Below are 140414 nucleotides of genomic sequence, written 5' to 3' on the forward strand. Positions count from 1 at the left end.
GTTTTAGGGCTAGGGCTGGGTGGCTTCCTGCACTGCCGTTGACGAGGACAGTGGCACAAGGGGCTTAGGGTGGAGAATTGGGGAGGGGGAAGGGTGCATGGGAGGTCACAAGGATAAGAATCACATTTAGCCCTTGCACGGCAATGGTGGTGCACTCACGCACTGCCACACCTTTTAGTATCACGACTACTTATCTGTACAACAGCAGCACCTACAGAGACCGGGGCAGAATCAAGGCCCCCGTTGTGCCGGGGGCTGCACAGACACAGAGACAGTCCCTGCCCCAGCTGAGATCAGGCCCCGCTGGGCCAGGCGCTGCCCAGACACAGTGAGAGACAGGCCACGCCCCAGAGAGTTTACAGGCTCCACACCCAAAAAGTGGGAGGAGAAACAGACCCAGTGTCACACTGCAGCACTGAGAATAAAACCTAGGAGTCCTGGCTCCTCCTGCTCTAACTACTAGACCCCACTCTGCTCCCAGAGTTGGGGACAGAACCCAGGAGCCCTGGCTCCCCAAAAGGGTGGGAGTGGGGTCTAGTGGTTAGAGGAAAGGAAGATGGGTGTCAGGACTCCTAGGTTCCAGTCCCAACGCTGGGGTTAGAGTGGAGTCTCGTACCTTAGCACAGGTGGGGCTGGGAGCCAAGACTCCTGGGTTCTTCCCATCCCCCCCTGAACCATCTTGCACAGCAGGAGGGGGCTGGGCAGGAAGCGGTGATGGGGTGAAAACTACCAAGAAATGCAAATCCTGGAAGGAGCCTGTGCCAGGAACTGGGTGGTGCAGAAACCACGGCCCCCATCCCATCTCTAACCCCCCCTTGGCTGGCACTGGATCGTGCCCCCTGTGCCCCCAATCTGCCCCCTGTGAGCCCTGGGGGGCAGGGAATTGACATGGTGCTGGGCCCCCCATTCAACTGAAGTATTCAGTGTCGCAGTGACCCAAGGTGTGTGCCCAGAAGGGTGATGGGGTGTGTGGGTGGATTCATGCATGTGTTTGTGTATGTTTGCAACTGTGTGCGTGCGTGCGCGCGTATGCTCTGCTGTCCTCTGCTGGTGCAACAACTGTTTCTCTGTATGTCACAGCCCCCATACCGTCGACCCCAGTGGTGATTTCCCCATGTTACAAGGGCTGGCTGGCGTGACCCTTCTCCCCTCTGCGGAGTGTGGCGGGGGCTGCAGCTCACCCCCTGTGGGGCAGGAGAGCCCAGATGCAGGGGCCTGGGCTCCGATGCACCTGGAGAGCAGCTCAGGTGAGGCGGGCAGGGCATGTGGTGTCCGTTCTGCATTGCCTGGTGCTGGGCCATTGCACAATCCCCAGCCACGCTACACAGCGCACCCCGAGAGGGGGCAGGGGGCCAAGCAGATGATCCAGCACGAGGGGGAGAGGATGTGTGGTTCGGGGGAGGAAAAGCCTTGGGCTGCACTGGGGGAGTGCAGAGCAGGGGTGACACCCCAGAAACCTGCAGCAAAGGGATGGACAGGTGGGGTGGGTGGATAGAAGAGGCAGCGGGACTAAAATCTAAAAGGGGAGTGTGGGGTCTAGTGGTCAGAGTGGGGGAGGGGGGTTGGTGGTCAGAATTCCTGGGTTCTATCTCCAGCCCTGGGAGGGGAGTGGGGTCCAGTGGTTAGAGTGTGTGTCACAGGGGAGCCAGGACTCCTGGGTTCTCTCTCTGGCTCTGACTCTGTCTTGTGCAATCCCTCGGCAGTTACCCAACTCGTCAGGCAGGGTGGGGGATGGCCTGGGAGACTCGCTAAGAAAGGCGCTTCTGGTGGGTTTATGTGTGGGTCACGCTGCCCCCGGCTGGATAGACCCCACTAGGTCAGAACCAGTCTCAGCCTGGGTCAGACCCTGGAAGCCCAACCCCCTCTGTCGCTACGGCCATGTCTATTGGTCTTCTGGAAAGGTCCAGTCTCATTGGTAGCTGTCCTGTGGCAGTGAGTTCCACAGGCCTCGGCACACGCTGTGTGGGGCAGAAGGTCCTTGTGTTGGAAGCAATGGGAGTGAACTGTGTGCAGTTGTGTCTCGGAGCATGATTGTGAATATTCTGGTGTGTGTGTGTGTGATTGTGAGTGTGGCTGGGGGTGTGATTGTTTCTCTCTTTGGGGGTTGGGCTAGCATGTCCCTCTGGGTGTGTTGTGTGTGAGTGTTCTTGGGATGTGTGAGTGCCTTTGTGCCTCAATATGTGTGTGTGTGTGTGTGTGTCACTTGCTGCAGGATACAAAATTCTGCAAAGCCAACACACACACACACACACTCACACAGAGCAGGGCTCAGCCCCGCCAGCAGGGGTCAGCAGGGACACACACGTCTCTCCTGGGCCAGCTTGGACATTTTCCCATCATGACCCGGCACAGTGCTGGTGCCTCCACACGGGGGTGGGCAGTGACCGGGCGGGGGGGCAGATGTGCTGGATTCAGACGGAAGCACTTTGGGAAAATCAGTCACGGCCCTTAGCAGAGCTGGGACACAGACCCAATGAGCCCTGCACCACCCTGGGAGGGGAGTGGGGTCTAGTGGTCAGAGTAGGGAGGCGGCTGGGCACCAGGACCCCCGGGCTCTATCCCTGGCTCTGGGAGTGGAGGTGATCTAGAGCAGGGGGACTGGGAGCCAGGACTCCTGGGGTCCATAGGGGAGACTGTTTTTTCCTGGGCTCCCCTCCCTAAAGCTCCACGGCTTTGCAGCAAACCAACATATCTCCAGGAGGTCACACTGAGATTTGAATGCAAATTCCAGGATTCAGAGTCCTGAGTGCTGCCCATTACACCCTGGGACCTGCTGCTATTCCATTTTCTAGACCCCTGTGACTCTCAGCTGGCTGGTTTGCACTCTGCACTTATTGCTTCCCACCAGCGGCTTCCTCTCGCGGGATTCTCTCTCCTCCTCCAGTGACTGTGGTCCTGCACTACCGGATCCGTGGGCCTGCCCTGAGTCCCCGCATCCCCCTGCTTGGTCTACACTCCATGCAGGCTGCAAAAATGTCAGGGGAGGCTGCTCCTCCCTTCACTCGGTGCTCCCGCTCATATTGGCTAGCTGCAGCCTCATCTCCTGGAACTCGGCCAGCTGTCACTTGATCCAGTCGTACAGTCACACGCTGACTGGCTCCCCTGCCTGGATGCTCTTGTGGAAATCCCAAAGATGACGCTGCAGGACTTGGCACTGTTGGTTTCTTTAATGTTGTGGTGTTTCCCCAGCCACCGGAACAAAGCCGCCAACTCCTCCCTCACCGACTCCCATCAATCCCCCTGGTTGCCATAGAACCCTCTGATGCTTTCCCGTTCTGCCAACACCACCAGGCCTCGTCCCCTGCCCCTTTATCTTGCAAGCTCTGGATGTTCAGCTTCCAATATCCTCTGCCCTGGATCAGGGAATTGCCCACATTGAGCACACAGTGAGAGCTGTGTGATCCAAACAGTTCATTGGCACCACCCTGCACTGGGCTGTCGACGTGCTCTCCTTCACGGAAATCCGGTCAATGCGACTCCTGGCCTGTCCCCGCTGAAAGGTGTACCCCCTCTGCGGCTGGTGTGAGCTCGGGTCAGAGGAATAGGAGGTTACTGCCCGCCCTCCACTGGTTCCACTGTGGAGAAACACGTCCTCTAAGCCGACCTCGCCATAGGCGGCAGGTTTGTGTAATTTTTGGTGGGGCCCAAAATAGTGGTGCGCCCCCCCCCCCGCTCCCGCCCTGTAAGCTGATATAAAATGAAGCTACAACACGTCAGTGCCACAAGATTACAAGGGTCAATTACAAGTGGAAAGTCAGAAGCAGCACTTGCCTTCTTCAATATACAGTATTATATTTTGTTGCACCTGTTGTGATGAAGTGGGAATGTTCTTAATATTTTCTCTGAATACTGTGTGGGTGCCTCAGTTTCCCCTGCAAGGTGCCAACTGAAGGTGTTGGGGACAAAGAGATCAGTTGGCCTCCTTGTCCGGAATCGAGACACAAAGGCCAGAGGAGGGAGTGTCAGTTTGGAGCTGGCTGGAGAAATGGGGAGAGGCCCAGAACTTGGGTCTGGGCTCCACACCCCCCAAGATGGACCTGACTGAGGGGTCCTGTTTTCTGTATCCACACGGTCTGTTCTAGACTGTGATCCTGTCATCTAATAAACCTTCTGTTTTACAGTCTGGCTGATAGTCACGTCTGACTGCAGAGTTGGGGTGCAGGGACCTCTGGCTGCCCCAGGACCCCACCTGGGCGGACTCACTGCGGAAAGTGCATGGTGTGGAAGGGCATGCTGAATGCTCTGAGGTCAGACCCAGGAAGGTGTAAACTTCTTGCCTTCTTGTTCAGAGAGGAGGCTCCCCCAGAGTCCTGACTGGCTTTGAAGGAGTGGTTCCAGAGCATCCCAGCATCCCCTTCCACACCATGCGCTTCCTGGAAGTCTGCACAGGCACTAACACTCCCTCCTCTGGCCTTTGTCAAGAAGGCTAACAGCATTTTGGGCTGTATAAGTAGGGGCACTGCCAGCAGATCGAGAGACATGATCATTCTCCTCTATTCAACATTGGTGAGGCCTCATCTAGAGTACTATGTCCAGTTTTGCAAAGAAGGATGTGGAAAAATTGGAAAGTCCAGTGGAGGGCAACAAAAATGATTAGGGGGCTGGAGCACATGACTTCTGAGGAGAGGCTGAGGGAACTGGGATTGTTTAGTCTGCAGAAGAGAAGAATGAGGGGGGATTTGATAGCTGCTTTCAACTACCTGAAAGGGGGTTACAAAGAGGATGGATCTAGACTGTTCTCAGTGGTAGCAGAGGACAGAACAAGGAGTAATGGTCTCAAGTTGCAGTGGGGGAGGTTTAGGTTGGATATTAAGAAAAAAAATTTCACTAGCAGGGTGGTGAAGAACTGGAATGGGTTACCTAGGGAGGTGGTGGAATCTCCTTCCTTAGAGGTTTTTAAGGCCCGGCTTGACAAAGCCCTGGCGGGGATGATTTAGTTGGGGATTGGTCCTGCTTTCAGCAGGGGGTTGGACTAGCTGACCTCCTGAGGTCCCTTCAAACCCTGATATTCTATGATACTCTAAACTGACCACCCAATTTAAGTTGCGTGTTTTTCCCGTCAGGTGAGGACTCTGGGGCAGGGCTGGGGATAAGGAACTTGGGGTGCAGACAGGCTGCCCCAGGGCTAGGGTCAAAGAGGACTCCCCTCCACCCTCCCTGGCAGCAGCAAGCTCCAGGGGAGGGACCCCTCCTCTCCCCCGCAGTTCACTGCACATGCTCCTAGGGTCCCTCTCAGGTCCAGAAAGCCCACTCGCCTCCCCTATGGTGGGTACCGAGGGGGGAGGTTGCCATCACGTGTGGCCTCCCCTGCTGCCACCCCTCACCATAGCCTCACTGGGGATGGGGCTGCCCCTTGCCCAGCACGGTGCAGGAGTGGGGACTGCAGGGTGGTAGCTGGGGAGGGGCAGAGTATCACAAAATTCACCCAAGCCCCAGCTGCACAGGTCTAGGAAGCTCCCCTCCCCAGTGGTGTAGCCAGGTTCTAACATCAGGGTGAACACGTAAAAAAAGGTGCCAGCCAACATATCCAATTACTAATCAGGCAGTGCTATAACAAGAGATTATGCTATTACCATTATCCAGTCAGCTTGCACACTACTATTTTGAATTAGTGATAATTCAGAGAGAGAGAAAGAAGAAAGCTGAATTTAGAGAACAATTATTAACCAGATTCCTGGTTATCCACCAGCCACTTTGCTCCAGCCCATGGCACAAAGCACCATAAACGCAGTAGAATCTGGCCAAGAGACTATTCACCTCAAATTGGCATCAGCTACACTCCCCTCTCCCCCGCCCCCAGTCCCCACTAGTCAGGCTGTAGCTGAGTGAAAAGGTGGCATTGTGGAAGCATTTAGCAGGCAATTGAAAACTCCTACAGAGCCCTGTGCAGCCCCTGAGATCACTGCTGAGTTCTGAGCACTGGGGCTGCAGCTAGTGAGCAGTGAGATGAGGAGATACAACTGGCACCTTAAAGCACCTTTACCCCCCCCCCCTTCCTTCACAAGCTGCACTAAGCACCTTTCACAGCCCTGGGCGCAGCACTGGGGGGGGGGAGTAGGGGGGCAATAACCCAAAGTCGCTCCTTTGCCTCCTGGCCCTGCTGATCCCTCAGCCCCTCTGCTGAAGAGAGACCAGGAGAAAAAAAACATCCCCCCCCCTTCCCTCTCCACCAGCACCAGCTGGGCTTCAGAGCCCCCCTTCCCTACCGCGTGGCTGCCTTGCTCTGCACCGGGCTGCCGGGACCAACGGGGCTGCTCCTCAGTCCCCCGCCGCACTGGGGGGGGAGGGGGGCTGCGCTGCCACCCCTCCCCCTCCCGGCAGAGCCCACCCTGGCTCCGGGAGCAAGTAGCTGCGAGCTCCTCCTCCTCTCCCCGGGGGAGCCCGGCAACCAGCCCACGCTGCCTGCAGAGCCCAGAGCCAGCTGGCAGCCACACGCAAAACCCGGTCCGGACTCCAAGTCCAGAGCCCAGTGCTGGCTGCCTGGAAAGGTGCTGATTTTGTAAAATGTGCTCAAAGGGGAGCGGCTGCTTCCCCCCTTCCACCCCACTACGCTACTGGGTGGGCGGGGATGCTCCGGGGCTGGGGATGATGGTAGTGGCAGCCAGGGGCCAGTGCCTGCTCCAGGCAGGGCCAGGGGAGAAATCCAGCTCCAGATATTGGTGGAGAACAGCCCACAGCTCTGAATATTCCTGGGGCTGGGGCTCCTCCCGCCCATATAACCCGGCGCCCATGAACCTCGCTACAGACCTGCACCAGGTAGTGCTCACCATAGAAGAGTTTCCTCTGATGGTTGGGAAAACAGGACCAGCAGTCCTCAGGCCGGTGCAACAATTGAAATCCGCCCCCACCCCCGACACCAAAAACCGTGCAGTCTAGAGGAAGGGAGCCAGTTCCTTCATAGAAATTTCCTTTTACACCTTAACTGGGGACCATACACACTAATATAGCCAGAACCAGCGCCATGGAGCACAAAGCCCTCCAATAATGCTCTCCCTGGTGGGAGCTCCAGTGCCTTCTGTACTCACACCATGAATGTGAAGAACAAGACTCCAACCCAATCCCATCATTCTTCACTTGCCTGGAGGACCAGAGAGATGGGCCCTTCCACCAATCACCCTCTGCCCATCAAGCTACCCTAGAGTTGTTAATGTGCATTTCCTGAACACCCACCATGGCCAAGCCCAGCTGCTCCAAGCCAATGAACATCAAGCATCTCCTCTCGGGCCCCCCAAATCCCTGCCACCTTCCACAGGGCCACTTTCACAGATGCCCCTTCCAGGGTACTGCCCTTGCTCAGCGGCACAGAGGAGTTTTCATCCCCTTTTCCTGCCTGTCACTGCCCAGCACCTCCTCTGGCACCATTCCTGAGGGCCACCCTGCCTCACTCTCTTCCTGCCAAATTGGGTCCACCAATAATTCATGTAAGAGAAACAGCTCCCATCCCTCATTGTTAAGGGTCAGGATAACCAACTAGGGGCAGAAGCCCACAATTCTTTTTTCCCCCTATTGCAGAGCCCAAGGACTCACCTTGGGTGCAGGCACCACTGCGCTCCCAGAAGACAAGCCATCACTGTACAAAGAGGGAATGAAAGGGCCTGCTAAAGCCTGGGATTGAAACAGGAACCTTTAGGGTACGTCTACACTTACCGCGTGGGTCGACGCGGAGAGTTCGACTTCTCGGAGTTCGAACTATCGCAACTAATCTAGACGCGATAGTTCGGACTCCCCGCACGCTCCGGTCGACTCCGGTACTCCACCACTGCAAACGGCGGTGGCGGAGTCGACCTTGGAGCCACGGACTTCGATCCCGCGGCGTCTGGACGGGTGAGTAGTTCGAACTAGGGTACTTCGAATTCAGCTACGCTATTCACGTAGCTGAATTTGCGTACCCTAGTTCGACCTCCCTTCTTAGTGTAGACCAGGCCTTAGATCTTCAGTCTAACACTCTCCCAACTGAGCTACTTTCGCAGTTGTGTGCTAGCATTTTGGCCTGTTGCTTCTCTGGCCGGGAGGTTTTTGCAGTAGTTGCACACAAAAAGGACATCATTGTGAGCAGCCCATGAAGACAAGACTCGCTTTTGCCTGCCTTGCTCAGCTTGACTTGCTTCCTCACCCTGTTCCTGCCCTAGTGCCCGGGTTGACCTGGTGGTGGAAGGGGACTGGGGGCCAGTGGCGCAGGGAGGAAGTTGAGCTGGACCCTGAGCTAGACTAGACCCTGGCGGTGAGAGTCTGGCCACCACCTGCCGCCCCACCCTGTTGTCCTGGCTTCCCCCACTGGGCGTCATTTCGGGAGGGACGTGGGGCTTCTGCCTCCCCTCCCCGATTTTCACACCGCAGAGGAGTGCGAACAGGAAAACGAACGGCTGCTCCACACCCCCACCGGAGGAACCCGGCGCCCTTAGCTGTGGGGAGTAAGAAGTGGCTGTTGGCTGACAGGGCCTGTCCCCGAGGAGCTGGAACAGCAGCTGCCGCCTCCCCCTCGGCTCCAGGCTGTGGGAAATGCTCATTGCCTGGCTGCATGGGCGGCTGGTGCTCCGTGCTCTGAAGAGCGTCTGTATTGCTCTGTCAACCCCCCGTCTTCACTGAGCCAGTCTGATAAGGGCCCAAGTGCCCCCTCCGGCCTGGCAGCTGAGAGTCTGTGCAGACATCGGCCTCCCTGCCAGCCCCACAGGCAGCAGCAGTGCCAGCCCCCCCGCACCACAGGGGCACTCAATGCACTTCCTGTGGGGAAATGGCTCCTTGGCGTCCAGCTGCTAGAGTGAGAGCCAGGAGAGAGCAGTGTCTGGCTCACCATGGGGGAGAGAAGAGACCTGGTGAGTGCGGATCTCCCTCAGCCTCCCCCGCAAGGCTGGTCAGTTGTATTGTCACTGTGATAGTCGGTGCTTCCCTTCAGGGCTGGCCCTAGAGGGGTCCGGGACAAATCCCCCCTTTCCTCCCCAGGCCCTGCCCCCACTCCACCCCTTCCCCCAAGCCCCAACCTCTGTCCCATCTCTTCCCGCCCTGCACCTTCCTGCCCCATTCCTCTCCCTCCCCCACCTCATCCTCTCCCTGCTCCTCCCCCTCCCCCACCAGCGCCTCCTGCACCCCACTGAACAGCTGGTCACTGGCAGGTGGGAGGTGCTGAAGGGGAAGAGGAGGAGCTTGTCAGCAAGGCCTGTAGTGGGGGGGCGGAGCTGGCTGCCAGTGGGTGCTGAGCACCTATTTTTCCTCTGTTGGTTCTGCAGCGCCGTAGCTACCATGAAGTCGCTGACTCGGCTCCTTTCGCACTCTAGAGAGAGGAGCAGAACCAGGGCTATGGCTGATCTATGGGGCACTAGGTGAGTGGCAGAGGCTTCAGGTGCTGAGAGTTTGCCTGACCCCTCAGGGACACAGTGTGAGGTGGTGCCCCAGGGATCTCTATGAAAGCAGCAGAACAGGATTTACTTGGGGTGGGGAGAGAATTGAGAGTGTCTCAGGGGGTTGTACAGAGGTATTACCCGGGTGAGAGACTGGCTAAAACACAGGCCTCGCTGTGAGCAGGATTTAAACCTGCGCAGGGGAACCCTATTGGATTTCAACTCCAACACCTTAACCACTCGGCCATCACAGCTGTGAGCACAAAATTGCCCCAATGCCAGAGAAACTGGTAAAGAATCCCAATGCCCAGGCGTGAAGTCATCTGAACTACAGAATTCCCACCGCAAACCTGGCTCCCAAAGCACAGGGGGGATTTGGGGTTTGTTCTGTTTGCTTAACCAGGTGCCACAGGAGTCTTTGCTGCTTTTACAAATCCAGACTAACACGGATACCCCTCTGATACTCTGATACTCTCCAATGGATCCCCATCTTCCACCCACCTTGAGCTAGGTAGGAGCGGATCATTATTATCCCTACTTGAAAGAGGGAGAAGCCAAGGCTGAGAAAGGAGAATTGACTTGTCTTAGGTCACACAGCCAGTCAGTGGCAGAGTTGGGAATAGGACCCAAGAGCCCTGATTTTCATACTAACCATAAGATCGTGAATTTCAAACACTGAATGACCTGATTAAAGTGCTCTCAGATGAGCTCCAGACCAACAACAGTGCACAGTAATTATTCAGCAAGTATTTGAGGAGAACTGCAATGTTAGAGAGAATCACTGCTCAGGGACAATTAATGCAGCAAAATTTGTCAACATATAACAGGTTGTGACTTATTTCCTTGGTCTTAAAAGAGAACAACAAGGACCTGAGTCTCCTCCCTGTCAATAACCCCCTGCTCAGCCAATCAGGGTAGAGACAGGACGGGAGGCTGAGGGTTCTCACCAGAGAGCCCAAAGGGTGGCCCAGGTCACCGATGGGGATCACTGCCTGAGCACTATTTCAGCCCCACATTTTTGGGTGGACCTCCCACAGTGGGAGCTGCCGAGCACTCCCCCGCAACACACACACACACACACACACGCTGCTCCTGGTGTTGGGAGGGGAACAGGTGAAAGGACAAAAGAAGCAAGAGACAAAGAGAAAGGAGGAAGGGATGGATGGAGGAAAAGGCGAAACAAAAAGGACAAACCCTAATGACCCCAGTGATTTTAAGGGACAAAATCCCAGGTGCGGAATAAAATTCTGCCTCCTTAAGTTCGTGTTTTCCATGCCTAGAATTCAACTGTCACCAGATGGATCAGACTGAACAGGTTTGAAATCTCGAGGAGGCTCTTATCTTCTAAACAGGGACGGCTGTTTTCTAGTAAAATCAGGAAAAGGGAAGGAGAAAACTCGAAAGAGGTTCCTCCTGGCGCTCACGTCCGTGAACTTGAACACTCTCTCAAAGAGAGAGTCCTGAAAGAGAGACCTGGAGAAGGAGACTTGCTGAAGCAAAGCCACAGGAGTCTCTGAGGTTTCCCTGGCCGCTCCCCCCTGTCCTGCCTGGCTGATGTCAGCATCTCTCTGTGAGGTCACCACCTCCCCACCACCGTTGACCAATAGTCTGAGGTCCTGCAAAAAGCCTTTGTGATGTCACTGCCACACCCCTCCCTTGCTGTGCTAATGTCCTGCCCCTGGCCAGGCACTTTGGAGGTTTGAGCTACTCCCTTGGATCACCCCACTCAAGGAGCGTTCGTTCTAGGAAGCAAGCCGGCTAGACAGGAAAATGTCAGACGCTGCTCCCAATGCTACACTCTGTTTTTCAGAAATTAGTCGACTTTATGGCCAGAAGAGACCATTAGAGCATCTAATCTGACCCCCTGCCTATCACACGCCTCCTGTATGACACAATAGCTACTTTTGGGGCAAACACATTCCAGAAAGGCATCTAGTTTTCATTAAATGACATCAGGAGATGGAGAATCCACCACTTTCCTTGGGAGATTGTTCCTGTGGTGAATCATCCTCGCTGTTGAATATTTGTGCCTTTGTTGTAATATGAATTTGTCTCTTTTCACCTTCCAGCCATTGGATCTTGTTATGCCTTTCTCTGCTGGATTAAAGAGCCCTTTACTATCCAATCTTTTCTCTGCATTAAGGCCCTTCAACACTTCAATGAAGTCACCTTTCAATCTTCTTTTGATAAGCTAAACAGGTTGAGCTCGTTCAATAGCTCACTAGAAGGCATTTTTCTCCAGCCCTCAGAACATTTGGTGGCTCTTTGCTGACAATTTCACAACATCTTTTTCAAATGGGGACACCAAAACTGGAGGCAGTATTCCAGTATCGGTCTCACTGATGCCGTGTCACCTCCTGTGACTTTATTGACATAATCTGTAACTGTATAGATCACCATTGCGACCACTGTTCTATATTTGCAGCCAATATTGTAGAAAGGTTGTCGTGTAAGGGGTCTATGGAGAGGTTCTGATTGGCTGATTAGAATGATGCTATCTCTAGATATGTATCATTTTTGTAATTGATGTTATGAATATTGGCTCTATGCTGCCCGTATTTCAAACTTGTGCTCTGCTTCCGGTGAACACCCCAGCCAGACAAGTTGGTGTCAGTTCTGCCTAGCCTGCTTGATGGCCCATTAAGGACCATCAGCTATACAATCGACCCATTGAGAGAAGGCAGATACCGCTGGAGGGACTTTGCTACAAACTGAAGCTCTAGACAAGGGAGAGAATGACCCATCCCAGCTATGGATGTACTCCAGAGACTTGATTTGGACCTGCAGAATTTGCGGCGGAATCTTTGTGGCTCTGTTCATGATGGCCGAGAAATGGTGGGGAATTGTTGCCTTCGGTAGCTTCCACGGGAGCCCAGCACAGACAATCTGGAGAAAGTGTTGGAAGCTGTGTGGCTCTGTTCACGATGACCGAGAAATGGCGCAAAATGGTTAGTTGAAAGAGTAGATAGAAAGAGGAGAGGACACTTGAAGTGGATCAACATACCAGGAGACAGGCGCTGCACCGTGCTGCACCGTATGCTGGCAGTATGGCGTCTGCCGTAGCTTTCACGGAGGGAGGAGCGAGTGACGGCACACACCCAGAAACACCCGTGAGAATATTTTTGCCCCATCATGCACTGGGAGCTTAACCCACAATTCCAATGGGTGGCAGAAACTGCGGGAACTGTGGGATAGCTGCCACAGTGCAACGCTCTGCCACTTGATGCTAGCCTCAGTACTGTGCACGCACTCCCCCGAATTCACATGCTCTAGTGGGGACACATAACATTGAATGTATGAACTCAGTTCTGGAAATTTGAATAAAATAACTTTGGGGCACTTTGGTGGCGGGTCCCGGAGTGGAAAGACCCCCCGCCACTGAATTGCTGCTGAAGACCCGGAGCAGAAGAATCTCTGGAGGCCCGGGCCCCACGAGAGTTTTCCAGGGCCCCCAGAGTTAGTGAAGTACTCTGCTCCAGGAGCCCTGAAAAATTCTCATGGGGGCCCCTGCGGGGCCGAGGGCAAATTGCTCCACTGACCCCTGCCTCTGGGTGGCTCTGATGGGACCTGGAGCTACAGTTATTGCAGGACTCCTGTGAGACCCTCAGCTGGTCGGTTTGCACTCTGCTCTCATTGCTTCCCTCTCAGGACTCTCTCTCCTCCTGCGTCTCTGCTGCTCTCCTCCCCTAGACATTGAACCCAGCCCTTGCTGCTGCCAGCACCAACTGGCAGAAGGGCCTATAAGCCCCCTGCCTGAGGGGAGGCCAATGCATGTGGGGCCCCATAAGCAATATGATATTTTCTGTCTTATTCTCTATCCCTTTCATAATGATTCTCAAGATTCTCTTTGCTTTTTTGACTGTCATTGCACACTGAGTGGATGTTCTCAGAGAACTATCTGCAGTGACTCCAAGATCTCTCTCGAGTGGCAACAGCTATTTTTGGCCTCATCATTTTGTATGTATAGTTGGGATTATGTTTTCCAATGTGCATCACTTTGCATTTATCAACAAATCTGCCATTTTGTTGCCCTTTCACCCAGTTTTGTGAGCTCTTTTTGTAACTCTTCCCAGGCTGCTTTGGACTTAACTTTCCTGAGTAGTTTTGGATCATCTGCAAATTTAGCCACCTCGCTGTTTACCTCCTTTTCCAGATCATTTATGAATATGTTGAATAGCACTTGTCCCAGACCCCGTGGGGGGCACCACTATTGACCTCTCTCCATTTTGAAAACTGACCATTTATTCCTACCTTGTAACCAGTTATTTACCCATGAGAGGACCTTCCCTCTCCTCCCATGAGAGTGTAATAGAGCAGAATAGGGCTTCCTTGGGAGGGGGGAGTGAATTGAGAATATATCAGGGGGTTGTGTACATTTATTGTCCTGGTGAAAAAGTGTGTCTGATACTCAGTCTTTGCTGCTCCTGCCAGCTGTGACTGCTGAGGACATTTTCCTTCTCTGCTCCAGGGTCTCTCTTCTGCCAGATTCTCAAAAAGTCAGGCCCCCTGCAGACTATGACAGAGCAGTTTGGTAATAGGCTGCAGGACTCACCACGTAAGAATGTAGCTGCTGTAGCACCTTGACTGTCCGTGGGCCAAATCCTGCAGCCCTGGCAGCCCAGGATAACCTCCCACTGATGGCGATGGGAATTGAGCCTTTGTAACTAGCTGCTGGTACCTGAGGTCTCAGCTATGGATTAAACTGGGGGCAAACACAGCTTCAGCCAAAGAAGTGAAGGATGTAAGTGAAAGAGCAAAGCTGGCTCTGGGGAGCTGCTGCAGTCCCGTCACCACAGCTGGAAGGGAGAAGAGGAAAAACTCCCTAAAGTGCTGGGAGCAGCCCTGAGAAAAGGAAGTTTGTCAGTGAGATCAGTAGCAATAACTGTGAAATGACGGAGTGCTTTCTCCGCTGTGCTGACATGGCCTAATTGTGTTATTTTACTGTGAGAATAAGCTTTAAAATATCCTGCTCTAATTTCAGGGTGGGCCTGTAACCATAATCAGTCTCTGTGGGAAGTGGCCTCTGGATAGTGATCTTTGGGCAGAGCTGGCTGAAGAGCCTTCCTACTCACCAGGAGATCCTGGCTTGGCCTGCCAGTTCCTCCTTGCTGAACCTGGCTTTTCTGTCAGGCTCCTTTCTTTTATTTCTTCTCATGAAATAAAAGACCTCATTGCACAATCCTTGTAAGTGCTTGTTCAAGACACAGAGAACCTTCCTTGCAGCTAAGTCTTGGAAAGTGTTAAATGGTAAGTCTGGAGCTGATTGAAAGGTTACCATGACTCAAGCTGAAGTTGCTGTGACTGAAACACAGAGCACTAATCAGTATCTGACCACAGCGGCTTGTGGGAGAAGCGCATGTTAGAAACCCTCTGTCAGCTCAGCTGTGGCTTTCTGTGCACTGAGCCAGCCTGCTCAAGGTCTGCAAGTCTTGATGGAAATGAGGAACATTTTTACGTTGGAATTTGAAGGTGTAGTCTTGGACCATCAAGTGGAGTGGTTGAAAAAGCTCTGTTGGGGAAGGCACCATGGCTTAGTAGGCTTGTGAAGGAAAAGGCTTCTTTCCAGCAGAGCGTTGGAGAGAATCAAATCCTCAGTCTGGTGTTGATGAAAAGGCTATTGGCATTGGCAAGGAGATTGCGCCGGCTGCAATTTGCTGTGACAGGAGAGCCTATGTCGTGCGCCCATGCAATTCGCTGGGGATATCTGTGCACAGAGCCCCTTCTAGAGGGTTCTCTGCAGGGCTTGCAGGAAATGGAGAATTATTCTCCTTTCACCTTTCATGTTATTGTTGATGAAAAATTGAGCAGTTAGGGGAGAATTCCCAGAGCGTGGCACCATGGCAGAGCTAGCCAAGAGAGCTGCTGGATAAAGAGCAGATTCAGGATCCAGCATCCAATGCTGCCTTGCTGAACGTGCCTCCTCTTGTCCCCTTTTGGTCAATCTTTTTTGTTAATGGAGAAGCCCGACTCTGGCTAGCCATACAAATGCTTGCAAAAGAAACGGGTCTTTTTGCTGACAAGTGTCAAAAGGAGGCTTTGGATAAACATGGAAACAAGGTCAAGGTCACTGCAACTCATCTTGCATGTGCAGCTGTTGAAGCTACAAGGCAGAGCACTAAGCACAGTATTACCACGGCTGGTCACAGCAGGATCTCTGTGTGGTGGGATCTGTGGGGTACAATCCCAAACTGTGGAACTGCTCTGTCCTCTTCTCTCTCCAGCCTGGGCTGTGTCTTACAATGCTGCACTAGTGACAAGCAGGAAAACCCCCTCCATGTGCTGTGATCACTCAGCCAACAACATGCAGCAATGCACCCAACTAAGTTGCATGAATGCTCTATAAGCCACTCCTCAATTATACATAGAGAGACACCAGCATATCTCCCCAGCCCTCAGCCTTGCACCTCAGAAATGTACCATCTTACACTGCTCAAAACCTCTTGAAAAGTGCAAGCTCATTAATTAATTCGCGACTTCCTCAAAAAGAAAGTGAACATGCACCAGCCTTTTTAATCTGAGCAGCTTTCCCAAGCACTTTGGACAATTTCACAAGTAAGTATAAAACATTAAAATAAGTTTATTAACTACAGAAAGATAGATTGTAAGTGATTATAAGTGTTAGGCAGAGAGGTCAAAGCTGGTTACGTAAATGAAAATAGAATCTTAGTGTGACATTCTAGACCTTTGGGGGAGCGGCTGTAACCCCCATATTCCTCATTTTCATATAATCGTGATCTTACATATAGAGCATGACTTGTAAGGTATCAGGGGAAAGGATATGATCTGCTGAAAGTCATTTATCTACCCATAGATGTATACCATTCATGCATATGAAGTTATAAGAATTGTGTAGTATGGTTGTCACTATGCTGTAAGCAGTGATGAGCTGCCAAAATATTAACAACCGGTTCCCTCCTTCTCACCTCACGAGGGGGGTCGTGCCCCCCCGGGAGGTCATGCCCCATCCAACCCCCCATGTTTTTGACACCCCACCCAGGACCCCTGACCCATCCCCCCCTTTCCCTGTCCCCTGACTGCCCTTTGCAGCCCCATCCAACCCCTCCTCTCATTCTTGATGGCCCCCCGGGACCCCTGCCCCATCCAACCACCCCTTCTCTCTGTCCCTGAGTGCCCCCACCACCTCATCCAACCCCTGCTCTTTCCTGATTGCCCCCCGGGATCCTTGCCCCCATTCAATCCCACTGTTCCCTGCCCTCTGACCGCCCTGACCCCTATCCACCCCCCCACAACCAACCAAATACCCCCTCCCTGCTCCCTGCCCCCTTACCACACTGCCTGGGGCCGGGACCGGGTCCACTCCGCCGGGACCTCAACCGGCCCTGCGGGGCCCGACTCCCCGGGCCGGACCGGCACCGGGGCCAGAGCCGCGAGGCCCAACTCCCCGGGCCGGGCCCGAGCTGGGGGTGCTTGGCTGGGACCGGGCTGGGGCACTTGGCCAGGGCCAGAGGGAGCCATTCCACCCCCGCACCCAGCTTACTTGCCTGCTGCTTTTTTCTGGCTTCCCGTGAACATTTGATTCGCGGGAAGCAGAGGAGGAGGAGGGCGGAGCACTCAGGGGAGAGGGGGAGGTGAGCTGGGGCCGGGCAGACAGCTGCCTGAGCCTTTGTTAAATTTAAAAGCTTTTTAGAACCGGTTGTCCTGGAACCACCGGTTCTAAAAAGGCTTCTAAATTTAACAACCGGTTCTTGTGAATGGGTGTGAACTGGCTGGAGCTCACCACTGGCTGTAAGTTGGGGGAATCAGCCATCACCCGCATGAGGCCACACAGGGGGAATTGCTCAACCTTGCTTGGAAAGACACATGGTGCTGGGGCCCCCATCCAACTGAAGTCTTCAGTGTCACAGTGACCCAAGGTGTGTGCACAGAATGGGGATGGTGTATGTGTGGGTGGGTGGATGGATGGGTGAATTGATTTCTGCATGTGTTTGTGTGGTTTTCTGCAAGGGTTTTGTGTGTGGAGGGGGGTGTTATTACAGCTCTGGGGGTTGTGTTTGTGGCTGTGCAAATGTGTGTGTGTTCATGTGGCTGGATTTGTGCATGTGTTTGTGTCTGTTAGTAGTTGTGTTGATGTTGGCTGGATTTATGTGGGTGTTTGTGTATATTAGCAATTGTGTGTGTGTGTGGCTGGATTCATGCATGTGTTCGTGTATGTTTGGAATTGTGTGTGTGTGTGTGTATGTGTGTGCGAATGCTCAGCTGCCCTCTGCCGGTGCAACAACCGTTTCTCTATATGTCACAGCCCCCATACCGTCGACCCTGGTGATTTCCCCATCTTACAAGGGCTGGCTGGCCTGACACTTAATCCCTCTGTGGAGTGTGGCAGGGGCTGCAGTTCACCCCCTGTGGGGAAGGAGGGCCCAGGTGTGGGGCACTGGGCTCCGATGCACCTGGAGAGCAGCTCAGATGAGGTGGGGCAGGGCATGTGGTGTCCGTTCTGTGTTGCCTGGTGCTGGGCCATTGCACAATCCCCAGCCACGCCGCACAGCACACCCCGAGAGGGGGCAGGGGGCCAAGCAGATGATCCAGCATGAGGGGGGTGAGGATGTGCGGTTGGGGGGAGGAAAAGCCTTGGGCTGCACTGGGGGAGTGCAGAACAGGGGTGACACCCCAAAAACCTGCAGCAAAGGGATGGACAGGTGGGGTGGGTGGATAGAAGAGGCAGCGAGACTAAAATCTAAAAGGGGAGTGTGGGGTCTGGTGGTCAGAGCGGGGGGGGGGGGTGGAGTTGGTGGTCAGAATTCCTGGGTTCTATCTCCAGCCCTGGGAGGGGAGTGGGAGCCAGTGGTTAGGGTGTGTGTCAGGGGGAGAGCCAGGACTCCTGGGTTCTCTCCCTGGCTCTGACTCTCTCTTGTGCAATCCCTCAGCAGTTACCCAACTCACCAGCTTGTGGGAGCGAGGGGCTGGGGCTGGGTTGTGACACGGCCCAGTGTCCCGTACTGCCCCTTTGCTACCCAACCCGGGACAGGGTGGGGGATGGCCTGGGAGACCCGCTAAGAAAGGCACTTCTGGTGGGTTTGTGTGTGGGTCACGCGGCCCCCTGCTGGATAGACCCCTCTAGGTCAGAACCAGTCTCAGCCCGGGTCAGACCCCGGGAGCCCACCCCCCTCTGTCGCCACGGCGATGTCTATTGGTCTCCTGGAAAGGTCCATTCTCATGGGTAGCTGTCCAGTGGCAGTGAGTTCCACAGGCCTCGGCACAGGCTGTGTGGGGCAGGAGGTCCTTGTGTTGGGAGCAGTGGCAGTGAACTGTGTGCGGTTGTGTCTCTGAGCACAATTGCGAATATTCCAGTGTGTGTGAGATTGTGAGTGTGGCTGGGGGTGTGATTGTTTCTCTCTTTGCAGGTGGAGCTAGCATGCCCCTCTGGGTGTGTTGTGTGTAAGTTTTCTTGGGACTGTGTGAGTCCCTTGTGCGTCAATGTGTGTGTGTGTGTGTCACTTGCTGCAGGATACAAAATCCTGCAAAGCCACCACACACACACACACACACACAGAGCAGGGCTCAGCCCCACCAGCAGGGGGCAGCAGGGACACACACGTCTCTCCTGGGCCAGTTTGGACAATTTTCCTTCACAATCCGGCACAGTGCTGGTGCCCCCACACGGGGGTGGGCAGTGACCGGGGGGGGGGGGCAGATGTGCTGGATTCAGAAGGAAGCACTTTGAGAAAATCAGTCAAGGCCCTTAGCAGAGCTGAGACACAGACCCAGTGACCCCTGCACCACCCTGGGAGGGGAGTGGGGTCGAGTGGTCAGAGCAGGGAGGGGGCTGGGCACCAGGACCCCTGGGTTCTATCCCTGGCCCTGGGAGTGGAGGGGATCTAGAGCAGGGGGACTGGGAGCCAGGACTCCTGGGTTCCATAGGGGAGACTGTTTTTTCCTGTGCTTCCCTCCCTAGAGATCCCAGCCCAGCCCCCTAGTGGAGAGTGAGTGGGAACAGGGGAAGTTGCTGTCCCAGTTCAGAAACATGATTCAACGCCCCCCCATCCCCCACCATGGGCTGTGACATCATGGACCTCAAGTATCAGAGGGCTACTGCAAAACATCTGTTAGTCTATAAGGTGCCACAGGATTCTTTGCTGCATCATGGACCTCCCCCTCCCCAAGGCAGACAGTAAAAGCCCCGCCCCACCAGAGAAGGGGAGTGGGTCTAGTTGCACCCACAACAATCCTACTAATGGTTGCAAAGAAACCCCCACGTCCCCACAGACCACTGCTAGGACAGGATCTGCTGCTCCCATTGCTTTCTTTCTTTTTCACCATGAGCTGCTCCCCGTCAGGCACCACACCCCAGTCACACGCCTTTGGTCACTATGCAGCTCAGTGGCAATCACTGCCCCGAAGTGACTCCGGCGCAGGCACCCACAGCACGAACTCCCCACACCGGATTCTGTCCACACGCAGAGAATTCTCTCCGCCGGGCTCGTTCGGTTCCTCTCGCTGATCTCCGTCCTGCCGCCAGACACTGCTCATCTGCATAGCCCCGCCCATGGACACGTGACACCTCCTGTCGTTTTGGTCTCGATTGAATGAGTTGCCTGCGGGGAGTGAACACGTCACCGTACGTCACAGCCCCAGCGCACGTCACAGCTGCCGGGCGGGGATTGTCTGTGAGCCCCGCGCTGGGGGCGGGGCTTCAGGGAGAGACCCAGCCCCATAGACAGACTGGGGCTGGGAGATATTGGGGGAAGGGATGAGGGGATGGGGGGAAAAGGGGGAAGGGAAAGACCCAGCCCCATAGACCTGCAGGGGCAGGGGATCTTGGGGTCAGGAGGGGAGAAGGGGGATTGGCAGAGACCCAGCCCAGGGTGCAGGAGAAATGGGGTGGGGTGGAGGGAGACATGTCGGGTGGGGGTGTGTGAAATGTTGGTCCAGGGAAACTGAGTCACTCCCAGGACATGCTGTGCAGGGGGGAGCACAGGGGCAGGGAGAGAGCCCCAGCCCCACAGAGCCCCAGAGGGATATTGGGGGCAGGGGAGGGGATGGAGGGAGGAGAGACCCAGCCCCATAAACCCCTAGAGGCAGGAAATGAGGGGAGAAGGGGGGAGGGAGGGATCCAGGCCTATAGACCTGTAGGGGCAGGGAGATATTGGGGGCAGGAGGGGAGAAGGGGGGTTGGCAGAGACCCAGCCCGGGGTGCAGGGAAATGGGCTGGTTTGGAGGGAGCTGGGGAGGAGAAGAGACACAGGGCAGGACACATGTTGGGACAGGGAAATTGACTCACTCCGAATACATGCGGAGCAGGGCAGGGCGGAGGCAGATCATGCTGGTCCCAGGGTAATTTCGGGGGGTTCTGATTCCCCACTCAGCCGGGGGGGGGCTCCCCTCTGGGCTGAGGAGCCCTGGGGTGGGGCGGGTGCTGGGGCTGGGTGTGTGTGTCAGGCTGGGGGAGCTGCCTGGGCAGAGGGGCTGGAACCAGGGGCAGCTCCAGGCACCAGCACACCCAGCGCCTGGTTGGGTGACAAGCTGTGGGGGGGGGGGGCTCTGCTGGTCACCGCGAGGGCAGCAGGCACCCCAGCCCCTCCCCCACTCTACCCCCCTCGCCCCCGTCCCAGAGCTGGGGGAGAACCCAGGAGTCCTGCCCCACCCACCCCCCTATTTCCTGGCTTCCCCGTATTTCCATATGGCTCCATCCAACAGCCCCCCCCGAATGGGGAGAGAGAGGCCAGGGGAGAAGCAGGCGGGGGGGGGGGCGCTGGGGGGGGCAGGGCCGGGCCGAAACCCCGGGACACGCGAGTTCGCCTCAGGAGCCGGAGGGGGGCGGGGCCGGATCTCCCCTGGGGGCGGGGCGGGGATGAGGAGTTGCATTGGGGGGAGGTGTCAGGTTGACCCAGGGACCCGCCCTCACCTGGGCAGGAGAGGACGGAGGCGCCCCGGGGCAGGCTGGGAGTTGTAGTTCCTGGCTCGTCTCAGACCGGAAGTGACGTCAGGTTGCTCAGCCAACGCGCCCCTCCCGGTGCACTCTGGGAAGCGTAGTTCTCTCTCTCTCTCTCTCGCTCACACGCGGCCTCTATTGGAGGAGGGGCCGTAACTCGTCACTTCGCCGCTCCCCGCTCCCTGATTGGCGGAGAGAGCACGGGACAGAGACTCGGCGCGTGGGGGGAGGCCCCGGTTCCCTCGCCCCAAGGCTTCGCTGCCCCCACCCCCGGGCGCGCGCTGCGGCCGTTGGGATTCGAATCCTGCTGGCGGCCGGGGGTGCTGCATGGATCAGTCCCCGTGGGCGGCTCTGGAGCGGGGGGGACGCGGCTCGGGGGCAGCCGGCGGGCGGGTCGGGGCCGGTCTGAGGGGCACTGGGGCGGGACGGTGAGTGGCGGCTCCGCACGGGGGGGCCGGGGGCTCAGACCCCCCAGTTCCAGGCGCCAGGCCCAGCCCCTGCCGCGCCCCTTCCTTGGTAACCCCACCTTCCTCTATCCCTAATCCCCCTAGTCCCTTCCCTTGGGTCCCCTGGACACCCCCAACCCACAGTCCGGCCCCCACATACATCCCAGTCACTCATTCACACGCTGAGCTAGTCCTTCAGGGGCCCCCACAGCCCCCCAAACTCCTCCATCCATGAGCCCCGTGGACCTGTGGCCGGGAAGGTGGGGAAGCTCCCACTCTGGCTGGGCTGGGGGTGGGTGTTAATGTTATCCTGGCTTGTGTGTGCTGAGCTCACAAAGGGTTTTTGCTCCCTCGGGGTGGGGGGTGGTTTTGGCCGAAGGTGACGTGGTTTGGTAGCCCGGTGAATGCTGCGTGGTGTCTGGAATGGGGCATGTGTGTTCCCATCATGCCCCTTCCCCTCTGCCTGCAGAGCTGAGGACAGACAGGTCTGAGGAGCAGAGCAAGAGCTCTGGGAAGGAGAAGAGCAATATGAAGATGGAGTCTAAGACGAGGCCAGGTGACTTCTGTGGAGGGAGACATGCTGGACAGCGCCAAGGATTGGGGAGACAACCAGGTGTGAGCCCAGGGCTCAGATTTCTAATTGTAGCTGTGATGGCAGAATGGGAGGAGGGTTGAAGCCGGAGCCCTGGGGTGCGGGAGTAGCGAGAAGAGGAGCCTCGCCACCATTGCTTTTTCTTTTCCTCTTGTGTTGTGTTTCATACCAAGGGAAAAGAAGTCGCGGGGACGGAGTCCAGCCCCGAGGTGAGATGGAAAGTGAGCGAGAGCAGTGACAGGGTGAATCCTGTTGGTGCCAGGCAAGACCTGCCCAGCTGGGATGAGAGTAGCTGTCTCAGTCGGTGAGAGAAGTGTCTGGTTTGGGAAGGGCTCTGGTCACAGCCCTCCTGGCTCCAGGCAGGGACTTCCCGTTACCTGGGTGTGGGTTTCTGGACTAGCTGTGGCTTCAAGGGAGATGATGTTGCCATTTGCGGGGGCTGATCATCTCTCTGGCCAGGAGTGGTGTGTGCTCCCTAGCAGAAAGTTGGATCCATGAGGGTGACTCCCTGTTCTGAGTTTCTTTCTTCCTCCGAGGTTTCTCTCTCTGTGTTGGCCAACTTACACTCAAACTCTCTCTCTCCTTTCATGGACACCTCTCATGTTCAATTGCCTGCATCCTCTTCCTCTGCCCCCCCTCCCCCAGTCTCCTATGGGCTCAGCTGGGTCTGTCTGCCCACGGGCAAGGTCTCTGCCATACTGGGAAGGATGTGTCCTGCCTGCCAGGATAAGGGGGTTGCTCCTCCCACCCCGTATCTTCGGGGAGACCTCATTGGTGTAACTGGGTCACAGCGTGAGTAGCCAGTCATGTCTTTGGGGCTGTGGGGGCTGAGACTGAGAGGGGTGGGCTTGCGGTCATGGCTTTGGGCACAGGATTAGAGATGCCCAGAACCCCCCTTATCACCCGCTAGCTCCATTACTGCATCACCCAAAAGCCTCGCTCAGGGTCCACTATGCCTCCTTGTGCTGGGCACTGCAGGAACAATCAGAGGGACAGCAGGATGCATGAGGAAATAGACGAGTGTGTGAGGCAGATGGGTGAGGGGGAGTGTGTGGCATACATTGGGGACGGATGGGGGGTTGAGAGTTGGACGGACAGCGGGACAGATGGAGAGCTGCAGGGACGGATGGTGACGTCACAGGCTGGACTTGTGATGGGTTCAGCTCATGGCCGCTGGCCCTGTCATCTCCTGCCCCCATCTGCCCGTCTGACTCTGCCCCTGTCTCTCGCAGGCAGCACTCAGCAGAGTCTGGCCCTGTCGTTACACTGGTGCCTACATCCAGTGCGCACCTGTGTGTTATGTGCTCCTGGAGAGCTCAGGCAGGGACAAGCGTGCGGCTCACGGCTGCTGAACCAGCTACTCCAAAACTGCCACAGATCTCCCCCTCCTTGGGCAGCAAGACCCTGGCCGGGGGGTTCCCTGTCCCTCCTCGCTGTCAAAGCAGCCTGCTCAGCACAGAGACCGAGGTCACCTGCCTCCGCCCAGCCTCTAGCTGGAGCTGCTGCAGCCCCGAATTGCTGGTCTCCAGCCTGGCCGGAGTTGGTGCGATGTCCTAGCGGAGTCCGTTCTTTCTCCCCGGTAGATGACGATTTTCCCCACTGCAGTTAGTGGCTCTTTCTCTGCTTCCCCATAGCCCCTCCCCAGTGATAGTGACCCCTGCTGGCCAGGCACGGGAGCGTCCTGTAGGTGCCTTCTCGTAGGAGCAGTGACTCCTGGTGGCGAGGGGCAGCAATGCCTGGCATGTATCCCCCTAGCATTGCTGCAGCGACCCCTGGTGGCCACTGAAGGCAGTTGCCTATGTGACCCCACCACTGCCATTGCGCCTGTGAGCGCTGGTGGGTAGGTGAGGCAGGGCCCTGTATGTATATCAGCCATTGGGGCAGTGCCCTCTGTGTATCCCACTCTCATCTTGGTGACTCGTGTTGCCCAGGTGGGGCAGTCCCCTGTGTGTATTTACTCCCCCCAACCCCTGCATTGGGCCAGTGACCACTGGTAGCCAGAGGAGTCAGTGCCTGAGGTGTGTTCTCCACCTCCCCCAAGGTGGCAGGGTGCCTGGGTGGCCGTGTCAGGCAGTGCCCTGGGTATCTTCCAACCCCTTTGTGGCAGTGAGCCCTGCTCCTGGTGTGTGTCACTCCCCCACTAGGGATGTGCACTGGTGGCCAAGTATGGCAGTGCCCTGTGTGTAGCCCCCTCTCTCCCTGCCCCCGCCCCCCAGGGTGACCAGATAGAAAGTGTGAAGAATCGGGACGGGGTGGAGGGTAATAGGCACCTACATAAGAAAAAGCCCCGAATATCGGGACTGTCCCTATAAAATCGGGACATCTGGTCACCCTATCCCCTCTACCCCTGTGCCAGGTATGGCAGGCACTGATCCCTGGCATCTCCGTGGGGCAATACCCTCTGTATATCCCCCTATTGGGGCAGTGACCCCTGCTGGTCAGGTGGGGCAGTGCCCTGTGTGTGTCCCCCTATTTAGGTAGTGACCCTGGTGGCTAAGTGAGGCAGTGGCCTTTGATTTCCTCTTCTCTCCCCAGTCCCATCTCTCTCTGGGGTAGGGCCCCCAGTTGGGGCACTACCCGATGTGTATCTCTACTAATTGGAGCAGTGACCTCCCCGTGGTGCCTTGGTGTGGCAGTGCCCTATTGGTATCTCCCTCCCCCTCTCCCCACACCATTCTGGTAGTGGCCATTTCAGGCAGTGGCCTGTTTATCATCCCCCCCGCCCACCCCCATTGCAGCAGTGCCCCCTGGTGGCCATGTGTGGCAGTGCCCTGCATGTATCCCCCCCAACCACTGCTGCAGTGACCCCAGGTGCCCAGTTTGAGTAGTAGCCTGTGTGTACCTCACCTCTTGGGGCAGTGACTTGTAGGGCCAGCACCGTCAGTGACGTCTGGTGGCCATGTAAGGCAGTGGCCTGTATGTACCATCTCCTCTGGAGCAGTGACCACTGGTGTCTTGGTGCTAAGATGCAGCCACCTCTGGGGTACATGGTGGGGCTGTTTACAGGACAATGGGGACAGCCCCCCCATTCCAGGAAGTAGGGGAATGTCTGGTGTTCGGGGCAGAGCGTTCCACCTTCTATTGAACTGTGATGCTCTGAGCACCTTTCCCCTGCCGGAAGAAGACCCTGTGTGGCTCCAAAGCTGGTCCAGTAACAGGTATCACCTCACCTGCCTTGTCTCCTGGTATTCTGGCAAGTGTCCAACTTCCCCTTCGCTGTTGGTCCTCTAACCTTCTCCTAGCAACCCCCCCCCGTCCTTTAAGCTGCCAAACCTCCCCTGGAGCCCAACCCTGGGGGGGGGGCACCCCACCTGAAAACCCTACAGCACCATGGGAATGGTCGTGTCTCCTGCTTCCATTTCCTGACAGCTGCTGCCAGGCCTGGCCCAGACTTCCCGTTTCTGGTGTGAGTCCGGAAGCAGATGCTGCCATGAGGCGGGGCTGGGAAGGGTGGTGCTGGTGTCAGGAGAAAGCAGGAGGAGTAGGTGGGGTCTGTGCTCCTGCGGGGAGGTGCTGCCCTTGCTGTGAAAAGGCCCCGCCCTTAGGGGAGATGTCATCTCCCTGCCCTGCCACGCTCTGCACCAGCCCCTGCTTGTCACGGGAGCAGGGCTGGCTCCAGGCACCAGTGTAGCAAGCAGGTGCTTGGAGCGGCCAATTCAAAGGGGCAGCCCGTCCGGTATCGGGGCAGCACGGCTGGGTCTTTGGCAGAAATTCGGCGGCGGGTCCCTCAGTCCCTGTCTTAGTCTTTGAGCTGCTGCCGAATTGCTGCCAAAGAGGAAGGGGGGGAGGACTCGCCGCCGAACTGCCGCGGAAGCAGCAGTGTGGTTGAGCTGCCGCCGAAGAGCCACAGCTTGTCCTTTCCCCCCTCCTGCTTGGGGCGGCAGAGAAGCTGGAGCTGGCCCTGCACAGGAGGAGCAGGCTCCAGTCTGCGGAGCTGCAGCAGGGAACCCCGCAGCCCAACGCCCGTCAGGCCCCCCCCGTTCTCCATGCCCCTAATCCCTGCTGCCCCCCCACCCATCAGTTATAGAACAGGAGGCAACTTAACTTCTGCTCACTGTTCCCGGTGGGGCTCTAACAGAGCGCGAACCGGAGCCACTTAGCTTCCACTCGCTGTTCCCTTCATAGACGCACAGTCAGAGCTCTCACAGGCTGGGCAGCAAGGGGCTGGTGCCGTTTGTCTCACCCCAGTGGATATTGCAGCCCTTAGGATAGAGGTTTGTTCTTTAAACATGGGGTCAATCTCCTGTGGGGTTGGGCCACAGGAGAGCCCCGTGCCCCTTCCTGTGCTTCTAACCCTGCACTGTTCACCCTGCGTCCTCCCCCACACCCCTAACCCTGTGCACCCCTCACCTCTGCACCCCCCTGCACTCCCTCCACCACCCCTAACCCCTACATCCCCAACTGCATAAGGGGAGGACAGAGAGCAGCTGCCCAGGTGGGGAAGGTGACCTGGATGCAGGGAGCCCTGATGTCGCTCCTTGCTCCCCCCTCACAGCCCCCTAGGGGGGCCCGGAGGAACATTGGGGGGGAGCAGTATCCGCTCATCACCGCTCTCTCCCCCTTCTCTTCCCCTCCCTCCCCCCATGTTCCTATGCCGGGAGGGAGGAGGGAGAAATCTGGGCACCACCCCAAGCAGCACTCCCCTGCCAGCCGGGAGCAGTTTCTGACTTTACACCAGCAGCACACACCTCTCTGCCACTGTACAGCACCGCCCTTGACCATGGTACCCCTGGGCAATTCCCTGGTGGCACCCACCCCTAAGGCTGCCCTGGCTATTGGCTTCAGAGGGAGTGACCAGACCAGGCGGCCATGGAGAGCTCCAGCCCCTGTTCTCTCCTCCCAGCTTCTAGCAATCAGAGGCCAGGGACATGCTTCCATGCTGATGACAGGTACTGCTCAATAACAATCCAAAGTACAGGGGTGGCTCCAGACCCCAGGACGCCAAGCGCATGCTTGGGGCGGCATGCCGCGGGGGGCGCTCTGCTGGTCCCGGGAGGGCGGCAGGCGGCTCCGGTGGACCTCCCGCAGACGTGCCTGCAGAGGGTCCGTTGGTCCCGTGGCTGGGGTGGAGCATCCGCAGGCACGTCTGCGGGAGGTCCACCGGAGCCGCTGGACAGGCGACCGGCAGAGCGCCCCCCGTGGCGTGCCACCGTGCTTGGGGCGGCGAAATGGCTAGAGCCGCCCCTGCCAAAGTACATTCATATTCCTCATCTGAGTCAGATGCCACCAACCGAAGATTGATTTTCCTGTCTAGTGGTTCAGGTTCTGTACTGTTCGCATCAGAGTGTTGCTCTTTGAGGACTTGTGCAACATGTTTCACACCTCGTCCCTCTTGGATTTTGGAAGGCTCTTCAGATTCTTAAACCTTGGGTCGAGCGCTGTAGCTATCTCTAGAAATCTCACGTTATACTTCCTTTGTGTTTTGTCAAATTTGCATTGAAAGTGTTCTTAAAGTGAACAACATGTGCTGGGGCATCACCCAAGACTGCCATAAAACGAAATATATGGCAGAATGCGGATAAAATCATGGAGCAGGAGACATACAGTTCTTCATCAAGGTCTTCAGTCACAAATTAACGCATTATTTTTTTAATGAGCGTTATCAGCATGGAAGCATGTCCTCTGGAATGGTGGTTGAAGTATGAAGGCATATGGATGATAGCATATCTGGCACGTTAATACCTTGCAACGCTGGCTACAAAAGTGCCATGAGAGAGCCTGTTCTCACTTTTAGGTGACGTATATAAGACACGGGCAGCATTATTCTAGTAAATGTAAACAAACTTGTTTGTCTTAGCGATTGGCTGAACAAGAAGTAGGACTGACTGGACTCTAAAGTTTTACATTGTTTTCTTTTTGAGTCCACTTATGCAACAAAAAAAATCTACATATGCAAGTTGCACTTTAATGATAAAGAGATTGCACTGCAGTACTTTATATTTTACAGTGTAAATATTTGTAATAAAACTATATATGTGAGCACTGTACACTTCGTATTCTGTGTTGTAATTGAAATCAATATATTGAAAATGTAGAAAAACAAAAATAAATTTAAATTGGTATTCTATTGTTTAACGATGTGATTAAAACAGATTAATCATGATTTTTTTAAAGTTAATTGTGTAAGATAACTGCGATTAATTGACAGCCCTAGATTTGAATTTTTCTGTCACATGCAGGACAAACTGGAATATCTGTGTCTATTGGGTTTCCGGGAAACCCAAAGCCCGCCCCATGCTAACGCATCCCCCCCCCCAGCCTAAGGGGAGGTTCCACAGGGCCTCAGAAACCCACTAATTGCGGGGGACAACTAATAAAAGAACAGGGACAGGAGTGCGGTCAAAGGGTCATAAGAAGGGAGCCTGACGGGGACACTGAGCAGAGAACCCCGGACAGCCCCCACTGCTCCTCGAAGGCGTCAAGGGAGCCAGCGGATGCCGCCCAGAGGAACTCTGCCCGGATACGTGAACGGACTAAGGATCGGAAACAAGCCCCACAGTCGCAGGAGCCTGGGGGGAATTGTGCTGTGAAATTATTTCCTGTTCTGACATGTCCCCAGTTGCCCTTTTTGCCCTAACAGGCTGCAGCGCAACATCCATGTTTTGCTCCAGCTCATTCCGTCCTTCCAGGGGCAGGGGAAGGGAAATGGCTGCTGTGGAGCCAGTTGAGGGAGGGATTATCAGGGAGTTGCTGGCAGGTTCCCTTGGCGGGGAGAAAGGGCAGTAAATACATAGGGGGTGGGAACTTCCAGGAAGGTTGGGCTGGGTGGGAGAGGGCAGGAAATCCCCAGGGTGGGGGACAGGGAGTGACAAACCTGCTGGGATTTGTTTACTGTGAGGCTCCAGCATTTCTCAAGTGTGGCCACCAGGGGCTTTTATTGTGGCCACAGCCTCCCGGGCTGTAATTGAGGGAGTGCGGTGGGGCTCAGGCTTCAGGCTTCTGCTCTGGGATGGTGGGTGGCAGGCTCAGTCAAGATACATGGAACGTAGGCTGGGTGGGGAGAAGTCTATGTAACTCATCCAGTTATTGATATACATGTGACTCAAATATTACCAATCTGTGTGTCCCCCCCGCACACAACCCCCCCCAACCAACCATCTCCCAAACAGACCCTCAGTCCAGAAAGCATTCATCCCTCATGTTGTTAAAAAGATTCAAAGGAAACAGAAGAATCCCAGCTTTTAAAACAATTCTCTAGCAAGACAAAGAAACTCACATCTGTAGACTCAGAAAACACTCCCAAGAAATTTTAACAATATGTTGTTATGAAGAAATAAAAATAATAAAAAGACCTGATTTTTTAACTACTTTAAAAAAATCTTCTCAAATCAGCATCTTTAAAGTGAAACTTTTTTCTGCTTTTTAACCAGACAATTCTCCCCAGAAGGAGAGGCACTGGTCTTGGAGACACTGCAATACCAGATCAATGCATGGGATGGACAGAGCAAGCTCCTAATTCCATCCCTTTGTTTCAAAAATCAATTTAATATACAGTCCTCAAATAAAGGACCTATCAGATATTAAACTGATAAGAACAGATATAATTTAGATAATTTTTTCTTCAAGGTTCTCAAGACACAGACCAGGCTTTCATCTCAAGGCCAAAAGACCAATAACATCAAGACGCTTGATCACGGCCTTGGATAGACCAAGAGACTACACTTTTGATCTTAGCTCTAAGGAGCCAAGAAGTGATGCTGAGAGTCTCAGATGCTAGGCAGCCGCTCTTCCCCCACTGCTTTCTACTTCAGCACGAGGAGCTCCCAGACACGCACCAAACACCATTCACAACACTTTGATAACTAGGTAACTCGAAGTGATGATCACTTCCCCGAAATGACTCCACTGGAAGAATTCAAAGCAAGAGCCCTTAACACACAATTCTGTTCAAAGACAGAGAAGTCTTTCAGCCTCCTTCCTCTTGCTGGTTTCCCTGTATGCTCCTAATTTGCATAAACACACCCACTGACATGTGACTAACAATCTCTCACTGTGCCTCAGTGACACTGGAGTCTGAGCAGCCCCAATTAATACAAAAAGGGAAGATTAGAGCTTAGTGCCCTTCCTAGAGTATGACTGGCTCCCCCTTACCCCCTGCACTAGCAACATTACTGTTCTCTGTTGCAATTCTAAGAGAGATTTTCTTTGAAAGCTCTAAAGAGTGAAGCTCCCATCCTAGTGGTGGTGAATACAAACCGAAACCTTCTGTGCTTCTCTTCAGCCCTCCCAGTTTGTGTACTTTGAGCTGTGCACCCAGGCAGCTGCAACATTCCAGTGCTTGAACTGTCACTGACTCTTGCAACCTAGACAAGCTAACCAGATTCACCATCTCACGCCCAGCAGTGCCAGAGTCCCAGCCACAGAGTCCCATTTCTGCATGAGAATCTGGTGTTTGGAATGTTTTCTGAATCTTGGGCCGGGATTCCCCATCCCACCCTCCGGTATCGGAGTTACGTAGGGATCGGGGATTCCCAACAGAAACTGGTTAGTGTCGTAAGCTTTTTTGTGTTTTTCGTCTGTCTGTGCAAGACCTGCAGCTGCTGAAATCAGCTTTGCCTTTAATTAAACCATGTTCTCTCCAAAAAAAAAAAAAAAACTCTTACAGCAAAACAGGCCAAAGAAAGCCTATGCAAGCGCTATACCGTAGCCCCAATGCTCTTTTCTGCTCCTTCTCAAATGTACAGTCATCAGGCACACATAAGAGTTTTGCTCCATACCAGTCCAGTTTCTTGTCTCACCACTGCACACACATGGTATAACCCTACCCTGAGCTGATTCCCAACTTTTGCGCTCAATCCAGGAAAACGAGAATTGAGAGAGAAGCTGTGCAGGGAAGTCTTCCTCAACTTGCACTCCACTCCCCAAGGGCCTTTCGGGCTCTTCTGTGGACTTCAGGTTCCATTTGATTGCCAAGGTTTATGGTCTTATTAATTAGCCATCTCCTAATGCAAGGATGCTACATGTCAGACTAAAGATCGATTTTCCAAAAGAGCTGAGAAACAGAACTAAAGCTGAGCCTAAGGTGTTACATTTACATGAGCATCCAGAATCTGACTGTGCCCTGGCAAGTTCAATGCTTCCGAAAGAAATCAGAAAATAAGGAGCCCGTCAGGTCCCCCTGCTAGCACCCAGATCTAGTCAATCTGCTGGGAAATAAGGAAAAGGCCATGAATAAAGAAGTCAGGAAATAACAAGCAAATGAAGAACGGATTTCTCTCCAATTTACCATCTTATCAGCTACCAATCAAAGTTAAAGACCTAAAGTCAACCTATCGGCATAAGTACAGGTGGTTGAATGGAAGTTAAAAGGAGCTGCTGTGGCAAGTGTTAGGAGCCTGCAAGCACCATGCAGATCGTTTAAAAATGCTGCAATTAGAGGCTGCGACAAAGTTCCTCCTCTACCTTGGTGGGTCCTGTGCTTATTGGCAGATTTTCTCACCTCAGTGATCTTCCCCTCTGGTGGAACCCACAGTCTGGGTCAACTCCTCCTGTGTCTGATCAGGAGATGGGAGGTTTGGGGGGGACCCAGGCCCATCCTCTACTCCGGGGTTCCAGCCCAGGGCCCTGTGGATCGCAGCTGTCTATAGTGCCTCCTGTAACAGCTGCGCGACAGCTACAACTCCCTGGACTACTTCCCCCCTGGCCTCCTCCAAACACCTTCTTTATCCTCACCACCGGACCTTCCTCCTGGTGTCTGATAACACTTGTACTCCTCAGTCCTCCAGCAGCTACACACTCTCACTCTCAGCTCCTTGCACCTCTTGCTCCCAGCTCCTCACACGCACACCACAAACTGATTAGCTCTGCCTTGATTGGTTGCAGGTGTTGTAATCAGCCTGTCAGGGGTGCTGAAAGCCTGTGAACTGTACCCAGGTGTGTTCACAAGCAATGTGAAAACGTGCAATTCCCGCTCACACTGCACAGGGGCAGCACAGCTCCGGGGTTCTCTGGAATCGCACAATAATGCTGGCTTTGTTCCTACAGCACCTGGAGCTTTTCACAGTGAGACATGGGGGTGCTGCAGCCCCCGCCTCAGCCCTCGGTCCCGCACCTCTGCTTCTCTGCAGGGAACTTGTTATGCCACGAGGGGGTGCAGGGAGACTGTGCAGGAGACCCAGGCCCACACCCCGAGCACTGCAGCTCCAGTGCTGTGTGCGGGATTCATTTCTGCTCTCTGACAAAACTGCCCCAGGCTCCTCTGTCCAACTAATATTCGCCCAGGCTCCCCGGCGCTGTTAGTATCTGTCCAGAGCTCTCGCCAGCCCTGCCCCAGGAGAGCTGGGCGCTCGCCCTGCTCTAGGAGAGCCAGGCAGGCCCTGAGCGGGGCGGCAAAGGGCACTAGACGGTGACCCTAGGCCAGTGGTGCCAGAACAATCTGTATAGTGGGGGGTGCTGAGCTACTGAACCAACTGTAACCCCTGGGTGTGATGGAAACCACGTCAAGCCAGGGGCTGCTGCAGCCCCCCCAGTTCCAGCCCCTCTGCCCAGGCTGCTCCCCCAGCCTGACACACACACCCAGCCCCTGCACCCGCCCCACCCCAGGGCTCCTCAGCCCAGAGGGGAGCCCCCCGGCTGAGTGGGGCATCAGAGCCCCCCGAAATTACCCTGGGACCAGCATGATCTGCCTCCGCCCTGCTCTGCTCTGCATGTATTCGGAGTGAGTCAGTTTCCCTGTCCCAGCATGTATCCCCCCATGTGTCTCTTCTCCTCCCCAGTTCCTTCCAAACCACCCCCTTTCCACTGCACCCCAGGCTGGGTCTCTGCCAACCCCCCTTCTCCCCTCCTGCCCCCAATATCTCCCTGCCCCTACAGGTCTATAGGGCTGGATCCCTCCCTCCCCCCTTCTCCCCTCATTTCCTGCCTCTGGGGGTCTATGGGGCTGGGTCTCTCCTCCCTCCATCCCCTCCCCTGCCCCCAATATCCCTCTGGGGCTCTGTGGGGCTGGGGCTCTCTCACTGCCCCTGTGCTCCCCCCTGCACAGCATGTCCTGGGAGTGACTCAGATTCCCTGGACCAACATTTCACCCCCCCACCCCCCCACCCCACATGTCTCTTCTCTCCCCCAGCTCCCTCCATCCCACCCCATTTCCCTTGCTCCCCAGGCTGGGTCTCTGCCAACCCCCTCTCCTCCTGACCCCAATATCTCCCTACCCCTATGGGTCTATGGGGCTGTGTCTCTCCCTCCCCCCTTCTCCCCCCACCACCTCATCCCCTCCCCCAATATCTCCCTGCCCCAGGCTGTCTATGGGGCTGGGTCTCTCCCTGAAGCCCCGTCCCCAGCGCAGGGCTCACAGACAATCCCCGCCCGGCTGCTGTGTGCTGGGGTTGTGACGTGCTCACTCCCCACAGCTGCATATTGACCAAAGGCGTGTGAGCCCCGCTCTGTGTGTTTGTGTGTGTGTGTGTGTGTGTGGTCTTTGCAGGATTTAGTATCCTGCAGCAAGTGACACACACACACACATTGACGCACAAAGGGACAGGGAAGTTGAGCACTGTGAGCTCCAGGGCTCTACCACGAACCAACAAAAAGTCCCACTGAGATTTGAACTCAGATTGCAGGATTCGGAGTCCTGCCCGTTACACCATGGTGACTCTCACAGGGCTGGCTCATGTAAGGGACTGTTGGCCCCTTACTAAAACTTAGTGGGGGGTTTGCTTGGCTAGTTCCCAGTCCCAATAGAAGGGGGAAGGGCCAATGGGAAATCAGGACCCTGAGACTGACAGTCCCCAGGGGCAATGGGGAGAGGCCAAAGCTCCAAGTTAGCCGGACTGACAGGCCAATTAGGACAAGTCAGCAAATAAAAACAACCTCAGGTATCAGTAACTGCTACAGGTAGCAAAGTCCTACAGGGAGCAGTTTCTGGCACTACACCTGCACAGCTCTGCTCCCCGGCTCTTCTCGGGCTCCTGCTCTCTCCTTAGCTCCGCCCCACTCTGGCCCAGGCAGTTCCAGCTCCCACGGAGGATGGGACCCCCTGGCCTGGTGACTCCCTCATTACACTGCCTGGCCTGTCAGTCCGGCTAACTTGGAGTCAACAGTCACTTACTCAAGCTGGCCCCGTGAGGGTCACCGATGCACAGAGACAGCAGCATGAGCTGGTCCCATGATGTAAAGTTACATAGTCATCCTACTAGATTGCCAGCTGCTTTTCAACTGCAGTGCGGAGACTGTTTGTGTGTGGGGAGAGACAGTGAGTGTGTTGGGGAAGAGTGAGTGTGTTTAGGTAGGTAAGAGCGGATCATTATTATCCCTCCTTGAAAGAGGGAGAAGCTAAGGCTGAGAAAGGAGAATTGACTTCTCTTAGGTCACACGGCCAGTCAGTGGCAGAGTTGGGAATAGGACCCAAGAGCCCGGATTTTCAAACTAACCATCAGATCTTGAATTTCAGACATTGAATGGCCTGAATAAAGTGCTCTCAGATGAGCTCCAGACCAACAACAGTGCACAGTAATTATTCAGCAAGTATTTGAGGAGAACTGCAATGCTAGAGAGAATCATGAACTGCTCAGAGACCATTAATGCAGAGAAGCACCAAAATTCATCAAACATATGACTGGTTATGACTTATTTACTTGGTCTTAAAAGAGAACAACAAGGACCTGAGTCTCCTCCCTGTCAATAACACCCTGATCAGCCTATCAGGGTAGAGACTGAGGACAGGAGGCTGAGGGTTCTCACCAGAGAGCCCAAAGGATGGTCCAGGTCACCGGTGGGGATCACTGCCTGAGCACTATTTTGGCCCCACATTTTTGGGTGGACCTCCCACAGTGGGAGCTGCCGAGCACTCCCCTGCAACACACACACACACACACCCCTCCTGGTGTTGGGAGGGGAACAGGAGAAAGGACAAAAGAAGCAAGAGACAAAGAGAAAGGAGGAAGGGATTGATGGAGGAAAAGGTGAAACAAAAAGGACAAACCGTAATATCCCCAGTGATTCTATGGGACAAAATCTCAGGTGTAGAATAAAATTCTGCCTCCTTAAGCTCGTGTTTTCCATGCCTAGAATTCAACTGTCACCAGATGGATCAGACTGAACAGGTTTCAGACCTCAAGGAGGCTCTTACCTTCTAAACAGGGACAGCTGTTTTCTATTAAAATCAGGAAAAGGGAAGGAGAAAACTCGAAAGAGGTTCCTCCTGGCACTCACGTACGTGAACCCGAATACTCTCTCAGTCCTCAAAGAGAGACCTGGAGAAGGAGACTTGCTGAAGCAAAGCCACAGGGGTCTCTGAGGTTTCCCTGGCCCCTCGCCCCTCTCCTGCCTGGCTGATGTCAGCATCTCTCTGTGAGGTCACCACCTCCCCACCACCTTTGACCAATAGTCTTAGGTCCTGCAAAAGGCCTTTGTGATGTCACTGCCACACCCCTCCCTTGCTGTGCTAATGTCCTGCCCCTGGCCAGGCACTTTGGAGGTTTGAGCTACTCCCTGTGGATCACCCCACTCAAGGAGTGTTCGTTCTAGGAAGCAAGCCGGTAGTTTTGGATCATCTGAACATTTTGTCACCTCACTGTTTAGCAGATCATTTATGAATATGTTGACTAGTACTGGCCCCAGTACAGACACCACTAGTTATCTGTTTCCATCCTGAAAACTGACCATTTATTTCTACCCTTTGTTTCCTATCTTTTAACCAGTTATTGATCCACGTGAAGACCTTCCGGAGGTGCAAGTAAGCCGGTATGTTCTGGTATGGGGTACCGGCAAGAGCCGGTACGCTGTGCCAACCCGGCCCGGCTTCCCAGGCTGGTGATTTAAAGGGCCCAGGGCTCCCTGCAGCGGCCGGAGCCCCGGGCCCTTTAAATCGCCTTCTGAGCCCCCCTGCCGGAGCCCTGGGGAGCAAATCACTGCCGTGGATGCTGCTCTCTCCCGCTGTGTGAACACAGAGCAGGGGCGGCAGAAGCTTCCTTACAGTGGGGGGAGGGGCACCATTGTCTGAACTGTGGCACCCCCATGACACCCGTTCCTGAAGGACCCCCACCACGTCTCCCCCCGAGGCCACACCCACAGACGCCTCTTCCCCAAGACTGCACCCTTCCCCCCCCATCATTTGTCCTAACACCCAGTAAAGAGTGGTGGGGCCATGGCCCTCTAAACCCCCTGTTCCAGCACCCCTGACACAGAGCTAAGCAGGCAGCAGTGTGTGCGTGTGTGTGACAGAGAGTGCTGTGCTGAGCTGAGCCAGGGAGAGAAGGGGGGCTGATGTCGGAGCTGCCCCCTGCCTCAGGACTGTTTGCTTCCAGCAGCTGTCTGAACTTAGAGACAGTGTGTGACACACTCACTCTTCCACAACGCACACACTGTCCCCCCCCACCACACACACACGCTCTCTACCCCACCACATTGCAGTTGAAAAGCAGCTGGCAATCTAGTAGGATGCCCATGGAACAATGGGATAGAAAAACCTGCATCGTGTGATGCTGTTCCAGCCCGTGAGGCATTGCAAACCCTTCCCAAAGCACCCTGCAGCCAGCTGCACCATGGGATAGCTACCCACAGTGCACTGCTCTCTGTGGCGATCCAAGAGATGCTAGCATGGGTGTGCTCTAGTGACACAGGGGCATAGGGCAGACATGCAACAGCTGTTCAATTAAAACACTTTAATTTAAGCCACATTATTCTTTCATGTAGATATAACTGAAGAGTGAGACAAGACCCAGCTCCATTGAAACCAAAGAACCACAACTTCCTGTATAGTTGGCAGGATTTGAACCTGTACAGGGAGACTCCCCTGGAGCATGAGGAGAGTGTGTTTGTGGCTAATGACGTTGCTGTAGCTTGTTGTCCATTTCCTGCCTTGATCATTCAGACAGTCCCTTTCCCGTCATATCCCCAGCACATTAGTGATTGCGATAGCAGGGGGCAGGTTTTCTCTGGGGCACTGAGCTTTGCCAGGGGGTTGGTGGCTCCTTTCTTTCCTCACCCTGGAGTCAACTCAGCTTTTTATTCCATCCTTGATGTTTCAAGGAATAACAACAGATGACCAAAGAAAGATGTGGGCAGGGCGGGTCTCAGGGGAGGGGTCAGAGAGGTGGGGGCGATGGGCAGGGAGTCTCAGGGGAGGGGGCAGAGAGGGGTGGGCAGCAGGCAGACCTTGGGGCAGGGGGTGGAGAGGCACGAGGAGGCCCTGGGGGAGGAGAGGAGCGAGTGACCAGCAGGTCTCAGCCAAAGAGCAGGGGTGGGAAGTGGCCAAATGGGAGTGAGGGCGGAGCACAGGTGGGGCCTCGGAGGCAGGAGAACGAGGGAAGGGGGTGGAGTGGGGGGGCAGCACCACGGTCTGGGCAGGGGCCGCCCACAGGATTCAGGGTGCCTGGGGCAAAACAATTTCAAGGGGCCCCTTCCATAAAAAAAGTTGCAATACTATAGAATCCTGTATTCTCCTGGGGGCCCTGCAGGCTACATTGGTTCCTGTCCATTCAGGAGGTTATTTCCCACCTATTCATAAATAATGAAGCTGCTCTAAGCGGAGGGGAGAGAGCTGTCCTGTCCGTGCAGTTAACCCATCTCCCCGAGAGGTGGTAGCTATGTCACTGGGGGAAGCTATGTTGGTGTGTGTACAAGCTGTGGTGTCTACATGTGTATATAAAGTTTAATCAAACCTCATTTTAAAACCCCTATGGTCTGGGAATAGAAAAGGAGCTCTCTGAGGCAGAGCCCGTCCTTCAAAATCCTTAAGATCACAGACTTGCCTATTCAACTGTCAGGGGGGTTATAGCTCAGTAGTAGAGTGTTTGACTACAGATCAAGTAGCCCTTGGTTCAAATCCAAGTGCCCCCTTTCAAGCCTCTTCCTTTAGTAAAAATAATTCCATGTCCACTATGTTCAGGAGATTCACTAAATAGGGATTTCTGAAATGAATGGACGCACTCAATGTTTTCCTGTGCAAATGCATAAAAACCTAGCAAACATGTCCCCAGCTGAAATCAGTTCCAATCCTCTAAGTGTCCAGTGACCGTGGACTCTGACTATGGGATAGTGTTGACGGCCGGTTCCTCGGCGATGTTCGCGGGCGGGGAAGATGAAGAAGGGTTTGTGGAGGACGAGGCAGGCGACAGCGATTATAACGCTGGTTTCCCCGACAGCCAGGATCTCTTCATCACCCTCACAAAGATCCCCTACCAACCCTCCCCGGCCGTTAACCCAGACCCTGAATCAGGGGAAGGATCAGTCGGTAAGTGCTTTAAACAGGTAAACTTTTATTATTAATGGAACAGGAATCTGAACTATGTGAAAAGGAGGTCTATATATATGGGGATAGAACAGAAATCCTCCTGGGAGATCTCCACAAAGCTCTCCTGGAGGTAATCGAAAAGCCTCCGCAGGAGGTTCCTGGGGAAAGCTGCCTTATTGGGTGCTCCGTGGTAGCACACTTTTCCGCGCCAAGCTTTCAGGAGGTGTTCAGGGAGCATTGCCTCCCCGAGCATGGCTGCATAGGCCCCTGGTTTGTGCTGGCTTTCATGCAGCATGTGCTCTCTATCTCCTTCAGTGACTGTCCTCAGGGTGATCTCGCTCGGAGACTCCTGCATCTAATAGGGGAATTACTGTAATGTTACGCCTGATCCAAAGTATTTTTAAAAAATCTCCAGACAGATGGCGTAGCAGAGACTCAGCACGCTGCTGCGTGACAAGCATAACGGAAAGCCAAAGAATCAAATGGACGCTCATGGAGGGAGGGGGGACTGAGGACGCAAGCTATCCCACAGTTCCTGCAGTCTCCGAAAAGCATTTGCATTCTTGGCTGATCTCCCAATACCTGTGCGGTCAAACACATTGTCCGCGGCAGTTCAGGGCATAGCTCGTCAATGTACCCCCCTCCCCCACCCCCAGAAGGAAAAGGAAAAAAAATCATCTCTTGACTCTTTTAAATGTCACCCTATGTGTACTGAATGCTGCTGGTAGACGCGATGCTGCGGCACTGTACTGTAGCATTTTCCCCCCCTGCCTCATGGGTGGCTGATGGTGCAATATGACTGATATCTGTTGTCATCATCATCAGCCTTGCTGTAGCTGGTGTAGTGCAATATGACTGGTACCCATCCTCATCATCAGCCCATAAGTAGATGGCCTGCTAACAGTCTTCATCATAGCAACAGGGGGCTGAGTTCCATCAGCCCCCGCCCTTCATGTGTAAAGAAAAGATTCTGTACTGCCTGGCCTGTCATAGCAGCAGGATGCTGTTTTCCTCTCCCCCACACTGCTTAATGTCTTGTCTAGATAATCATAGCAGCTGGAGGCTGCCTTCCCCTCATTTCATTTCAGTAACAAGTCACTGTTTCTTATTCCTGCATTCTTTATTACTTCAGCACACAAATCAGAGGACACTGCAACGGTAGCCCGGGAAGGCTGGGGGAGGAGGGAAGCAACAGGTGGGGTTGTTGCAGGAGCACCCCCTGTGAATACCATGCAGCTCATCATTCCTGCATAATCTGACATGGAGCGGCTGTGCTCTCTGGATCTGTACTACACTAGCCCCATATTCTATGCAGGAATTATTCTATTTTTAGATACCATAAAGGAGAGATTAACTGGGAGAGTCAGTCCCAGTTTTGTCTTTTGCACCCCCAGCTGATCTCAGCCAGGGGCACCTATGACAGCAGCAGAAGGTATAATGCAATATGACTGGTAACCATCATCACCTTGCCAATTTACAATAGCATGGTAGATGGTACAATACGGCTCATAACCATCTCTGCTGTCATGCAAAAGCAAATGAATGCCGCTGTGTAGCGCTGCTGAATCGCCTCTGTCCGCGGCATCTAATACACATATGGTGACAGTGACAAAAGGCAAAACAGGCTCCATGGTTGCCACGCTATGGCATCTGCCAGGGTAATCCAGGGAAAACGGGCTCGAAATGATTGTCTGCCGTTGCTTTCCCAGAGGAAGGAATGAGTGACTACATGTACCCAGAACCACCCGCGACAATGAAATTTGCACCATCAGGCACTGGGATCTCAACCCGGAATTCCAAGGGTCGGGGGACACTGCGATGGGGTGGAACAGGGGCAGAGTTTATGCTTTCCGGACAGGGCCGGCTTTAGGAAGTGCGGGGCCCAATTGGAACAGTTTTGACGGGGCTCCGGCAGGGATGACTAAAAAAAAAAAACAACACAAAAAAAAAACAACCCTTTCATTTCTTCCATGTATTATTTACTTTCCATGACTATATACATAATAACAAAATTATATATTACTTACATTACATCATATATTATAAATATCAATATTTATTGTACACCTCACCTATGTTTTTAAAACTTTATCTTCCTTGCTTTTTGTCTGACAAAATCTTTCAGTAAATTGCCTAACTCTAAGCTCTTCATTACTTCGCATTCAATTGACATGATTGCCAAATTGTTTAATTGGTCTTCCTGCATTGTTGATCGCAGATATGTTTTAATTAGATTTAGCTTCGAGAAACTCCTCTCTCCGAGGCTACAGTTACTGGAATAGTCAGGAAGATTCAAATTGCTATAAACAAATTTGGGAATCCTGTTGATCGGTTATTATATGCAAGAAATTGAAGGATTTTTAGGGGGTTTCTACAATCAGATGAAATAATTGGCTTTAATGCTTCCAGTTCTTCACAAAGCATGTAGCCATTTATGTCAACTGATTTTACAGTTGAAACTTGTTCGTTTTCCTGCACTAGTTTCACATCTGTCAATGCAAGTTCCAGATCTGCAGCAGCTTTTCGTATGGTGTCCTTGGGAAGATTTTTGAATTTGCATAAAAATCCAAATAAACTCTCATGCTTTTGTAACTGTTCAAACCTTGGTTCAAGTGACTGTAAAGCTTTGTCTAACACTTGATTGAAGCACTGCACTCTGTAAGCTTCTTTTGGATCAGAAAAAGGCTCGTCTGCAGACTCGTACTCAAACTGTTTTTTTCGTTTGCGCAAACGTTTAGTCTGGAATACTGGAGTCACAGCTAGATCTTTGGCAAGTTCATTGACACCAGTTAACACTTCTTGAAAACCCTTCTCTCTGTACATTTTTAACCAGTTACAAAGCTTTTCAAATGAAGAAATTCCTGCAGAAATATCCATTGTATCACTCTGCAGCTCTTTGCTCACAAAATTCACTTGAAAAAGTAAATCATGCCAGAAAACTAGCGAAACCAAAAATTTATAATCCTTTATTTGAAAAGCCAGCAATTCAGCTTCATTTTTTGCTTGAGAATCATCAGTTGTTTCTTCTACCTCTACAAGTGCATCATAAAACTCCCCTGCTTGGTACCGCAGAGCTTTGACACTTTGCATTCTACATTCCCATCGTGTTTCGCAAAGAGGCTTTACTGAAAGGCCAGTAACATGTTTTCTAAAAATAGTCCATCTTTTAGTAGATGCAGAAAAAAGGACGTAAATACGCTGCAAGGCTCCAAAGAAACTCATCGCATCTGGACATGTTTTGGCCATGTCTCCCAAAATGAGATTATAGTTGTGACATGCACATGGTGTAAAAAAAGCTCTTGGGTTTGTTTTCAAAAGTCGTGCTTGTACACCTGATATGTTTCCCTTCATATTTGCACCGTTGTCATAGCCTTGCCCACGGATATTTGCAACGTCCAATCCCAGGTCTTTGAGTTCACTTAAAAGGATATTGTACAAATATTCACCTGTGCTGCTTTCTACTACTATGAACTTAATGAAATGTTCATATACTCCTGCTGGAATACTTGGTGATACACCATCAGCCACATATCTAATTGTCAATGACATTTGTTCTTGGTGACTAATGTCAGAAGTGCAGTCGAGTATAATAGTAAAATATTTAGCAGCCTTAATTCGAGCTATTATTTCACATTTAACAGCATTCCCTACAATGCTAATAAGTTCATTTTGAATGTTTTTTCCTAAATAATGGTCATGTATTTCTTCGTTCTTGATTCTTCGTAAATGTTCCTGTATCACTGGGTCAAACTTTCCCAGTAATTCAATAACTCCAAGAAAATTTCCATTGTGTGATGTTCCCAGCCGTTCATCAGACCCACGAAATGATAAGTTTCGTTCTGCTAGCAACTGAACAACAGCAACTAGTCTCTCAAAAACTTGATACCAGAGTTTTGCTTCTTTGTCAATAAGTTTTTGTTGTATTGAGTCAATGGTTTTTTCAGCAGATAACCTTTGCTGAAGGTCGCAGCAACTAAGCATAGCTTGTAAATGTCCTTTTGAGTTTTCGTGCTCGGAGAATCTTGTATGAATATTAGACCAGTCATTAAAACCATTAGATGCTAATGAACTTGTCACATTATTGCACAAAATCTTACAGTAATAACAAAAGATCTTGTCAGCTGACACTGAGTATATCACCCATGGACGAGGTACAATTTCACCATTTGAAAGTTTCCTTTTGCAGTGAAACTTTGAAAAGTGTTTCCCAATCTTATTTTTAGGGAAATCTTCTACAATAATTTTAGGTGGCCCTTGTTTTACTAAATACTCCCTGATACGCTGGCTAATGTATTCTGGCCAAGTTGCAGGATCATCAGATATTTCCATCTGGTCAGCAGAGTTGAAGTTGCCTTTCTGCTCTGGATCTAAACCACTCACATCTTTATTATCAGAAAAGCATTCTTGACCCTCAGTACCTTCAGCATCAGTTACAGCCCTTTTTGTAGTCTTCTCTTCACTGTGACTGGCTTGAGTGTCTTCTTCAGACTGATTTGGCTCTTCAAATTCTTTGTCACTGCTGTCGTTCTCTGTCTGTGTTGTATGTTCTACTGGAGAATTTTCAACCATATCTGCGTCTTCACTGAGCTCTTCTGGCTCAACAGTAGAATCAGGTCTGCTAAAATACTTGCTTAAAGCATCCTTTTGCTTCTGTCTTTCAACTGCCTTTGCCTTGTATATGGCTTTTTTCTTACTTCCACTTGGGTACTTTCTACCAATATCTCTTGATCTCTTGCCCATATTGATAGAAGTCACCACATTCTAAAGGAATATTAATTATAGATTTTCACTTTCATATTAGGAAAATAATTTATGTTTTGATAGTTGTACAACTGATTTTATTCAATAATGTCTATTTTATGCCCCCTGCTTCCCCCCAGCACCGCCCGGCCCCGTGGAAACACTGCCCCCCCAGCGCCGCCCACCCCGCAGAAACAAATCCTCCTTCCTCAGCACCACCCCGCTGAAACAGCTGTGGGCCAAAGAGGAAGGTTTGAGGGGGAGGGGGAAGAAACGGCACACATAGGCAAAAAGAAGTATTCCATTCTATGCATCTGAAGAAGTGGGCTGTAGCCCATGAAAGCTTATGTTGAAATAAATGTGTTAGTCTTTAAGGTGCCACAATTACTCCTGTTCTTTTTGCAGATACAGACATAGGCGGCAGGTTTGTATAATTTTTGGTGGGGCCCAAAATGGTGGTGCCCCCCCGCTCCCGCCCTGTAAGCCGATATAAAATGAAGCTACAACGCGTCAGTGCCACAAGATTACAAGGGTCAATTAAAAGTGGAAAGTCAGAAGCAGCACTTGCCTACTTCAATATACAGTATTATATTTTGTTGCATCTGTTGTGATGAAGTGGGAATGTTCTTAATATTTTCTCTGAATACTGTGTGGGTGCCTCAGTTTCCCCTGCAAGATGCCAACTGAAGGTGTTGGGGACAAAGAGATCAGGTGGCCTCCTTGTCCAGAAGAGAGACAGAGGCCAGAGGAGGGAGTGTCAGTTTGGAGCTGGCTGGGGAAATTGGGAGAGACCCAGAACTTGGTTCTGGGCTCCCCACCCCCCAAGATGGACCTGACAGAGGGTTCTGTTTTCTGTACCAACAAGCTCTGTTTAAACTGTGTTCCCGTCATCTAATAAACCTTCTGTTTTACTGTCTGGCTGAGAGTCACATCTGACTGCAGAGTTGGGGTGCAGCGACCTCTGGTTGCCCCAGGACCAGCCTGGGCAGACTCACTTTGGAAAGTGCATGACGTGGAAGGGCATGCTGAATGCTCCGAGGTCAGACCCAGGAAGGTGTAAGCTTCTTGCCCTGGAGACAGTACGCTCCGAGAGAGGAGGCTCCCCCAGAGTCCTGACTGGCTTTGTATGGAGATGTTCCAAAGCATCACAGCATTCCCTTCCACACCGTGCACTTCCCAGAAGTCCGCACAGGCACTGACACTCCCTCCTCCGGCCTTTGTCTCTTTTCCAGGCATTAGGAGGCCACCTGATCTCTCTGTTCTCCAACACCTTCAGTTGGCACCTTGCAGGGGAAACTGATTTGGGAGAAATGAAGTAAAAGCTGCCCAAACCGAGCTTGAGCACTCCTGAATTTTGAGGTGTTCAAATCTGGAAGGCAGGTGCTGGGGGTGGGAGAGGGCTGTGGGCTCCATGGGGAAGCATGGCAGCAACTGTCTGGAGCTGCATGGAGCCAGATACGCTGGTCTGAGTGGCACAGTAAGCGGTTTGGGGGTTGGAGAAGAGGTAGGGAGTTCCGGGGGGCAGTGAAGGGACAAGGAGCAGGGGGAGTTGGATGGGGCAGAGGTTCGAAGGGGCAGTCAGGGGACAGGCAGCAATTGGATAGGCATGGGAGTCTAAGAGGTTTATCAGGGGACAGGTAGGGGGTGCGGTCCTGGGGGGGGAAGTTGGGTGGGGTCTCAGGAGGGGGCAGTTGGGGACAAGGAGAAGGGAGGCTTAGATAGGGGCTGAGGTCCCAAGGGGCAGTTAGGGGCAGGGGTCTCGGGAGGGGGTAATCGGGGAACAAGGACCAGTGGGGCTTAGATAGGGGGTGGAGGTTCTGGGGGGCAGTTGGGGCAGGGGTCTGGGGAGGGGGCAATCAGCGGACAGAGGCTGGGATTCAAAGGGCTCTGGGCTGCTGGCAGCCGCGGGGATCCCAGAGCCCTTTAACTCCCAGCCCCGGCTGGGAGTCAGAGGACTCTGGGCTGCCTGCAACCGCAGGGAGCCCAGAGCCTTTTAAATCCCAGCCGGGGCCGGGAATCAGAGGGCTCTGGGCTGCCCGCTGCGGCGGGGAGCCCAGAACCCTTTAAATCTCAGCCGCTGCTGGGATTTAAAGGGATCAGGGCTGCCTGCAACCGCGGGGAGCGCAGAGCCTTTTAAATCCCAGCCGCGGCCGGGAATCAGAGGGCTCTGGGCTGCCCGCTGCGGCGGGGAGCCCAGAGCCCTTAAAAACTCAGCCGCGGCAGGGATTTAAAGGGCTCTGGGCTGCCTGCAACCGCGGGGAGCGCAGAGCCTTTTAAATCCCAGCCGCGGCCGGGAATCAGAGGGCTCTGGCTGCCTGCTGCGGCGGGCAGCCCAGAGCCTTTTAAATCCCAGCCGCGGCCGGGAATCAGAGGGCTCTGGGCTGCCTGCAACCGCGGGGAGCCCAGAGCCCTTTAAATCCCAGCCGCGGCCGGGAATCAGAGGGCTCTGGGCTGTCTGGTGCGGCGGGCAGCCCAGAGCCTTTTAAATCCCAGCCGCGGCCGGGAATCAGAGGGCTCTGGGCTGCCTGCAACCGCGGGGAGCCCAGAGCCTTTTAAATCCCAGCCGCGGCTGGGAATCAGAGGGCTCTGGGCTCCCCGCCGCGGCGGGCAGCCCAGAGCCTTTTAAATCTCAGCCGCGGCTGGGATTTAAAGGGCTCTGGGCTGCCTGCAACCGCGGGGAGCCCAGAGCCTTTTAAATCCCAGCCGCAGCCGGGAATCAGAGGGCTCTGGGCTTCCCGCTGCGGCGGGCAGCCCAGAGCCCTTTAAATCCCAGCCGTGGCCGGGAATCAGAGGGCTCTGGGCTGCCTGCAACCGCGGGGAGCCCAGAGCCTTTTAAATCCCAGCCGCGGCCGGGAATCAGAGGGCTCTGGGCTCCCCGCCGCGGCGGGCAGCCCAGAGCCCTCTGATTCTCTGCCCCGGCTGGGATTTAAAAGGCTCTGGGCTGCCGGCAGCTCACAGCAGGGGAGAAACCTAGCTCCAAATATTGCTGGAGCAGAGCCCCTGTCTGTGAATATTCCTGGGGCTAAAGCCCCAGGAGCCCATATAAGTCGGCGCCCATGGATACAGAGTAACATGGCTGCTACTCTGAAACCTGGCACACATAGGGTGACCAGATCACAGCAGTAAAATAGGACTCGCCCCCTCCCCACTCAGCCCCACCATCACACACCTCTTCACCCCCTAGTCCCCCACTGACTTGCTGCATCCCTCCTAGTCAGTCCCCCACCCACCACTCGCCACCTTTCACTTTCTCCCTCCCCTGCCAGAAACCCCCATGCCTGCCCCTAGAACCCCTGCTGGCTCAGTGCTCGCCTCTTTGCCCACCTGCCGCTTGCCCCCCCACTTGCCCCCAACTTGCTGCTTCACGCCCTCCCCCCAAGTATATAGCCTCATTCAAAGACCCAGGGGTCACTATATTACTGCACACAGCAGTCAATCAATGCAGTTGTAGATAAATCTCTGCATTATGCATTTTTGTATAACTTTTACATGACTTTGTATTGAACCTTAGTAATATGTTATAGCGGGCCCCTAAGGTAGCATAACTAAGGTAAAAGAAAAATGTCTTTTTGCTAGAAGTAGAATAAGATGTTCTCTCCACTTTGTAATCAATTGCCCCATTGACTGAATGAGGCGTGAATGAGGAAGGTGTGGAAGGCAGCACCTCCAGACAGCTGCAAATCTTGGAGAGGGGCTGGGAGCCAGACCAAGGAGCTTTGCCCAGGCTGAGTGGGATGGAGTTTGGGTGCTGGGTGCAGGCTCCGGGCTGGGGCATGGGGTGGGGTGCAGGAAGGGTGGAGGGATGCAGGCTCTGGGAGGGAGTGCGGAGGGGTGGGTGCAGGCTTTGGGACAGAGTTTGGGGGCTGGAGGGTGGTGTTGGGGGGAAGGGACTGCCATGTGGCTTCCTTCCTCTCCTGATGCCCCTCACCATAGCCTCAGTGGGGGATGGAGCTGCCCCTTGCCCAGTGTTTGCAGGAGTGGTGGTTGGGGGGAAACCCAGGCAAACTCTGGTTTTACTCTTTCGTTGATGGGTCACTTAAACCCCTTACAAACTCCTTCCTGCCTCTCTCACTCCCCTTTTCTACTGGGCTTGTTTGATCTTTTCAGTAAAGCCAGATGAAAACCACAAACCCCAGTGAGAGCAACAGGCTGGAAGACTAGACTGAACCCACCACCCAGCCTAGTCCATCCCAGAGCCCAGGACTGAGGGCAAATGTCCCCCCACCCCCAGGCCACCTGCTTCCACTCCTGGCCTCTCCCAGCGCTGCCAATGATTCTGTGTGGCTGCATCGGGTGAGATTTCAAGCGGACCCCTCAACCCCCCGTTAAATTCACCCCTGTTTTGCGACCACTCTGCACCAAGAGCACCTACCTTCCCTGCCCTAGAGCTGCTGGATGGCTAGAAAGCTGAGCTGGGCATTTGATTGATCTAGAATATTATCATGCCCCCCCCAAACCTTAATATCCACAAAGCTTGGGGGGGGCTATTCCCCCCCCAAGCCGGTCTATTTCATTGTTGCAGGGCAAACAAAGGAGCCATAGTTTAATGGAAATATTCAGCCCCTACAGAGATCTTGCAGCAGGAAAAGCAGAGTTGATGGGAAGGGAACAGGTTTGGATAGGAGCCCCTGTCCTCCTCCTTTGCAAATAATTTGAAGAGGGGAATTTGATCACTCAGTGCCTCAGTTTCCCCTCTTGCGGGGAGGGGGGGAGATAAAAGTCTCAGCCTGCCCTGTTGCAGACCTTTCGCATTCTCCTCTCTTGATGTATTTGATTTCCCCCTCCAAACCTCCCTCTCTCTCACCTGGAGTTCACAGCACTAAGTACCGGCTCGGGGCTTTTTTCCTGGGTTACAGGATCCCAAGACTTTAGTTTTGAAACAGACACAGGCAGGCACCAACTCACCCTCAAACACCAACACCACGAAAACAACCCAATATTACAACCCTGCGGGGAATCACAGGGTCAAACACTCACGGCTGGAAGCCCCAGCAGCTGCTCAGGTGAGTGAGGTCCACGGCAGAGATTCCTGTCTCCCGCAGACCAGAAGCTCCCTCGGCGTCTCCTCCAGGTGAGTGCTGGGGGAGGGGAAGGGAGAGGGGAAGGAAGACACATCTGCCTTCTCCCCCCCACACCCTCCTCCTCATGACCTGCAAGTACAGCCAGGGCGGCCTCTGCCGGCCAGCATCTGTCGTTGCCTAGCAATAGCTGCTGCTTCCGGGAGACGCAGAGTTTGCTTCCGGGAGAGACGCTGCCGGTGCGGGGGGGCCCCTTCAGGCGCGGGGCCCAATTCGGGGGAATCGGGCAAATCGGCCTAAGGCCGGCCCTGTTTCCGGATTGCCTGCAGCAGGAGTGCGCACGAGATAGGTGCTGTGCATGCTCTTGTTCACAGACACAGACTAGACTGTGTTCATTGTTCGCAAAAATGTATCTTTGCAAGGAATTCACTCCCTTTTTCCCATCACACAGCTTCGACTGTCTCCAGACCTGCCACAGCATCCCCCTCACAGAGGCTGGCAAAGATTAGGCGGCGAAAGAAAAAGACACGGGATGAGATGTTTGCTGAACTTATGGGCTGCTCCCGAGCCGAGGCGGCCCAGCAGACCCAGTGGAGGGAGACCCTCTCTCTGTACCAGCGCTCACACAGCAAACGGGATTAGAGGTGGCGTGAGGAAGACAAGCAGGCAACTCAAACGCTGCTTGGACTAAATGAGGGAGCAAACGGACACGCTCCGGCGCCTTGTGCATGTTCTGCAGGACCGCAGGCAGGAGGACAGAGCCCCCCCGCAGTGTATCTGCAACCGCCCTCCCCCGCCACAAAGTCCTATACCCCCCCTCACCCAAAATAACCAGAAAGAGGGGCGCCAGGGGGTGTTAAAACTGTCACTGCACCCCAGCAGAGTGCTCAAGTACCCAAAAGCTCTCATACCCTAAATTTTGAGAAGTCCTTCCCTTCCAGACTCACCCAAGCCCCAATCCCAGTTTCATCCCCTAACTGTCTAGTTAATTATTAAAAATACTTTGCTGTTAATTACTGTTTCCGTCATGTTTTTTCACAGAAGACTGTGTTTGAAGGGGGGGGGAAGGGGGTTGGTAATTGCATAGGACGGTCACCTTTACCAGGGTACAGACACGGGGGCAGGATAAGCAGCAGGTCACACACACAGTGCAGTCAGTAGGCACCCTGGTCGGTATGGGAGGTGGTTTCCAGGTTCTGTGTGGGTGGGGGGGACGTGACTTTGTAGCGGGGGAGGGCGGTTACAGATCTTATGCAGCGGTCCTTGTCCTGCACCGCAGAGTCACGCAGCAGAGGAATCTGTATCCGTCCTCCTCCGCCACAAGGTCACATAGCCCCCGCACACAGAATCCCAAAAAGGAGGGATGGCAGGCTCCGTTGAAACAACCAGTCCGGCACTGCGGACCGCTCTAGGAGCAGGAGCCTGTCATTCCTCGAGTTCAGAGGCAGTCTTTACATCACCGCACACCCTACCCAGCACAGTCTGCGTCCCAGTTTCAACCCTTTAACGCAAAGTCATTAATAAAGAAACCTTTGTTAAGTAACAATGGAACATGTATTTTATTTTTACACGTGTGTTGGAAGTGGGGGAAACGGGGTGAACGGGGTATGTAACTGCAGAGGATAGTCAACAGTAACCGGGTAAAGAAACAGGGGCAGGTTCAGCTTCTCTGTAAAGAAACTGAACAGTCACAGGTCACGCTGCTCACTGGTACTTGAAGAGTTCCTTGTCGCCGTCCAAGGCGCCTGTATAGGGCTTCATGAGCCAGGGCATTAGCGGGTAGGCTGGGTCCCCGAGGATCACTATAGGCATCTGCACATCCCCAACAGTTATTTTGTGGTCCGGGAAGAAACTACCTTCCTGCAGGTGTCTAAACAGACCACAGTTCATGAAAACACGCGCGTCATGAACCTTGCCTGGCCACCCGACGTTGATGTTGGTAAAACGTCCCCTATGCTCCACCAATGCTTGCAGCACCATTGAAAAGTAGCCCGATTTCTCAGCAGCTGACTGTGGAAGAGGTGGACGATAAGGTGCGAGGAGGTGAAAACGGCCATAACTGCAGCAGGCTCCATGCTCGCAGTGCTGTGGTGTCCGCGCTGTCACTGACCAGAAATGTGCACGAACAGATTGCCCGCAGGCACTTTTGGGGAGGGAGGGAGGGCGTGATTGACGGTTCAATGATGACAGTTACCCAAAACCACCCTTGACACATTTTTCCCCCAGCAGGCAATGGGGGCTTTACCCAGCATTCCAATGGGCAGCGGGGACTGCGGGAACTGTGGGATAGCTTCCCACAGTGCACTGCTTCCAAAGTCGACGCTGGCCCCGTTAGTGTGGAATCACAAAGTCGAATTAGTGTCCTTAGTGTGGATACACAACTTCGACTTCGTAAGGTTGATTCCACAATTTCGAATTAAGTTGAATCGAACTACTCTTGTAGTGTAGACATACCCTGAGAAGCAGGATGGGGCCTGTATGATAAAGTCCAGGCAACATTCCCCTCTCATCCCAACCCTGGTATGTCACCAGTAGCTGCTGTCCCTGGGTAGCAGCCAAGGATGTTTCCCACCACTCAGGAGACCCAGTCAGCTTCAGGCGTCTCCTCTCTCCCTTCTTGGAGTCAAGTTCATGTTTTTGCCAGGAGTTAAAGCAGCCCAAACCCCCAGAGTCTGGATCAATGTCACAAGTTCCCCGTGTCTCCATGGAAGAGAATTTATTAAATCCCAGGTGAGTGGGGTTAAATCAGTTCTCAGCCTGAATCCTTTGCTCTTAATCCTGAGGATATTGTCCCACCATGGAGCCATTTCCCGCCTCTCTTTCCTAGGGAAGCACAATTTTCTTTGCACAGACACAGGAGCAGCAAGATCTTTCTTTGTCCCTTGTACAAAGCAGGGGGCCAAATTCCATGGAAACAATGGATAAGCAGGGGGCCCTGGGCACATCCAGCCCTGGCCGTGAGATGTTCCCTCCCCTCTTTCTTTATGCCCCTGTTGTTATTTCATGGATTGTCTGGGATGGGGGAAAAGCTGAGTTCACTCCAGGTGGAGGGGGAAAGAACCGTGAACGTCTCAGGCCCCAACCCCCGCTACCAGGATCACTGAGGTGCTGGGAATCTGCATGGGAAAGGGACTGTGTGAATTGTCAAGGTGGGGAATGAATAACAATCTACAACTAGATCCACCTCATTAATCACCAACACAGGCTAATCCTGCTGCAGATAGAAGGGAAACTGGGAGTGATTCTTTGCTGTTCAGCCATGGAAACAGTGACCCAATTGCACCGCAGTGAATGTGCTGGGGAAAGCTGGACTTCACAGGCAGGTGGAAAGAGCAGATCCTAGAAACACCTGGAGCTCCCCACAGCACTGTTGCTACCAGGGTCAGGTGCTGAGCGACTCACAGTCCCCCCCCCCACACATTACCTTCCAGCAGGGGGTGGCAGCACCCCCCACCCAATGCCGGGGAGAGGGCTGAGTGTATCTCTGCCCCCTGAGTCCAGGGCACCCACACATCGAATCTGGCCCTGCTGAAAAGTGACCCTAAGAACCAGCAGCCTCCAGGACAGCAGATTTGGCCCTCAGAGAAGGGAATGTGTCCCCCATGCTGCTCTTAGGCCACTGGATGCTCTGGTAATAGGACAGCTCTGAATGCAGTCTGCAGCACATTTAAGGATGTAGCTCAATAGTGCACATGCTTTGCATGTATGTGACCTTGGGTTCAATCCCCACCATCTCCAGGTTCTTTTTTTTCACCCTGCTGCTTTGCTCATGCCCGGAGGGGATGTGGCCCACCAGTCTCCCTGCACCAGTTTCAATCCTGCTCAGTGAGGGGCAAGTGCCAATTGCATGGAAGGTCGGGGGCGGTTTCTGTTCCTAAATCACCTCGGTACATGTAAGATTCCCACCCGCTGTGCTGCCTGGGACAAGGGTAGATGAGAAGGGCCAATCCTCCATCACTGGAGGGAAAGGTCCCATCTGCACAGACTGAGAGGCAAGGAAACAGAGGGGCAGTCAGTGCTCAGAGAGGAGAGAGGTCAGTGATTTACACCCACTAGGGGACACTGTCTTTCTGAGGCAAGTGCAGCTTGCTTGGGATGGTGCTGACGAGTCTGTTCTATGTTGCCTGGTGCTGGGCACAATCCCCAGCCACGCCGCACAGCGCACCCCGACAGGTGGCAGGGGGCCAAGCAGACGATCCAGCACGAGGGGGAGAGGATGTGTGGCTGGGGGGAGGAAAAGCCTTGGGTTGCACTGGGGGAGTGCAGAGCAGGGGTGACACCCCAGAAACCTGCAGCAAAGGGATGGACAGGTGGGGTGGGTGGATAGAAGAGGCAGCAGGACTAAAATCTAAAAGGGGAGTGTGGGGTCTAGTGGTCAGAGCGGGGGCGGGGCAGGGGTTGGTGGTCAGAATTCCTGGGTTCTATCTCCAGCTCTGGGAGGGGAGTGGGGTCCAGTGGTTAGAGTGTGTGTCAGGGGAGCCAGGACTCCTGGGTTCTCTCCCTGGCTCTGACTCTCTTGTGCAATCCCTGGGCAGTTACCCAACTTGCCAGCGTGTGGGAGCGAGGGGCTGGAGTGACCCGGCCTAGAGTCCTGTGCTCTCTCTTTGTTACCCAACCCAGGGCAGGATGGGGGATGGCCTGGGAAACCTGGTAAGAAAGGCGCTTCTGGTGGGTTTGTGTGTGGGTCAAGCTGCCCCCTCCTGGATAGACCCCTCTAGGTCAGAACCAGTCTCAGCCCGGGTCAGACCCTGGGAGCCCAGCCCCCTCTGTCGCCACGGCCATGTCTATTGGTCTCCTGGAAAGGTCCATTCTCATTGGTAGCTGTCCAGTGGCAGTGAGTTCCACAGGCCTCGGCACACGCTGTGTGGGGCAGGAGGTCCTTGTGTTGGGAGCAGTGGGAGTGAACTATGTGCGGTTGTGTCTCTGAGCACAATTGTGAATATTCTGGTTTGTGTGTGATTATGAGTGTGGCTGGGGGTGTGATTGTTTCTCTCTTTGGGGGTTGGGCTAGCATGCCCCTCTGGGTGTGTTGTGTGTGTGTGTTCTTGGGATTGTGCGTCAATGTGTGTGTGTCACTTGCTGCAGGATACAAAATCCTGCAAAGCCGCCGCCACCGCCGCCACACACACACACACAGACACACACGCACGCACGCACGCACGCACGCACGCACACACACACAGAACCCCCCGAAATTACCCTGGGACCAGCATGATCTGCCTCCGCCCTGCCCTGCTCCGCATGTATTCGGAGTGAGTCAGTTTCCCTGTCCCAGCATGTGTCCTGCCCTGTGTCTCTTCTCCTCCCCAGCTCCCTCCAAACCAGCCCATTTCCCTGCACCCAGTGCTGGGTTTCTGCCAACCCCCCTTCTCCCCTCCTGCCCCCAATATCTCCCTGCCCCTACAGGTCTATAGGGCTGGATCCCTCCCTCCCCCCTTCTCCCCTCATTTCCTGCCTCTGGGGATCTCTGGAGATGGGTCTCTCCTCTGCCATCCCCTCTCCTGCCCCCCCATATCCTGCTGCCTCTAGAGGTCTATGGGGCTGGGTCTCTCCTCCCTCCATCTCCTCCCCTGCCCCCCAATATCCCTCTGTGGCTCCGTGGGGCTGGGGCTCTCTCCCTGCCCCTGTGCTCCCCCCTGCACAGCATGTCCTGGGAGTGACTCAGATTCCCTGGACCAACATTTCACACACCCCCACCCCACATGTCTCTTCTCTCCCCCAGCTCCCTGCACCCCAGGCTGGGTCTCTGCCAACCCCAGGGTGCTGTGTGGGGTTTCTCTGTAACTATGACTGGGCTTGTTGGCAGTGCAACTAGATCCCCCCTTCTCTGGACGGGGAGGGTGGGCCTTCTACTGTCTGCCTGGGGGAGGGGGAGGTCACAGCCCATGGTTGGGGGGGTTTGAATCATGTTTCTGAAGTGGGAGAGCAACTTCCCCGGCTCCCACTCACTCTCCACTAGGGGGCTGGGCTGGGATCTCTAGGGAGGGGAGCACAGGAAAAAACAGTCTCCCCTATGGAACCCAGGCATCCTGGCTCCCAGTCCTCCTGCTCTAGACCCCCTCCACTCCCAGAGCCAGGGATAGAACCCAGGGGTCCTGGTGCCCAGCTGCCTCCCTGGTCTGACCACTAGACCCCACTCCCCTCCCAGGGTGGTGCAAGGGTCACTGGGTCTGTGTTTCAGCTCTGCTAAGGGCCTTGACTGATTTTCCCAAAGTGCTTCCTTCTGAATCCAGCACATCTGCCCCCCACCTCCGCCTGGTCGCTGCCACCCCCGTGTGGGGGCACCAGCACTGTGCCGGGTCGTGATGGGAAATTGTCCAAGCTGGCCCAGGAGAGACGTGTGTGTCCCTGCTGCCCCCTGCTGGTGGGACTGAGCCACACTCTGTGTGTGTGTGTGTGTGTGTGTGTGTGTGTGTGTGTGTGGTGGCTTTGCAGGATTTTGTATCCTGCAGCAAGTCACACACACACACACACACACACACACACATTGATGCACAAAGGGACTCACACAATCCCAAGAACATTCACACACAACACACCCAGCGGGGCATGCTAGCCCAACCCCCAAAGAGAGAAACAATCACACCCCCAGCCACACTCACAATCACACACACACACCAGAATATTCGCAACTGTGCTCAGATACACAACCACACACAGTTCACTCCCACTGCTCCCAACACAAGGACCTCCTGCCCCACACAGCGTGTGCCGAGGCCTGTGGAACTCACTGCCACTGGACAGCTACCAATGAGAATGGACCTTTCCAGGAGACCAATAGACTTGGCGGTGGCGACAGAGGGGGCTGGGCTCCCAGGGTCTGACCCAGGCTGAGACTGGTTCTGACCTAGAGGGGTCTATCCAGCCGGGGGCAGCGTGACCCACACATAAACCCACCAGAAGCGCCTTTCTTAGCAGGTCTCCCAGGCCATCCCCCACCCTGCCCCGCGTTGGGTAACAAAGGGGCAGCACAGGACTCTGGGCCGTGTTGCAACCCAGCCCCAGCCCCTCGCTCCCACATGTTAGCTGCACAAATCCAGCCAACCTCAACACACACACTTGCATAGTCACAAACACAACCCTCACAGCTGTAATAACACCCCTCCCAGAAAACCCTTGCAGAAAACCACACATACACAAACACATGCAGAAATCCATCCCTCCATCCATCTTACCCCCCACCCCAACACACCCACCATCCCCATTCTGTGCACACACCTTGGGTCACTGTGACACTGAATACTTCAGTTGGATGGGGGGCCCAGCACCATGGCTATTCCCTGCCCCCCAGGGCTCACAGGGGGCAGATTGGGGGGACAGGGGGCACGATCTAGTGCCAGCCAAGGGGGGATCAGAGGTGGAGATGGGGCCGTGGTTTCTGTACCACCCGGTTCCTGGCACAGGCTCCTTCTAGGATTTGCATTTCTTGGTAGTTTTCACCCCATCACCACTTCCTGCCCAGCCCCCTCCTGCTGTGCAAGATGGTTCGGGGGGGATGGGAAGAACCCAGGAGTCCTGGCTCCCAGTCCCACCTGTGCTAAGCTACGAGACTCCACTCTAACCCCAGTGCTGGGACTGGAACCTAGGAGTCCTGACACCCATCTTCCTTTCCTCTAACCACTAGACCCCACTCCTGCCCTTTTGGGGAGCCAGGACTCCTGGGTTCTGTCCCCAACTCTGGGAGCAGAGTGGGGTCTAGTGGTTAGAGCAGGAGGAGCCAGGACTCCTGGGTTCTACTCTCAGTGCTGCTATGTGACACTGGGCCTGTTTCTCCTCCCACTTTTTGGGTATGGAGCCTGTAAACTCTCTGGGGCATGGCCTGTCTCTCGCTGTGTCTGGGCAGCACCTGGCCCAACGGGGCCTGATCTCAGCTGGGGCAGGGACTGTCTCTGTCTCTGTGCAGCCCCCGGCACAAGCGGGGTTTGATTGTGCCCCGGTCTCTGTAGGTGCTGCTGTTGTTCAGATAAATAATCATGGTACTAGAAGGCGTGGCAGTGTGTGAGTGCACCAGCATTTCCGTGCAAGGGCTAAATGTGATTCTTATCTCCGTGACCTCCCGTGCACCCTTTCTCCCCCCCCAGCTCCCCGATTCTCCGCCCTGAGCCCCTTGTGCCACTGCTGAAAGCCACCCAGCCCTAGCGCCAAAAGAAGATGTGTGTGTGTGTGGGGGGGGAAGCTTTGCAAAAATCAGTCACACCAATAGGACACCCAGCAGTTTGTGACATCACTTCCCAAAATTAGATGTGTGCAGACACGCACGCACACACACACGCACACACACGCTCAAACAGCCCCCTTTGCCAATGCACCACCTCATCTCGTCCAGGGAGGTCTAGGCGGGAAGCTCCATGTGGGAGCGGTGATGGACGGCACCATCAAGGTAGGTTCTGGAGATGGTCCTCCAGGTGTGGGCGTCTCGGCTCCAACTGGCACTGGGCTCACGCTGGGCTGCGTTCACTTCCTCTCTCTGGTGTGCGCCCCGGCTCCACAAACGCCCCCGCCCCCTGCTCTTTCCTTCTGGTTCAAAAAATATCCTCTTCCTTCGCCCCAGAGAGAGACACCCACGGTGCTGCTCAGCACACGCCTTCTCCCCACTTTCCCCCCCATTCCCAGGAGCGTGCAGGAAGGGAGTCATGATTGGGGAGAGCCCGTGTCCCGAGGGGAGGGTATGGGGGGGGCTTGCCCCCTCCATGGAGCATGGGGGTGCCAGTAGGCACCTATGGATGGTCAACCCAAGCAGGGCCAGGACGGAAATGGGAGGCCTGTGCCCCCAACTTGGAGAATCTGGGGTGCAACCTTACTTAACGGGTCAGTCTCTCCTTTCTCTGACTGTCCCATTCCAGCTTCAACTAGCGCTTGTGGTTCATTCGTTCTTTTTCATTCCTTTCCTTCTCTAGCTTGTATGTTCTTGCTTTCTTTTTCCCCTCTACCTTTCACGCTCTTCCTTTCTTTCCTTCTTTTTCTAATGGTTTTTTCTCTCCCTTTATTTCTTTCTCTGCCTTTCACGTTCTTTTCGCTCTCTCTCTTGGTGATTATTTTTTTCACTCGCTCTTTTTCCTCGCTCCTTCCGAGCCAAGCGGGTTCTCCTCGCACACAGATTTTGGCAGGTTTTCCTCCTGATCAGCAAGTGGATTAAGCACGTCTTCAGTGGGGGTTTGGCATAGCAGGGAGCAGGCTGGCCGGGTGTCTTTGTGGCAGTCTGCTGGCCATACATAGGCATGGTCCTGCCCTCCTCTGGCCCTGACCTCAGTTGCTCTGTAGCTTTGAAGCCTTCCCTTGGAGCTGTCAGCACCAGCCGCCTCTGCTCTAGGTGCCCAGAGGAGGAGAGGTGTGTGGGGCTCCAGCCTGGGACTCTGCCTCCCTCCTGCCTAGCCCTGACTATGAAGCCTGGCCCTGGCACTCCTTCCTTCAAGTGCCTGGTGGACAAGAGGTAACGTGGCTGCAAGCAAAATGTCCAAACTTGTGGGTCTTATGTGAATCAGCAAGAATCCCAACCACCTGGTCAAACCACAGGCATCAGGGTAACAAGTTCTGAAGCCCCAACCAATTTTGGCCATCATAACCCAAGACGTAGCTCCTGTGGGCAAGTCACCCAGCAGGAGGGGAAAGACTGGCTGTGGCACAGCTGGAGACAGGGAAGTTGAGTACTGTGAGCTCCAGGGCTTTACCACAAGGCAGTACAAGGTCCCACTGAGATTTGAACTCAGATTGCAGGATTCAGAGTCCTGAGTGCTGCCCGTTACACCATGGGACCAGCTTGTGCTGCTGTCTCTGCACATCGGTGACCCGCATGGGGCCGGCTTGTGTAAGGGACTGTTGGCCCCTTACTAAAACTTAGTGGGGGGTTTGGTTGGCTAGTTCCCAGCACCAATAGAAGGGGGAAGGGCCAATGGGAAATCAGGCCCCTGAGACTGACAGTCCCCAGGGGCAATGGGGAGAGGCCAAAGCTCCAAGTTAGCCGCACTGACAGGCCAGGCAGTGTAATGAGGGAGTCACCAGGCCAGGGGGTCCCATCCTCCGTGGGAGCTGGAACTGCCTAGGCCAGAGTGGGGCGGAGCTAAGGAGAGAGCAGGAGCCCGAGAAGAGCCGGGGAGCAGAGCTGCACCAGCCAGGGAGAACCAGAGCAGATCTGTGCTGGGAGCCGAGCCGCAGCAGCACGAGCCGTAGAAGCTGCCCAGGGAGCAGATCTGTGCTGGGAGAAGAGCTGCAGCAAGCGGAGCCAGAGGAGCAGCCCAGGGAGCTGGAGGCAGAGCCGCAGCAGCACTGGGGCTGGAGGTGGCTGCAGTGAGCAGCGTGGGAGAGCGAGGGGGACCCTGGGCAGAAGGCCCAGTGCAAGGAGATGCCACTCGTCAAGAGATCTTGCAGGCCAGACTTTTGGGGGTGGGGGGATCATATCCCCTACATGGGGGCTGACACTGGGAACAAGGGCCTGTCAGCTAGAGCACGTGGCCACTGCCAGAGAAAGTGTCCAGCCCGTGGTGTCCCTGCAGCACAGCCAGGGCCTGGGGAGGAGGCCTGGGACATGTGAGGGAGAGACTGTGACCTGCCCTGACCCTCCGCTGGTTGTGATCTCCCTGCGCCACAGAACAGGGTGACGTGTTTTCCTTTCCCATCTTTCCTTGTGTTTTACATTGATTGCTGGGTAATAAATGGTGTTTGCTTGAAGCACATGCATTGAGGAGTGGGTCAGGGAAGTGCCCAGAGTGGGGACACTGTAGCCCTGTTCAAGTGAGCATGACAAGATTGGGGGTCATCAAATCCCCCAGGATTCCTGGGCCCAGCCTTGTTGGGGTTACGAGGTCTCTGCCACACAGGAGAGTAGAAAGAGCGTCCTTGGGGTCAGGCAGCCTCTGGGTAAGGGGGTGGGGACTCAGATCCTTTCTCCAGCCAATTGAACCAGGGTCCTGTAGAAACCAGGGAAGTTCCCCACCATAGCCAGACCTGAACCCCCTGTACACTTGTGCTCTGTCCTCATTGCTTCTCTGTCTCTCTTCCCCTCATCTCTGCTGCTTCCCCTCTGAGCTTTCTCAGCACCTGGCCCCACAGCACTTCCTGCCAGCCAGACACTGCCTGTTCTAGGCCTGCTCCTGTGGATGTGGCCTCTCTCCTGATTCCTGAGGAATGGAACCTTTCCAGGAAATGGCCACAGCTTCTGGGAATCCACATGTGGCTGGTGGGCAGCACCAGGAATCATTTGGCTCCTGGCACACAAGGCAGCTTAAAAGCTGAGCAGCCAAACAGGGGCTTGAACCCTGGACTCTCAGATTAAGAGCCTGATGCTTTACCAACTGAGCTACCTGCATTTATTGAGAGCAGCTTCACCGTTCAGCACAAGAGTGAGCAGGCAGGCAAAAGAGAGGCAAAAAAAGTCCCCAGAACCCCTCCTCTTTTTCTGCACTGCCACTGCCTGTCAGCAGGATTCCTCCTCCTCCTCCCTCCTGTGCCTCAGTGTGACTAAATCTCCGCACCTAGACAGCCGGTCCGTCCACTGCACCCCAATACCCCATGCCTGAGCCTCCCTGTCAAAACCCTGCACCTGGCCCCATAGAATTAAGTCTCACGTGTTGCTGGGAACTCGACTTCTTGTGCCCAGAGAGTCTCGGCTCCCCTCAGCAGATGACCTGAGACATACAATGTCGCTTTTTCCAAAGAAGTGCTTGGAGGGTTTTTTTCTCATTTTACCATGTGGCCTAATGGATAAGGTGTCTGACTGTGGATCAGAGGACTGAGGGTTCAAGTCCCTTGGTGGTTGTGTTTCTGCAGTTTTACTGTTGTGCTGAAAGTCCTGCTCCCTTCAGGGCTGGAACCTGTTCTTGGCTGCTCAGGCCAATGCTCTGGCTTCAGCTACAGCCCCGGGAAGGAGGTGGGGGATGGGCATAACAAAGGTGCTTCCAGTCTCACCTTTGCCATTCCTGACTTGCCAAAGAAAATGGGCGGCTGCCTGGGCTAGAGTGTGGAGCAGTTTCCCTCTTCCAAGTGTGCGCCTGTCCCTGTGCTGGAGGGTACTTGCTACACAGCGTCTTCGGAGCCTGGGTGTTTCTCTGCTTCTCACCAGCTGGGGAAAAGCCTCTTGGGGTAAAATCTCCTGCCCCCAGGGCCGGCTCCAGGCACCAGCATTCCAAGCTGGTGCTTGGGGCGGCAATCTGCAAGGGGCGGCAGTCCCTGTTTTGCCCCCAAGCAGCGCCGAATTGTTGCCACAGGCGGGGGAGGGGGCAGTCCCTGTGCCCTTAGGGCGGCAGGCGCATTTCCGCGGCGGCGGCAATTCGGCAGCAGCAGCAGCTTCTATGTTTAGCTGTCCGGGGCGGCTTCAGCTAAACACAGAAGCTGCTGCCGAATTGCCGCCGCCGCGGAAACGCGCCTGCCGCCCTAAGGGCACACAGGACTGCCCCACCCCCCCACCCGCGGCGGCAATTCGGTGCGCTGCTTGGGGCGGCGAAAACTGTAGAGCCGGCCCTGCCTGCCCCATTGCAAAAGTGAGCATGGAGAGTGGGACCAGTCAGAGGCCCCACCACAGAGGCTGGCCCTGCTTTGCTACCATCTTGTTACCTTGGCCACAGAGCATCAGCAGCTGCCCCGCATGCTGGTGACCTTCAGTGGGTGTTTGGCATGGCAGGGAGCAGCCTGGCTGGGTGTTTTTGTGCCTGTCTGAAGGCCACACATAGGCATGGTCCTGCCCTTCTCTGGCCCTGACCTCAGTTGCTCTGTGGCTTTTAAGCCTTCCCTTGGAGCTGTCAGCACCAGCTGCCTCTGCTCTAGGTGCCCAGAGGAGGAGAGGTGTTGCTGGGTCACTTTTACAGATGCCCCTTCCCTGGTACTGCCATTGCTCAGCTGCACAGAGGAGCTTCCATCCCCAATCGCTGCCTGTCACTGCCCAGCAGCCCTCTGGCACCATTTCTGAGGACTGCTCTGCCTTACTCTCTTCCTGCCATGTTGGGAAAGACAGCTCCCATCTCTCCTTGTTAAAGGTCAGGTGGGCCAACTAAGGGCAGAAGCCCATTCTATGTTTTCCTACTGCAGAGCCCAAGCTCAGGGACTCACCTTGGGTGCAGGCACTGCTGTGCTCCCAGAAAACAAGCCACCCCTGTACAAAAAGGATGACAGGGCCTGCCAAAGCCTGGGATTGAACCAGGGACCTTTAGATCTTCAGTCTAATGCTCTCCCAACTGAGCTACTTTGGCAGATGCAGGGTAGTGTTTTGGCCTGTTGCATCTCTGTCTGGGATGTTTTTGTCAGCAGTTGCACACAAAAAGGACAGGAAAACGAACGGCTGCTCCACACCCCCACCGGAGGAACCCGATGCCCTTAGCTGTGGGGAGTAAGAAGTGGCTGTTGGCTGACAGGGCCTGTCCCCAAGGAGCTGGAACAGCAGCTGCTGCCTCCCCCTGGGCTCCAGGCTGTGGGAAATGCTCATTGCCTGGCTGCATGGGCGGCTGCTGCTCCGTGCTCTGGAGAGCATCTGTATTGCTCTGTCCACCCCCCGTCTTCACTGAGCCAGTCTGGTAAGGTCCCAAGTGCCCCCTCCGGCCTGGCAGCTGAGAGTCTGTGCAGACATCAGCCCCCCTGCCAGCCCCACAGGCAGCAGCAGCGCCAGCCCCCCAGCACCACAGGGGCACTCAATGCACTTCCTGTGGGGAAATGGCTCCTTGGCGCCCAGCTGCTAGAGTGAGAGCCAGGAGAGAGCAGTGTCTGGCTCACCGTGGGGGAGAGAAGAGACCTGGTGAGGGCGGATCTCCCTCAGCCTCCCCCGCAATGCTGGTCACTTCTATTGTCACTGTGAGAGTCAGTGCTTCCCTTCAGGGCCGGCCCAGAACAACTCCCCCCGTTTCCTCCCCAGGCCCTGCCCCCACTCCCCCCCTTCCTCCAAGCCCCCTCCCCTGTCCCATCTCTTCCCACCCTGCACCTTTCTGCCCCATTCCTCTCCCTCCCCCACCTCTTCCTCTCCCTGCTCCTCCCCCTCCCCGCCCAGCGCCTCCTGCACCCCACTGAACAGCTGAGCACTGGCAGGTGGGAGGCGCTGAAGGGGAAGAGGAGGAGCTTGTCAGCAAGGCCTGTAGTGGGGGGCGGGGGAACTGGCTGCCAGTGGGCGCTGAGCACCTATTTTTCCTCTGTTGGTTCTGCAGCCCCGTAGCTCCCATGGAGTCGCTGACTTGGCTCCTTTCGCACTCTAGAGAGAGGAGCAGAACCAGGGCTATGGCTGATCTATGGGGCACCAGGTGAGTGGCAGAGGCTTCAGGCGCTGAGAGTTTGCCTGACCCCTCAGGGACACAGTGTGAGGGGGTGTCCCAGGGATCTCTATGAAAGGAGCAGAACAGGATTTCCGTGGGGTGGGGAGAGAATTGAGAGTGTCTCAGGGGGTTGTACAGAGGTGTTGCCCGGGTGAGAGACTGGCTAAAACACAGGCCTCGCTGTGAGCAGGATTCAAACCTGCACAGGGGAACCCTAATGGATTTCAACTCCAACGTCTTAACCACTCGGCCATCACAGCTGTGAGCACAAAACTGCCCCAATGCCAGAGAAACTGGTAAAGAATCCCAATGGCCAGGTGTGAAGTCATCTGAACTACAGAATTCTCTCAGTGCAGCCAGAAAAGGAGGCTTTCAAAACTCTGGTACCAATTGGCAGTGGGACTGCCCCTGTGAAGAGCTGCTGCAGCCCCACCAGGGGGAGCCGGTCTATCTTTATGCAGCCCCCCCACCATTCCTCAGGACAAGGGTTGTGCTCAAAGATCTGTGCCCCGTGTTTTTACCTCTGTGTGAAGCGTGCAGTGCAAATAACCCTCAGCGCATCAGGTCAGTTCCAGGCTCCACTTCCACCGACTCAGGCAAGATGGTGCAGAGGAGCCCCTGGGTGGCTGTGGGCCTGGGGAGGATGGCTTTTGATTTTTTGGCCTGACCGCTACGGGCAGCAAGGCCAAAAGTCAGATGGCCGGCTCTCCTTTCTCAGCCTTGGCTTCTCCCTCTTTCAAGTAGGGATAATAATGATCCGCTCCTACCTAGCTCAAGGTGGGTGGAGGATGGGGATCCATTGGAGAGCGTCACTAGGAGTATCAGAGGGGTAGCCGTGTTAGTCTGGATTTGTAAAAGCAGCAAAGACTCCTGTGGCACCTGGCTAAGCAAACACAACAAACCCCAAATCCCCCCTGTGCTTTGGGAGCCACTACCTCTCGCATGCAAAGCGAGCGCTCTGCCGCTTGAGCTAATTCCCCACAGCTGGCCTGACTCTCAGGCACCGGGCAACAAAAGGCAAGGGCTCTGTGGCCTTAAGCAGAACACAGCCTGAAATGGGGGGGAGGGAGGCGTGCTACCCAGAGCTGGGGAAGGGGGTCCGAGTCCCAGCCACGCTCCTCGGCACAAACACCAACGCTCCCTCCCTGGAGTGTGTCTGTGCTGAGAGTTAGCCCCTGAAACAAGCACCAATCTTCAGAAGACAATGCAGGGATAGATCACTTGACGATGGCCTGCTCCGGCCATTGCCTCTGAAGCGCCTGGCATCGGTTACTGTCAGAAGACGGGATAGTGGCCTAGATGGACCATCGGTCTCACCCAGGAGGGCCGTTCCTATCTTCACCACTTTCCTCTAACCCAAGGAAAGCCAGGAGCAGGCCCAGCTCAGCAACTCTAGCAGGCTCCCTGGCCCCTGGCCCAGCATACAGCAAAACGACCCTGCCTCTGCCAGGATAGACAGCCACCGACTCCCTCTTCCAGACCAACGCAGCCCTTCCCCGCTTTGGCTGTCTCCAAGCTGTCTGCGTGCTCTGCTCTGCTCCACGGCTGCCATGCTGCCTGAGATCAGGAGGCTGCGAGGTCTCACGGTCTCAGCTGAGCTGGTATCGCGTGCCACCCCGCCCATCTCCTCATTCCCTTCATGGACCCCTGGGATGTGAGTAATTCTATATTTGAGTGGCTCTCCCTCCCGGCCAATGAGCTTGGCGTAGACTAGCAGGGAGGGAGGAGGAAAGAGATTGTGCTCCAGTGAGAGCTCAGAAAGAAAGGTGCAGGTCCCCCACTAGAGCCCAGCCCAGCAGAGCACAGCAGAGCAGAGCAGGCTGGAGAATGTGTGTCTGGGTCTGACTACTTCTCCCCTGCTCTTCCATTTGAGCTAACTTCCCCCAGCTGTCTCCAGCCTCCCAGTCAGCGCAAGGGGGAGAAGGGCCGGGGTGGAAGAGCTTTGTGCTCCGCAAGGGCTGGCTTTTTGGGAGGCCAAGCGGGGAGAGGGATGGAGGCCACTGGAGGAGCTGAGCCGGCTGACTGTCCATGGCTTCTAAAAGAAGGGCAAGAGAAGGTCCTGCGGCTGCCTTGCCGCTGGAGAATGCAGGTATTGATCCCGCTGCCTTTCGCATGCGAAGCGAGCGCTCTACCACTTGAGCTAATTCCCCTACCTTGGCAAATGGCGTCTTGATCCATCCATTCGATAACGGAGGCCACATCGTTCCCCGCGCCAGCCGGTGACTCCTTCCAAAATGGTCAGGCAAAGGAGGGCTTCCTGTAGGCCGGCTAGCTCAGCTGGTTAGAGCGTGGTGCTAATAACACCAAAGTCATGGGTTCAAGCCCCATGCTGGCCACTGTAGGAGAGAGAGGGTGACTTCTGCTCTTTTGGCTGACTGCTAGGGGTGGCAGAGGCCAAAACCAGGTGGGCCTGGAGCTGGCAAGAGCCCTGCTGGGCGCAGGCGCCGGGCAGGACCAAGCTTCTGACACTTCCTTGGGCTCCCCTCCCTGGGCACCTCGCTCCACCTGCTGCCTGAAAGGAACTTGGAGACGGGTGAGCCCGGCCGGCTGCCTTCCAGGCTCATAGGAGGCCAGTCTTGAGCTGCCCGCCCACGAAGCCAAAATCGCAGGCCTGCCGGCTCGCCCCCATTGTCCACAGAGGGTTGACCCGATGGCCCGAATTCTTGCCGGCCGCCAGCTCCACCCAAATGTACCCGACGCCGGATCACGCTCCCCAGCCCAAGCCACAGAGGAAGGCTTAATCCTCGGCACCCCAACCTAGGGGAGAGGCTTCACACTCCGCCGGCGCAGGGTGACCTTTGGGACTTCCCTAGACACCATCCTCCCACCGCCCACAGCCAGACCCCCCAAGCCCACACTCGAGCCCACCTCTCCGACAGGAAGGAGCAGGAGGACCACTCCGCCCAGGGGAACCACCACTTGAAGTCAGCTTCACTTGCTTCCTCTTCTACCCCTTTCCTCCCAAGTTATGCGCGCCTCACGGGAGCCGGCCCTGGGAAGACGCAGGCACCGCACTCTGACTGGCGCAAGCCAAACGCCCACACCGAGAGTTTAGCACGGGCTCTTGAGGCACTGGAGGAACCCCATACAGACGCACTGACGGAGCTAAGCTTTACGGCCAAGGGCCCTACCTGTGCAGAAAGCCAACTTGCTTGTGAAAAAGACTCCTCTTTCGGCTCCCCTTCCAAACTTCCAAATGCCTCCCAATGGGAAAACACACACACTGAAACACCCAAACGGTCCTAACGCTGGGGCCAGGCGAAAAAGAAAAGCAAGGAAAAGATTTCTAAATGGCCACCCTGCCAGAGTCATACAGCTCCTCAAGTGAAACCCGTGGGAGGGACATTATACAGAAAAGGAAAATGGAAAGCTGCCCAAATTGAGATGCTGTGGAAAGCTACAGCCCCATCGCTACTCCTACTCTGCACACTTCTTGCAACAGCTGATGAACGGCCAGGTGCTTTTCGCATCCAAGCCCACACCAGGGGAAGACCTTGAGAAATTTCCCATGGCTTGCCTGGTTCAGCTGGTCCGAGTGCGGCACTCGTGGAGGCAAGATGGTGCAGAGGAGCCCCTGGGTGGCTGTGGGCCTGGGGAGGATGGCTTTTGATTTTTCGGCCTGACCGCTACGGGCAGCAAGGCCAAAAGTCAGATGGCCGAATTTCCCGTCCACCACGCTCATCAGGAGCCCTTAGTCGACAGGCTGGGAGAATGCGGGCATCGCCCCGTCATATGTTTATTCCCCACTTCGAACTTTAGCATCCACAAGATGGGGACCTGCATGGGCCCCTCTCAGCTTAAATTCTAGTTTAGATCTGGTAAAGCTGCCACCCTCTGGAAGTTCCAGTGTCTAGCACACGCCCTGTTCCCCCAAACCTTCCCTGGGGAACACAGATCCAAACTCCTTGACTCGTAACCCTAAGGGAAATAAACCATTCCCCGACCTTCTTCCCGCTCTCCTAGTTGTTGGGAAAGATACCTTGATTCAAACTCCTTGAATCAAACAAAGAGGGATTCACTTTTCCCCCTCCACTTCCCCTGAAAATCCAAACAAGGGAAGAAATCAATCAGGTTCTAAAAAGAAAAGGATTTTATTAAAAGAAAGAAAGAAAGTACACTATCTCTGTAACACCAGGATGGAAAAACCACGAGGCGTGCTGCAGGATAGCCCCTCCCCACCAAAAAGCAATGCCGTGACCCAGATTCGAACCGAGGTTGCTGCGGCCACGGCGCAGAGTACTAACCACTATACGATCACAGCCAGGCGCTGGGGGTACAGGAAACAGCCTAGCGGAAAATGCTCAGCTCTGTGCTCTCGGGGCGGCCACCTACCTCGCCGGCGGCCACAGGTCTTTCTCAAGTCTCCCCATTACAGTCACAGGTCAAATGCTGAGCAAAGGAAAAAAGACAGGAAGCCAATCCCATGCCTGTCCCTTTTTCTGTCTTCCTCCACCCCTGGACCAAGTCCCTCTCCGTTTGTCTGGGCCATTGTCCTCATGGCCCTGGCCAGCCTATTTCCCTTTGCCGCTCTGAAACGTGCCACACGTGCAGGCCCCAAAGCTGGGCCCGGGGACGGAAGGCCAGGGAGAGGCTTTGGCTAGGGCCAGCATGTCCTTGCGAGGTAATTGTCTCTCTGGAGTTGAAAGTCATCAGTGCGGGGTGTGAAGGGAAGTGGCCGTAGAAGGAGAATGGAAGGCATGGGGTGGGCAGGCCAGGGATTTCTTTGTTCCCCCCTTGAAAAGGGGTCACCCTCCCCGCCAGCGAATCAAACCCCGGTCTCCTGCGTGACACGCGGGGATACTCACCACTGTACTAACGAGGAAAGGGGCACGCTGAGTGGCCCCAGCTCCCACAGACCAGCTATGGTCAGCGTACACCTACACCGTCGCATGGGCCCCAGCAGGCAACAGCACCCCTGGCCCTCTTCTGCTTCCCAAAGGCTTTGGCCGCAGCAACAGCCCTGGGAAAAGCCCTGGCCCTCCTCACCTGCCCTTGCCCAGCAGGACGCCTTTTCGGGCCTACACAGCTCCTCACACAACACCCACCTGGGACCTTGCCCTCACCTACCAGCTCAGCAGCACCTTTTTTCCTCTCAAAACCTCCTCTTGCCACCCTCCCCCTTCCACACTTCACACTCATCTCATCACAAACTCACCCACGGCCCCTTTGGCTTCTCAAGCGCCTCTGGAGGGACACAGCTTCCCAGGCACGCAGATCCTTCCCTTCAACGCGCACTGGACGGACATTCCAAACACAGCCCTTTCCAGGAGGGAATGCGCCGCTTTTGGACCCTGGCGCCCAGCAAGAAGTCCTGGGACTCTTTTTCTGACCGATGGACCCCACTGACTTGCCTTTACCGAGCAGAAACTAAGGACCGGCCGATGGCTCTCTTTGCAAACGGACGCCATCAGACTGAGCCACGAGGCGTGCTGCAGGATAGCCCCTCCCCACCAAAAATTAATGCCGTGACCCGGATTCGAACCGAGGTTGCTGCGGCCACAGCACAGAGTACTAACCACTATACGATCACAGCCAGGTGCTGGGTGAGCAGGCAGCAGCCCAGCAGAAAATGCTCAGCTCTGCGCTCTCGGGGCGGCCACCTACCTCGCCGGCGGCCACAGGTATTTCTCAAGTTTCCCCATTACAGTCACAGGTCAAATGCTGAGCAAAGGAAAAAAGACAGGAAGCCAATCCCATGCCTGTCCCTTTTTCTGTCTTCCTCCACCCCTGGACCAAGTCCCTCCCGGTTTGTCTGGGCCATTGTCCTCATGGCCCTGGTCAGCCTATTTCCCTTTGCCGCTCTGAAACGTGCCCCCACGTGCAGGCCCCGGGGGAGGCTTTGGCTAGGGCGAGCGTTTCCTTGCGAGGTAATTGTCTCTCTGGAGGTGAAAGTCATCAGTTCAGGGTGCGAAGGGAAGTGGCCGTAGAAGGAGAATGCAAGGCATCTGGTGGGCAGGCCAGGGATTTCTTTGTCCCCCCTTCAAAAGGGGTCACCCTCCCCATCGGGGAATCGAACCCCAGTCTCCCACGTGACAGGCGGGGATACTCACAACTATACTAACAAGGAAAGGGACATGGGGAGGGGCCCCAGCTCCCACAGACCAGCTATGGTCAGCGTACACCTACACCGTCGCATGGGCCCCAGCAGGCAACAACACCCCTGGCCCTCTTCTGCTTCCCAAAGGCTTTGGCCGCAGCAACAGCCCTGGGAAAAGCCCTGGCCCTCCTCACCTGCCCTTGCCCAGCACGACGCCTTTTCGGGCCTACACAGCTCCTCACACAACACCCGCCTGGGACCTTGCCCTCCCCTACCAGCTCAGCAGCACCTTTCTTCCTCTCAAAACCTCCTCTTGCCACCCTCCCCCTTCCACACTTCACACTCACCTCATCACAAACTCACCCACGGCCCCTTTGGCTTCCCAAGCGCCTCTGGAGGGACGCAGCTTCCCAGGCACGCAGATCCGGCTGATGGCTCCCAAGTGTGCAAGTCCGTCCCCGCAGAGCAGCCTCATAGTGTGACCTTGAAGAAACTGTGGAAAACGGGACAGGGGTGGGGGGGCAATAGGCTCCTATATAAGAAAAAGTCCTCCCGGACCTGCCTGTCCCTTTAAACATGGGACATCTGGTCACCCTGGAGCAGCCCCACACTCCTGCTCCCCGGTTGGTGCGTTTGTAACCCGGGGGCTGAAGCCGACGCGAGAAAGGGAATTGAGCGAGCTCGGAGCTCTCCGGCGCCACCTGTTGGGAGCAGAGGGAAATGACTGAGCAGCGTCCTGGCTAATTTAAATATCACCTGGTTCTCTGCTGGGTGGCTCCACGGCAGAGCTCGGGTGTGGCCTGAGTGTGGCAGCACCTTATTTGCATATTAAAAGCGGCAGTTTGGGGCCATTGGGGTAAAATATGAGTAAGTTTTGGGGTTGGGCCCCACATGTTTAGTGCAGGCTGTGGGGAGCCGGGCTGAGCAGAGCCTGCCCCGACGGGGTGTGTGGTCACCCTGAGCTGGGAGCGTGTGGCCAGACATGGGGAAGGGGCTGCGGGAGAAGCTTGGTTGTAAGAAGCAGAAAGTGTTTCCTTTCTTTTTTGGTGTTTGGGTGGGGTTTTTGTTACCTAATGAAGAGCAGTGGGTGGGGAGGGGAATTGAGACTCTGCTTTGGGGGTTGCTGTGGGGTGTGACACAAACCACCCGGTGCTGGCTGCTGCTGTGGGGCATAGGACAGGTGGGGGGTGGGGGGGCTGTTTGGGGGCTTGAGATGAGGGGCGGTTCTTGATTGGCTGGTGCCAGCCTGCCTAGTGTTTTTTGACAGCTAATCACCCATTGGCCCTTGTGTGGGGCGGGTCTCTGAAAGCTGGTCTCCCATTGGGCCCTCCCCAACTGACGTTTCTGACAGGCTCAGCTCCCATTGGTGACGTTGTCTGACAGCGATGCAGGGCGGAGCCGCCAGGGCCATGTGCGCTCAGAGCTCAGCGCCGCCCGCGAGAAGCTGCGCGAGGCCGCGCGGGGCCGGGTCCCGCTGCCGGGCGGAGGAACCGAGACCGCAGCAGCGGCTCCGCCTCCCGCCTGGCGAGAAGCCGCAGCGCCGGGGGGGGGGGTCACAGGGCGCGAGGCGCTTCCGGGCACGGCTGTTTTCTGCCGGTCGCGGGGTGACGGGTCCTGCCCGGGGCGGCCGGGGGGTCCCGATGGCAGCTGGGGGCTCTGGCGTCCGCCCGCGGCGGCTGGGAGCTACGGGGCCACCTGCAATGGCCGGGGGCTGCGGCTTCTCCTCACCCCCCCGCCCCGGTGACTGGGAGCTCCGGGCTCTGCCTGCGGTGTCTGAGCGCTGGGGGCTCCTCTCCTGCCTGGCGCGGCCGGGAGCTCCAGGGGCTTCGGCGCTGCAGGGTCTGTGAGCAATGATGTGGGGCTGCGGGGTCCTCCCGCCATCAAGGCCTGTTGGGAAATCCTGGGTCCATCCGCAGTGGCTGGGAGCTCTGGGGTCCACTCGTAGGAGCTGCAGGGTCCATAGGCAGTGGGGTGGGGCTGTGGGGGCTCCCCCGCCACCCATGGCTGCTGGGAGCTCCAGGGTCTGCCTGTGGGAGCTGTGGGGCGATGAGGGGTTTGGGATGGAGGAGGGGGCTCCAGGCTGCAGGGTGGGGCTGAGGGATTCAGAGTGTAGGAGGGGGCTGTGGGTTGAGGCAGGGGGTCGGGGTCCAGGACGGGGTGATGGCTCTGGGGTGAGCACAGGGATGAGGGGTTCCAGGTGTGGGAGGAAGCTCTGGGCTGGGGCACGGGGGTGAGGGCTCTGGGGTGCAAGAGGGGGCTCTAGGTTTGGGGGGGTTCAGGGCTGGGGCAGGGGATTGGGGTGCAGACTTACCTCGGGCGGCTCCTGCTCAGCGGCGCAGCAGGGGGGAGCTACTGGCCAGTTCCAGGGCGCAGCGCGGTGCCCTAGGACACGTAGGGACCAGCCTGCCTGAGACCCGCAGCACCGCTGACCGGACTTATAACCCCGTCACCCCACTGGGAGCTGCAGGGTCCCCCTGTCCCATGTGGTGGCTGGGAGCTCTGGGATCCACCCACAGCAGCTGAGAGCTGTGGGGTCCATCCGTGGTGGCATGGGCCTGTGGGAGCCCCTTCCGACACTGGTGCCTGATAGCTGTGAGGCCCCCACCGGCCGACAGCTCCAGTCTTGCTGCCCCAGGGCTGAAGTGGAAAATGTCACTGAGATCTCTGAAAGTCACAAATTCTGTGACCCCCTTTATATAATCTTAGCCTTAATAGTTGTTGACTGTCTCTCTCAATCTAGTGGTCTGCTCTAGCGCGGATGGGACAGGGAAGACAGAAGCTCACCCCCCGGCACAGGTTTGGGCAAAAATGGCTCTTGAGCTATTTGCTGTGCATGCAGAGGACTTGTCCAGGCCGGTGGAGCAGCTCAGCCAGATGAGGAGCTGGAAGAAGGAGACCTGAGCAGCCTGGACATCCCACTTTTTCTCCACAGCCACTGCCTATCAGCAGGATTCCTCCTTCTCCTCAGTGAGACCAAATCTAAGCACCTAGACACCCGGTCCGTCCGCTGCACCCCAATCCCTCATGCCAGAGCCTCCCTGCCAAAGTCCTGTACCTGGCTCCAGAGAATTGTCTCACATCTCACTGGGAACTCAACTTCTTGTGCCCAGAGAGTCTCGGCCCCACTCAGCAGAGGACCTGAGAAACACAGTGTCTGCCTTTTCCAAATAAGTGCTTGGAAAGGTTTTGTTTCTATGACCATGTGGCCTAATGGATAAGGCGTCTGATTTCGGATCAGGTGATTGAGGGTTCGAGTCCCTTCGTGGTTGTGCAATTTTACCTTTGTGCTGAAAGTCCTGCTCCCTTCAGGGCTGGAACCTCTTCTTGGCCGCTCAGGCCAATGCTCTGGCTTCAGCTAGAGCCCCAGGAAGGAGTTGGGGGTTGGGTGTCACAAAGGCTGGGGCATGAGCCCCAGGTGCTTCCAGTCTCACCTTTGCCCTTCCTGACTTGCCAAAGAAAATGGGCGGCTGCCCGGGCTAGCGTGTGGAGCAGTTTCCCTCTTCCAAGTGTGCGCCTGTCCCTGTGCTTGAGGGGGGTTGCTACATAGCGCCTTGGGAGCCTGGGTGTTTCTCTGCTTCTCACAAGCTGGGGAAAAGCCTCTTGGGGTAAAATCTCCTGCCCCACTGCCAAAGTCAGCACCTGGAGTGGGAACGGTAAGAGGCCCCACCAGGGGGGCTGGCCCTGCTTTCCTACCGTCTTCTGATGTTGGCCACAAAGCATCAGCAGCTGCCCCACATGCTGGTCTGTGGGTGGCCTTCAGTGGGTGTTTGGCATGGCAGGGAGCAGGCTGGCTAGGGGTCTTTGTCGCTGTCTGCTGGCCACACATAGGCATGGTCCTCCCCTCCTCTGAACAGCCAGAGTTAATCTGTGCTTAGAAAGCAGAGACACAGGAGACTCAAGACAAGAGGGTGAGAAAGATTGAGAAAGGACCTATGAAGACAGCCCACACTACAGGGACACTGCCTGGTTAAGGGATGTGGAGGCACCAAATTGCCCCAAATTTCCTGGTGCCCTACGCAGCTGCATACTTCTCCAGCGGCGAACTCAATCCCCCGGCTGGCTGAGCCGGCCAGGAAAGCTGCCCCTGCCCCTGCTCCGCCTCTTCCCCACAGCCCCCACCCCTGGTCTGCCCCCACCCCCCTCTTCCCACCTCTGCTCCACCCCATCCCCCCCACTCCGCCCCTTCCCCTGAGCTACACCCCGGTGGACGGCAGGAGGGATCAGGCGCACCCGGCACTCACCGGGCGGTGGGAAGTGGAACGACCTGTCCCCAGCCTGCTCTGCTCCACCAGCTCCCAGCCGCGCCACTGGTGAGTGCTGGGGGGTGTTTTCCCCCCATCCTCCAACTTCCAAGGCTGGGAGCAGAGTGCAGCAGGCTGGGGCCGGATCACTCCACTTCCTGATGCCCCGTGAGTGTGGGGTCGGGCCTGCCCTGCAATTACCGGGCGGCGGGAAGTGGAGTGACCTGGCCCCAGCCTGCTCCGCTCTGCCAGCTCGGGCTGGGGGCTGGGGGTGCTGTGTAGGGCACCAAAATGTCTAGGGACAACCCTGAATAGATCATTTTCCCACAGGGGCCGATGGCTGTTAGAATACAGAGATTCAGACTGCCTGTACAGGCCTAGACTTTAAGAACTTAGGTGTATTTTTATCACTTATCTAGTGACAGGGGTATAACACAAAGACCCAAAATCCCAATCTGCCTGTGTCTGGGCCTTCTCTCCCTAGGAGAGTCTGAGCCTTGTTCGTAGGCGAAGGCCTTTGGCTAAGCAGCAGGGGCAGCCATAAGCTGGGAAGCGAACGGTCCCATCCTCACCTCCCAAACCCGTCACACTGAACTAAGGTGGGGTTGGGCTGTTAGGAAGACGATCCTGTCCCGATAGTGCCCATCACCACCAGATAAAGAAACAGATCTTAAGGGAGCATCCGGTCTGGCAAGAAATCCCTTCTCAATGGTTGTGGTTGTGAAACCCTCATTTCTGTAGGGTTTATCTTTCTGGCCCCCACTTTTCTATTGTCAATCTGTCTGGTCCTCTAATTGTTTCTGTCTGTTGCCAAATTAATTTTGCTGGGTGTAAGTTAATTAGGGGAGTGGGAAGTAATTGGTTAGAGAATTCTGTTACAATAGGTTAGAATTGGTTAGTTACAATCATTGGTTAAGGTCTAGCTGAGAATATTACTGTGTAAACTGGGGTCAGACAGGAAGTGGAAGAGGAAATTGGAATCATGCTAACGGGGGGATGGGAATAGGGAACGGGGAACAGGGACACAGGCCAGGCTCTGCGGTGTCAGAGCTGGGAAGGGGGACGTGGGGTAAACACGCTGCAGTGTCAGAGCTCATAGACTCATCGACTTTAAGGTCAGAAGGGACCATTATGATCGTCCAGTCCGACCTCCTGCACAACGCAGGCCACAGACTCTCACCCACCCACTCCTGTAACAAACCCCTGGCCTATGTCTGAGCTATCGAAGTCCTCAACTCGTTGTTTAAAGACTTCAAGGTGCAGAGAATCCTCCAGCAAGTGACCCGTGCCCCACGCTGCAGAGGAAGGTGAACCCGCCCCCGCCCCCGCCCCAGGGTCTCTGCCAATCTGCCCTGGAGGAAAATTCCTTCCCAACCCCAAATATGGGGATCAGCTAAACCCTGAGCATGTGGGCAGGACTCACCCGCCAGCACCCAGGGAAGAATTGTCTGTAGGGATGTGGGGTAAACGCTCTGCGGTGTCAGAGCTGGGAAGGGGGACACTGGGGAACAGACTCTGTGGGTGTATAGAGATAAGCCCGACTGGTGTGAAGGGCTTTGAAATCTGCTTGCTTGGAAACTAAAGCCAGTAACCATCCCTTTGTCTGCGCTTCCGACTTCTGGTCTTTTGCTGCTTGCTGTCTGCGTGACAAGAGCCAGGGAAGTGGGCGGGGGAAGGGAAAGCCCTCTAACAATGGCTCCTTGCTCCTCTCCCTCCAGGCTCAGGGGTCAAGGATGGGCAGGACTCCAGGCTCTGCTTGACAGATCCTGGCACAGGGGCTGCAGGGGGGGGGGGGGGGCAGAAAGGATTGCAGGTTCTGACTTGTGCTCTAGAGAAGAGGTAATAGGTAAAGGGGGTGTTTTTGACTCTTCCCCTGCCTCAGGGTCCCCAGAGCTAGAATTCTACCTTCCACAGGGCCAAATAACTGGGTGAAGCCATTTGGCTAATGAAAACCAGTGCTCCCGGTGAGACTTGAACTCACAACCTGAGCATAGCTCCTCTCAGCACTGCCCTAGAAGTACAGCGCGCTAACCAATTGCACCACTGGAGCACCTGTTAACTGTGATTCTCCAAAATCCCTAGGTTGATACAGGCAAGGAGTGACCCCAAAACATTCTCAGTGGAGCTGAGAGCAGGTAGCGATAAGTGTTGTACTCGGTGGGGTGGATTCTTCTTAAGGGTTCCAGGCACCATTTGACCCTTTTGTTCTTCTCTGTGTAATAACAGAGCTGATTAATACTCAATGTAGAGTCTTGCTGCAGACCAACAGATCTGAAATCACTGATAGCCAGCTCTAAGCATTAGGGGACCAGGAAGCACTGCAGCCTCATTCCAGGACAGGAGGCCCTCGCCACGCCCAGGCCTGCCTCTTGCCTTCAGCCCAGGCAGCCAGAGAGCTCCCTGGCAGGCTGCCGCTTCGCCTCAGCCACCTCTTGCCTCATGGCCTAGGCTCTCGGTGCTCTGCTGGTCACCGGCTCGCTTGAAGGCCCAGAGGGAAAAGAAACAAGCGCACGCGGAGCAGAGGATGGTTTCGATCCATCGACCTCTGGGTTATGGGCCCAGCACGCTCCTGCTGCACCACTCTGCTGCTTCTTCACACACTCCCCCTGCCACCTAGCCGCCACTATCCGGATTAGTGCCTTACACGCTCTCGCTCTGGCAGACAGATGCGCAGGCTGCTAGGCAGCTGCCCTGGTCACAGGATTTTACAGCTAGCTTCTACAGGGTAAAAAGGATTTATTTGGGGTTTGGACCCCATTGGGAGCTGGGTAGCTGAGTGCCGGAGACGGGAGCACTTCTTAAACTGTTTTCAGTTACGCTTTCAAGCTTGTGGGGGACGAGGTTCAGCCTTGGATCCGTGTCTGCAGCAGGCAAGCACCTCTGGCTCAATCGCCCCCCGCCGTATTAGCAGACTAAAACGCGGAGCGAACTCACACACCTTGCAATGGAACAGGAGCCAGGATCTCAAACAAAAGTCAACATTTTATTAAGAGGAGGTTCAAAGAAAAAAAAAGTGTACGGTACAGAGTTTCGGCGTAGAAGTTTCTGGTGCTCGGGGAACAACATACAGCTTACCCAAGGGGTGCGAAATTCGGTTTAAAATGGGGTGGCGTAAGTAATACATAATCTGCAATAGCCCGGACTGGGGGTAAAAGGTTAACGTACAGACACTGAGTTAGGAGGGTATGTTGTCCATATGAGGGCTACGTTCGGGTGTGGAGTATAACGAGCGGTTACGACGATGAGGATGGATTGGCCCGCGTTAGGTGAGTTTTAAGGTTCGGTGTTTTGGAATCTTTGCCACAATCTAGTTGAAGCAGGGTCAGTATGAAGTCTGCCCTGCCATCTGTTGGTGATCTGTCGTCAAGGCCTTTTGGGGCTGATGTCATTTGCATGGTTACACCCACCCCGGATTGTATGATGGGAGTGCTTGTCCAAACAGTCATTTCAGCTGCTGCGGGATCCCCAGTCTCTTTGTTATTGGGGCAGGAGTAATCCAGTGTATTTTCCTGTTGATTTTGGATCAACTTTGAGCTCAGATCATGTGTAGTACCTGGCATTTGAGGCCTGAGAGCGTCACCCTCGTCAGAAAAGTACTCACCATTAAGGGGTATGGGTTCCTAACGTCCGCTTGTGGAGGGAGGTAGAAATGGATGTTTGTTGGTGTCTTGCAGGTGGTGCTGATGTCCTTTCTGCTGTCCCTGGTGTGGAAAGACAGAGGCGGTTTTGAATCTCTTAAAATTGTTGTTAGTGCTGTAGTTGCTTACCCTAAGCTTATGCTGTTAGATCTCTTTCACGGTGTATATTTTTGGTCCTGAGAGGTAAAAGGTGTGTTGTTATGGAGTGAGGTAGCAAACGTCAGTTGCAGAGGTGGTGCACGTGCCCCCCCTGGCCCCAGAGTCCAGAATTTGCATAAACCCACCCACTCTCCTGTGACTAACAATTTCGCTCTGCTAACTCTTCCAGCAAAACTTTTCTACCAGGTTCTCATTCAACAGTATATTTCTATCAACTTTAACTTTTAACTACCATCAATGACAACCTGTTTAAGTATAACTAAAAGTCCTACTTCTGCATTTAAGATTTTCAGTGTTTGCTATAACACATTATTTAAAATGGAATAATAATTAATTCTATTTTTAAACTAAAGAGAGAAGAAAATCATAAAATGTGTGTTTAGAGATTGCTAAAGAATCTCATGGTGCAAAACACACATATTGATTTTCAATCTCTTTTATCTTGCTATTGTTTCGAACCCATGTGCCTTTTCTAAAGATTTTTATGTTGGTTTGGGTGAGTTCTGAAATTAAGAACTGCTAAGTACCGTTCTACTGTTCTTGATTCATGTCACCAGGATTACTACACTTAATTACTCTTGCCCTAATAAGAAAGAGTTTGGAGATCCCACAGCCACCAAAATCACCATTTGGACAATTACCCCCATCATGCAATGCGGGGTGGGTGTGACCATGCACATCAGCAACTAAATGCCCTTGCATCACATCATCAACAGATGGCAGGATAGAGTTCATTCTGACCCTGCTTACACCCTCTCCGGAGCCAAGAATTGGTGGTCCTGATAAATCACACTCCCTGTTATACCAACTCATTGGTATTGAATGCTGAAGTTATGGGATGGGATTCGAACCCATGCATGCAGAGCTCAATGGATTAGCAGTCCATCACCTTAACCACTCGGCCACCTCATCTGAGTTGTTAGAAAAGGGACTGGAGGAGAAATCTAAGGCCAGCAGAGCTAGGGACAATAAGGAGTTTTTAAATACTAAGCGGAAGCAGGGGCTGAATGAGCTCCCCCCTCACATCTAGTGAGCAGCTGGGGAAAAGACTTCAGGAACAGACCGTGTTTGCACAGACACACCTACTCTGCCTAGCTATGCAGCATGATGGGGCCACTTCCCCAAAATGACCAGTTTTGGCTGGTGGTGGGTTACAAATCACTTTAGGATTGAGTGGAATGAAATGTTATTATCCTTCCTGCATGAGTGAAGGGCAGCAGAACATACCTAGTTGGTCCTGATGGAGGGGTGGGTGGGTGAGGAATAGCTTTTATTGGACTGCATAGAAGTGATTGAGAACATCACCCTAAACCAGTGGTCCCCAAACATTTCACACTGTGCCCTCTTAGCCATGGCTGTGACCCCTCGGAAGCCGCGGTCATGTACCGGTGCTGGGAGTGGGGCTGTTGCTTGCTGGGGAGAGGGGTGCAGACAGGGGTAAGGAGGTCGAGGCCGAGCACCCCCTACAGACCGGAAGAAGGGATGACACCCTTCCCACCAGAACCCATTAACGCTTCCATCACGGGCAAGCCAGTTTGCAAGCAGTTCTAGAATCGCTTCTAAATTTAACAACTGGTTTGTGCAAACCACCTCCAGCTAACAACTGGTCACGACCCACTTTAGGGTCCTGACTCACAGTTTGAGAACCACTGCTCTGTGCTGAGGGGAGAGAGTTTTCCTGTGGGTGAAGTACATCCACTTTCCCAGGGGCCCGAGCGAAGGGGCGGAGCCGCATGAGCAGGTATGCAGATCTGTGTGCGAGCAGAGCATTGTGGGAGCGGACGCAGGCTGCCAGGCAGGGCCCGACTTTGGCACCGGGAGCTCGGCGTGGGGAAGGGACGGTCTCCGGGGGCCGCGTCGGGGCAGCTGTCGGCAGTGGGGGCCGGTGTGGGCGAGGCCGGCGGTGGGGGGGGGGGGGCGCGGCGGTCCGCCCCGTGTGTTATAAGTGCGGGGCGAGCGAGGGCGGGCGGCGGCCGGGCAGCAGGAACTCATACTTACCTGGCAGGGGAGATACCATGATCACGAAGGTGGTTTTCCCAGAGTAAGGCTCATCCATTGCACTGTGGGTGTGCTGACCCCTGTGATTTCCCCAAATGCGGGAAACTCGACTGCATAATTTGTAGTAGTGGGGGACTGCGTTCACGCTCTCCCCTGGTGATTGGTTTGAACAACAGAAAACCGACAGTGAGTTGTTTAGGCTTAGCGCACTGCAAAGCAGATTCTCAGGAAAGCAGTTGTTAGTCTGGGCCTTTGGGAGTGCTCTTTTCCACAGGCCCTGTACTTCTAGGTATCTTTGTCACATGTTCCTCCTTGTAAGCAAAGCTCAGCTCTGAAACTTTACTTGGGTCTCATAAGGCTCTCTCTGTGTTCTTGGCTTTCCCTGGTCTTTTGCAGCTGATCTGCTCTCTAGTCTGCTTTTGGGGGGCTTAGACGGGTGCCTTCCTTGGCTCTAAGGGGAGCTGCCTGCCTGCTCTGCTTCTTTCCCTGCTTGTAGCTTCTTGCCCGGCCCTTCTTCTCGGGCTCTTCCTCCTTTGAGGGGAGGACGGCCTGTCCAAAACGCCTGTCCCACCTGGTTTCCTCGTCCAACAGGCAGCCTCGCCCCCTGCCCTGGGGCCGCTTTGGCTTTCGCTGTCTGTTCCTGTCTCTGTGCTACGGAGACTAGGCTGTCACAACCCCGTGCTGGAGGAGGGCTTTCCGTCGCTTGAGGCCCACCCGCCGCCTCCCCGAATGCCCTTAGCTACGCTGGGGGTTAGGGCGGCGTGGCCGCGTCGCCCAGGAGCGGGTTTTCCCTTTTGCACACCTCTGACGGACGGAGCTGTTTTGACTTAACTGTTCAGCACGCACCGACCCTCGGGCCTGGTCTGCACGGGGAACGTAAATCGGCGCGGCTACATCAGTCCGCGCCTTGGTCGGAAGAATTCTTCCGTCGACCTAGCTCCCGCCTTTCGGGGAGGTGGATGGCCGGCATCAACGAGGAAAACCCTCTCCAGGACCCTTCTCCGGGAACAGTGCCCTTCCGTTTGGGGAGATTATGCTGCTTTAAAAAAGAGAAATTGTTTAACTGCCTTTCTCTGAGGCCAGGTTGACTTTGTATTGCTTCCCTCGTGGCTCCTTATAGCAGTTGTGTTCTGAAATCTTTAGGCTTTGACTTCATTTATGATGAAATCTTGCTGTAACTTTATTCTAATTTTCAATGAGTAACTAGACCTGAGCTGTTTGGTGTGTTAGGGGAGGATTGTTTAAAAACCTGGGATTCCACTTTCGGCTGCCTTTCCATTACATTTCCTCTGAAAGCCCACCGAAAGCCTCCACTTCCCACATAACTCTCTCAAACCAGCAGTCATTAGGCATACAGAAGATGCTTACAGTTTCACTCCATACGAGTCCAGTTCCTTGCTGTTTCCTGTCTAACCACTGCACACATATGGTATCCCCTCCCTACCCGGAGCTGCTTCCTGGCTTTTGCGCTCAGGACAGGAAAACGAGAATGGAGAGGTAAGCTGTGCAGGGAACTCTTCCTCAGCTCGCACTCCACCCCGCAAGGGCCTTTCGAGGTCTTCTACGGACTTCAGGTTTCATTTGATTTCCAAGGTTTATGGGCTCATTAATTAGCCATCTCTCCTAATGCAGGGATCCTACGCGTCAGACCAAAGATCGATGGCCCAAAAGAGCTAAGAAACAGAAATAAAGGTGAGCGCTAGGCATTACATTCAGATGAGCATCCAGAATCTGACTGTGCCCTGGCATGTTCAACGCTGCCGAAAAGAAGGAGCTCGTCGGGTCCCTCTGCTAACACCCAAATCTGGTGGCTAGTAGGTCTGCTGGGAAATAAGGAAAAGGAAAAGAATTAAAGGAGTCAGGCAATAACAAGGAAATGAAGAGGTTTGTCCAATGGGTTCTGTCTGATTTACCATTTTCCCCAGCTACCCGTCCAAGTTAAAGACCTAGCCCAGTAGCCTGTCTGCTGACAGCGGCCAATGCCAGGTGCCCCAGAGGGAATGAACAGAACAGGGAATCATCAAGTGTTCCATCCCCTGTCGCCCATGCCCAGCTTCTGGCAAACAGGGATACCTAGCTAGGGATACCGTTGGCGAAGTGCCATAGATGGACCTATCCTCCATGAATTTATCTAGTGCTTTTTTGAACCCTGTTACAGTCTTGGCCTTCGCGACATCCTCTGGCAAAGAGTTCCACAGGTTGACTGTGTGGTGCGTGAAGCAAGACTTCCTGTTGTTTGTTTTAAAGCTGCTGCCTATTAATTTCATTTGGTGACCCCTAGTTCGTGTGTTATGAGAAGGAGTAAATAACTCTTCCTTATTTACTTTCTCCACGCCGGTCATGGTTTTATAGACCTCCCTCTTATCCCCCTTTAGTCGTCTCTTTTCCAAGATGAAAAGTCCCAATCTTATCAATCTCTTCTTAGATGGAAGCTGGTCCATATCCCCTCATCATCTTTGTTGTCCGTTTCTGAATCTTTCCCATTCCCATATATCTTTTTTGAGATTGGGGCGACCGCATCAGCATGCAGTATTCAAGATGTGGGCGTACCATGGATTGATATTGAGGCGATATGATAGTTTCTGTCTTATTACCTGTCCCTTTCTTAATGATTCCCAACGCTCCGCTGCACATTGAGTGGATGTTTTCAGAGAACTATCCACAACGACTCCCAGATCTCTTTCTCGAGTGGTAGCAGCTAATTTAGACCCCATCGTTTTATAGGGATAGTTGGGATTATGTTTTCCAATGTGCATTAATTTGCACTTATGAGCACCGACGTTCATCTGCCATTCGGTTGTCCCGTCACCCAGTTTTGTGAGATCTCTTTGTGGCTCTTGGCAGTCTGCCTGGGACTTAACTATCTTGAGCAATTTCGTATCATCTGCAAATTTTGCCACCTCACTGTTTAGCCCTTTCCGCAGATCATTTATGAATAAGTTGAACAGTACTGCTCCCAGTACAAACACCTGGGGATAAGAGATGGCAGATCCTCTTCTGACACTGGCAGACCAGGTGCCCGTAGGGCTTACTGAAAAGTGACAAACGCATGGCTGGAAACTAGTCTTGCTCACCTATTTGTTAGTGTTGTTAAAACAGGCATTAGCTTTATAAAAACGTGTTTAGAGTTTATGACAAGCTCGTGAGTTGCTGCATGCATTATTCTCACCTATAATAGCCGTAGCCCATGTTGTAAGGTGATATATAAGCGTTGGCACTAAAGCTGTAAACCCCCTTGCTGCCGCCCCGCCACCAGTCAGGAGAGAAGCATTACCAAGTGTGAAATGCTAGTTTACCAGAAGAGGCGTCATCTCCTTTCCAACAAGAGAAGGCCCTGACTGAGACATCAGAGAAGCCACAGTGGATCATCCGTGGACAAAAGACTTCGTTGATGGCTCCCCCTCACACACCTACGAGGAGGCAGAGCCCTGCACAAACACTTGCCCCCATCAGCTTGAGCTCTGGGGGAATGGAATAAAAATCCCTGTCAGGAAGAAACCGTTGTTCCCACCCGATGTTGCTTGGACTTCAGGGAGACGGCACACTTTCTAAGCATCAGCAAGGGATCCCGGCTGTTTGGCTAGGGTTAGCCCTAAAGAACATACAAAGCTTGCGTGTTACAGCAGCTTTTACTACACCTGGATGGCAAGATAGAGTCAGAATGCCCAAGGAGTCTGTTTGTTGGTCTCTTGCAGGTGCTACTGATGTCCTTTCTGCTGTCCCTGGTGTGGAAAGACAGAGGCGGTTTTGAATCTCTTCAAATTGTTGTTAGTGCTGCAGTTGCTTACCCTAAGATTATGCCGTTAGATCTCTTTCACGGTGTATTTTGGTCCTGAGAGGTAAAAGGTGTGTTGTTATGGAGTGAGATAATAAACGTCAGTTGCAGAGGTGGTGCATGTGCCCCCTCTGGTCCCAGAGTCCAGAATTTCCATAAACCCACCCACTGTCCTGTGACTAACAATCTCGCTCTGCTAACTCTTCCAGCAAAACCGGCCAAAGAAAGTGTGTGCGAGCGCTGTACTACAGCCCCGTTGCTCTTTTCGGTTCCTTCCCACAGAACTTTCACTCCATACCAGTCCAGTTCCTTGCTGTTGCTTGTCTAACCACTGCATGCATGTGCTATACCGTACCCTGAGCTGATTCCCGGCTTTTGTGCTCAATACAGTCTTGCCCCTCTGTGGCGCAATGTGTCAGCGCGTTCGGCTGTTAACCGAAAGGATGGTGGTTCGAGCCCACCCAGGGACGACGCTAAGCCTCTGCTGCTTCCTTGCTTCCCCGAGGCCTGTGGGGGAGCCTCAAAGGTCCCATTTTGCTGCCTCTGGGCCTCAGTGCTTTCAGCTGGTGGTCCAAAGAGCGGGCTGGATGCCATTCAGAAACCCATCTGCCAGCAGCCGTGCCGGAGATTCCTCAAGGCCGAGCACAAAAACTTTCAGCGGGGAACATTTCGCTCCCTTCCCGCCTCCGCCCAAGCGGCAAGGGAGAAGCGGAGGAGACACGCCGGCTCAAAGACGCCTCCCTCCCACTTCCCTGTACACTGTGCAAAGCTCTTGGCCTGCCTCATGCCTCGTCAGGAAAGCGCGGCCATGCGGCCCAAGCCTGAGTCACGTCCGCGGCCTGGCCCCCCCCCGGCTGACGGCGCGCAGAGCCACGCGAGTCAATGGCAGGTCGAGTCGGGAGCCTCGGCTCTTTCCCCTGACAGCCACACACACAGCGCTGCCTAGCGCCCCCAGAGCCTCCCTCGTGTTCTCCCGCAGCAGCCGCCTGCCAGGGTGGTGGGAAAAGGGGACCAGGAAGCACTGCAGCCTCATTCCGGGACAGGAGGCCCTCGCCACGCCCAGGCCTGCCTCTTGCCTTCAACCCAGGCAGCCAGAGGTGCCGGGGAGCTCCCTGGCAGGCCGCCGCTTCGCCTCAGCCACCTCTTGTCTCATGGCCTAGGCTCTCGGTGCTCTGCTGGTCACCGGCTCGCTTGAAGGCCCAGAGGGAAAAGAAACAAGCACACGCTTAGCAGAGGATGGTTTCTATCCATCGACCTCTGGGTTATGGGCCCAGCACACTCCCGCTGTGCCACTCTGCTGGTATTTCACACCCTCCCCCTGCCACCTAGCCGCCACTATCCGGATTAGTGCCTTACACGCCCTCGCTCTGGCAGGCAGATGCGCAGGCTGCTAGGCAGCTGCCCTGGTCACAGGATTTTACAGCTTCTACAGGGTAAAAGGGATCTATTTGGGGTTTGGACCCCATTGGGAGCTGGGTAGCTGAGTGCCAGAGACAGGAGCACTTCTTAAACTGTTTTCAGTTAAGCCTTCATCTTGTGGGGGACGAGGTTCAGCCTTGGATCCGTGTCTGCAGCAGGCAAGCGGCTCTGGCTCAATCGCCCCCCCGCTGTATTAGCAGACTAAAACCCGGAGCAAACACACACGCCTTGCAAAGGAACAGCAGCCGGGATCTCAAACAAATATCAACATTTTATTTAGATGACATTCAAAGAAAAAAACAGTGTACGGTACAGCGTTTAGGCGTAGAAGTTTCTGGTGCTCAGGGAACAACGTACAGCTTACCCAAGGGGTGCGAAGTTCGGTTTAAGATCGGGTGGCATAAGGAATACATAATCTGCAATAGCCCCGACTGGGGGTAAAAGGTTTACGTTCAGACACTGAGTTAGGAGGGTATGTTGTCCATATGAGGGCTACGTTCGGGTGTGGAGTATAACGAGCGGTTACGACGATGAGGATGGATTGACGGGCGTTTGGTGAGTTTTAATGTTCACTGTTTTTGAATCTTTGCCACAATCTAGTTGAAGCAGGGTCATCTGTTGGTGATCTGTCGTCAAGGCCTATCACTGGCTGGTGCCTCAGTTTCCTCTAGGCAGCAGTGCTGCAGGCTCCTTTGGTCAGTTCCCATGCAGCTGTGTCGGGGGAAGGGGGAATAGAGGCTCATGCTCCCCAGCCCCACGCCCCTCCCCCAGCAGCTGGGGAATCCAGGCCAAATGTAACCCTGGTAGCTGGGCCTGGATTAGCCTGGGCCGGGGTAGGGCTGGGGAGGAATTGCAGGTGGGAGACAGATGCAACCGCTGTGAGGGGAGATCCTCCCATTTCCTGCCAGCCACCCTCACTCCTTGCAGCACGGCGCCCCCTAGCACTTCTTTCTCTGTCGTGGAGGCTGTCTGCTGCCTGCTTCTCCCTTAGCATCATCTCTCCCCACCCTGGGGCACTGGCATCGCACGTCCTGTGCAAACAGGCAGGCCCTGGTGTGCCCCATGGCGCTGCCGTGCAATTGGGGGAGCAGCTGTTGGATGGAATATGGGAGTGGGCAAGGCTGGGGACCAGGACTCCTGGGTTCTCCCCCCAACTCTGGGAGTGGAGGTTAGTGGGTAGAGTGAGGGAGGGGCAGGGCTGGGATCCAGGGCTCCTGCTTTTTCTGGTTTTCTCCACCTCCTGCAGCTGCCTTGGTCCTTTCGGTGCATTTCCTGTTCCAAATTCATTTGCTGACTTGTGTAACTCACCCCAGAGGTGGCTGCATCTCAGTTTTGGGTGAGGCATCCTTGGCTGCATCACCCCCTAACCACGTCTCTCTCTCCCTGCAGGTGACCCTGCAGCACTCGGCAAACATCCGCAAGATCTTGGGGGGCGCTTTGAGCATTGGGCAGGCAGGGGCCAGGCGCCCAGCCCCCCCCCCCGAGAATGGGACCCAGCCCCCCCTACTTTTTACAGGGATTAAAGAGGGGCAAAGGGGGGCAAATCAGAGGAGGGGGGTGGCCAGGGTCTGAGCAGGGGGTGGAAATTGACTGGTCGGGGGGTCAAGCAGCTGGAGGCAGCGTTAGGAGAGGGGCTGAAGGGCAAAGTCAGGGAGGGGGGAAGGAGCCGGGTTAAGCCCAGGGGGAGGCGCTGCCAGAGGGTTAAACCCCGGCACAGGCAGGGGCAGAGGGGTAACAGTTACCCCGGGGGGCTGAGACTCCAGTGTTTGCAAAAACAGGGTGGGGGGAGCAGAGGGGCTTTTCTATTTCCCCTCCCACAGGCAGCACCTCTCAGCATGGGCTTCCCAGGGCTGGGCTCTTAAAGGCACAGGCATCCCACTGCCTAGACCCTGCAGCTCCTCTCTGATGTAACCTACTGAGGTGCTGCAGTAGGAGACTCAATTCAGTGAGACCGGGCATTCCCTATACGCCCCCCAGCCAGGGGGCTGTGCACCCCCTCCCCCGAATTTCCCCAACACCCCCCCAGTGGTCAGGTAGTTACATGCAGCGCTGCCAATGTTGTCACTGGTTGCAAATCTGAATGGAAATTGAAACGTTAACACACACTTCAAAAGCAGATACAAGGTATGAAAAATACTTGTACCTGAAAAAGTTTAATAGGTTTGAAAAGTCTGGACAAAGCCGGGTTTCCTCACCCAGCTGTTGTGTTTGCTGACAGTGTCGGTCCATTGGCTTCGGCAATGTTGGCCAACCTCAGAATTTCAAATGATGATTTGGAAGCAAGGTGTGAATGACTCTCCCCTGACAGCTAGTGACGAGCCAGGGTTGGGGGAGGCTTTGGGACCAGACTGTATTTACATGAACTCACCTACTCTGCCGAGGTGTCCAGCAGACAGAGCTGGGCCGCCTCTGCTCTAGGTGCCCAGAGGAGGAGGGAAGGTGTGTGGGGCTCCAGCCTGGGGCTCTTCCTCCCTCCTGCCAAGCCCTGACTATCAATCCCAGCCCTGACCCTCCTTTCTTCAAGTGCCATGTGGGCCCCAGGAAAAGTGTGGTAGGAAGCACCAGGGCCAAACTTGTGGGCATCAGGTGAAGCAGCAAGAATCCCAACCATCAGGGTAGCAAGTTCTAGAGCCCCAACCCATTGTGGCCCTAGCAGCCAAAGCCCTGACTCTAGGAGGTGTGAGTCACCCAGCAGGAGGGGAAAGATTTGCTCTTGCACAGCCAGAGACAGGGAAGTGGAGCACTGGGTGCTCCAGGGCTTCACCACAAGGTCCCACTGAGATTTGAACTCAGATTGCAGGATTCAGAGTCCTGAGTACTGCCCATTACACCATGGGACCAGCTCGTGCTGCCGTCTCTGCACATCGGTGACCCTCACAGGTCTGGCTTGTGTAAGGGGCTCTTGGCCCTTTACTAAAACTTAGTGTGTGTGTGTGGGGCGGGGGGAGGGGGGGTTGGTTGGCTAGTTCCCAGTCCCAATAGAAGGGGGAAGGGCCAATGGGAAATCAGGCCCCTGAGACTGACAGTCCCCAGGGGCAATGGGGAGAGGCCAAAGCTCCAAGTTAGCCGCACTGACAGGCCAGGGAGTGTAATGAGGGAGTCACCAGGCCAGGGGGTCCCATCCTCCGTGGGAGCTGGAACTGCCTGGGCCAGAGTGGGGCGGAGCTAAGGAGAGAGCAGGAGCCCGAGAAGAGCCGGGGAGCAGAGCTGCGCAGGTGTAGTGCCAGAAACTGCTCCCTGTAGGATTTTGCTACCTGCAGCAGTTACTGAGACCTGAGGTTGTTCTTATTTGCTGACTTGTCCTAATTGGCTCAAACTTGACAGTGGTTTCTCTAGCAGAGGCCAGTCCCTGGCCCCCTGGTCCAGACATCCTCATTCACATCAGGCTGGGGTGACCAGATGGCAAAGATGAAATATCGGGACGTGGGGGCAGAGCAAAAAAAAAAAAAAGCTGGAGGCTCCCCCCCACCGCCAGGCAGCAGTGGCACAGCCCCGTCTCCACCCAACTCTCGGCTCCGACCCCCAATATACCCCCAGCTCTCCCATCCCCTCACTCCTGGGCCCAGCCTGGGCTCCGAGCTCTGCAGCCGAGCCGCACTCCAGGTCCCTCCTGCAGCTCCTGGGCAAGGGGCGAACCAGGCAGCCGGGCCTGGGCCCTCCTGGCAGGAGCGTGTCTGCCCCACGTGTGTCTCCGCCCCCCACCCACATGGGTCCTGCCCCCTCCGCACTGCCCCCAGCCCCACTGCGCTGCCCCGTAGGCTCCAGGTCTGGAGCAGCCTCCATGTTGCACTCCCGGCCATGGCCGTGGCCCGTGTGCAAACCTGGGAGGGAGGAGGAATGCCGCCTGCTTGGGGAAGAGGCAGGGCCAGGGCGAGGATTTGGGGAGGGATCCAATGGGGCAGTGAGGGGGTGGGGCTGGGGGCAGGGCCAGGGCGGGGATTTGGGGAGGGATCCAATGGGGGAAGGAGGGGGCGGAGTCGGGAGGGCGAGTGTCCCTGCGGGCTCTGCCTGTGTGCCGGAGCAGAGGGCAAAATTGTTTGTTTGTCCAATGTCCTGACCAAACATCGGTCGGGACGCGGGACAAACAGGCAAATATCGGGACAGTCCCGTTAAAATCGGGAAGTCTGGTCACCCTACATCAGGCTTCAAGTTGAGTATCATTTCCCCTTCCCGCTCTGTGGGAGGGGAGACTTTTAAACGCGCTCTCTGTGCGACTGCACATGGCTAAGCAAAGAGAACAAACCCCCAATCCTCCCTGTGCTTTGGGGGCCAGGTTTGCGGTGGGAATTCTGTAGCTCAGATGACTTCACACCTGGGCATTGTGATTCTTTACCAGTTTCTCTGGCATTGGGGCATTTTTGTACTCACAGCTGTGATGGCCGAGTGGTTAAGGTGTTGGAGTCGAAATCCAATAGGGTTCCTCTGCCTAGGTTCAAATCCTGCTCACAGCGAGGCCTGTGTTTTAGCCAGTCTCTCACCCGGGCAATACCTCTCTACAACCCCCTGAGACGCTCTCAATTCTCTCCCCACCCCAAGTAAATCCTGTTCTGCTCCTTTCATAGAGATCCCTGGGACACCCCCTCACACTGTGTCCCTGAGGGGTCAGGCAAACTCTCAGTGCCTGAAGCCTCTGCCACTCACCTGGTGCCCCATAGATCAGCCATAGCCCTGGTTCTGCTCCCCCTGCACCCTAATCCTCAGCCCCAGCCAGAGCCCCCCCCGCAGCATGAACCCTACACCCCAACCCCCTGCCCTAGCCCTGAGCCCCGTCCTGCATCATGAACCCCCCAGCCCCAGCCAGAGCCCTCATCCCCCTGCACCCTAATCCTCATCCCCAGCCCTGAGCCCTCATCCCCCCACACCCTGATCCTCAGCCCCAGCCAGAGCCCTCATCCCCCCGCACCCTAATCCTCAGCCTCATCCCCCGTACCCTAATCCTCAGCCCCAGCCAGAGCCCCTCCTGCACCCTAATCCCCAGCCCAGGATCTGCATCCTAGACCTCCCTCCCCCCCAGAGCCTTAGGCAGGTGGGGGCGGAGTTTGGGGGGGTGGAGTTGGGGGGCAGGTTCTGGGCACCACCAAAATTTCTACAAACTTGCCACCCATGAATGTGTTAGTGAATGTGTAAATGGATTGTTGTTTGTGCAAGTCCCATATGGTCTAGTGGCCAGGATTATTGGTGTTTTCATGCAGGCAGCCTGGATTCAATTCCCAGTGTGGGAACAGTCCAGATCTCTTGCTCAGAGGGGAGGCAGGAAATGAAAGGAATGGGAAGGGATCTGGCCAGCAGGGGAGTTGGACAGTGTTGGGAGGGGATCCCAGAGGTGGGGGTGGGGGGCAGAGCTCTGAGGGGAAATCAGGGAAGAATCCCAGCTGTATGGGAAGTTGATACTCTGGAGAGCACAGGCCTGGCATGGGGAGTGGGAAGAGTGACTCTGTCCTTCTAAACTCACCACCGGCAGACTAGGCAGGCTTGGAAGAATTACGTGTTTGTTGGTAAATGTCAATTTCTGTGTAAACACACGACCCAATGGCAAAATATTTCCATCGATAATAATCAAAACTGACAGATGGGCAAAGTAAGAAACATGCTGCTTGAGAACGTGTCCTGTTCTAATCCTATAGGGGTCCCTTCTGCCTTAGGCACCACCATGTGGGTGTTTAATTTCCCTCCCCATTTTCACACAGAGACACAATTTCCTTTGCATGGATCCATGAACAGCAAAACCTCCCTGTGCCTCTTGTCTGAGCCAGGGCATTCGATTCCAATGAAACCTTCTCTCCTGCAATGGCGATGGTCAGACAGAGGGGATGTGTCCACCTTCCCCCGCATCCCCTCCGGCAGTGAGATATTCCCTTTCCTATTCATGCTGCTGTTGTTATTCCATGAGACTTCAAGGATGGAATAAAAAGCTGAGTTTACTCCAGGAAAGAAAGGAGCCACCAACTCCCTGAAAAATCTCAGTGCCCAGAGAAAACCTGCCCTGCTATTGGAATCAAAGAGGTGCTGGCGATATGACGGGAAAAGGGACTGTCTGAATTGCCAAGGCAGGGAATGAACAATCTACAGCAGCATCATTAACCACAGACACACTCTAACCATGCTCCAGCCAGTAGGGAAATGGACAGGAATTCTTGCTGTTCAGCCATGGCCACACGTACAGAGCTGCACAGCAGTGAGTGTGCTGGGGAAGCTGGTCTGAGCAAACCATTGGAAATGACCTTTCAGTGAGAACAGAACCAGAGTGTAGAAAGGCCCCTGTGTTAAGTGGTTGTGGCTGAGAGCTTAGGGAGCTGGGCTAGAAAACCATGGGTGTCTTTCTGTGGAGGCTTGATTCTTGCCAGCAAGCCAAGGCTGGTGTGTGGTATCTTCATGGCTGTACTTTCAGTGTCAGATCACCCACAGTGCGTCAAGTCTAGACGTATTCAGAGGCTAAGGACAAGTCAACATTTCAAACATTGAGTCTATGTCACTGCAGCTCATTAATGGAGATGCTCTATGCCAGAGTTTCTCAATCTTCCTTTCACTACAACCCCCTTCTGCCAAAAAAATTACTACATGGTCCCTGGGAAGGGAGGTGGAAGGATGCCATATCTTATACTGACATGTGCCAACTTCTCATAAACTCAAGGCTGGATCTGTGGGAAGAACGTCTCCCTACAGAAGAGACTAACACAATAGGAACAGGGATTCTTTGTTCAATCTGCAACTCTGAATAAGACACAATTCTTTAGTTCTTAGCTCCAACACCTGGCAATTTGCTGACCAGGCCTATCTTAGCAAGCAAGACTTTCTGTTTACCCAGCTTTCTCTTAGCTGATCACGATTTGCTAGGCCTCTGGTCCCTTGACCATACTCTGGACTTTGGGTCTGGAAAAGAGCTAGCACAATCCATAGACTAGGTTGTTATACAAAATGCATATGGATTTTAACCCTTCACATACAGTAATGGCAAAGTTCTTGGTTCAGGCTTGTAGCAGTGATGGAATAAACTGCAAGTTCAAATCAAGTCCCTGGAGTCCATACACAGCTGGGATGGATCATTCAGTCCTTTGTCTAGAGCTTCAGTTTGTAGCAAAGTCCCTCCAGAGAAATGAAGCAGGATTGAAGACAAGATGGAGATGAGGCATCAGCCTTGTATAGTCTCTTGCCAAGTGGTCTTTGCTTTCTTTGTCTCAAGGACACTCTATCCAGCACGTGGCATAGAAAAACCTTAGAGTTCTGTCCATAGGCAGGTCCCTGCATACCTTGCTGAGGCACAAGGCGTATCTGCCTTCTCTCAATGGGTCGACTGTATAGCTGATGGTCCTTAATGAGCCATCAAGCAGGCTAGGCAGAACTGACACCAACTTGTCTGGCTGGGGTGTTCCCCGGAAGCGTAGCACAAGTTTGAAATACGGGCAGCATAGAGCCAATATTCATAACATCAACTACAAAAATGATACACATCTAGAGATAGCATCATTATAATCAGCCAATCAGAACCTCTCCATACACCCCTTACACGACAACCTTTCTACCATATTGGCTGCAAATATAGAACAGTGGTCACAACAATGATCTATACAATTACAGATTATGTCAATAATGTCACAGGAAGTGACACGGCATCAGTGAGACTGATACTGGAATACTGCCTCCAGTTTTGGTGTGTTCATTTGAAAAAGATGTTGTGAAATTGGAGCTGGGGCAGCAAAGAGCCACCAAATGTTCTGAGGGCTGGAGAAAAATGTCTTCTAGTGAGCTATTGAACGAGCTCAACCTGTTTAGCTGATCAAAAGAAGATTGAAAGGTGACTTAATTGAAGTGTTGAAGGGCCTTAATGGAGAGAAAAGATTGGGTATTAAAGGGCTCTTGAATCCAGCAGAGAAAGGCATAACAAGACCCAATGGCTGGAAGGTGAAAAGAAACAAATTCATATTACAACTAAGGCACAAAAATTCAACAGTGAGGATGTTTCACCACAGGAACAAGCTACCAAGGAAAGTGGTGGATTCTCCATCTCTTGATGTCATTTAATGAAGACTAGATGCCTTTCTGGGATGTGTTTGCCCCAAAAGTAGCTATTGTGTCATACAGGAGGCCTGTGATATGCAGGGGGTCAGATTAGATACACTCAGATTAGATTTCCGACTAATTTCTGAAAAACTGAGTGTAGTATTGGGAGCAGCGTCTGGTGTTTTCCTGTCTAGCCGGCTTGTTGCCTAGAATGAACGCTCCTTGAGTGGGGTGATCCACAGGGAGTAGCTCAAACCTCCAAAGTGCCTGGGCAGGGGCAGGACATTAGCACATCAAGGGAGGGGTGTGTTAGTGACATCACAAAGGCCTTTTGCAGGACCTCAGACTATTGGTCAAAGGTGGTGGGGAGGTGGTGACCTCACAGAGAGATGCTGACATCAGCCAGGCAGGACAGGGGCGAGGGGCCAGGGAAACCTCAGAGACCCCTGTGGCTTTGCTTCAGCAAGTCTCCTTCTCCAGGTCTCTCTTTGAGGACTGAGAGAGTATTCGGGTTCACGTACGTGAGCACTAGGAGAAACCTCTTTCTAGTTTTTGCCTTCCCTTTTCCTGATTTTACTAGAAAACAGCCATCCCTGTTTAGAAGGTAAGAGCCTCCTCAAGGGAAGGGGTGTCATGGGGGTGTCACAGTTTGGATGCCAGTGGCCCCCCCCAATGTAAGGAAGTTCCCGCCACCCTGCTCTGTGTTCGCAGTGCGGGAGAGAGCAGCATCCACGGCAGTGATTTGCTCCTGGCTGCCGGAGCAGAGCAGCAGGCTCAGCTGTCAGAACTTCCCAGAGCAATGAAAGGGGAGGGGCCCAGGGCTCTGTAGCAGGAATACAGGGCAGGCGAGTTCACGGCGGGCATTGTGGGATACTGGGGAAGGCCAGTTATGGTGATATAATGAACAGCAGCGTTTACTCTGTTAATTTAAGTTTGCTGCAAAAAGCTCTAGACGTCTCATCGAAGTCGTTTTATTTTGTCAGCAAAACAGGGCAGTTTTGTCGCCAGACGTGGCATTGCAGTGTGTACACCAGCCACAAGCTACCGACCGAGACAGTGTTGTGTGTTTTTCACACACCTGAGCAATATAATTCTGCTGAAACAACTTTGTAGTGCAGACCTGGCCAAAGATGCTCTCACACACACACACACACACACACACACACACACACACACACACACACACACACACACACACACACACACACACACACACACACACACACACACACACACACACACACACAGAGCTTTCAAGGAAAACATCACCTGCTCCTGTCAGGCCCTGGTGGAGATGGCAGAAAGTCAGGTGTGGGCAGACACTCTGTTTTAGCCACCTACAGGTACCATGGCTTAGCTCGCTAAAGCATCTGTTTCATAAACAGATGATCCTGGGTTCCACTCCCAGTGGTGCCTTCTTCATGGGTCGTTAGGGCACCTGGTATTGGCTACTGTCAGAAGACAAGATTCAGAGCTAGATGGGCCTTTGGTCTGGCCCAGTATGGTTTTTCTTATGGTTTAAATTACACTCACAGGCACTGATAACAGAGTTACTGAACATTTGGGCGTTAAGAGCTGATAGGTCAGTGTTCCAATCCCCACGCAGATGACCCCTGTCTCCCTCTGGGACAGGGGCAGGTCTGAGCTCTCACCCAAATGCTCATTGTGGCTGCCAGAATCTGTGAGCAGCTCGTTTAGTTTACAGCAAAGGTTGAGTCCTGCTTTGTGCACCGTGTGTGAGAATGAAAATCCTAAACCGCCCTTTGAAATAACGAATGCAGCAGGACGTGTTATTGTCCCTGCCCCCAAGCAGACAGACCAATGGAAAAATGCCGTTGAGTCCAGGGTAATACTCCCCTGCCATTTTACCTTTTTTACTTGCTAAACTCCTTCTTATCTGCCCAGCCCAGGCTGTCCTCTGCCTCAGCTGCTGCTCCCGGCCTGCTCTAGAGTCAAACACGCAGGGCCCCCAGGGGAGCAGAGGCTGGGACAGGGCAGCAGCCTGGGCTGGGCTGGGAAGATGCTGGGAGTTCACATTCACTGAGAACTGGCCTGGCTCCCTTCTCAACAGCAAACAAATCAATTCCACGTCCCCTCCCCAGAAAAACCAGCCTGGAGCCAAGGGCAGCAGGGGACGATTCCCTCCAGTTCCCACTGAGGCAGGAGAGAACCCAGGGTTTTTCTAGCAGAGCTTATGGAACTGATGTGAGGAAACCAGCCTTTAATAACAGGCAGTTCCAGTTTAAGCTAAGTGTTTTTAACAATTTCTACAACATTAAATAACCCTTCAATCGTAGTGTCACCATCCATAAAATTGCTTCAGCCTTACAGGTTCCCAAGTGCACAACTAAACATCTCTTCAAATCCAAGGGAGTGGAGATCAGTCAGTGTTCAGAGTCATCCCACATAAAAGAACCATGTTGTGGTACATACTGGCCCCATGATGTGGCCATCGCCTTTCCCTCCTCTCTGTTAAAAGTTTTAGTATTTTGCACAGAAACTTTCTTCCCTCAGAAGAGACCTGGGAACCAGGGCTGTCAGCCAGACAAACACTTTTAAGAGACAGCATCATCTGTCAAAAAATGATCTCTCTCTCCTTCAGTTCAGTGACAACCTGAAATGCTACTTATCCCAGCAGAGCTGGAGGATTGAAAGCAGCTACATCAAACCCCTGTGTAGCTAACAGGAATGAACACAAACACTCCCTCGTATCTGAAGTGATGTTTAGTAAACTACAAGACTAAAGGTAAAGGCAGTGGTGGTGCCAGATATAAAGAGAGAAACACGAAACAATCATCATAGCTATGCCCATAGTGACTGCAAAATATTTCTAAATTCTTCTTATTATCATCAGTGTATTATTTTCTCTGGAGTCTAGACATTGACTAGACCTTGACCAAGAAATTTGGTTCTTGATAAAATAATCGACTGCCCCTGGTTAAGGCAATGGACTTGATACCCACTGGGGTGTCCCTACACAGGTACAAGTACTAACAACAGTGGCTGCCTTTTAGCCATAGCTTTTAATCAGGGCAATAAGTTGGCATGAACTCCTGTAAAATTATTTCCCAACCCGAGTCCTTCACCCACATTCCTTAGGGGATTGGGTCACCATGTGGACGTTTCATTTCCCTCCTCAATTTCACACAGAGACACAATTTCCTTTGCACAGATCCATGAACAGAAAAACCTCCCTGTCTCTTGTCTGAGCCAGGGCATTCGATTGTTATGTATCCTTCTCTCCTGCAATGGCAATGGTCAGACAGAGGGGACATAGCCACCTTCACCTCTGACAGTGAGATATTGGCTCAGCTCTTTCTTTATGCTCCTGTTGTTAGTCCATGAAACATCAGGGATGGAATGCAAGGCTGAGTTCATGCACCAACCCCCTGAAAAATTTCAGTGCCCCAGAGAAATCCTGACCCCGGCTATTGGAATGATAGGGTGGAGATTTGAATAGGAAAGGGACTGTCTGAATTGTCAGTGTGGGGAATGAACAACAATCTATAGCAATGTCATTAACCACAAACACATTCTAATCATGCTCCAGCTGGAAGGGAAATGGGCAGGAGCTCTTGCTGTTCAGCCATGGACACACTTACACTAATGCACAGCCATGAGTGTGCTGGGGAAGCTGGTCTTAGCAATTTGAAGTGACACTTCTGTGAGAACAGAATCATTGTGTAGTAAAACAACTGTACTTCAAGTAGTTGTGGCCGAGTGGTTAAGACGATGGACTAGAAATCCATTGGGGTTTCCCCAGGCAGGTTCAAATCTTGCCAACTACGGATGCATTAGTGTGTTGTCAGAGCTGTTGTCTTAATGCTTGAGCATCCACAAAGCCAGATCTGGTCTCCCTGTGAGGCTGGCTACACTTAAAATGCTGCTTTGACACTGCTCTAACACTGTGGAGTAGACATTTGCTACAGTGAGGGGAGGGGTTTTCCATCCCTGTAATAGCTACATTCACAGAACAATCTTTCCTTTCATTTAGCACTATCTAACCATGGCTTAGGTCAGCTTAATTATACTGGTTCTGCGGTTTTTCACACCCTGAAAGACGTACTTGTTAGAGGGTTTATCCCATCACCCTCCCATTCCCTCGTCCTTCTCGCGTGACCAGAGAGCAGCAATGCACGAAGTTCAAAGGTGCAAACAATTCAATGTTTATTGGGGTAAACTTCCAGCAAGCAATGATTCCAATTTCCTTCCTCAGTGTCCCCCTTCCCAGCTCTGACACCACAGAGCCTTGCCTGTGTCCCTGTTCCCATTCCCTGTTCCTATTCGCCCACCCCCATTCCCATTCCCCCCTTACTTCCTGATTGACTGCAGACTATATAGTAAAACTTGAGTTCTGCTTAGCTATACCCTAACCAATCATTTTACTGAAATGTAACTAACCAATCCTAACATACTGTAACATGATTATCTAACCCATTATACCCCACCACCTTAATTGGTTTACACCCAACAAATTAATTATACAGCAGACAGAAACAGTCACAGAACCAGACAGAGATTATACAGACAAGCAATAGGAAAGTGGGGACTACAGTGATAGAACAACAAAGAAATGGGGATTTCACACCCCAACTGTTGGTAAGTGAGTTGTTGCCAGACAGGATGCTATCATGGTAGAGGTTGTGGGTGCTGGTTGCTTAACTGTCTGGCCCCCAGGGCAGGATTTTGAGGTTCACCATTACTTTCTCAGAATGGCAGCACCCATCTTTTGTTCACTTAAAATGCGAGCAGGGAGATTCCAACACCGCAGAACTCATGGAGCTCCAGGAAATATGTAACTTTAGGTGCGGGTGAGTGTGTCTAAAATTCAGCTGTGCTGTAGAAGGTCTCTAGGAGTTGAAAGAGATGTGCCATCTCGGCCTCCGTAAAGAATTCATCAACTATTAATGAAAACTAGGGTTGATAAGTCACATTCTTTGTAGTATCAGGATGGTGGACTGGTCTAAGGTGCTAGTTATAAGACTCTTTCTTTTCAATCCCTTGGGTGTTCTGGTCTCTGCATGGAGATGTGGTTTCACATCCCACTCCTGATATTACCATTAATTCTATCTGCAGAAAATGGCCTCACTTCAATTTCCTTTGGAACAATAGAACCCCATTTGCTTAGCTTTTCTATTCCAGTAGTTGTGAGAGAAGCTCCAGACCACGGGGAAACAGGGCCTGTTCTCTCAACCCATCAATTTTTTTGTCTTCCTTCATTCCAAGCCATTTTCTCAGATACGTCCGTATTTCCCACACTTTTATGAAACTTTAGGGTCATCATTTAATTGCCACACAACTGTACTTATGAAGTGAAGTGAAACACAACATTTTTTGGATATTCCTGCAGAAGAGTTTTGCTTTCTGACGTGGAATTGAACAGGGGCTGCCCAAGTGGGACAATGCTGCTCCCTTTTCTTGACTCATCCAAAAAACATAAGTTCGTGGTGCCCTTTGTTTCCCTGTTCTTCAAACACCTGTCGGGGTGGCCTAGGGAGACTTGGCCCTGACTCTCAGGGTCCCTCTATTCCCTGCCTTTCGATATGATTCTGTTGTGTGGGTTTGTGCTGTGTCGTTGTTCCATGCTGAGCTGTTTTGCACAGTGTCACTTTGCACTCTGACGCATTGTTTCGTGGTGTATGGTTTTTGCTCTGCCTTGTGTTGAGTCGGTTTGAGCTGCGCTCTTTTGCAGTGTGTCATTTTGCCCTATGGCGCATTCATTTGCATGGTGCTGAATTGTCGGGCTTTGCACTCCTACGTGTTGTCACTTTGTGCTGTGGAATGTCAGTTCACGCTGAATTGTTAGATGTTAGATTGGGGTGTTTCCACTTTTGTTGTTGTTTATATTATATTGCGATGGCATCGAATTATAGAGCTGTATGGCTGCAAGGGCCCTGGAGAGGTGATGAAATCCAGCCCTCTCTGCTGAGGCAGGGCCAAGCAGAGACGATGCGTCGGGGCCATGTGGGGTCAAGTGCCCACAGCAGTCGGCCCAGGCAGGGAGCAGAAGGAGGGAACCAGAGACAGAGCAGGTTGTCTATGGGACCAAGTATATGGAGAGTATCCTTGACAGAGGTTTGTTCAACCTGTTCTTAAAAACCTCCGAGGACAGAGACTCCACAGACACCCTTGGGAGCCTATTCCAGAGCTTAACTACACTCAGAGTTAGAAAGCTGTTCCCAGCATCTAACGTGAATCTCCCTGGCTGCAGATTAAGCCCATTACTTCTTGTCCTACCGTCAGTGGACATGGAGACCAGGGCCGCCCGGGGGGGGGGCAAAGGGGTCAATTTGCCCCGGGCTCCGCAGGGGCCCCCAAGAGAAGAGTGGAGGCTCCCGCCTCCGCCCCTCTCCTGGAGCCTCAGCGCATCAAGCGCCGAGTCTCCGGCCGAGCCCTTGAGCCCCGCCCCGATCCGAGCCACGTGGGGAGGGGGCAGGGCAGCTGCCTCCGCTCGGCGTGGAGCTCACAGCCCCGCCCCCTCACCACGCGGCTCTGAGCGGGGCGGGGCTCAGGCCCTGCCGGAGACACGCTCGGGTAAGAGGCTGAGGCTGAGGCCGAGGCCGGGGCCGGGGGCGGGGGGGGAAGCGGGACCCGCCGCCGCCGCCGCCGCCGCCCGGTCTTCGGCGGCGGGGGGCCCCTTCCGTTCCGGGACCCACCGCCGAAGTGCCCCAAAGGCCCGCGGCGGGGACCCCCCCGCCACCGAATTACCGCCGAAGACCGGGCTGCGCTTCGGCGGCGGGTCCCGCTTCGGCAGTAATTCGGCAGCGGGGGGCTCCCGCCGCGGGTCTTCGGGGCACTTTGGTGGCGGGTCCCGGAATGGAAGGGCCCCCCCGCCGCCGAAGACCCCAGGCCCCCGGAATCCTCTGGGCGGCCCTGATGGAGACCAATTGATCATCATCCTATTTATAAAGACCAAACTTTTCTCTCTGCAGTCATCTGTTAATGGTTATTATCCCCTTTTCTTGCCTGGGGTTGAATGGAAGAGGAGAAAATTCTATTTGTTCTCTCTTCATGTTTTACTGAAGCTCAGAGAGGAAGGAACCGGACCTGCCTAAGATTGTAGAGAGGACAGAGCGTTTATTTCATTTTGGGCTGTGACTATAAGCAGAAGAGTGACACCTAAGGGCTGTTGCTGCTGCCCAATATGGGGCTTAAACTCATGATGGCTGGATTAAGAGTCTCATGCTCTACCAACTGGGTTAGCTGGATTTGAAGTCAGTCAAGTGCCCAGTCGCAGTGTAGAAGAAGCCCTGAGGGCATTTATTTGTGGAGCTGAGGTTCCCTGTCTGACATTTGCCTTCCCTCCTGGTTCGTTATGTCTCTAGTGAGAAAACCAGAGCTGTCACAAGGCTGGTTAGATACAGCCCCAGTGTAGACTGTAATTATTTCTATTTCAAACGGAATTTATTTTGATAAACTTTAAAATAATTTTTTTCAAGAGGAATATTGCTTGAGTCAAGATTTGTAACCTTCTACTGAGTTAGAGGGTAACAGCCACAGAGTTCCCCAGTTCACTTGGTTGCTAAACAAAGACACGTCGGGCAGGAGAGGTCAGAATTTAAAGTGGTGATGGATGTAGGACGATTGATTTTTGCAACCAGTTATTTTTATGGGTGCTGAGGCCCCTTTTCCTTTTGAGGAGGCAGCTGTTAGAGCCCAGCTGTTTAACCCTCAGGCCTGGCCATGGAAACCTCCCGTAACTGGCCTTATGTGTCTTTCATGTTTGATCCCTTTGGGGTTCGCACATCCACACGACATGCGGTTTATGGCAGCAGATACTTTGAGAAAACTGCCGGGCTCAGTCGGGCTGTTCCAAACTCTGCCTCACTTCCTCTAGAGTGGGTCATGTGACGAAGTCTCCATGGCAACTAATGGCCAGGCCCTTCCCCCCTGCAAGGGGATGCTAAAGGTGGGGGAGAACAAAGAGGTCAGGTGACCTCCTGGCCTGGGAAGGAGACAGAGCCCAGAGAGGAGGGGCTGGAGGGGGGTTGGCAGATTTGGAAGCTGGCTGGGAAATGGAGGGGAGCCCCCATGGGGCTGGGGCCTCCCAACGGGGCTGTGGCCTCCCTGGGACCCCAGATGGACCTAACTAAAGGGGGTCCTGTTGTCTGTGCCGGCCAGACCTGGTTTGGACTGTGTTCCTGTCATCTAAATAAACCTCTGTGTTACTGGCTGGCTGAGAATCACGTCTGACTGTGAAGTGGGGGGGCAGGACCCTCTGGCTTCCCCAGGACCCCGCCTGGGCGGACTCGCTGTGGGAAGCACACGGAGGGGCAGAGGATGCTGAATGCTCCAAGGAGAGACCCAGGAGGTGAAGCCGTGGGAGCTTCTTGCCCTGCAGACAGGCTGCTCCAAGGGAGAGGAGGCTCCCCAGAGTCCTGTCTGGCTTTGTGGGGAGCAGTTCCAGAGCATCACCCGGGGACTCTGTGACACCCCTCACTCCTGACCCGCAGCCCCTGCTATCCCAGTCCTGACCTCAGACTCACAGCTCTGCTGGTGCCCCTCACTCCCGACCCGCAGCCCCTGCTATCCCAGTCCCGACCTCTGGATTCACAGCTCTGCTGGTGCCCCTCACTCCCGAACCACAGCCCCTGCTATCCCAGTCCTGAACTCCAGACTCACAGCTCTGCTGGTGCCCCTCACTCCCAACCCGCAGCCCCTGCTATCCCAGTCCTGACCTCCAGACTCACAGCTCTGCTGGTGCCCTTCACTCCCGACCCGCAGCCCCCTGGTTTCCCCCCAGCTCTACCATTGCTCCTCACTCCCGACACGCAGCCCCTGCTATCCCAGTCCTGACCTCCAGCCTCACAGCTCTGCGGGTGCCCCTCACTCCAGACCCGCAGCCCCTGGTATCCCAGCCCTGACCTGCAGACTCACAGCTCTGCCGGTGCCCCTCACTCTCGCAGCCCCTGCTATCCCAGTCCTGACCTGCTGTGATGGAGTAGGGGCTGTCTGTGTGGGGGTTGGGAGAGCCAGGGAGGATTTTAGGTGAGGGACAGGTATTCAGCCTGTACCATGAGCTAGGCAGGGGGGAGGGGAGGTCCACACCTTTGCCCGGGGAGCTAGACAAAGCCAGGGAGCCGGCTGGAGGGGGTTGGGTCAGTTTCAGTTTGGGGCTTGGGGGGGAGAGAGTTCAGGGAATCCTATGCTGGGATCCAAGCACCCTGAACCCCAGAAGGACTCGATTGAGGGGTCCTGGTTGTGCTGTAGCCTGTGCTCCTGTCTCCAATAAACCTTCTGTTTTACTGGCTGGCTGAGAGTCACTGTGAGTCCCAGGAAGAGGGGTGCAGGGCCGGACTCCCCCACACTCCATGACAACTGGTGGCAGTGGTGGGACCTACTGCGCCCCGTGGACGGCGTTTCCTGCAGTAAGTGTCTGGGGAGCAGCAAAATGAAGGGGGACTGACGGGGACCAGGTGGGCTGAAGAGACAGACAGTTTCAGGAGGCGATTAACCCCTGGGAGTGTGTGACCAGAGAGAAGGACTCTCCGTGCTCACTTTTGCAGTGGGGCAGGAGATTTTACCCCAAGAGCCTTTTCCCCAGCTGGTGAGAAGCAGAGAAACATCCAGGCTCCAAAGGCGCTATGTAGGAACCCCCCTCAAGCACAGGGACAGAGGGAAACTGCTCCACACTCTAGCCTGGGCAGCCGCCTATTTTCTTTGGCAAGTCAGGAAGGGCAAAGGCGAGACTGGAAGCATCTGGGGCTCATGCCCCAGCCTTTGTGACGTCCACCCCCCAACTCCTTCCTGGGGCTCTAGCTGAAGTCAGAGCATTGGCCTGAGCCGCCAAGAAGAGGTTCGAGCCCTGAAGGGAGCAGGACGTTCAGCACGAAGGTAAAACTGCACGAGCACAACCACGAAGGGACTCGACCCCCTCAATCGCCTAATCTGGAGTCAGGCGCCTTAGCCATTAGGCCACATAGTAAAAGGCCCTCCAGGGACTTCTTTGGAAAAGGCAGACACTGACGCAGCCAACGAAGTGGGGATTCACCCACGAAAGCTCATGCTCCAATACGTCTGTTAGTCTGTGAGGTGCCACATGACTCTTTGCTGCTTTTGCAGACACTGTGTTTCTCAGGTCAGCTACTGAAGGGGGCCGAGCTGTCCAGCAGCTGAAATCAGTTCCAGTCCTCGGCATCTCTAAGAGGGACACTCAGTAGCTGAGGCATGTGGGACACCTCTGTGGTGAGGCCAGGTGAAAAAATGCTGGATTCAATGAAAGCTGAGCCCATAGGAGGGGAAGGTGAACGGCAGCACCACACAGGGTCATAACACTCAGACACGGGGCTTCGCTGTCACTGCCCCTGTGTTTTCCAGCATTTCTATCCTAAGGAACACATCCTCCCCCTCCCCCCACACTGTCACACAGAACCTTCTCCCCTTGAGCCCCATCCCACCCCTACCCCTCTCCCCCACACACGCCATGGGACACAGCCTCTCGGTGACTCACCCAGATGGGGGCTTGTCTCTACATCACCCCAACAGGGGAGCAGAGAGCCGAAAGGGCCACAGGAGACCAATGGAGCTAGGCAGGGATAGAAAATACTTCCCTTCCCTTCCCAAGAGTCCCATTAATCTCACCCATGGGACGTTCCAGCACTGGGTGGACTCAAAGCACCAACCTTCCCCTGAGCAACGGAAGGGGGAACCAGCTCTATCACATGGAAGGAGGCTCCCCACCTCTGCTGCTGCCATCCTGCAGCCTTTAATATGGATTTGTTTTAGCTAATGCAACCCCCCCGCTCACTCCGCTAATCCATCCGTGAAACATGGAGACAAGCTCCTGAAAGCAGAGTTCAATACTGCAATGGGTTAGTGCCTAGTACTTCCAGAGCAGTGCTGAGTTAAGTCATGCTGAGGTTGTGAGTTCATACCTCACCTGAAACACTACTTTCCTTTAAGCAAATGGCTTCTGCCAATCATTTTGCCCTGCAGAAAATACAATTGCAGCTCAGAAGACACCAAGGTCCCCTTGCTTTACAGAAAGCAGGGCAGAGTCCACAGATCTACCAGGCTCTGCTCTCCACCAGCCGCCTGTGTCAGGAGGGGTCAGGCAGCTGGCTTTCTGTATGTTGGGTTTTTGTTGTCTGTCGTGTTGATGTGCGTGTGGGTCTTGTGTGATTTTTGTGGATGCCATATAGTTTTGTGTGTGTGTGTGTGTGACTTTTGCATGCAGATTGTTTTTTGCTAAATATTCTTTTGGTATGTGGTTTTTGTGCTTTCTTGTTGTGGGCTTTTGCTGTATTTTTTGGTGTGGATTTGTTCTATGTTTTGTGTGGCTTTCCCGTATGTGTATATGGCTCTGTGTGCTGGGTGGATTTGGTTTTTGTTTATGTCTGTGTGGGCCTGTGCAGTCTGTGATGTTCTCTTTCTCTCTAGTTGTCTCTCTGTTTGTATCTTCATGTGTAAATTCACTGGAACTTTTCAAACTCTCCACAGCTTTGCCAATTTTCACCAGGAATTTTACTCATTAACAAATTCTCACTTGTTCCCTACCAGTTGGTGACCATTGCCCCAGGGGCCTGTCAGTCTCAGGGTCCTGATTTCCCATTGACCCTTCCCCCTTCTATTGGGACTGGGAACTAGCCAACCAAAAAACCCCACTCAGTTTTAGTAAAGGGCCAACAGTCCCCTTACACAAGCTGGGCCTGTGAGGGAGGGAGAGCTCAGTGGTTTGAGTATTGGTCTGCTAAACCCAGGTTTGTGAACTCAGTCCCTGAGGGGACCTTTTAGGGATTTGGGACAAAAGTCTATCTGTAGATTGGCCTTGCTTTGAGCAGGGGGTTGGACTAGATGACCTCCTGAGGTCCCTTCCAAGCCTGGTATTCTATGATAGGGTCAGCAATGTTCAGAGAAACTAGCACAAGCTGGGCCTATGGTGTAATGGTTGGCATGCTGAAATCTGAGTTCAAATCTCAGTGGGATCTTGTGGTAAATCCCTGGAAAACCAAGTGCTTTCCTGTCTCCAGCTGTATAAGAATGAGTTGTTTACCTTGTGCTGAGTGATTCATACCCACTGGAGCCAGGTCTTTGGTTGGAATGGGATCTAGAAGTGACTACGGTTTGACTGGGTGTTTGGGATTTCTGATGCCCACAAGTTTGGCCCTTGTGCTTTCTACCACACTTTTCCTCTTGCCCACATGGCGCTTGAAGAAAGGAGTGTCAGGGCCAGGTTTCATAGTCAGGGAAAGGCAGGAGGGAGGAAGAGTCCCAGGCTGGAGCCCAGCACCTCTCCTCCTCTGGGCACCTAGGACAGAGGTGGCTGGTGCTGACAGCTCCACGGGAAGGCTTAAAAGCCACAAAGCAACCAAGGGTAGGGGAAGAGGAGGGGAGAACCATGCCTATGCGTGGCCAGCAGACAGCCACAGAGACACCCAGCCAGGCTGCTCCCTGCTCCCTGGCATGGCAAACACCCACTGAAAACCACCCACAGCCAGCTGCTGATGTGGCCAACATGAGAAGATGGTAGGAAAGCAGGGCCAGCCCCCCTGGTGGGGCCTCTTACCATTCCCACTCAAGGTGCTGACTTTGGCAGTGGGGCAGGAGATTTTACCCCAAGAGGCTTTTCCCCAGCGGGCGAGAAGCAGAGAAACACCCAGGCTCCCAAGGCGCCATGTAGCAACCCCCTCCAGCACAGGGACAGGCGCACACTTGGAAGAGGGAAACTGCTCCACAGGCTAGCCCGGGCAGCCACCCATTTTCTTTGGCAAGTCAGGAATGGCAAAGGCGAGACTGGAAGCACCTGGGGCTCATGCCCCAGCCTTTGTGACACCCACCCCCCAACTCCTTCCCGGGGCTCTAGCTGAAGCCAGAGCATTGGCCTGAGCGGCCAAGAAGAGGTTCCAGCCCTGAAGGGAGCAGGACGTTCAGCCCAAAGGTAAAACTGCACGAGCACAACCACGAAGGGACTCGAACCCTCAATTGCCTGATCCGAAGTCAGACGCCTTATCCATTAGGCCACGTGGTCACAGGAACAAAACCTCTCCAAGCACTTATTTGGAAAAGGCAGACACTGTGTTTCTCTGGTCCTCTACTGAGGGGGGCTGAGAATCTCTGGGCACAAGAAGTCGAGTTCCCAGCGAGATGTGAGACAATTCTCTGGAGCCAGGTACAGGACTTGGCAGGGAGGCTCAGGCATGAGGGATTGGGGTGCAGCGGACAGACCAGCTGTCTAGGTGTTTAGATTTGGTCTCACTGAGGAGGAGGAGGAATCCTGCTGATAGGCAGTGGCTGTGGAGAAAAAGTGGGATGTCCAGGCTGCTCTGGTCTCCTTCTTCCAGCTCCTCATCTGGCTGAGCTGCTCCACCGGCCTGGACAAGTCCTCTGCATGCACAGCAAATAGCCCAGAGCCATTGCTGCCCAAACCTGTGCTGGGGGGTGAGCTTCTGTCTTCCCTGTCCCATCCGCGCTAGAGCAGACCACTAGATTGAGAGAGACAGTCAACAACTATTAAGGCTAAGATTATATAAAGGGGGTCACAGAAACTGTGACTTTCAGAGATCTCAGTGACATTTTCCACCTCAGCCCTGGGGCAGCAAGACTGGAGCTGTCGGCCGGTGGGGGCCTCACAGCTATCAGCCACCAGTGTCGGAAGGGGCTCCCACAGGCCCATGCCACCACGGATGGACCCCACAGCTCCCAGCTGCTGTGGGTGGATCCCAGAGCTCCCAGCCACCACATGGGACAGGGGGACCCTGGAGCTCCCTGTCGGGTGACCGGGTTATAAGTCCGGTCAGCGGTGCTGCGGGGCTCAGGCAGGCTGGTCCCTATGTGTCCTAGGGCACCGCACTGTGCCCTGGAAATGGCCAGTAGGTCCCCCCTGCTGCACCGCTGACCAGGAGCCGCCCGAGGTACGTCTGCACCCCAACCCCCTGCCCCAGCCCTGAACCCCCCCAAACCCAGAGCCCCCTCTTGCACCCCAGAGCCCTCACCCCCGTGCCCCAGCCCAGAGCTTCCTCCCACACCTGGAACCCCTCATCCCTGCCCCCACCCCAGAGCCCTCACCCCTTCCTGGACCCCGACCCCCTGCCTCAACCCACAGCCCCCTCCTGCACTCTGAATCCCTCGGCCCCACCCTGCAGCCTGGAGCCCCCTCCTCCACCCCAAACCCCTCATCTCCCCACAGCTCCCACAGGCAGACCCTGGAGCTCCCAGCAGCCATGGGTGGCCGGGGAGCCCCCACAGCCCCACCCCACTGCCTATGGACCCTGCAGCTCCTACGAGTGGACCCCAGAGCTCCCAGCTGCTGCAGATGGACCCAGGGTTTCCCAACAGGCATTGATGGCGGGAGGACCCTGCAGCCCCACGTCATTGCTCACAGACCCTGCAGCGCCGAAGCCCCGGGAGCTCCCGGCCGCCCCAGGCAGGAGAGGAGCCCCCAGCGCTCAGACACCGCAGGCAGAGCCCGGAGCTCCCAGTCACCGGGGGGGTGAGGAGAAGCCGCAGCCCCCGGCCAGTGCAGGTGGCCCCGCAGCTCCCAGCCGCCGCGGGCGGGTGGACGCCAGAGCCCCCAGCTGCCATCGGGACCCCGCGGCCCCCAGCCCCCGCGGGCAGGACCCGTCACCCCGCGACCGGCAGGAAACAGCCGCGCCCGGAAGCGCCTCGCGCCCTGTGACCCCCCTCCCGGTGCTGCGGCTTCTCGCCAGGCGGGAGGCGGCGCCGCTGCTGCGGTTTCGGTTCCTCCGCCCGGCAGCGGGACCCGGCCCCGCGCGCCGCTTCTCACGGGCGGCGCTGAGCGCACAAGGCCCTGGCGGCTCCGCCCCGCATCGCTATCAGACAACGTCACCAATGGGAGCTGAGCCTGTCAGAAACATCAGTTGGGGAGGGCCCAATGGGAGACCAGCTTTCAGAGACACGCCCCACGCGAGGGCCAATGGGAGATCAGCTATCAGAAAACACTAGGCAGGCCAAGGAACCAGCCAACCGGGAACCGCCCCTGATCTGAAGCACCCAGACAGCCCCGCCCCCACCTGTCCTATGCCCCACTGCAGCAGCCACCACCAAGGACGCTTGTGTCACTCCCCCCAACAACCCCCAAAGCAGGAGTCGCAATTTCCCTCCCCCAGGCCGACTCTCAATTTACACAAGAAGAATTCTACCAAAAATAGAAAAACAAACCTACCATGTCCTACCCCCAGCCCCTTCCCCATGTCTGGCCACACGCTCCCAGCTCAGGGTGACATCACACTCCCCGTCGGGGCAGGCTCTGCTCAGCCCGGCTCCCCACAGCCTGCACTAAACATGTGGGGCCCAACCCCAAAACTTACTCATATTTTACCCCAATGGTCTCAAACTGCGGCGTTTAATATGCAAATAAGGTGCTGCCACACTCAGGCCACTCCCCAGCTCTCCAGTGGAGCCACCCGATAGAAAACCAGGTGATATTTAAATTAGCCAGGACGTCGCTCAGTCATTGCCCTCTGCTCCCAGCCGTTGGCGCCGGAGAGCTCTGAGCTCGCTCACTTCCCTTTCACGCGTGGGCTTCAGCCCCCGGGTTACAAACGCACCAACCGGGGAGCAGGAGGGCGGGGCTGCTCCAGGGTGACCAGATGTCCAATTTTTAAAGGGACAGGCCAGTTTGGCTGGATTTTTTCTTATATAGGAGCCTATTACCCCCCACCCCAATCCCATTGTCCACAGTTTCTTCAATGTCACCCTATGGGGCAGCTCTGCGGGGACGGACTTGCACACTTGGGAGCCATCAGCTGGATCTGCGTGCCAGGGAAGCTGCGTCCCTCCAGAGGCGCTTGAGAAGCCAAAGGGGCCGTGGGTGAGTTTGTGATGAGGTGAGTGTGAAGTGTGGAAGGGGGAGGGTGGCAAGAGGAGGTTTTGATAGGAAAAAAGGTGCTGCTGAGCTGGTAGGGGAGGGCAAGGTCCCAGGCGGGTGTTGTGTGAGGAGCTGTGTAGGCCCGGAAAGGCGTCGTGCTGGGCAAGGGCAGGTGAGGAGGGCCAGGGCTTTTCCCAGGCCTGTTGCTGCGGCCAAAGCCTTTGGGAAGCAGAAGAGGGCCAGGGGTGTTGTTGCCTGCTGGGGCCCATGCGACGGTGTCGGTGTACGCTGACCATAGCTGGTCTGTGGGAGCTGGGGCCCCTCGCCGTGCCCCTTTCCTCGTTAGTATAGTGGTGAGTATCCCCGCCTGTCACGCGGGAGACCGGGGTTCGATTCCCCGACGGGGAGAGTGACTCCTTTTGAATGGGGGACAAAGAAATCCCTGGCCTGCCCACCACATGCCTTGCATTCTCCTTTGACGGCCACTTCCCTTCGCACCCCGCACTGATGACTTTCACCTCCAGAGAGACAATTACCTCGCAAGGACACGCTCGCCCTAGCCAAAGCCTCCCCCGGGGCCTGCACGTGGGGGCACGCTTCAGAGCGGCAAAGGGAAATAGGCTGGCCAGGGCGTGAGGACAATGGCCCAGACAAACGGGGAGGGACTTGGTCCAGGGGTGGAGGAAGACAGAAAAAGGGACAGGCATGGGATTGGCTTCCTGTCTTTTTTCCTTTGCTCAGCATTTGACCTGTGACTGTAATGGGGAGACTTGAGAAATACCTGTGGCCGCCGGCGAGGTAGGTGGCCGCCCCGAGAGCGCAGAGCTGAGCGTTTTCTGCTGGGCTGCTGCCTACGCCCCCAGCGCCTGGCCGTGATCGTATAGTGGTTAGTACTCTGCGCTGTGGTCGCAGCAACCTCGGTTCGAATCCGGGTCACGGCATTGCTTTTTGGTGGGGAGGGGCTATCCTGCAGCACGCCTCATGGCTCAGTCTGATGGCGTCTGAGAAGCTGCTGTCCCCACAGTGGACCCCGGGTGGAATCCGAATGAGGAGGGGGGTTTGAGGATGCTTAACTTCTATAAGGAATTGCTTATGTATGGCCTCAGGCACTCGGCTGTCCGACATAACAACTGGGCAAAGCCGTGTGAGCTAATCCAGGAATCAAAAGAGAGTACAGTGGCTTTTCTACAGCGCATTCGGGACTCCGGCAAAGTACTAGCGCAGACCCAGACGATCAGACAACTGAGGCAATCATAAAGGGTATCTTTACTAGCCGTGCGGCCCCTGATATTAAAAGGAAATTGCAGAAAAAGGAGGATTTAATGGGAATGTCTATGGCTCAGATTTTGGAGACTGCCAACAGGGCCTATGCCCTTAGAGAGGGAGAGAAGGAAAAAAGGCAAGTGAAGATGATGTTAGCGGCGGTGCAGGCCAGCGGCAGAGGAAAGTCACAGAAAGGTGAAAGGGGCCGGGGAATGAGAGGCCGTGGACGTGGGCGCCCCGGTCCCCATGTCGAAGAAAAACTTAGTTTTCGCTTTTATGTTTGGGTGCAGCAAAAACAAATACTTTATTATAATACTCTAGTGAACACAAGAGGGAGAGAGTGTCAGGAACTGGGTTGCCCCTTGTCCTGGATGGATCTCTCTCAATTAGTAAACAATTATAATAATTTTTATACCTTCTTAACAGACAGTGGCTAGCAAACCTGGAGACAGTAAAAGTAAACATTTGCATTTGTTTATACATAAGCCTATTTGTTATCTTATTTGTCTGCAATACTAGAACAGAAAACAAGACTGCAATTCACAAGGTTGTAACGACTTTTTACACAATTCACTCTGCACCAGATACAGGGTAACATCTTAACCTCTGCTAATTAGCTAACATACATTAAGATCCCTTTAAACCTTTATTAATTAATTCTTGGCCTTCACACCCAGGAAAGGCGTTTGGGTCGCAACCAGTGTGCCATATGCCGGAAGGAGGGACATTGGAAAAATGAGTGCCCTGAAAGGGAAGATACCCCCATGATGGCAGCAGAGGATCAAGATTAGGGGTGTCAGGGGAGACGGACCATCCTGCCCCTGGAACCCCGAGTAAAAATGAGGGTGGGAAATTCAGAAATAGACTTTTTAGTAGACTCTGGAGCAGCACGAACTGCCGTGAATCAACCCCTTCAGCTGCCAGTAGCAGACTCCCTTACAGTGGTTGGTGCCACGGGGAAAGGAACCAAGTGCCCAGTATATGCCCCAGCGGAATGTGCCTTGGGAAACACAACTGTATCTCACAAGCTGGTTTACCTCCCTGACTGTCCAACACCCCTATTAGGACGGGACCTGCTTTGTCGTTTGGGTGCCACTCTGCATTTCACTCAAGATGATATAAACCTTACCTTACCCCCTGAGAATGCCTGGATAATGGCCCTTGCAGTTGAACCCTCAGCCATGCAAGCCCCAGAGTGGAGCCAGTGGGAGGACCAGGTGTATCCCCTTGCCTGGGCATCAGGGGTCCCCGGAAGGGCAACCCGTCACACCCCTGTTAAGGTTCAACTCCTCCCAGGAAAAAGCCCAGTGCGGATCAAACAGTATCCAATTAAAAGGGAAGCCAGAGAGGGACTGAAAAAGACTATAGATCGATTCCTAGAGCATGGGGTACTATGAGAATGCCAATCAGCTTGGAAAACCCCCATCCTGCCCGTGCAAAAGCCCGATGGGACGTATTGGCTGGTACAGGACTTGAGGGCAGTCAATGAGCGGGTTAAGACTCTGCACCCCCTTGTTCCAAATCCGTATACACTGTTAGCTTCTATAGGGGGGCAGTATACCCATTTTTCAGTCCTAGATTTGAAGGATGCTTTCTTTACAATTCCAGTTGATACCCAATCTCAGGAGATTTTCTCCTTCGAGTGGGAAGACACTGCAAGGGTTAAAAAACAGCTCTGCTGGACTGTGTTGGCACAGGGATTTAAAAACTCCCCTTCACTTTTCGGCCAGGCGCTGGCCAAAGACCTGGAGGAGTGGAATACTCCGGACGGGATCCTCCTCCTGCAGTATGTAGACGACCTGTTAATTGCGGCTGTGGGATTAACCCCTTGCCTCCAAGCCACTGTGAGCCTCCTGAACTTTGTTGGGCTCCGAGGATACCGGGTGGCTCGGAACAAGGCTCAAATTGCCCTCTCAGAAGTACAGTACTTAGGGTTTCACATAAGGCAAGGAGAACGGCAGCTCTCTAACGAAGGAAAGGAGGCTATTTGCCAGATTCCTATCCCAAGCAACTGGAAAAGGCTTAGGGCATTTCTGGGCATGGCAGGCTTTTGCAGAATGTGGATCCCAGAGTTTGGACTGTGGGCAAAACCTCTGTATGAATGTGTTAAGGGAGCGGATCATGACCCCTTTCACTGGTCCCCAGAAGCGGACAGGGCATTTAAAATCTTAAAGAGGAAGTTAATGGAGGCTCCAGCCCTGGGTTTACCGGATCTCTCTAAGCCGTTCCAACTGTATGTACATGAGAGAAAAGGGGTAGCCCTGGGGATGCTTACTCAGCTGTTAGGTGCTTGGAAACGTCCTGTAGCCTACTTTTCCAAACAACTGGATTAAGTTGCCAAGGGGTGGCCAGCATGCTTGCGGGCGGTCGCAGCCACGGCCCTGGTGCTTGGGGAAGCTGAAACATTAACACTGGGAGGAACTGTTCAAGTGTATACTCCCCACATGGTCCAAGCCCTGCTGGACACTAAGGGTGGTCTCTGGCTCACTCAGGCTCGGGTGGCTCGGTACCAGGCAAAATTGTTAAAGAACTCTGAAGTTACCTTGCAAACCTGTCCCACCCTTAATCCAGCTACCCTGCTACCAGAAACAGAGAAGCAGGAACATGACTGTCTGGATGTCATAGATGCCAATACTCCAGCCGCCCAGATTTAAAAGATCAACCGCTCTCAAATGCAGACTGTGAGTGGTATACTGATGGGAGCAGTGCTGTCATAGATGGGCAAAGGAGGGCGGGCTATGCTGTTGTGACCCTCTACGATACAGTGGAAGCAGAGAGTTTACCTGCTGGAACATCTGCCCAGCTTGCTGAACTAGTGGCCTTAACCCGTGCACTTGAACTGGCAAAAGAAAAACGGGTTAATATTTTTACTGACTCAAAATATGTTTTTGGGGTATTGCATGCTCACGCTGGTCTGTGGAAACAAAGGGGAATGTTAACTGCTCAGGGTTCTCCGGTCAAGCATGGGTCTCAAATTCTCCGGCTTTTAGAAGCAGTACAGCTCCCCTCAGCAGTAGCAGTGATGCATTGCAAAGCTCACCACAAGGAGGACCAGGATGTAACCAAGGGCAACACTAGAGCAGACAGGGAAGCCAAGCGTGCTGCTACCCTGAAATCACCAACAGAGGAGAATGCCCAAATGCATGCCCTCATCCCATCAGTAGGTGAGCTTGCAGCCCCTAAGTACTCCTCTGAGGACAGAAACCTGGCTGACAGGCTTGGTCTCCAGGAAAAGGAGGGATGGTTTTACTCCACAGAGGGAAAAGTCCTCCTGCCCAAGGGCTTAATCCGACCAGTGCTGCAAAAACTGCATCAAACCACCCACGCAGGCAGGGAGGCTCTTACTCAGCTCATGAGCAAGTATTTTCTAATCTCTGGACTTAGACCCCTAGCGTCCCAGGTACAGGCTGAATGCCTACTCTGCCAAAAGAATAACCCTCGACCAGGAGTGCCAGTGCTGCCAGCTACCTTGGAACCTACCCCAGGCCCAGGATTGGTGTGGCAAATAGACTTTACTGAGTTTCCTAGAACCCAAGGGTACAGGTATCTCCTCGTCATGGTGGATCGATTCAGTGGATGGCCCGAAGCCTTCCCATGTCGTAACAACACTGCCAAAACAGTGGCTCTTAAGTTTGTCAAGGAGATCATTCCCCGCTTTGGGCTCCCCCAGTGGATGGAATCTGACAATGGGACATACTTTACATCTCAAATTGTTCAAAGGATTTCAGATGTCTTGCAAATCTCCTGGAAGCTCCACACACTGTGGCGACCACAGGCCAGTGGTGTAGTGGAACGTACTAATCAGACACTCAAGTGACACCTCTCTAAGATTTGCCAGGAAGCCTCTCTTAAGTGGCCTGATGCTTTGCCCCTTGTGTTACTCCGCATTCGTGCTCTCCCCAAGGGCAGGTTAGGGCTTAGTCCCTTCGAGATTATGTTTGGAAGGGCATGGCCTCTGGATGGTACACCGGTTCTGTTAGGGGAGTGGGAGGTAGGCTGCAGGTTTTTGTCTCAGTACATGTGCTCTCTGTCTGCTGTTCTTTCTTCTCTTCACAGGTATACCAAAGATTCACAGCCTCCTCTACTGGATACCCCGGTCCACTCCTTGCAGCCAGGCGATTCTGTACTCGTTCGGACCTGGAAGGACGAGCCTCTCCAAGAGAAGTGGAAGGGACCCTACACCGTCCTGCTTGTTTCCCACACGGCGGCAAAGGTCGAAGGACACAAGAACTGGATTCATCACTCTCGACTGAAAGCAGTGCCTGCTCCTGAACAGTGGACTGTGCAGCCTGCTAAAGAAGCAGCTTCTAGCGACGATTTGGGACTTAAGCTGCTATTCAAAAGACAATAAGGGTCACTGGGAATGCCCTGTGATCTCTCTGAACAGCCACAGCGCACTTCCCACGAGCACCCTGAGCATTGGTTTTATCTATTCACAGAAGGCTGACCTAATTTCTGGTCCTGGTCCTTTTATTTTCTGATTTGTTTGGTGGCTTTCATTCTTATCTATTGGGCATTTGGGTTGCTGTAATTGCCAGTATGGGTTCAGGTTTAGGGTCTTTCACAACATTCTTTTTTGTCACAGAGGTATTCCTTCTGTTCCCTCCTGTTACACCCACAGCACATGCAGAATGGGGACCTCTCCCTACAGATATGGCTACCAATACATATGAAGCCCTGAAAATTGCTTTTGCCCGTGAGTTTAATCTCTCCAACTGTTGGATATGTGCCCAGATTCCCCATCATTCAGCGGGGCTGCCCTGGCGTGCCATTCCCCAAAATTGGTCTGATATTTGCCAGGAAATATTGATAACTTCTTATAATATACAGCAGCCTTTTATGTCGGGCAGAGTTGGAGGAAACCTAAGCCATAATTGTTCTCAGGAGCGCTTTTATAGTTTGACCAACAGCTCCTGGCAACCCTTTGGCAACCTCTTACAAAAACCTACCCCCATCAGACTCCAGGTTGTACCCCAAGGTCTGCTTTGTTTTAGGGAGCCTTCTTCACCTAATGCCCTTTGGTTTGCAGGTAATAGTTCCTGTCACTATTACTTGTCTCCAACAACTAATGTTACAATCCCCTTTCTCAACAGCACTGGCCAGGATACTGGGGAAGGACTCCAGTACTGGCCCCCTCATATTGCCACCCAGCACCAGCAGGGGATTAATGGGCTGGTTGCTAATGGACAGGCATTTTTTATATGTGGCCGTAATGCCTACAAGTGGCTCCCACATGGGTGGCATGGAAGTTGCTATAAAGGATTCCTTGCCCCTCCCCTCTGTGTTGTGGCCCACGCTCCCTCAGGTCGCCCCAGGTACTACCGGTCCCTGAGAGCTACCCTTGAACCCATCGGTGAGGGAGATAGATTTGGAATGATATTCCTCCCTTCTTATGGAGTAGGACGAATGGCCTAACTTTATAAGAGACTTTCTGTATTCCTTACTCAATTTGCCAATGACACCCTGGCCATAGACAAAGGCATAAGTTCTGAGTTATACCAACTCCGGTTATTATCCCTGCAAAATCGCCAGACCCTAGATTATATTTTGGCCTCACGGGGCGGGGTCTGTGCCCTTATTAGGGAAGAATGTTGTACCTATGTCCCAGAATCTTCTCAGGATATTAACAAGCACATCCTGTCAGCTGAACGGGCCTTTAACCTGTGGAAGGCCCAGGAAGCAGAACCTACTATTTTTGATTCCCTCTGGGGTTGGTTACCTGATCTAGGGGGACTAGGGGGAGGTATTGTTCGCCTCCTGCTCACAGGTGTTGTAATCTGTTTTGTGCTCTTTCTTTTGCTCGCTTGCTGTAAAGCACTCATACATAAGCTTTGTACCCCCCATTCCCCAGATGTTCCCTTGTACCCCTTAATTGATTACCCTGATTGTATGGAACTTAATCGCTTTTTGTCTTCGGAGTATGAGAAAACTCTGCCAAAGGCTTGTTGAGTGTTCTCAAAGGAGGGAATTGTTGGTGTCACTGGGCGTAGCTACCAGGTAACTCGGGGGGGGTGGTGGAAGACCACGAGTGTCGATGAAGCCCCCCTGCTCTGGGTCTAAGTGAGCCACAGTAACTCCATCTTGTGAACTTTAACCAACCTACATACTAACAGCCTAAAAGCAGAATATGTGAGAGTCAGCTTTTCTAGCAGACAGCTGCGGTCCTGCTTAAACTAGCAAAAGTAGTGATAAGAGGGGGAGGAAAGGGGGAGAAGTCTTCATGTGCCTGAGCTGACAAGGCCAACAGATAAACATGCGGATGAGAACTTTTCTAACAAGCTATAATGTAATGCCTAATGTAGCTGCAGTTAACAAGGGAGGGGTAGGGGGGGAATGAAACAAAGACTTTTACAAACAGCTTGACATATAAAAAGGGAAAATTGCTTGTTTTTGTTGCGCTGGATTTGAGATACTGTTTCTCCTAGTGCCTGCTTTGAGATCTCAAATAAACTTTGTTTTGCTTCTCCACCTTGGTGTGTTTATTGGAGCGAAGCACACCGGGCAACGAACCCCTGTTGCTGTCGCCTCAGGCCTTTGTGCCGGCAACAGTAGGAATAAATGGCCAGTTTTCAGGATGGAAACAGGTAACTAGTGGTGTCTGTATTGGGACCAGTACTAGTCAACATATTCATAAATGATCTGCTAAACAGTGAGCTGACAAAATGTGCAGATGACCCAAAACTACCGGCTTGCTGCCTAGAATGAATGCTCCTTGAGTGGGGTGATCCACAGGGAATAGCTCAAACCTCCAAAGTGCCTGGCCAGGGGCAGGACATTAGCACAGCAAGGGAGGGGTGTGGCAGTGACATCACAAAGGCCTTTTGCAGGACCTCAGACTATTGGTCAAAGGTGGTGGGGAGGTGGTGACCTCACAGAGAGATGCTGACATCAGCCAGGCAGGACAGGGGCGAGGGGCCAGGGAAACCTCAGAGACCCCTGTGGCTTTGCTTCAGCAAGTCTCCTTCTCCAGGTCTCTCTTTGAGGACTGAGAGAGTATTCGGGTTCATGGACGTGAGCGCCAGGAGGAACCTCTTCTGAGTTTTCTCCTTCCCTTTATCTGATTTTACTTTAAAACAGCCGTCCCTGTTTAGAAGGTAAGAGCCTCCTCAAGATTTGAAACCTGTTCAGTCTGATCCATCTGGTGACAGTTGAATTCTAGGCCTGGAAAACACGAGCTTAAGGAGGCAGAATTGTATTCTGCACCTGGGATTTTGTCCCTTAGAATCACTGGGGACATTAGGGTTTGTCCTTTTTGTTTCACCTTTTCCTCCATCCATCCCTTCCTCCTTTCTCTTTGTCTCTTGCTTCTTTTGTCCTTTCACCTGTTCCCCTCCCAACACCAGGAGCGAGGGATGTGTGTGTGTGTGTGTGTGTGTGTGTGTGTGTGTGTGTGTGTGTGTGTGTGTGTGTGTGTGTGTTGCGGGGGAGTGCTCTGCAGCTCCCACTCTGGGAGGTCCACCCAAAAATGTGGGGCTGAAATAGTGCTCGGGCAGTGATCCCCACCGGTGACCTGGGCCATCCTTTGGGCTCTCTGGTGAAAACCCTCAGCCTCCCATCCTCAGTCTCTACCCTGATTGGCTGAGCAGGGGGTTATTGACAGGGAGGAGACTCAGGTCCTTGTTCTTCTCTTTTCAGACCAAGTAAATAAGTCACAACCAATCATATCTTTGATGAATTTTGCTGCTTCTCTGCATTAGTGGTCTCTGAGCAGTTCATGATTCTCTCTAACATTGCAGTTCTCCTAAAATACTTGCTGAACAATTACTGTGCACTGTTGTTGGTGTGGAGCTCATCTGAGAGCACTTTATTCAGGTCATTCAATGTCTGAAATTCAAGAGCCGATGGTTAGTTTCAAGATCAGAGCTCTTGAGTCCTATTCCCAACTCTGCCACTGACTGGTTGTGTGACCTAAGACAAGTCAATTCTCTTTTCTCAGCCTTAGCTTCTCCCTCTTTCAAGTAGGGATAATAATGATCCGCTCCTACCTACCTCAACACACTCACTGTCTCTCCCCAACACACAAACAGTCTCCACACTGCCGTTGAAAGGCAGTTGGGAATCTAGTAGGATGCCCATGGAACAATGGGAGAGAGAAACCTGCCTCACTGAAAGTGCAGCCATGGAGACACAACACACCAGCTTTCCCTAGCTAACAAGACTCAAACCTCCACAGGAAGACCCTTATGGTGTCATAGTCCAGCTCCCTAAGCCCTCAGCCACAGCCACTTAACACAGGGGCCTTTCTACACTCTGGTTCTGTTCTCACGGAAGGGTCATTTCCAATGGTTTGCTCAGACCAGCTTCCCCAGCACACTCACTGCTGTGCAGCTCTGTACGTGTGGCCATGGCTGAGCAGCAAGAATTCCTGTCCATTTCCCTATTGGCTGGAGCATGGCTAGAGTGTGTCTGTGGTTAATGAAGTCGCTGTAGATTGTTCATTTCCTGCCTTGGCAATTCAGACAGTCCCTTTTCCCAACATATCTCCAGCACATCCGAGCTCCCTGCATCCATGTCACTTTCCTCAGCCGGGCTGCATCAGGGGAGGGCAGAGAGCAGCAGCTTCTGATGCTCCCCTCACAGCCCAGCCCAGGTGGGGACAGTGACCAGGACGGATGGGGCACTTAGTGTTGCTCCTCGCTCCCCCCAACCCTCTATGGGGCCACGGAGGGATGCTGGGGGCGGGTGAGCTGCATCTTTGTGTCAACACTTGCCCCTCCCCCCACAAAGTTCCTCCACCGGGTCCAAGCAGGGTGAAGTGTGGGAGCCCCCCAGGAAGCCGTGTCTGACACTACACTAGCAGTGCGCACCTCAGATTTATTGGAGAATTTAAGACCAATGACCATTTGCTAAAGTCATGATTTCTCACTTCACTTTTGGTTTTTCACCATCCCTCCATGATGACGTGGAGAAAGTGCAAGTGCAGTTCTGTCAACAGGAGAGAACTCCCCAATTTACTGGATATGCTAATAAAAAACCAACAGTGATTTAAAATCTCCATTTGGAAATGGTGAACAACATCAGAACCCCAACTAACTGAAGGAAGTGTATATGAGCACAGTGTAGTTCAGTTGTTTAAGGCAATATTGTCTCAGATGGTCTGGGGAGAGAATTCCATGATAAGTGATTTTGAAGTAGGCAAAATGCCCAGGTATTTGGTTCCCAGAGCATGTGTAACCCAGGTCCTATAGAAGGTCTGTCCTAGCTAATCCTATGGTATGAGAAATGCTGCCCTTCATGGCACAGATGTTGAGGAAATAGAAGTGGGGTTTTCGTTGAATTTATCCTTTGTAGGTGCTAAAGATGTGTATAAAATGAAATCAGTGTTGAAAATGTAATAGCTTCAGAAAAATAGCTATTCTTGAATAAAAACTCCAGCTCTGGTAACTAATGGAGATTTTGATCCAGGCCTGTATCCAGTCCCTTGCCTGGAACTGTGCCACTGCATTAAAGAGAAGTTGGGCATGTTTCAGGAAGCCATTCTTCATTAACACTGCTGAGATTTTGAGTGGTTTTGTAAAGGATTCTAGTTCAGAGAAGTGTAAATTTACCCTACCCAAGGCCAAAGATTTGGAAAGAACTGGGGTGGAAAGAGTCCACACCGAGTTCTTGGTTTCCACCCCAGGAAAGGAAGCCTTGGTGACCAACGACCCAAGGAAAATTGTTTGTACCACTCCACTTCCTAATTCAGGGTCACTGATTACACTTCCAAAGTATGCCAGGGTTAGATTGAGAACAATCATCCTTCACTGTTTGGATCCAAAGAGAGAGAGATTCATAGGACATACCTTACCCGTGGATCCCAAAGTGGCTGCCTGATTGGGTAACAAGGACTTTCAGGCTGTAGAAATGATGGTAACCAATGAGGCATCGAATGTGTCAGGCTCCAATTTCAAACTGCCAGATACACACATGTTGAGTCCTGATTCCATGTTTTTTTCTCTGATGCTACAGCTACACAATAAAGCTGATGTTGGCACAGCTGCACCAGTGTAGCTACGCTGCTGTAGCACTGCTATTATAGATGCTCTCGCCCAATGGGAGAGATCTCTCCTCTCGGACTTGATTGGTCCAGCCCCCGCAAGCGGTGGTGGCTATGTTGCCCTCCTGCTGATGTAGCGCTGTCTACCCAGGGGGTTAGGGCTGTGTAACTACATTGCTCAGTGATGTGGATTTTTCACACCCCCGAGCAATATAGTTATACTGATCAATGTCTTTAGTGTAGACCAGACAGTTCTCTCTTGTTTTATGCATTTACATCACTTCTCCTCTACCTCCTCCTACTTTGAAAGATTAAAAGGTGTGATGCAAATATTCTGACATAGGAGACTCCTTCCACCAATGCACATGGCAGAAGAACCAGAGATATGAGCTCACAGAAGTGGTTAGAACCTACGTTGGGACAAACCCAGTGCATTGAGTGCCCCTGTGGTGCTGGGGGGCTGGTGCTGCTGCTGCCTGTGGGGCTGGCAGGGGGGCTGATGTCTTCACAGACTCTCAGCTGCCAGGCCGGAGGGGGCACTTGGGACCTTACCAGACTGGCTCAGTGAAGACGGGGGGTTGACAGAGCAATACAGACGCTTTCCAGAGCACGGAGCAGCAGCCGCCCATGCAGCCAGGCAATGAGCATTTCCCACAGCCTGGAGCTGAGGGGGAGGCGGCAGCTGCTGTTCCAGCTCCTCGGGGACAGGCCCTGTCAGCCAACAGCCACTTCTTACTCACCACAGCTAAGGGCGTCGGGTTCCTCCGGTGTGGGTGTGGAGCAGCCGTTCGTTTTCCTGTTCGCACTCCTCTGCGGTGTGAAAATCGGGGAGGGGAGGCAGAAGTCCCACTTCCCTCCCGAAATGACGCCCAGTGGGGGAAGCCAGGACAACAGGGTGGGGTGGCAAGTGGTGGCCAGACTCTCACCGCCAGGGTCTAGTCTAGCTCAGGGTCCAGCTCAACCTCCTCCCCACGCCACTCGCCCCGAGTCCCCTTCCACCACCAGGTCAACCCGGGCACTAGGGCAGGAACGGGGTGAGGCAGCAAGTCAAGCTGAGCAAGGCAGGCAAAAGCGAGTCTTGTCTTCATGGGCCGCTCACAATGACGTCCTTTTTGTGTGCAACTGCTGCAAAAACATCCCTGGCAGAGAAGCAACAGGCCAAAAGACTCTTATGCAGCTCCCAAAGTAGCTCAGTTGGGAGAGTGTTAGACTGAAGATCTAAAGGTCCCTGGTTCAATGCCAGACTTTAGCAGGTCTTTTCATCCCTCTTTGTACGGTGGTGGCTTGTTCTCTGGGAGCACAGTGGTGTCTGCACCCAAGATGAGCAGGGCTGCCCTAGAGGATTTAGGGGGTCTGGAACAAAGCAATTTTGGGGGCCCCTTCCATTAAAAAAAGTTGCAATGCTGTAGTCTCATGGGGCCCCTGTGGGGCCTGGGACAAATTGCCCTGTTTGCCTCCCCTGTGGGTGGCACTGAAGGTGAGTCTCTGATCTTGGGCTCTGCAGTAGGAAAACATAGAATGGGCTTCTGCCCCTAGTTGGCCCACCTGACCTTTACCAAGGAGAGATGGGAGCTGTCTTTCCCAACATGGCAGGAAGAGAGCGAGGCAGGGTGACCCTCAGGAATGGTGCCAGAGGGCTGCTGGGCAGTGACAGGCAGGGATTGGGGATGAAAACTCCTATGCGCAGCTGAGCGAGGGCAGTACCAGGGAAGGGGCATCTGTGAAAGTGGCCCTGTGGAAGGTGGCAGGGATTTGGGGGCCCAGGAGGAGGCGCTTGATGTTCAGTGCCTTGGAGCAGCTGGACTTGGCCATGGTGGGTGTTCAGGAAATGCACATTCATGACTTTAGGGTAGATCAATGGGCAGAGGGTGATGGGAGGAAGGGCCTCCTGGCCAGGGAAGAATGATGGGGCTGGAGTCTCATTTTTCACATTCGCGGTGCGAGTACAGAAGGTGCTGGAGCTCCGACCAGGGAGGGCATTACTGGTGGGCTTTGTGCTCTGTGGCACTGGTCACTGCTCTATTAGTGTGTATGGTCCCCAGTTAAGGCATGAGAGGGAAGATCAAAGGCTCCCTTCCTCTGGACTGCATGATGTTTGTTGTTGGGGGGGGGGGATTTTAATTGTGTCAGCCGGCCTGAGGCCCATTGGTCCTGTTTTCCCAACCATCAGAGGAAACGTTTTTACAATGAGCACTGCCTGGCACAGATCTGTAGTGAGGTCAGCTTAGAGGAGCTCACTCCAGCCACAGAGGGGGTTCACCTTTCTGTGGGGACAGACCAGGACTCGCATTGACCGGATTTATGCTCAGCTTTTGTGTCTTTAGCATGTTGCTTCTCAGATTCTTTCTTAGCCTGACTTGCTAGACTTTGACACTTAACAGGGCAGAGTTTGTGCACCTTCCTGTTATCCTCACTAGGATCTGATTTCCAAATTTTGAGGAATGACTTTTTGCCTCTAACGGCCTCCATTACTCGGCCGTTTACCTAGAGTGGCGTTCTGCTGGTCCTCCTATTGTCGTTTCTGATTTAGGGCAAACGTTTCATCTGAGCCTCTAATTGCAGCGTTTTTAAACGGTCTGCATGCTGCTTGCAGGCACCTAACACTTGTGACAGCAGCTCCTTTTAATTCCCATCCAACCATCTGTACTTATGCGGATAGGTCGACTTTAGGTCTTTAACTTTGAGCGGTAGCTGAGAAGATGGTAAATGGGGCAGAAACCCATTCGACAAACCTCTTCACTTCCTTGTTATTTCCTGACTTCTTCATTCATCCCCTTTTCCTTATTTCCTGGGTGAGGCGGTGGCCTGCCAGGGAGCTCCCTGGTGCAACTCTGGCTGCCTGGGCTGAAGGCAAGAGGCAGGCCTGGGCGTGGTGAGGGCCTCCTGTCCTGGCCTGAGGCCGCAGTGCTTCCTGGTCCCCTTTTCCCACCCACACCGGCAGGCGGCTGCTGCGGGAGAACACGAGGGAGGCTCTCGGGATGCTAGGCAGCACTGTGTGGCTGTCAGGGGAAAGAGCCTTCTTCTCTAAAGATGGCCGGCAGAAAGGTGGGGCTCAGCTCTGTCAGCGACCTGCCCAGTAGCCTCGCTGCCAGGGGATGCAGACATTTCTGTAAGGTGCCGAAAGAGGGTATTTGGCTTCCAAGTTAATATGAGAAATGTGCATTTAGGAGATGGAATTTCCACTGTTTCCTCAGGGCCCCAGTGGCCTAATGGACAAGGCAATGGCTTTCTAAGTCAGAGATTGTGGGTTCAAGTCCCATCTGGGGTGGAAAAACTGCCTTCTTCCTGTATATTGCAAGGAAACCTTGGCCTTATTTTCACCAAGGAAGCTGGGAGATGTTTGAACACAAAATACTGGATCTTGGGAAAAATCCCCCAGAAATGGCATCTTGACAAATGCTTTCTAAACCCATCAGTAGCAAACAGTTAATACTAGTGTTTGTCTGAGACTAGAGGGAAGGGGAGTGTTTACTCTGACACCTCCAGAAAGAGTATTTGGGTTCACATACATGAGCACCAGGAGGAGCCTCTTTTGAGTTTTCTCCCTCCCTTTTCCTGATTTTACTAGAAAACAGCTGTCCCTGTTTAGAAGGTAAGAGCCTCCTCGAGGTTTGAAACCTGTTCAGTCTGATCCATCTGGTGAGAGTTGAATTCTAGGCATGGAAAACACAAGCTTAAGGAGGCAGAATTTTATTCTGCACCTGGGATTTTGTCCCTTAGAATCACTGGGGACATTAGTGTTTGTCCTTTTTGTTTCACCTTTTCCTCCATTCTTCCCTCTGTTGGTGTCACCAGGCATGGCCCAGTGTTGACAGAGGGGTGGAAAACAACAGTGCCAACGAAGGCTCCCTGTATCAGGCCTCTGCTTGCCCGAACCGCTTCCATGTTTAGACTTTAATTAACCCCACAGGCCAGATGGAAAGAATGGAATGTGTGGCAACTAGTTATCAGTACCAGGAGGCAATTATACAGCCTGCTTGCATCTGGCTGAAGGGAGTGAAACAGAATGACCGGTCAAGAAAAGTTACTAACGAGATAATATGTTTGCTGCCAAGTCTTTATAATGTGCTTGCTGTATGGGAACGCGAGGGGGAGGAGGGGGGGTGAGTAGAGGGAGGGGTAGGTAGTGGGGGGTAATAGAGATGCTTAGCTAAAATCATGTATAAAGAGAGAGAGCTGTTTGTATCTGTGTGCAGGATTTGAGATTGCTATGTCTCCCTTGCACCACCTTATTTGGGCTCAAATAAACCTTGGTTTTGCTTCTCCACCTTGGTGTGTTTATTGGAAGCGAAGCACACCGGGCAATGAACCACTGTTGCTGTCGCCTCGGGCCTCTGTGCCGGCAACAGTTTTTGCGTCCCTGGGTGGGCTCGAGGCAAAATTGTGCCTTGCCCGGACTCCTCCAATGGCCGGTGGACGATGGTCACAGCCGACGCCAGCGCGCACCGGTGCCTTTACCGGGGGCCTCGGCAGAGACGCGTCAGGCTGACCTTGGAGGACACAACGGTGCAACGCGCTCAGATAGTGGCGAAGCAGCTGCGGGCGACGGTGGGGAACCGGTCCTGCGGATAAGGTAGGAACAGTCCAGTGGTGTGGACTTTTGCCTGAGGCTGGGGACGCCCAGCCGTTGTAATTCCCACTAGACGAGAGAGCGTCCTATAGTGGGTCAAGGGCAAGCCTGTGGTATGGGGCAGGGACAGAGTACAGGCAGGGCACGGTGTACACCCTTAGAATGCATTCTGGTGAATTGGAAAGTGTTTAAATCAGATCCATTGACTAAAAGTAAACTGAAAAGGTTTTGTATAGTAGACTGGCCTCAGTATCAGCTAGAGAGCCAGGAAAGGTGGCCACCGGAAGGATCACTTAATTACAACACGATCCTTCAATTACTCCTGTTTTGTCAGCGAACAGGTAGCTTCTGAAGCTGTTTGTATGTAGAGCTCTTGTAAAAATCCCTCATCATATGCCCCAGAGCTGCACTGGGAGGAGAACTGTCCTTGGGGACGTCTGTCTCTGTTGGGCTCACGCAATCTGAACTTATTAACTGTGCAGCAAGATAAGATGCATCATGGTAATAGGAAATAATGGTCTTGGTGTGTGCGTGTGTGTGTATACCAGTGTGAGTGTCTCTCCTGTGTAAGTGCCCTGTAGGGAGAGACCTACATATGCCCTTAGTTTATGTGCCGCTAGCGGGGACAGGGCACCCTCCCTGTGTGTGTGAGTGGAAAATGGGGGAGGGACAGTCTAAACATTTTACCTCACCCCCTAAGGGTACCCCAGTATGTTACATGTACGTACATTATGGTCCTAAAACCTGCAGGTATTTAGAGAATTGGAATTTTTATATCTAAACAATGTCCATTAGAAGGTACATTCAATCTAAATAAGATCATACATCTCAGAGGAGCTTTTAATCACAAAGAAAAGCCTCTGACACAGTGTGAGCAATTTGTCTAGGAACGGGTTAATTTGAAACTCGGCTAACCCCAGAGATAAGGAGAAAGCTGCTCTGCGTACAAGGTCAAGAATCAGTACAGACTATGTTAAGTACAAAGAAAAACTGCTTTCAGCCCCAGCTGGTTGTGGAAAATAGAGAATGGGGGAGCCCTGCAGAATTTACACCATCTATCTGTTTTGCCCTTGTTATTTTATGTTTGCTTTGTTTGGTATTGTTGGTGTTATATGTTGAGGCTTGTATGATTAAAGGTGTGCCCACTCTCAGCCGCAGTAAGTCTGAGAACTGGAGGGGGGTTTACCATTCCTCTCTTGACCCTGGTTGACCGGGAAGGGTGGCAGGTGGATCTACCCCCAGTTGTAGCAGGACTGGGCAATAAAGTGGTTGGAAAAAAGGAAGGACCCGGGTAGTCTTGTAAGTAAAAATGTTTTAGGGAAAAGACCAGAAGGGTGGGGGCAAGTTAAAAAGCCCAGCCTCCTAGCTAAACTGGTTGTGGAATAAGTTGGTACCCATGGAAGCGACGGTTCAGCGAGAAAAGAAGGATCGGGCCCAGGCGGGCAGGCAACAGACAGAGACATTGAAAAACAGGTTGAAACAAGTAAGTGATTTAAGGCAAAGTGCAAAGTTAACTCTATAGTTGCTAAAGGGAACAGCAGTTGAACTTTGTAAGAACACATACAAGAAAATATGGGGTAATTCCCCTGTGTTGTCTGAAATCAATAAAGGTATTTGTGTATTTTAAGTAATAATTGACTGCCCAGAAGGGGCAGACCTCTGTTTTTGTCTTTCAGATAATCAAAGAAAATTAATGCCAGCTGAACAGCATTCAATATACCATGCATTTACTAATGGAGTAAAGAATTAAGTTTTGTGTTCTATATTCTGTCTTGTGGTGTTTGTCTTGTGGCCAGAATTGTTGTGTTTAATATTTTCATGGGATGGTCTGGTTTAAAATCAAGTAAAAGGGTTGGATTGAAATGCAGATACTTGTTTTGTTCAACTTAGAATACAAAGTGTTTGAATACATCAGGAAAAATGTAATATACTAAAGTCTAGTACATTTCCTTAAGAGAAAGAAAAACTTTATTGGCCAAATCTGTTAATTGAAAGTTTTTAAATTGATTGTTTAATTGAAGTTAATAAAATTTGCATATTAACAGTCTTTGGAAGCAAGGACATGAAGAGTTAACCCACTCCCCATATTGTGCAAGGAATCCTTCTGGCTACCTCAGACTTCTAGCCAGCGGGCTGGGGATGGTGGGAAGCTATTGGACTAGAGTTTGTATTGAATGAACTCCTCAAAGTGGGTGTGCTTGTCCTGACTTGTTGTTCCAAAGCTCTGTAATAAGGTTAATTTAGTAAAAGGGTATATGTGGCATACATTAAATAATAAGTGTATGTGTTCATTGTTAACAAAAGGTGTATAAATAAAAAGTAAAAGTTTCCTTTGTAGGTTAAAAGAAGCCAAAAAGGGGGGCTTAAATATACCCAAGCAGCTGTAAAATCTGCAAAGACACTAATGCAATGTGTTAGGTTTCTTTTCTCACAGGTAAAGAAGCACTATCCGAAGACCCTAGCAGCCCCGCTACTCCTTGGAACCAGAAGACCGGATCAATGTAAAAGACCACCAGCGAAAGACTGCTTTGGCTCCATGCTGGAACGGCCCTTATTAAGTCCTGCTGACTACCAACACTGCTGTGATGTGCCAAAGACTGACTGCCTGGACCCATGATTCTTACTGCAAAAAAGACCCCTCCACCTCAGAAGAATTTTCCTACTGATGATTAGCCTATTCCTTTTTCTAGTTCTATTGTGCTTCTGGACAGCAGGGAAAAAGGACAAGGTGACGTGCTGGTTAAACCTCTCCCTTGTCCACGAACAAATCTGCTGTGCCTTTGAATTTTTCTATAAGAAGCAAAACCATTACAGGGTGATGTACTCGTAATCCCTCCCTTGTAAAATGCTGAACTACAACTGTTTCGGGAAAGGAGAAGAAACATTCATTTCACTGACATTGCCAAAGTCCAGGAATTCCTGACCAGAAAGGACACTGAGAACTGACCCTGGTGAAGAAACAAAGAATTACACACTGGCAGGAAGAAACTTGTGGGACTCATGTTTGGGAATGTGGTATTAATTGGATTTTGGCGTTTATTCTACAGGCTGCGCCCTGTGTTTTGGATAAATCTTTCAGTATGTATTGCCCTCCATAATTGGATTTTAAATGACATTGCCTTTATCCAGTTTTCAGATCACTTTTACATACCCAGATTGCTCACAAGGGGCTGCCATTAGATTAGTATAACAGAGAGCCTGGGCTATTTCCTCTGGAAAAAAAGAGGGACCTAAAAGCCAAGAAAATGATAAGAAATTGAGCCAACTAGAAAAGGCCACTAGACTTATTTTTGAAGCTCAGCTATCTTAAGTATAGGCTGGAGTTGGTGAGTTACATGTCATTTTCACCATTAGTCCTATGACCCAGAAGTTACTGACAGAGATGGTATTAAATATCACTGACGCTGGAAAGGCATTGCAGTGGGATCTAGTATGTTTAGAAATTTCAGGATTTCCTCAATGACCAGCTAATGGCCATTTGAAGTAATCTTAAGCACCAGACTTGACCCACTGCCCTTACAGATGCATCAGGAGTACCATCTAATCTGTGGTCATGAAGACATACTTGGACACTTTCTGGGTGGAAGTGTGTACATTTACAGTGCTCCTTCTAAGCATTTGGACCGGTTAGGGTGGGTGTGGGCTCCCACATACCGAATCCTGCTGGGTCCATGGGAGCATGCATATGAAACTGAATTATTCACCGAGACATCTGGGAAATTAAACCACTTGGTATACCTACCTGATTTATAGTCAGTGCCCCAATCCCTTAGTTGTTAAATGAACATTCCACTCTTTTGTCCATGCGTTCATTCTTGGGTTGGGGGTGACTAAGCTCAAAAGAGCAGTTGTACATATTTCTGCAAAGCTTCATTGCTTTTTGTCTTTAAAGTTTGAGAAAACTCAGCCAAAAGTTTGTTGAGTATTCTCAAAGGGGGGAGTTGTTGGTGTCACCAGGCATGGCCCAGTGTTGACAGAGGGGTGGAAAACAACAGTGCCAACGAAGGCTCCCTGTATCAGGCCTCTGCTTGCCCGAACCGCTTCCATGTTTAGACTTTAATTAACCCCACAGGCCAGATGGAAAGAATGGAATGTGTGGCAACTAGTTATCAGTACCAGGAGGCAATTATACAGCCTGCTTGCATCTGGCTGAAGGGAGTGAAACAGAATGACCGGTCAAGAAAAGTTACTAACGAGATAATATGTTTGCTGCCAAGTCTTTATAATGTGCTTGCTGTATGGGAACGCGAGGGGGAGGAGGGGGGGTGAGTAGAGGGAGGGGTAGGTAGTGGGGGGTAATAGAGATGCTTAGCTAAAATCATGTATAAAGAGAGAGAGCTGTTTGTATCTGTGTGCAGGATTTGAGATTGCTATGTCTCCCTTGCACCACCTTATTTGGGCTCAAATAAACCTTGGTTTTGCTTCTCCACCTTGGTGTGTTTATTGGAAGCGACGCACACTGGGCAATGAACCACTGTTGCTGTCGCCTCGGGCTCTTTGAGCCGGCAACAGTTTTGGCGTCCCTGGGTGGGCTCGAGGCAAAATTGTGCCTTGCCCGGACTCCTCCAATGGCCGGCGGACGACGGTCACAGCTGACGCCCGGCGCGCACCGGTGCCTTTACCGGGGGCCTCGGCAGAGACGCGTCAGGCTGACCTTGGAGGACACAACGGTGCAACGCGCTCAGATAGTGGAGAAGCAGCTGCGGGTGACGGTGGGGAATCGGTCCTGCGGATAAGGTAGGAACAGTCCAGTGGTGTGGACTTTTGCCTGAGGCTGGGGACGCCCAGCCGTTGTAATTCCCACTAGACGAGAGAGCGTCCTATAGTGGGTCAAGGGCAGGCCCGTGGTATGGGGCAGGGACAGAGTACAGGCAGGGCACGGTGTACGCCCCTAGAATGCATTCTGGCGAATTGGAAAGTGTTTAAATCAGATCCATTGACTAAAAGCAAACTGAAAAGGTTTTGTACAGTAGACTGGCCTCAGTACCAGCTAGAGAGCCAGGAAAGGTGGCCACCGGAAGGATCACTTAATTACAACACGATCCTTCAATTACTCCTGTTTTGTCAGCGAACAGGTAGCTTCTGAAGCTGTTTGTATGTAGCGCTCTTGTAAAAATCCCTCATCATATGCCCCAGAGCTGCACTGGGAGGAGAACTGTCCGTGGGAATGTCTGTCTCTGTTGGGCTCACGCAATCTGAACTTATTGACTGTGCAGCAAGATAAGATGCATCGTGGTAATAGGAAATAATGGTCTTGGTGTGTGTGTGTGTGTGTGTATACCAGTGTGAGTGTCTCTCCTGTGTAAGTGCCCTGTAGGGAGAGACCTACATATGCCCTTAGTTTATGTGCCGCTAGCGGGGACAGGGCACCCTCCCTGTGTGTGTGAGTGGAAAATGGGGGAGGGACAGTCTAAACATTTTACCTCACCCCCTAAGGGTACCCCAGTATGTTACATGTACGTACATTATGGTCCTAAAACCTGCAGGTATTTAGAGAATTGGAATTTTTATATCTAAACAATGTCCATTAGAAGGTACATTCAATCTAAATAAGATCATACATCTCAGCTTGTTTAGCTGGTGCCTAGAGCCGCCCCTGCATGGAGCAGGGCCACTTCCAGCGTTTTTGCCACCCCAAGTGGAAAAAAAAATAAAAAAGCTGCAATCAACTGCAGCTCTACCTGTGCCGCTTTTGGCCTCAAGTCCTTCCCTCTGAGAGGGATGAATTGCCGCTGAAGCCTCCCCTTTCCATTGACCGCCCCAGGCACCTGCTTGCTGCTCTGGTGCCTGGAGCCGGCCCTGCCATGGCGACACTGGGAAGATGGGGGAATCAGGAAAGTACCAGGGATTTTGTTTATGTTGTAAGTGAAGAATAACTGAAGGTTTTTTTAGTTTAAAGTCACTTTTTCCTGACTGAGAATTGAACCCAGGTCATGGCAGCAAAAGCGTCAAATCCTAACCACTAAACCACCAGGGAGGTGAGACTATTTTTCTTCTCACTTAAACTACACTTTCTTAGGCTACTTTCTAGCCACTTTCAGAAGCTGCTCCATTGTCATTCCCTAAGGGGCTAAGAGCAGAGAACCCCTGTGCTCAGGGTCACAACCTCAGCCCAACCCAAGCCACTGAAACAAACTCAAATGATGCTTCAGCTTCCTCCAGCAGGATCACAGAGCCACACAAAGAAAACCCAGCAGGAACAATCCTCCTCTGCCTTCATTTACCCCATTGCAACCCTTTCAGCAGCCGACTCTTGTGGGAAGGACTCTGAGCTGATACGAGCCCTGACATAGAGACCAAGGGAGGGGTGTTGCTCCCCCTGGGTGAGAGCTGATCACATTCTGACTCTGTGTAACGGGGCTCTGAGCTTTGCCATCTTGTGAGTTCTGTGTCCTCAACAAGCAACCACAGCGCTGACCCCTCCAGATCTTTCTGCTGGGAGCATGGGGATTACACAACAGCTGCCAGCCCTTTTTTCCTTTCCTTGTCCTCCTCGGCTTCCCCAGACCTTCCCCACAAATGGTTCTATCAGGCGCTGGAGGGATCTAAGGACCTGCAGGTTTCCCGAACCCACCTCTTAAGGAAAACAGTGATTCCCTTCTCTGACACTCCTGGGCCTGGGCTTCTTTTGAGTTTTTCCCAGGGGGCCTGATTCCCTGTGAAAATGTGTGTGTGGCACCAGCTTGTTTGCCCCGTCTCTGGGAGCTGAGAAACTTTTTCAGACTCTCCCCCACTAGAGGAGTCCAACAGCACCTCCCCTTGGTGCGAGAATCCTAAATTCCACCCTTTCACCCTGGTTACTCTGACCAGCTGATGGCGACAGCATGCTAAATCAACCCCAGCTCTCTGGTCTAAAAAGCAGCATTTAACCAGCCTTGGTTTGCTCACTGGAGACATAACGAACCAGGAAAGAAGGCAAATGTCAGACAGGGAACCTCAGCTCACAAATAAACACCCTCAGGCTCCTTCTACACTGCGACTATTCGAATCTCCACCATATCATTGCAATAGCAGGGGTCAGGATTTCTCTGGGGCACTGAAATGTTCCAGGGGATTGGTGTGTGAGCTCAGCCTTGCATTCCATCCCTGATGTTTCATGGACTAACAACAGCAGCAGAAAGAAAGAGCTGAGCCAATATCTCACTGTCAGAGGTGAAGGTGGCCATGTCCCCTCTGTCTGACCATCGCCATTGCAGGAGAGAAGGTTTCAATACAATTGAATGCCCTGGCTCAGACAAGAGACACAGGGAGGTTTTGCTGTTCATGGATCTGTGCAAAGGAAATTGTGTCTCTGTGTGAAATTTAGGTGGGAAATGAAACGTCCACATGGTGGGCCAATGCCCTAAGGAATGTGGGTGATGGACTCTGGCTGAGAAATGATTTAACAGGAATATGTATCAATGTATTGCCCTGATTAAAATCTATGGCTGTAAGGTGCCACTGTTGTTAGTACTTGAACCTGCATGGAGACACCCGAGTGGGTGTCAAGTCCATTACCTTAACGAGGCGTAGTTGAATATTTTGTCAAGATCCAAATTTCTTGGTCAATGTCTAGTCAATGTCTAGATGCCAGAGAAAATAATACACTGATGATAATAAGAAGAATATAGAAAGATTTTGCAGTCACTATGGGCATAACTATTATGATTGTTTCATGTTTCACTCTTTATTTCTGACACCACCACTGCCTTTCCCTTTAGTCTTGTAGTTTACCAAGGGTAAAACTAAACATCTCTTCAGATACGAGGGAGTGTTTTGTGTTCATTCCTGTGAGCTACACAGGGGCTTGATGTAGCTGCTTTCAATCCTCCAGCTCCGCCGGGATAAGTAGCATTTCAGGCTGCCACTGAACAGAAGAAGGGAGATCATTTTTTGACAGGTTACGCCTACTCTTAAAGGTGTTTGTGTGGCTGGCAGTCCTGGTTCCCAGGTCTCTCCTGAGGGAAGAAAGTTTCTGTGCAAAATACTAAAACTTTTAAGAAGAGAGGAGGGAAAGGCGATGGCCACGTGATGGGGCCAGTATGTACCACAATATGGTTCTTTTATGTGGGATGACTCTGAACACTGACTGATCTCCACTCCCTTGTGTTTGAAGAGATGTTTAGTTTTGCACTTGGGAACCTGTAAGGCTGAAGCAATTTTATGGATGGTGACACTACGATTGAAGGGTTATTTCATGTTGTACAAATTGTTAAAAACACTTAGCTTAAACTGGAACTGCCTGTTATTAAAGGCTGGTTTCCCCACGCCAGTTCCATAAACTCTGCTAGAAACACCCTGGCTTCTCTCCTGCCTCGGTGGGAACTGGAGGGAATTGTCCCCTGCTGCCCTTGGCTCCAGGCTGGTTTTTCTGGGGAGGGGACATGGAATTGATTTGTTTGCTGTTGAGAAGGGAGCCAGGCCAGTTCTCAGGGAACGAGAACTCCCAGCATCTTCCCAGCCCAACCCAGGCTGCTGCCCTGTCCCAGTCTCTGTTCCCCTGGGGGCCCTGCGTGTTTGACTCTAGAGCAGGCCAAGAGCAGCAGCTGAGGTAGAGGACAGCCTGGGCCGGGCAGATGCTAGGAGCAGAGCACCAGAGGCCTCTACTGGCTCCCTCCTCAGCAGCAAACAATCAGTCCCCACCCGCACCCCGGGACAGCAGCCTGGCACCAAGGGCAGTGCCCAGTGGGGGTTTCTCTTTTTCCTCTTCCTGGCGTGAGCAGGGACCTGGGGGTGTTTCTAGCAGGGCAGTTGGAACTGAATTGGGGAACCAGCTTTTAATAACAGGAAGCTCAAGTTCAGACTAATTTTGTTACAATTTTCTTTATAATGTAAAATAATTCAAAAGTAAACAGGCAGGAATTATTGGAACTCTTTTCTCCCGGGCATAGAAAGAAACGGCTTTTTGGCTTTTCATGATACGGGAGTCAGGTTCGTTCACTGTTCAGAAGCAACATGCTCAGAAGCCTGTTGTGTTTCATTTCTTAGGTTCTGCTGCCATCATGTAGCCATTTCCTTCCCCTCCTTTCTGTCCAAAGCGCAGAGCCCAGTTCCTCCAGGGGGAGAAGGACATCTTTCTTCTTTCCTTCCTCAACATCCCCCTTCTCTGGAGAGCCCTTTGCTGGGGTCTGGGTGGGGAACAGCCATTTCTGAGGATTAATTTCACACCATATTTGGTGTTGATATATAGATTTTACAGCCAGACTAGATCACTAGGTACCTCTGCTCTGACCGGAGTCATAACAGAGTCCAGACTCCTACATCCACCCCAAGATATTCTGGCTGAAAGAGGAGGGTTCATTCAGAAAGTCATCGTGTTTGGATGTAAAGGTGTGTAATGATGGGGAAATTGGCCCCTCTTTCAAGTTTAAATGTTGTAACTTCTACATCTAGACCAGAGTGGCCAACCTGAGCCAATGTAACTGCCAAACGTGCACCTTTGTATGCAACAGCTGAATCAGTTGTGAACCTTGCTACCATTATCATTATCCCTTTGAAATAATGATGGTGATGGACACTTGGCTGTATATCCCAGAGTGCTCTGGACATCTACATGTTGCATTAGCCAATCCAACCATTCGGCACTTGCAGATGGGCACCTCTGTATTGTGCCTGAGTCTTGTACAGCTATGAAAGGCTGGTAGATGCTGATATTTTCCCATCTTTTTAATCAGCACTAATATCCGGCCAGGCCAGGGCTGGGAAGAGAGAGCGAGCAGCAGGTTTCCCCTATTGTTTCCCGCTTGCTTTTTCTTGACTAGCTTCATCTCTGCACCAACAGGCACTTTTCTTATGTGAGGCTGGTTAGCTCAGTTGGCAGAGCATCAGACTTTTAATCTCAGGGTTCATGTCCCTGATCAGGTGATAAACTTCTCCCCATGATTGTAAATACCTGATTTTCTGGAATCTTCTTTGGTGTTACTCTTTCTCTTCAGGATTTTCCCTTTTCTCAGAAGGGCCTGGGGGGGCGGGATTGAAGGGACAACTTCCTGACAGCCCCTCTGTCCTCACAGGCTGGAGGAATAAAGTCCTCTGGGCGTAGAGCATGTTCCTTCCCTGCACACACAAACACACAGAATATCCCTAAGGAATTAGAATCACCTGCTGCCTTCCCCTGTCCTGCTGGATCCCCAAATGAGGATACTCTTCAGCCCAAACCCATGTCCCCTCTACTCCCAGTGCCCCTCAGACCCAACCCACAACCCCTCCTATGCTCACTGCTCCTCACTCCCAACCAGAGCCTGCTCCTCTTCACCCTTCTCCTCTGTCCCAACCCACAGCCCCCTCCTATTCCCAGTGCCCCTCAGACTCAACCCACAGGCCCCTTCTCCTCACGCTGCTCCTCAATCCCAACCCACAGTTCCCTCCTTCCCTCCAGCAGCAGGTACTTCAGACCCCCTCAGGAAGATTTTCTTGCAAGGTTTCGTGTATGAGTCTGCATGTGGATTTTACAGTATGTTGGAAATAGGTTGGGTTGCTTGCCGAAATGATCACTTGTGGCTGGTGTTGGATTCTCGGTCTTCTTATTATTGGATCAGGAGAAACAAAGGGTTGTTATCCTTGATGTGTGAATCAAGGACTCAACCCTGGGTGTAAACTAAATGAGCTGCCCACAGATTTTAGAGCCACAGCGTGCATTTGGTGCGAGTGATCAGACCTGCGCCTGTCCCAGAGGGAGGAGGTCATCTGCAAGGGGTTTAGACCACTGACCTATCAGCTCTTAACTCCCAAACTTTCAGTAACTCTAGTATCAGTACCAGTGAGTGTAATTTAAACGATAAGAAAAAACACACTGGGCTAGACCAAAGGTCCATCTAGCTCTGTATTTTGTCTCCTGACAGTAGCCAATACCAGGTGCTCTAAAAGCATCTTAACAAGGCACCACTGTGAGTTGAACCCAGCATCTCCTGTTTACAAAACAGGTACATTAATCAGCTAAACCATAGTGCCTACTGTAACTAAGGTACAGTGTCTGCTCACACCTGACTCCCTGCCATCCCCCCCTGGGCCTGACAAGCTTTGCTTGTGTTTGGATTCTGCAAAGCAGAGGAGCAGGTGAGGTTTTCCTTGCAAGCTGTGTGTGTGTGAGAGAGAGAGAGAATCTTTGGCCAGGTCTGCACTACACAGTTATTTCAGCAGAATTATATTGCTCAGGTGTGTGAAAAACACACAACGTTCCCTCGGTCGGCAGCTTGTGGCTGGTGTACACACTGCAATGCCACATCTGGCGACAAAACTGCCCTGTTTAGGCGACAAAATAAAACCACATCGACGAGAGGCCTAGAGCTTTTTGAGCAAACTTAAAGTGACAGAGTGTCAGTATAGATGCTGCTGTTCATTATATCACCATAACTGGCCTCCTCCAGTATCCCACAATGCCCGCCGTGAACTCGCCTGCCCTGCATTCCTGCTACAGAGCCATGGGCCCCTCCCCTTTCATCGCTCTGGGAAGTTCTGACAGCTGAGCATGCTGCTCTGCTCTGGCAGCCAGGAGCAAATCACTGCCGTGGATGCTGCTCTCTCCTGCCCTGCGAACACAGAGCAGGGTGGCGGGAGCTTCCTTACATTCGGGGAGGCACCGGCATCCGAACTGTGACACCCCCAGGACACCCATTCCCTCGAGGGGGCTCTTACCTTCTAAAATCACTAAAAGGGAAGGAGAAAACTCAAAATAGGTTCCTCCTGGCGCTCACGTCCTTGAACCTGAATACTCTTTCTGTCCTCAAAGAGAGACCTGGAGGAGGAGACTTGCTGAAGCAAAGCCACAGGGGTCTTTTAGGTTTCCCTGGCCCCTTGCCCCTGTCCTGCCTGCCTGATGTCAGCATCCCTCTGTGAGGTCACCACCTCCCCACCACCTTTGACCAATAGTCTGAGGTCCTGTAAAAGGCCTTTGTGATGTCACTGCCACACCCCTCCCTTGCTGGGCTAATGTCCTGCCCCTGGCCAGGCACTTTGGAGGTTTGAGCTACTCCCTGTGGATCACCCCACTCAAGGAGCGTTCGTTCTAGGCAGCAAGCCGGCTAGACAGGAAAACATCAGACGCTGCTCCCAATGCTACACTCAGTTTTTCAGAAATTAGTCGACTTTATGGCCAGAAGAGACCATTTGAGCATCTAATCTGACCCCCTGCATATCACAGGCCTCCTGTATGACACAAGAGCTACTTTTGGGGCAAACACATTCCAGAAAGGCATCTAGTCTTCATGAAATGACATCAGGAGATGGCAAATCCACTTTCCTTGGTAGCTTGTTCCTGTGGTGAATCATCCTCGCTGTTGAATATTTGTGTCTTATTTCTAATATGAATTTTTCTCTTTTCACCTTCCAGCCATTGGGTCTTGTTATGCCTTTCTCTGCTCGATTAAAGAGCCCTTTAATACCCAATCTTTTCTCTCCATTAAGGCCCTTCAACACTTCAATGAAGTCACCTTTCAATCTTCTTTTGATAAGCTAAACAGGTTGAGCTCGTTCAATAGCTCACTAGAAGACATTTTTCTCCAACCCTCAGAACATTTGGTGGCTCTTTGCTGCCCCAGCTCCAATTTCACAACATCTTTTTCAAATGAGGACACCAAAACTAGAGGCAGTATTCCAGTGAGTCTCACTGATGCTGTGTTGGAAAACATCCCAGACAGAGAAGCAACAGGCTAAACTACTTCCATGCAGCTGCCAAAGTAGCTCAGTTGGGAGCGTGTTAAACTGAAGATCTAAAGGTACCTGGTTCTATCCTGGTCTTTGGCAGGCCCTGTCATTCCTCTTTGTGCAGGGGTGGCTTGTTTTCTGGGAGCACAGCAGTGCCTGCACCCAAGGTGAGTTCCTGAGCTTGGGCTCTGCAGTAGGAAAAGATACTGTGGGCTTCTGCCTCTAGTTGGCTGCCTGACCTTTAATGATGAGAAATAAGAGCTGTCTTTCCCAACAAGCCCAAGTAGCTCAGTTGGTAGAGCATCAGGCTCTTAATCTGAGGGTCCAGGGTTCAAGCCCCTGTCTGGGCGCTCAGCTTTTAAGTTGCCTTGTGTGCCAGGAGCCAAATGATTCCTGGTGCTCTCCACCAGCCACATGCGGATTCCCAGAAGCCGTGGCCATTTCCTGGAAAGGTTCCTTTCCTCAAGAATCAGGAGAGAGGCCACATGCACAGTCTCTGGCTGGCAGGAAGCGCTGTGGGGCCAGGTGCTGAGAAAGCCCAGAGGGGGAGCAGTGGGGAAGAGAGACAGAGAAGCAATGAGGACAGAGCACAAGTGTACAGGGGGTTCAGGTCTAGCTATTGTGGGGAACTTCCCTGGTTTCTACATGACCCTGGTGCTGCAATTGGTGGGAGGAAGGATCTGAGTCCCCACCCCCTTACCCAGAGGCTGCCTGACCCCAAGGACGCTCTTTCTACTCTCCTGTGTGGCAGAGACCTCGTAACCCTGACAAGGCTGGGCCTAGGAATCCTGGGGGGTTTGACCCCCAATCTTGTCATGATCACTTGAACAGGGCTACAGTGTCCCCACTCTGGGCACTTCCCTGACCCACTCCTCACTGCATGTGCTTCAAGCAAACACCATTTATTACCCAGCAATCAATGTAAAACACAAGGAAAGATGGGAAAGGAAAACACGTCACCCTGTTCTGTGGCGCAGGGAGATCACAACCAGCGTCTCTGGAGGATCAGGGCAGGTCACAGTCTCTCCCTCACATGTCCCAGGCCTCCTCCCCAGGCCCTGGCTGTGCTGCAGGGACACCACGGGCTGGACACTTGCTCTGGCAGTGGCCACACGCTCTAGGTGACAGGCCCCTTGTTCCCAGTGTCAGTCCCCATGTAGGGGATATGATCCCCCCACCCCCAAAAGTCTGGCCTGCAAGATCTCTTGACGGGTGGCATCTCCTTGCACTGGGCCTTCTGCCCAGGGTCCCCCTCGCTCTCCCACGCTGCTCACTGCACCCACCTCCAGCCCCAGTACTGCTGCGGCTCTGCCTCCAGCTCCCTGGACTGCTCCTCTGGCTCCGCTTGCTGCAGCTCTTCTCCCAGCACAGATCTGCTCCCTGGTCAGCTTCTACGGCTCGTGCTGCTGCGGCTCGGCTCCCAGCACAGATCTGCTCTGGTTCTCCCTGGCTGGTGCAGCTCTGCTCCCTGGCTCTTCTCGGGCTCCTGCTCTCTCCTTAGCTCCGCCCCACTCTGGCCCAGGCAGTTCCAGCTCCCACGGAGGATGGGACCCCCTGGCCTGGTGACTCCCTCATTACACTGCCTGGTCTGTCAGTGCGGCTAACTTGGAGCTTTGGCCTCTCCCCATTGCCTCTGGGGACTGTCAGTCTCAGGGGCCTGATTTCCCATTGGCCCTTCCCCCTTCTATTGGTGCTGGGAACTAGCCAACCAACCCCCGACTAAGTTTTAGAAGGGGCCAACAGTCCCTTACATGAGCCAGTCCTGTGAGGGTCACCACTGTGCAGAGAAAGCAGCACAAGCTGGTCCCATGGTGTAATGAGCAGCACTCAGGACTCTGACTCCTGCAATCTGAGTTCAAACTTCAGGGGGACCTTGTGTTGGCTTGTGATAAAGCCCTGGAGCTCACAGTGATTAACTTCCCTGTCTCCAGCTGTGCAAGAGCAAATCTTTCCCCTCCTGCTGGGTGACTTGCCCACTGGAGACAGGTCTTGGGTGGTGAATGGCCAAAATTGGTTGGGCCTCTAGAACTTGTGACCCTGTGTTTTGACCAGGTCATTGGGATTCTTGCTGCTTCACATGAGGCTCACAAGTTTGGCCATTTTGCTTGCAGCCACATGTTACCTCTTGTCCACCTGGCACTTGAAGAAAGGAGGGCCAGGGCCAGGCTTCATAGTCAGGGCTAGGCAGCAGGGAGGCAGAGTCCCAGGCTGGAGCCCAGCACCTCTCCTCCTCTGGGCACCTAGAGCAGAGGCGGCTGGTGCTGACAGCTCCAAGGGAAGGCTTCAAAGCTACAGAGCAACCGAGGTCACGGCCAGAGGAGGGGAGGACCATGCCTATGCATGGCCAGCAGACGGCCACAAAGACACCCAGCCAGCCTGCTCCCTGTCATGCCGAACCCCCACTGAAGACGTGCTTAATCCACTTGCTGATCAGGAGGAAAACCTGTCAAAATCTGTGTGCAAAGAGGACTCGCTTGGCTTGGAAGGACTGAGGAAAATGAGGGAGTGAAAAAAATAACCAGTGAGAGAGACAGAATGAAAAGAACGTGAAAGGCAGAGAAAGAAATAAAGGGAGAGAAAAAAACATTAGAAAAAGAAGGAAAGAAAGCAAGAGCGTGGAAGGTAGAGGGGAAAAAAGAAAGCAAGAACATACAAGCTAGAGAAGGAAAGGAATGAAAAAGAATGAATGAACCACAAGCGCTAGTTGAAGCTGGAATGGGAGAGTCAGAGAAAGGACAGACTGACCCGTTAAGTAAGGTTGCACCCCAGATTCTCCATGTTGGGGGAACAGGACCCCCATTTCCATCCTGGCCCTGCTTGGAGGGACCATCCATAGGTGCCTATTGGCACCCCCATACTCCGAGGAGGGGACAAGCCCCCCCCATACCTTCCCCTCGGGACACGGGCTCTCCCCAATCCTGACCCCCTTCCCGCACGCTCCTGGGAATGAGGGGAAGGTGCGGGGAAGGCGTGTGCTGAGCAGCACCATGGGTGTCTCTCTCTGGGGCGAAGGAAGAGGATATTTTTTGTACCAGAAGGAAAGAGCAGGGGGCGGGGGCGTTTGTGGAGCCGGGGCGCACATCACAGAGAGGAAGTGAACACAGCCCAGCGTGAGCCCAGTGCCAGTTGGAGCCGAGACGCGCATACTTGGAGGACCATCTCCAGAACCTACCTTGATGGTGCCGTCCATCACCGCTCCCACATGGAGCTCCCCACCTAGTCCTCCCTGGACGAGGTGAGGTGATGCATCGGCAAAGGGGGCGGTTTGAGCAGGGTTCTGTGTGTGTGTGTGTGTGCGTCTAATTTGGGGAAGTGAAGTCACAAACTGCTGGGGCTGGTTTCCTATTGGTGTGACCGATTTTTGCAAAGCTTCCCCACCCCCACATCTTCTTTTAGCACTAGGGCTTTCTGCGCTGCCGTTGACAAGGCAGCATCAAGGCCCCCGTTGTGCCAGGGGCTGCACAGACACAGAGACAGTCCCTGCCCCAGCTGAGATCAGACCCCATTGGGCCAGGCACCACTCAGACACAGCAAGATACAGGCCATGCCCCAGAGAGTTTACAGGCTCCATACCCAAAAAGTGGGAGGAGAAACTGAGGCCCAGGGTCAAACAGCAGCACTGAGAATAAAACCCAGGAGTCCTGGCGCCTCCTGCTCTAACCACTAGACCCCACTCTGCTCCCAGAGTTGGGGACAGAACCCAGGAGTCCTGGCTCCCCAAAAGGGCGGCAGTGGGGTCTAGTGGTTAGAGGAAAGGATGATGGGTGTCAGGATTCCTAGGTTCCAGTCCCAGCGCTGGGGTTAGAGTGGAGTCTCGTACGTTAGCACAGGTGGGGCTGGGAGCCAGGACTCCTGGGTTCTTCCCATTCCCCCCCGAACCATCTTGCACAGCAGGAGGGGGCTGGGCAGGAAGCGGTGATGGGGTGAAAACTACCAAGAAATGCAAATCCTCGAAGGAGCCTGTGCCAGGAACCAGGTGGTACAGAAACCACGGCCCCATCCCCACCTCTGATCCCCACTTGGCTGGCACTGGATCGTGCCCTCTGTGCCCCCCCAATCCACCTCCTGTGAGCCCTGGGGGGCAGGGAATAGCCATGGTGCTGGGCCCCCCATCCAATTGAAGTATTCAGTGTTGCAGTGACCCAAGGTGTGTGCACAGAATGGGGATGGAGTGTGTATGCGTGGGTGGATGGATTGATTTCTGCATGTGTTTGTGTATGTGTGGTTTTCTGTAAGGGTTTTGTGGGGGGCGGGGTGTCATTACAGCTGTGGGTGTTGTGTTTGTGGCTGTGCAAGTGTGTGTGTTCATGTGGCTGGATTTGTGCATGTGTTTGCATCTGTTAGCAGTTGTGTTGATGTTGGCTGGATTTGCACGGGTGTTTGCGTATATTAGCAAGTGTGTATGTGTGTGTGTGGCTGGATTCGTGTATGTGTTTGTGTATGTTTGCAAGCGTGTGTGTGTGTGTGTGTGTGTGTATGTGTGCATGCTCTGCTGCCCTCTTTCTGCGCAACAACTGTTTCTCTGTATGTCAC

General features: G+C 53.5%; 1 long non-coding RNA gene and 17 other non-coding genes across 18 annotated transcripts; 11 read left to right on the top strand and 7 right to left on the bottom strand.

Annotated features, from left to right (window-relative positions):
- Positions 1–9507: 9507 nt before the first annotated feature.
- On the bottom strand, positions 9508–9589 carry TRNAS-UGA. The gene has a single exon. It is a non-coding gene; the product is annotated as a tRNA-Ser (tRNA).
- Positions 9590–19754: 10165 nt separating this feature from the next.
- Positions 19755–21950, bottom strand: LOC123357360. Its single transcript, XR_006575544.1, has 3 exons — positions 21832–21950; positions 21199–21360; positions 19755–19888 (listed from the first exon to the last, which is right to left on the bottom strand). It is a non-coding gene; the product is annotated as an uncharacterized LOC123357360 (long non-coding RNA).
- Positions 21951–29648: 7698 nt separating this feature from the next.
- On the bottom strand, positions 29649–29833 carry LOC123357364. Its single transcript, XR_006575548.1, has one exon. It is a non-coding gene; the product is annotated as a U2 spliceosomal RNA (small nuclear RNA).
- An 8134-nt stretch (positions 29834–37967) lies between these two features.
- Positions 37968–38040, top strand: TRNAC-ACA. The gene has a single exon. It is a non-coding gene; the product is annotated as a tRNA-Cys (tRNA).
- Positions 38041–57874: 19834 nt separating this feature from the next.
- On the bottom strand, positions 57875–57946 carry TRNAQ-CUG. Its single transcript has one exon. It is a non-coding gene; the product is annotated as a tRNA-Gln (tRNA).
- A 3351-nt stretch (positions 57947–61297) lies between these two features.
- TRNAF-GAA lies at positions 61298–61370 on the bottom strand. The gene has a single exon. It is a non-coding gene; the product is annotated as a tRNA-Phe (tRNA).
- Positions 61371–62595: 1225 nt separating this feature from the next.
- TRNAS-UGA lies at positions 62596–62677 on the bottom strand. Its single transcript has one exon. It is a non-coding gene; the product is annotated as a tRNA-Ser (tRNA).
- A 2002-nt stretch (positions 62678–64679) lies between these two features.
- Positions 64680–64753, top strand: TRNAI-AAU. The gene has a single exon. It is a non-coding gene; the product is annotated as a tRNA-Ile (tRNA).
- Positions 64754–71650: 6897 nt separating this feature from the next.
- On the top strand, positions 71651–71723 carry TRNAR-UCG. The gene has a single exon. It is a non-coding gene; the product is annotated as a tRNA-Arg (tRNA).
- Positions 71724–78482: 6759 nt separating this feature from the next.
- Positions 78483–78646, top strand: LOC123357361. Its single transcript, XR_006575545.1, has one exon. It is a non-coding gene; the product is annotated as a U1 spliceosomal RNA (small nuclear RNA).
- A 4013-nt stretch (positions 78647–82659) lies between these two features.
- TRNAN-GUU lies at positions 82660–82735 on the top strand. Its single transcript has one exon. It is a non-coding gene; the product is annotated as a tRNA-Asn (tRNA).
- A 3717-nt stretch (positions 82736–86452) lies between these two features.
- Positions 86453–86524, bottom strand: TRNAQ-CUG. The gene has a single exon. It is a non-coding gene; the product is annotated as a tRNA-Gln (tRNA).
- A 1529-nt stretch (positions 86525–88053) lies between these two features.
- TRNAS-CGA lies at positions 88054–88135 on the top strand. Its single transcript has one exon. It is a non-coding gene; the product is annotated as a tRNA-Ser (tRNA).
- A 7253-nt stretch (positions 88136–95388) lies between these two features.
- Positions 95389–95470, top strand: TRNAS-AGA. The gene has a single exon. It is a non-coding gene; the product is annotated as a tRNA-Ser (tRNA).
- A 12314-nt stretch (positions 95471–107784) lies between these two features.
- Positions 107785–107856, top strand: TRNAD-GUC. The gene has a single exon. It is a non-coding gene; the product is annotated as a tRNA-Asp (tRNA).
- Positions 107857–108317: 461 nt separating this feature from the next.
- On the top strand, positions 108318–108389 carry TRNAH-GUG. The gene has a single exon. It is a non-coding gene; the product is annotated as a tRNA-His (tRNA).
- A 13496-nt stretch (positions 108390–121885) lies between these two features.
- TRNAR-UCU lies at positions 121886–121958 on the top strand. Its single transcript has one exon. It is a non-coding gene; the product is annotated as a tRNA-Arg (tRNA).
- Positions 121959–136158: 14200 nt separating this feature from the next.
- TRNAK-CUU lies at positions 136159–136231 on the top strand. Its single transcript has one exon. It is a non-coding gene; the product is annotated as a tRNA-Lys (tRNA).
- Positions 136232–140414: the final 4183 nt, after the last annotated feature.

Source organism: Mauremys mutica, unplaced genomic scaffold (assembly GCF_020497125.1).
Source record: "Mauremys mutica isolate MM-2020 ecotype Southern unplaced genomic scaffold, ASM2049712v1 000543F_np12_subseq_1:225212_obj, whole genome shotgun sequence".
In the NCBI taxonomy this organism is placed as follows: Eukaryota; Metazoa; Chordata; order Testudines; family Geoemydidae; genus Mauremys; species Mauremys mutica.